This window comes from Anabrus simplex, chromosome 2, assembly GCF_040414725.1.
Source record: "Anabrus simplex isolate iqAnaSimp1 chromosome 2, ASM4041472v1, whole genome shotgun sequence".
Classification (NCBI taxonomy): Eukaryota; Metazoa; Arthropoda; class Insecta; order Orthoptera; family Tettigoniidae; genus Anabrus; species Anabrus simplex.
In genome coordinates, this window is record NC_090266.1 from 931,743,236 (window position 1) to 931,887,414 (window position 144,179).

The window sequence follows — 144,179 nt, forward strand, 5'->3', positions numbered from 1 at the left end:
GTCTTTAAAAGTAAGAAATATCACAATGTGAAGATATAGTTGGAATTCAGGAAGACAAATTGTGGCAAGCATTCGTTTATAGGAAGGGGTGTGAGGGATTGGAATAACGTACCAAGGGACATGTTCAATAAATTTCCAATTTCTTTGCAATCATTTAAGAAAAGGCTAGGAAAACAAGAGATAGGGGTCTGACCTGGGCGACTGCCCTAAATGCAGATCAGTAGTGATGGATTGAACGTTTTTAATTCATACCTGTAGAGTTAGCTGAAACTGAGTACGATTGTTAATAGTTTAAGGCAAATAGTGCTGCTCTCTAGTGAGCGTGGAGTGATATCAGGTGGGAATGCTTTAATTCGCCTTCTGTACATTTTTACTAATAACACTTGAATTTTATTCTGTAATACTGCAGATAAATTTCATATCACAAGGAAATATTATTGCGAGTATTATTGTTAATAAACGTAGAATGGATACAAAAGACCGTAGTTATGCTGACTTGTCTGAATGTGGGTTGCCCAAGCAATTTAACCCTTAGATTATATTCTCTTTGCTGGCTGTCAGTCAGCTGTCACTACTGTCAAATATTTATTTCGAAAAGTTTGTCGTCGTGTTTCGGTTCCTTGAGATTGTTCATCTAACGAGCCCACATCAACTTCACGAACAGAACACAACAGATTGTTTATCTCGTCGTGTTTTGAGAGATGGAGGATGTTTTTGACAAGAGTGGTGTTCATCTGGATGATCTTAGAAAGATTCGAGTTTTTGAGGAATCTGAAGCTGATAAAGCCAGAGAAGTGAGGGATAAATGCAGGGATTATTTTGAAAGTAAGATAGTGCCTCTTTACTTTTGGGAACATTAATTCTTAGTACAATCTTTAGTTTCGGTATTTTCGGGGGGAATAAATTAGACGAGGTTAATTTATGTTAGACCGAATCAAAATGGGTTTGAGTCTATGTTAAGTCTGATTTAACTTAGAGCAGCGTAATTTCCTCTTGTAACTGAAGCTTGTTTTTTTTATTGAATACGGTGATGCTGGTGAAATATATTTTGCCATTTCATAATAAAACCTATAAAAAATCTGGTTTCTTCAACCTGATAGTCTCTATTTTTTGCTGTCCTATTTACTGTGCTTAAATTAGAATATTTTAATGCAGGATTAAGTTATATCTGTAACGATTGTGACAAACCGGGTAAGTGACAATGCACTTCCTAACCATTATTTTCCTTAAGACTGTCCATCAGAACAATATTGTCGTTGTGTTCATTTTCATATGCTTATGTGTACAGAAAAATGAACCTAACATGCCTTGTAGCTTAGGCCTGCTGCATAAATGTATGTATGATTCCCTCCTACAGTATAATGCATGTAAGATTCATTTTCCTGTACACGTAGTCATAGGAATATGAACACAAGGACAGTTGTTCTGATGGACTGCATATCCGTACGTGACTGAGAGGCGTGACCAGTCTTAAGGGAAATAATAGTTAGGAGGTTCATTGACAGTTACCCAGTTTTTCACAATCATTACAGATATGTATTTGCTATCTTAATAATTAACCTATGGCATGTTTTCGTTTTTTTGCTGTCGCATTCTGTTTGTCTTAGCTCATGGTGTTTCACTTGGGTGGTTTTATTTTTCTTCAGTATGTACGTAGGCGTACTGATCACATGATTAATGCAATTTAGATCAGTAAGTCACAAACTGTTAATTGGCAGTTTGTTTCCAAAGTCTATAAATTTATTTTTCTGTTAAGAGAAATATAAGCTTGTAAAAGAAACCTAAAAATATAGGTATATAAACGAATGATTCATGGAGTGGATTACTGCAGTCATGTCCTAGTTCGTGAACCATGGGTAATTGCCGAGTGGTCTAGTAAGTGGTCGCGGGAGTCGGGATACCGGTTGCTGTGGAATGGGAGAGGGCATCTCGAACATGTTCTGAGTCATGGCCCTCCTTGTGCTCTGGTGACTAGGACTAGACAATCCACCGGTGATCCCTAACTCATTAGAGAAGAGAACTTCACTGGAACTATGTGTAAGTGGTAGCATCCTGCTTCACAGTATTTTCAGCGAGCACGCTCAGAACGTTTTAAGCAAGCCTCGGACCTATGGGAGTAAGAGAGTCCCACTCCCATTTGACAGGCGAGAGACTCCTTGATAATGGAATTCAGTGGGGAGCTTTCAATATTAATACGTCCTATGGAAAAGAAAGCTGAATTGGCTAAGTCAGCGAAGAGGATGTGTTAGGAGTTAATGATATTTGGGTAAGGGGAGACAATGGGGAAGAGAGCGGTTATAAATTGTTTTTGACTGGTGTTAAAAAGGAAAGGCAGAGTATGGGATAGGCCTTTTCATCAGGAATACTAATGCATACAACATAGTTTCTGCTAGGCACGTAAATGAGCAAATGATGTTTGTAGATTTGACAGTTGGAGGAATTAGGGCAAAAATTGTTTCTGTGTATTCACTATGTGAGGGTACAGATGAGGTTTAATTTGACAAGTTTTGTGAAGTATAGAGTGTCATCGTAGTCCAGGTCAACAGCAAGGACAAATTTAAATGTGAGAGTTGGAAATAGAACTGAAGGATTCGAAAGGGTGATTGGTAAATGTGAGGAAGATATGGAAGTTAATAGGAATGAGAAGCCATATACTGGACTTCTGTGCTAGTATGGAATTAGCAGTTATGAATACATTCTTCAAGCATAAGGCTATTCTGTGCTATACATAGGAGGGTAGAGTCAGCAGATCCATAATAGACTATATCTTAACCAACTTCGAATTCAGGAAATCTGCTAGAAATGTGCAGGTTTTTGTGGGAATTTTCAATTAGACAGACCACTATCTGATCTGTAGTGATCTAAGTATCTCTAGACCTAGGGCGGAGAAAGTGAAATCTGTCTGCATACGAATAAGTGTAGAAAATGTTCAGGAAAAGGAAATTAGAAGTACATGGATATGATTAGTGAAAAGTTCCAAATACTGGACAGTAAGCAGGTTCAGGATATAACCTGGAAAGACTAGGTCAAGCCATAGGGAAGCCTTTCTGGACAGTAATAAAGAATTTTAGGAAGGGAGGGAAAAATGAAATGAATAATGTTTTGGGTAAATCAGGTGAACTCATAGGTTCCAGGGAATTACTGGACAGGTGGAAGGAATATTTTGAAAATCATCTGAACATAAAAAGAAATCTTCCTGTTGACGGCGCGGATAACCGAGCTCATGGGGTGGAAAACAGTGATGTTGGTGAAATTACGCTTGAGGAAGTGGAAAGGATTGTAAATAAACTCCATTGTCAAAAAAACAGCAGGAATAGATGAAATTCGACCTAAAATGACAAAATATATTTGGAAGGCGAGGATGAAATGGCTTCATGAGGTAATGAGATTTTAGCATGGAGTTTTAGTACCGTACCTTCTGATTGGACAAAAGCAGTAATTTAATCTATCTACAGTATAGTCAGGGAAGCAGGAAAGATTGCAACAACTATAGAGGTATCTCATTGGTCAGTATATGAGGCAAGGTGTTTACTCGGATCTTGTAAAGGAGGGAGGGTGTGGTCAGTGGTTGAGAGTAACTTGGATAAAAACCAGTGTGGTTTCAGAACACAGAGGGGCTGTCAGTATCCAATTTTTGGTATGCTCCTGATAATTGAAAAATGCTATGAGAGGAGTAGACAGTTATACTTATGTTTCATAGATCTAGAGAAAGTATATAACAGAGCCGGTACAGAGGAAAAAGATGTTTGCCTTACTGGGGTACTATGTTTTTAAGGGTAGATTATAAAAATCAGTCATCAAAGGGATTTAAGTTAACAATTGGGCTGCAGTGAGAATGGATGGTAGAATTAGTTCTTTTTTTTTTTCTTTCTTTTTTTTTTTTGCTATTTTGCTTTACGTCGCACCGACACAGATATGTCTTACGGCGACGATGGGATAGGACAGGCCTAGGAAGTGGAAGGAAGCGGCCGTGGCCTTAATTAAGGTACAGCCCCTGCATTTGCCTGGTGTGAAAATGGGAAACCACGGAAAACCATCTTTAGGGCTGCAAACAGTGGGGCTCGAACCCACTATGTCCCGATTACTGGATACTGGCCGCACTTAAGCAACTGCAGCTATGGAGCTCGGTAGAATGAGTTCTTGATTCGAGGTACTTGCAGGGATTAGACAAGACTTTGTTGTTCATATAGTTTATATGGATCATCTGCTGAAAGGTATTAAGTGGCAGGATGCGATTCAGCTTGGTGAAAATGTAGTAAGCTGTCTGGCCTTTGCTGACGACTTGGTCTTAATAGCACATTGTGCCAAAATAATAAGTTGAAAAGATTAAATGTATGTGAGTAGGTAAGAAATCAAAGAGAATTGAATACCAAATTGGATGTACTAAACTGGAACAGGTATATCATTTCAAGTATTTAGGATGTGTGTTCTCCAACGATGGTAGTATAGTGAGATTGAATCAAGGTGCAGTAAAGCTAATGCAGTGAGCTCGCAGTTGCACTCAGTAGTATTCTGTAAGAAGGAAGTCAGCTTCTGGACGAAACTGTCTTTACATCGGTCTGCTTTTTGAGATTAACTCTGCTAGGGGAGTGCAAGTGGCGTGGACACATATCTTATTCATAAACTAGAAGTAACAAATATGAAAGTAGCGAGAATGATTGCTGCTACAACAGGTGGGAACAATGGCAGGAGGGTACTCAGGAGGAGGACGAGATAAAGGCTGTTAGGAATGAACTCTGTGGATGAAGCTGTACGCATAAACCGGCTACCGTGGTGGGTTATCTAGGAGAATAGTGGGCTCTTTATGGAGGGTAAGAGGAGTAGAGGGAGACTAAGACAATGCTGGTTAGACTTGTTTTCTAGTGATTTAATGATAAGAGGTATAGAACTAAACGAGGCCACAGAACTTGTTACAAATAAAGGATTGTTATGGGGTGGTTAGTAAATTCACGGTGGCTTGCAGACTGAAAGCTGAAGGGCATAACAATCTATAATGAAGATGTATGTAAAATAAATGTGTCATCCTTTGCTGTCTAGTATCTTTAACATTTGATAGGAGCAGCTAGCATCTATGATAATAGCTTTTCATGAAAAGAGAAGTAAAAACACTCCACAGTTGTTGATAAATGCTGTCAGAAGAAACTGTGCGACATCTTGAACGTTTTTCACTATAATTGTGGATACATCTTCAGATAGTATATGTGAGTCACAGTAAGTGATTTAAGGTAAGTAGTAAGAGAGGAATTTGAAGAAGTAGGAAATCGTAATGGAATCTTAGGATGAAAATGAACTACAGATGGAAACAGACTTAACATGGGAGGAAGTGGAAGTAGTATTGAGGAATATTAAGAGGGAAGGCACCAGGTTTGGATGAGGTGGGTTGGGAGTTGGTGGGAGACAGTGGTTATATTGGGTGATAAGAGTTGTTTGGAAGAACAACACACCAGAAGACTGGAAGAAGGGATTGTACCTATCTTTGAGAAAGGAAGTGGAAGTGTAAAAACAATTGGGGAGTTCCTTTTTTTTTTTTTTGCTAGGGGCTTTACGTCTCACCGACACAGATAGGTCTTATGGCGACGATGGGATAGGAAAGGCCTAGGAGTTGGAAGGAAGCGGCTGTGGCCTTAATTAAGGTACAGCCCCAGCATTTGCCTGGTGTGAAAATGGGAAACCACGGAAAACCATCTTCAGGGCTGCCGATAGTGGGGGGGAGTTACTCTAATCTGTCATGTTCAAAGATTTTCTAAGGTAAATGAAATTAAATGGCGTATGGCTCTTAGTGCCGGGAGTGTCCGAGGACAAGTTTGGTTCTCCAGATTCAGATCTTTTGATTTGACGGCCGTAGGTGACCTGCGTGTCGTGATGAGGATGAAATGATGAAGACGACACATTACACCCAGTCCCCGTGCCAGCGAAATTAACCAATTATGGGTAAAATTCCCGACCCTGCCGGGAATCGAACCTGGGACCCCTGTGACCAAAGGCCAGCACGCTAACCATTTAGCCATGGAAGTATTCCGGAGAGACTGATTTTCATCAAAGTAGCAGGGGAAGCTGAGAGAAGAGCATGACTTCAGACCAGGAGTATCTACAGATCTCAGCTTTGTTGCAAGGCAGCTACAGGGACTGTGTTATGAATATGGAAAGGATCTACTGATGGCCTTCATCGATATTGAAAAGGCATATATGACAGTGTATGCAGAAGCAAGATATGAAGACCTGGAAAACAAAGGAGTTGAGAAACAGACTACATGGAGGGTAAAGGAGATGTATCAAGGGATTGTGAGCTGAATGAAATTAGGAGAGGGAACTGATTAGCTAGAAGAGAGAAGAATGGTTTCAAATGAGGGAGTGTACTCTCACCATTACTTTTCATTCTAATGGATGATATGATGATGAGAGTAACAGAGGAAATTGGGGAAGGTAAACAAACTCATGTTTATAATTTAGTATTTAAATTCAAGGTGGGGGGGGGGGGATGTTCCACCTAATTAATTCCTCCCTTGAATTTAAATACTGAATTAAATAGTTGTCAATATGGATAATGTGAAATATAACATGTGATAAACTCATGTCCTCATGCCGAGGTGGTGCATCTCTTTTCTGGCATGCCCCCAATGGAGGTGAGTTGCGTGTACCATTTTAATCACATAGGTTTCCAGCCCACATGCTATTCTTAAATTTCAGGCAGTACCGAGAATCGAACCTGGGCATCTGTGTATGGCAGCTAATAGTGCTTATCGGTACGCTACGGAGGTTGACATTGGGGAAGGTTAAAGCAATAGTATTTGCAGATTTGATGGTGTGGGAAAATAGGGAGGAGGAAGTTCATGAGCAGTTGGGTTTTTGGGATGAAATAAGTAAAGTATGGCGTGAAGTTTAGTTTAAAGAAGAGTGAGATTGTGCTTACAACCAGGAAGATACATAGACCAACAACAAGTGTAATATTTGATGGGAAACAACAGAGAATGTGGGGAGAGCTTCAAATACCAAGGCAGCTTATCACAAGAAACTGGAAGAAACAATAAGGAAATAAGTGAGCATTGGAGAAAAGCAGAAACATTCCTCAAAAATGTCCTCCAAAAGAGTGATATACCAGAGGTACTGTATTCGAATACTGACATATGCTTTAGAAACTTGGATATTGAGAGGAAAAGAGAAAAGCAGGAATCAGGCCATTGAGATAAAACTTTTGAGAAGTAGAATGAGACTAACAAAAATAGATAAAATAAGAAATGAGGTTAGAGAACTAATGCTAGTGGTATGGACACATGAAGAAAGTTTGAGAGAAGAGAATACCTAGGAAGATGCATGAGATGGAGTGGAAGGCAGGAGACCAAGAGGATGACCAAGGGACATACGGCTGAAAGGAGTGGAGAAACAGGTGAAAATGAGGGAGGACTGGACCAAATTGACGATAGAGAGAGATGGTGGAAAGACAGAAGACGATGGAGGGGCTTATGTACTAATCAGACACAGTGACTGCAAGCTGTGCAAGGTGATGGTTGTCAGAGTTTTTCCATAATCCCATTGTTAAATCTATCTAAATGTGAATTAACAAATTTTTTATTTTTACACACTAGATGAATTGAATGTAAGAACTTTTGCATTCCGTTTAGGCACTAGAACAGAGTTGCTCAGCTGGGAGCCCATTGAGGCTAGTCCAGTGTACTGGGGCTCGCTTGTGTGAAATTTGGGCAACTAATGTACCAAGCATGCATCCCAGTTAAGTGAGAGAGCAAACACCCTTGGCTTAAGACAGGAGCAGTGACGTTTAAGACTACAAAACTCTCCTTGCACCATTCAATGAAATGTTGATTGGAGTACAGTATAAAAAAAGACTCTATAATCGCAAGAAAAACTGACCTTTTAAAAATATTTGGGTTTGATTTGAACTGCACTCATTAATATAGAAAGGTTTTATTTTCCTTTATTTGAACATTCAGAGAAAACTGATACACACCAAGCGAGTTGGCAATGCGGTTTGGGTTGTGTATCTGAGAGTTTGTATTTGAGAGATGGTGGTTTCAAATCTCTGAAGATTTTCCATGGTTTCCCATTTTCACACAAGGCAAATGTTGAGGTTGTACCTTAATTGAGGCCACTGCTGCTATCTTCCCAAACCTAGCCCTTTCCCATCCTTGCGACGCCAAAACTTTTGATGTGTTGGTGCAATGTTAAACCACTAGCAAAAAACTGATACTTAGCAGTTTTCTTGTTTCAGTGTACATATATTGGGGGTTGAAGCGTGCAAGGTACAGTTTAAAACATCTTGGATGGGAAGGGCGGATTTCCACCAAGAAGAGTAACTATTGCTGTTCTTAATTCAGTAAAACGTAATTTATTTACATACTTCAAGTTTATTGCTCAGTTTTGCACGTTGTAATGCTATGTGACTACCTGCTCATTGAGTTTCTGAAAATAGTATTTAAAACTTATCACACATCTATTGATAATAGCTAGCCTCTGTATAGCTAGTGATTTCATCACTGGTGAAGCCAGATATTTGCTATCAAAGTACACCACCATTGTTAATGCTATAACAAGTAGGTACACAGTGTGTCTTCACATTAATAATCTAAGTAATGTTATTCCCAGTAAACATGATTGGTTTATCAGATGAGTTTATGAGATCATTTAAACCAGCAGCATCCAGAATGCTTCAGCGTGTAAAGCAGCGCTGGTAGACAGATGCAGACGCACTGTGAAATAGTCGGCAGTGTAGGTGGGTGAGAGAGATTGCTGGGGAAGGAGTTGTTGCGAATGAGACAGGCTGTTCTGAAGGTTTGCATGCACTACTGATGGACATAGGCTGCAGGGCTTGATGTTCTCAATCATTCACAGATCCAGGAAGTGTCAAGGAATTTTTTAATCAGTAAATTAGGTATGGCTACCTTTCGGTATTAAATTGTAATAAACCAAGGTTGCAAGCAGACACTTCAGATGAAAATTTGAGAAACTGTTAATGCTTGTATATAACACATTCATTTGCACCTGATTTTCAGATGGTTTACTCACAAAAACAAGAAAAGTCATTTTCTTTATTAGCACATACTGTATGTGCTAGTTTTATTGTTGTGTGAAAGTAGGTGTGTGTATGCCAATGTAGAAAAATACATATACCCATTGAATTTAGCCTGTCAATTTGTTCTTGTATGCTATGTGGCATAATTATTATTTTTCTTTTTGTACACAAAAGATGACTGTTAGGAGTTTACTGTGTTAAATAGTTCAAAATTACAATCACCATTATTTGTACGTCAAATTATTTTTTGTTCTTTTGTAACACCTCTCTTCACATGATGCAATTTGATTGACAGGCTTAATATTTTATGAGTAGTAATTTTGGATTTCTTGTAATTACTACTGAATAATTGACACCTGTCCTCGTGATGGGTGAGGAGTCTTCCTCACCACACGAAGAGACGGGGAAGCAAAGATGTACGGGAATGCACTGTGCTAGCCAGTATTTCCAAGCCATACACTGTGCAGAATTTTGGACATAGATAATTTAGACTCGAGCAACAACTAGCCGCAGCTTACCTGCTTTACTTCTTATTTTATAAGGAATGTTTCTAAAGCATGCCCTTTTGAAATACAGTACAGAGTCATTCTAAATTAGTTAAGCTACCTGAAAATAACATAAAATAACTCTGTATACAAAATTGTTTTGCGTAGTTTATTTCCAATGCATAAATTGACATACAGTACCATGGAGACTTGTTTGCAATATTTTCTACGAACCTACTATGCTGGCGTAGCAGGGGGAGAGGTGTACTCCCATGTGGCCCGTCCCAGGTAGCGGATAGGGGGGTCCTAACCGGCTTGCCAGCAGATTTGAGGGAAGTAAAATTCCTCTCGTGGGCCAAACACACTACCCCCTGCGGGTGGGGGAAGCACATGTAGAATACACCCGCGGTATCCCCTGCCTGTCGTAAGAGGCGACAAATAGGGGCGACCTAGGCGTGGACATGGATTGCGGTTTGGTATAATGTGTTGGATTTTCTGTGGATGGGAGAGGCTGAATACATCCACAGGTAATCCCTGCCTGTCGTAGAAGGCAACTAAAAGGGTCATGTGGCCATGATCCCCTCTTTATATTTTATTGTTTTTTTGAGGGTTAGTTGTAGACCATTTCAGAATTTTCGATGTGCGTGCTGCTCGGAGAGGGAGTTCCTGTGTGTGTGACTATGCTTGAAAGCCCATGTCAGTAACCACCCAGGAAGCGGCGGGTGGGAGTGTCATGTACCTGGGCAGTAGTATCCGCCTGACAACACAGGTCCCCGCACAGCCGAATGCCAGAAGGACATATTCTTATTAATTATTTTTATTTATTTTTCCCTATATTTAGTGCTTTGTACACGCTATGGGGTACATGCTATTGCGGGTGACTGGAGGAAGGGAATCTTAGTACTCATTGCCTCAGCCCTCCCGTATTAGGCATCGTCCAACATCGGACCCCGGGCAGTACCTGTTATGACCAGGTGGGTATTGCCTTGGCTGCTTGGTTCGGCTACAGAGACCCCTGATCAGAGTGGGTGGCATTTGGGGAGGATGATTTCGGGCATGGCGTCGAAACAACTTCCACTTGCCACCTCAGGTAGTTCGCTACCCAAGTCTTCAAGTTTTGATTCCCTAAGGGGGCAAACCCTTGGGAACAAGCGCAGCGAATGAGTCTGGTTTCCAGCTTCCCTAGGTTCTTGGTTGCTACCAGAACAGATGGGCAGGATTTCAAGGTGGTTAAATCGATACTTTTCAGACACATCAAAGGTGTTTAAGGTGAACTTGAGGATCTAAAGAAAATGCGCAATGGTGGTTTGCTTCTGAAGACGAGCACTGCGACCACTTTGGCGACATCCATATCAAAGTGGAAAAGCACAAAACCTTGAATCTGGTTTGTGGAGTTATTTTTCACCGTGATCTTATTCTGAACACCGACGATGAATTGATGGAAGTCATGAAGCACCGTGGCGTGACACACGTCTGGTGCATTACGCGCAAAGTCAACGGTGAAGACGTTGCCACGGGTGCATTCATAGTCTCCTTCAAATTTTCAGTGTTGCCAGAGAAAGTCAAGGTAACAACCTATCGCTGCGATTTGAGGCCTACATCCCGCCTCCTATGCGGTGTTATCAATGCCAGAAATTCGGACACATGGTATCTCGTTCAAATTAGTCAGTGTGTGGTACATGTGGGAAAGTAGCTCATGGCGCGGAGGAGTGCACATCTCCGTACAAGTGCACTAACTGCTCTGGTCTTCATTCTCCTCGGAATCGGAACTGTCCGACCTATCTGAGTGAGAAGAAGATCCAGGAGATCAAGACCCTGCATGGTCTTTCCTACCAGAAAGCGCGCCGTAAGTTTAATTCTCTGAATGCACCGGCCAAGATACTAGACTTCAGCTTGATAGCACAGTCTCTGCCAGGTTCCACATTTTCAACTGGAACACCTATCCAGAAGATCACTGCGCCCAAGGCGGCAGTTGCTCCTGGGAGCAACACTGCAAAGAGAACGAGCTCAAAGGCGGGTCCATCCCGACCTTCGACCACCAAGAAGCCTGTAAGCCGGCGGAGGCGGCATCATCGACCAGGGCTGGGAAATTACCTCCCAGCCCATTTAAACAAGAATCGGCGGCGAGGAAGAAGAGCGCCCTTACCAGGCGTTCTTCCACTTCTCCTATGAATGGGGCCTCGCCCTCCACCTGGAGGGCCTGATTCTGCGCCAGCGGTTCTTCCTCTTGGAAAACCTGCGCACTCCCCTCGTAGGAAGAAATCCTGCCCCTGGACTAGTCAAAGAAATTCAAGGTGTACATCGCCTTGTCTGGTGCCATGGAGCATTTATCTCCATCTTTGGATGGGGATGTGAGTGTTGGTTAGGTAGCATTACGCTGCTACTTACCTAAACCTCAGAAGTCCACACTACAGTATGGCACTGTTCCAGTGGAATTGTAACGGTTATGACAGGCATCTTGCTGAGCTACGTCAGCTCATTGGTGAGTACGCAGCGAGTATAGTCTGTATTCAGGAGACAAACTTCAGACCGGGTGATCGTACGGTCTTGAGAAATTTCAGAGTATACTCGACAGAACGATATTATGTCCACCGGGCGTCTTTTGGCGTGGGTATTTTTGTCCGTTCTGATACTTATAGTGAAGAGGTCCCTCTATGGACCGCACTGGAAGCAAATGCAGTGCGGGTACCGCTGCCTGTCATAGCTACAGTGTGTAATGTTTATTTTCCACCAGGCCAGCCTCTTAACATAAATTATGTCACTGATGTTATCGATCAGCTCCCACCTCCCTTCCTCTTATTGGGTGATTTTAACGCCCATCACCCCATGTAGGGCTCTGAGACGCCTTGCCCCTGGGGATGAGAGCTGGAAAGAGTAGTAACAGAGTTGGATTTATGTATTTTGAACACAGGGGAACCAACTCACTTCAGTGTACGTTATGGCACATACTCTCGCATAGATGTAAGTCTATGCAGCTGAACGTTTGTTCCGCTGTTTTGGTGGAATACACATGATGGTCTCTGTGACTGTGACCATTTTACCATCATCCTTACTTTGTTGAAACAAAAATCCGTCGAGGCTCCCCCTCGATGGATTCTTAAACATGCTGATTGGCCAATGTACACATCACTAGCTGTCCTTAACGGCGATATCAGGCAGACCGTCGGCAAGGAAATAACTTATATCACCCAAGTTATTCTTGCTGATGGTGAGGAGTCCATTCCCTTCTTCTAGGGGACTCCTCGCCCAAAACTCGTTCCTTGGTGGAACAAAGAAATAGCAGCAGCTATGGAAGAACGCCGTCGCGCTCACAAACGTTTCCGTAGACACTTTACTGCGGCCAACTTGGTAACGTTTAAGAAACTCCGCGCTGAGGCGCAAGTTCTTATTCGCCAAAGTAAGAAGGCATCATGGGAGAGATGTGTCGTCAATGACATCACATACTCCATCATCTCAAGTGTGGACTAAGCTTCGATGGATTTCGGGTATCCAAAGATCATCTCCTGTAGCAGGAATTTCCATTGCAGGCAGTGTCGCCTCTGACCCTCTCACGATTGCTAACCATCCAGCTAGTCATTTCGCGGATGTATCTGTGTCTGGGAATTACCATTGTGATTTCCTCGCTCTGAAGCAGGAGGCATAACGTCATCACCTTAGTTTTGCCACTCAAGCTTCAGAGGACTACAACGTGATCTTTACGGAGTGGGAACTACGCAGCGCCTTAGCGCTTTGCAAGGACGCGTTTCCTGGACCAGACAACATTCATAACCAGATGTTGAAACACCTTAATGATGATAGTCTACCATATCTCCTTCGTGTATTCAACCGAATCTGGATACAGGGTGATTTTCCTTCTCATTGGCGAGAGGGCATAGTCATTCCTGTCCTCAAGCCTGACAAAGATCATAATTATGCAGGAAGTTGCAGACTGATTTGTCTTACAAACTGCCTGTGTAAGCTATTTGGGAGGATGGTAATTCGCAGACTCGTGTGACTCTTGACCGAGTACCAGTGTGTATTTTGAGCCGCTCGCTCGAGCACTGAATACTTGGTACACCTGGAGAGCTCTATCCAGGATGCGTTTCTCTGCAAACAGCATTTGGTAGCTGTTTTCTTTGACTTAGAAAAGGCCTATGACACCACATGGTGATATGGTATCTTTTCAGTCCTGCATCAGTGGAGATTCCGAGGTCACTTGCCTGTATTTATTGCAAATTTTTTCTCCCTGTGTCTATTCTGTGTTCGAGTAGGGAGGACATATTCGCAATACCACATTCAGGGAAATGGAGTCCCACAGGGATTGGTTCTTGGTGTCACTCTGTTCGCGATTGCCATAAACGGTATTGTTGCTGCTGCTGGTACAGCAGTCATACCGTCGCTATATGTTGACGACTTTGCTCTGCACTATAGCTCGCGTAATATGGCAGTCGCAGAGCGACAATTACAGCAACCTATTAGGAGAGTGGAGCAGTGGACTTTCTAACATGCCTTTCGGTTTTACACCACAAAGACCTGTGTTATCCACTTTTGTCGCCAACGTTCTCTTCACCCTCCTCCTGAACTTTATTTAGGAAATGTAGCTATTCCTGTATTTGATACTTACTGATTTCTTGGGTTCCTTTTCCATGGCAAATTATCGTGGGAGCCACATGTGCGGCAGTTAAAAGTGCAGTGCACTAAGAAGCTGAATATCATGAAGTTTCTTAGCAGCATTAATTGGAGTGCTGACCGCACGGTGCTCCTACGATTTTATAGGGCATTTATTTTATCACGGCTAGACTACGGCAGTGCAGCATATGGCTTAGCAATGCTAAACGTGCTTGCGAAGCTGAACAGCATCCACCACAGCGGGGTTAGGTTGGCGACGGGAGCTTTTCGTACAAGCCCCATTGCCAGCCTGCTCGCTGAGTCTGGTATGCCGCCTTTACACCTGAGGCGCCAGCAGCTCCTACTTACGTATCCTGCAAATTTGCGACAGATGACACTTCATCCAAGCTATCCTTGAGTGTTCAACAGTGGCAACCGTTTGCTGTACGCTGCTTGTCCTTGAGCAATGTAGCTGGTTGGAATTCGCTTGGATAGCAGTTACAGATTGTTTCACGTAGCTTTGGTTCCTTGCCTTGTCAGACAACAAAGTGGGGTATCTCCATGGGTAGTAGGACGACCTGAAATAATCCTGGATCTGCACACTGGCCCGAAAGAAAACACTGACCCTTCGATTTATCGGAAGCTCTTCCTTTTGTTGGCTGCTATCCAGGTTCAGTCGTCGTCTACACGGATGGTTCAAGAACAGAAACTAAGGTGGGCTGTGCGTTCGTTGTTGACAATGATAGGTTTCTTCTTGCTCTCCCGGAAACCTGTAGTGTGTACACAGCAGAGCTTTGTACTATCTGTGAAGCTCTGCGGTACACACTGTACAATGGACGCCGAAACTTTCTTCTGGGTACTGACTCCTTGAGCTCGCTTCAGTCTATTGATACCTGCTTCCCTCGACGACCTCTGGTGCAGCGGGTCCAGACCTGCTGGCCGGGTGTTCGGATGCCGGCGCCAGAATCACTTTTATGTGGCTCCCAAGCCACATGGGTGTAGAGGGAAATGAATTAGCAGATAAAGCTGCCAAGGAGGCAGTTACACTGCCCCCGTTGCCTTTCAAGGTTCCAGCAAGTGATATTTGCACTCTTCTGAGACATCTGGTTTTGTCCCATTGGGAGATGGAGTGGCAGGCCATTCCACTTCCAAATAAGCTGAGAGCGATAAAACGAACAACGAAGGTATGGAGGACTTCCCTTCGGGCTTCGCGGAGGGAAGCCGTGGTATTATGTCGTCTTCGGATCGGCCATGGTATCCTGACGCACTCGCATCTTTTGAAAGGATAACACCCTCCGGTGTGTACCTGCAGCGATCATCTTACCTTGGTACACATCCTTACGGAGTGTATGGACCTGGTCGATCTTCGTCTTAGTCTTAACCTGTCGAGTACGATCTCCCTTATCTTGCGAGATGACGAGCAGTCAGCATACCTCGTCATCTGCTTTATGAGGGATAGTGGTCTGTTTTATCGTGTGTAATGATATCCTTTGTCCTAGTGTATTTGTGTCAGTTGCGCTCTTATCCCATTGACTTCATTTTAGTTTGTGTTGCGTATTTTAATGTATTGTTTTAACGTCTAATTTAAATTATGTATATATATCTGTACTATCAGGCAATGCCTTATTCCTTTGTCTCCTGTATTTTATTTTATTTTAATTTATTAGGAAATAAGGCATTGCGAATTATATCCACGGACTGTTTTAATCTCATACTCATTTTTTCATCACCTTTTTTAAAACTCTAGTTAGTGGATACATTTAAAATTTTTAACTATTGTATATCATGTTGTCCATCTTGTCTCATTAAGGGTCTATGACCTGCGATGTTAGGCCCCTTAAAACAACAAGCATCATCATCATCATGTTTGCAGTGTTTTAGGAATGTTTCATTGTTGCTCTCTTTTGTCACTGTATAAAAGTTCATCCCAGATACACATGAGCATGTCAGCATCTACTCAAGCAGTCGCAGCGTTGATCCGTTGACTAAGTTCATGGAGACTTGTTGGAAGTGGAGGGATGTACACATTATCTTTCATGTAAACCTATAGAGAAAAATCCATCGGCATTAAATCCAGAGATCGTGGTGGCCAAGCTAATATTCCCACCACATCCAATCCAAGCAGTAGTGGTGTGGGGTAGGTACATAGTGTCCACGTGGTGGTAAATTGGAAAATAAAATTTTCTCCCATATCCTTTTGCAGGTGTGGCATCAGGTAGTTTTGCAACATTTCTAGATATGTGATGCCAGTCAGTCTTTTCATGAAAAAAGCATGGTCCATATACTTTTACAGAACTTAATGCAAAAAACATATTCAGTTTTGGTGAATCCTGGGTATGTTCCAGGCAGTCCATTCGTTTCTGTGTGCCCCACATCCTCACATTGTGGCAGTGTACTAGATCAGTAAAGTGAATGGTCGCCTGATCACTGAACATGTCCTTATTAAGAAAACTGTCATCTTCCATCCTGTTCATCATGTCCACAGAGAACTCGTACTGTTTCTGCTTGTCACAAGCACTCAACGCTTGACCAAGTTGCAACCTGTATCCCTTGCACTGCAGTCATTGTCGTGAAATACTCCATACCGTAGGGTGTGTAGTGCCCAGCTCCAAACTTCCTCTAGGTGTAGACTTCCTTGAACTTCATGCATATGTTCCTCTCAAGACTTCCACAACGTGGTCTGCTACACGAGGGCATCCTTGTCCTTTCTCTTGGTGTGCCACATAACCTGTTACCACAAATTGATCATACCATGCTAAGATAGTTTTCACCTGTGGTAGAGTTTTCTGATAACTCTGCTCTGAAACTACATTGTACGGCAATTCGCGATTTCGTTGATTGAATCTTGTTTCCCGCCAGACGAGCGAGGAGAGTGCATGGAGCATAGAATATCAGCTAGGTCAAAAACTTGAAATGGCACAAGGTTTCACATGCGTCTGAATAAATTTTGATCAGTAGTTTAGACATTATTCATTGATACTTTCAGGTGACTAATTTAGAAAACCCTGTATAATAGTGAAAACTGTAATTCATAGCATACAGAGTCAAAAAGTCAAGTCATCTCTGTACAGGCCATGAAGACCCTTGGAGGGGTGGAAGGTAAAGGCTTCCACTATCCGTAACCTCGGCACTTGGTGGGGTAGAATGGTTAGCTGTACGCTCGGCCGCCTTTGCCCCCAGAAATTAACCTGGTACTCATTTTTGGTGTAGGCTGAGTGAACCTCAGGGCCATGTGCACCTCCGGAAGTGGAAATCCCTTTTCATAAATTTTACGACTTCCTGACGGGGATTCAAACCCACGTTCTTCCGGGAGAACCGAGCACACCTTTACCGCCTCGGCCAGGCAGCCCCTTATACAGAACAAAACTATTTTGAGGTACCTCTTGATTGTATCCAGTCAATGTATGTAAGGTGAACAAAGGTAACTAATTTCTTACAATGTAAGTTGTATTGCAAGTTTCCTGGAGTTTTGGCCACTGGAAATAAAAATTGTAACACTATTTCCCTAGTACCCAAATGGACACCCAGTTCTTTAATCTTCACGGCCTGTGATGTAACTACAATGTTGCGGTCTCTGAAGCGCATATACTGATCACTCGCCTACCCACTTATATGTTTTGTGCCTGCAGGACGAAAGGCCCAGAAGGAACATCTGTGCTGTAGAGCCATCTTTGTATTCAGCATACCGACCTGGGTTGAAGTACGCCACAGCAGCCAATTGCCTTGACTGCTATGTTTGCCACAGCGCTCGCGAAGTGGCCAGGATTCTTTCTTTCTTTATTTTTTTATTTTTACAAGTTGCTTTACGTCACATTGACACACATAGGTCTTTTGGCGACGATGGGATAGGAAAGGGCTAGGAATGGGAAACCACATAAAACCATCTCCGGGCCTGCCGACAGTGGGATTCAAACCCATTATCTCCTAAATGCAAGTACACAGCTGTGTGCCCCTAACCGCATGGCGAACTTGCTTGGTGCCTGCATCCTTGACAAGCCACTTTTTATCATAATTTGCGGTAAGATCCCATGATCTCTATTCCATAGCATAGGCATGCATTGGGCAAATACATGAAAGAGAATGAAGGATGAAGCCTATATAATATTGTATGGCTATTGTTAGCCTGGTGCAGCTCTGAGTAGTGTGGGTGGAAAATTGTGTGTTTGTGTGCTGGAGGATAGCGTTTTTTGTGGTGTAGAGTTGCAGGAATGTTGGGAACATCTCAATCACCTAGTCCCCAAGCCAAGGGAATTAACCTTTTACGATTAAAATTTAAAATACCTGGCTCAGCCAGGAATTGTACGTGGGGTCCTCTTGACTGAAAGCCACTACGCTGACCATTCAGTCAAGGAGCTGGACTTGGATGAAGCGTTAATGTATGGCAGTTTGTTCAGTCCACTGATCTGCCACACAGTAGTTAGAATTGTGTAAGCAGATCCTCAAAACTGTTCTTGTAGTTTACAGATCCACCTTTCAATACATAAGACTAGCTCTCACTATTTAAGAGATAAACTTAGTCATGCAAATTTCTTTGGTACATGTTTCAACCATTCTTTTTTTTTGTCATCCAATTACAATTACAAAACATTGAAACGACATTTTAAAAGCTATGAAGGAAATAATAAAATGAACAACATGTGTACACGAAAAATATTTTAAAGAACAATTTGTAAAGTGTCTTTCATAAAAATCTTCTTGCTTCAGTCTTGATCAGAATTTACAGTCTGGCTGTTAGAACTCGTTTTATGTTGGTTTTAAAAGTTTGACATGCTAGCTATGAGAAAACCTCTCTTGTTCCTTAAACTAGATGGACTTCAAAAGTGTACAGAATTGCTTCTAAATGGTAAACGTCAATGCTAGATGTGTTGATTATACACAGATGACACATGGGTTCATACCCACTACATGATATAGAAGTGCTGGCGGCACAAATACATTGTAGGTGTTATGGTGAACCAAAGTGCAGGGCAAAGAGCTATTGTGGTTCATACGGGTGGTGAAATAGAGTTCATTCAAGATGTAGAGTTGATTTACGATTTGAAGTCTTAGTCACCATGAGAAAATGAACAGCATAAATTTCACTGAAGTGTCTGCAGGTGCATCTCATCCCAAACCTTCCGCATGGCTTCATTTCAGTCCTTGACAATGCACTGCATCATACCGTTCAAACCTCAGACATGTGCTGCTCGCAAAGACATTTAAATGTCATGGTTGAAGGACAACAAAATTGCTGTGACTGATGACATGATGACAAAGAGTGAGTTGGTGGAACTTGTAAATGGTAAAAGCAAATAAACCAGAACCTGTTTACATGGTAGACAGGATTTTGAAAGACAGTGAATTTGCTGTTCCCTGATTATCACCCTATCATTGTGACTTAAATCCAGTCAAACTCATTTGGAACTTTGTGAAAAAAATAGCCGCAAACAGTGTCTCCAATCTCTCACCATTGGCTTTGAAATAACTAATATGCTGTTGCATGTAAAAAGTGACCAAAGAAGATTGGACGATTGAGTGTGCACAAGTTAAAGATATTGAGAAAATACTGTGATCCACTATTGGAACACGTATTGAGAGAATAGTGGTAAGTATTGATTTGCAAATGACCATTGACTTTTTTTTGTTTTTTTGTTATATTGCATTTTACCATAAGACAATTGTGACATAAACCATCTCCAGTTAACACAATTGAACAATATTTCCATGTCACCAATGCTCGGCAATGGTGTGGACTGGGTCACAAATATCTAAATTCATAAACTCTCATCATAGTCGTCCCCGTGTTGGTGGGGCTGGTAGAATAAAACCCACTGCATGTCGTAAGAGGCAACTAAAAGGGGCCCCACAGGCTCTGAAGTTACGAGCGTGGGTTGGCAACCACGGGGTCCTTAGTTGAGTCCTGGCATTGCTTCCACTTACTTGTGTCAGGCTCCTCACTTTTATCTATCCTATCCGACCTCTCCATGGTTAACACTTGTTCTTTTCTGACCCCGACAGTATTACGTATGGAGGCCTAGGGAGTCTTTCATTTTCACACCCTTCATTTTTTTTCTGTGATTAGTGCTATATAGTTGTACTTGGTCTTAAAAAAAATAATCACCACCACTCTTATCATAGACGGTACGGTAAAACTGAATAAGACACAAATGATTGGAAATTGCATTCTGTTTAACTTTTGTTATGTGGTACTTTTTGGTAGGACAAATAACATAGGTATTTCAAATATTAAATTTTAGGTGCTTTTCCATTAATTGCCTCATGCTTAAGATTGAGTCCACTGTAAATCTTCCATGTCTAAAGCCATACTGTTCCTCTTGCAACTTTCCTTCTACCTTTCTTTTCATTCTCCTCTCTAATATCCTTTCCAGTATTTTTGCCACTTGTAATAAGAGGATGATTCCTCTACAGTTTTCACACAGTTTTTTGTCCCCGTTCTTGAATACTGGTGATGTTATTCCCTCTCCCAAGTCTTCTGGCACATGTTTCTGTTTCCATATGGACTTTAAATAACAATCTGTACACCCATTGTAGTCCAACAGGTCCAGTAGCCCCTGTCATTTCCACCCAAATTTCATCCATCCCTTTTGCCTTTCCCTTTTACTTTATAGACTGCTAATTCCACCTCTAACATGGTTATATCATCTTCTACTGTTGAGTCATCAATACCGTGTTACTATAGTCTCCTCTGCACAATTTCTCACATTCAGCAGTTTATCAAAATACTCCTTTCATCCTCTATTTTTTCTGGATGTGTTGTCAACTCTCCACCTGCCTCTTTCGTCAGGTTCGCATAAACTCTTTCTTTCCTATTACTTTGTATAATTCCATACAGCATTCATTCTTTTACTGCTATTTCAGTCTGCTTCCATCTATTGTTTTTGCCAGCATTTCTTCTCTTACAAATTTATTTTATTAGCAGGATACTTGCATTTGTTTTCTTTTTTTAAAAATCTCTTTTCCATTTCTGTCATGCTTTCTTCTTTTCTTTCACTGCTTCTCTCACCTTCTCATTCCACCACGGTATCTCCTTTTTTTCACTCTCGTCTATGTTCTACCACAAGCACACTATGCCCCACTGCCCTTTTGAAGTTGGGCCATTTATCTTCCACATTTCCTACTTCAGTAACTGGAATTTGTTGTTTCAGTCTCCAGAAATTCTTCCTGTACATCCTTATCCTTTAATTTCCACACTTTTATTTTACTATCTCTTATCTCCTTTATTTTTTTCAATTTCCCCAGTCTAATTTTTGCTATTATAACTCTTTGAATTCCATCATATGCTTCTGGTAAAGCTGTTACGTCCATCAACTGTCTGTGATTTGTCCTTTCCACCAGAAAGTAATCAATTACTTATTTCTGTCCTTGTCACTCCAGCCATATCTCGTAATTTTCCTGCTGTTTTTCTTCCAAAACAATCTGTTGCCCATAATAATTCCATTCCTCTCACCAAAGTCAGTAGTTTCTCTCCTTGATTCCTTTTCCCATATCTATACGATCCGATTACTACTTTTCCTTATCTTTTGTTTCCCACCTGTGCATTTAAGCCTCCCATTATAATCACTTCCACATTAGTGATCTCCTTTTCTGGTTTCTCCAAGATATCCTCCTCTTTGTTCCCTGTTTCTATTGCACACACTTGCATGAAGTCCTTCCCTTTGTTCCTCATTCTCAGTCTAATTTTCATTATCCTGTTGATGATGTTCTCTCCAGCTGTTTTGTACATAGCAGGACTAGTCCAATTTTTTGCCTCTTGGCCACCGCTCTAGTATAGTGTGTATCCTTTCCTCATTCTCTTCTTTCTTTTCACCTCCCATTTAACTTTGTTCAACCCCCATCATTTCTATGACCTCCTTCTCCATACAATCTACCCCTTCTTCCCTTCCTGTCAGGGTCATAAGGTTGGTTATGCCCACCTCCATGATGTTTGCTACTGGTAGTTTTCCCAGTACCCAAGGAACTCCATGCTGCTTGCAGGGTACTACACTGTAACCTTTTCTGAGGCAAGTTTAAAAGTACCATATTAAACAATTGTTTATTTATCCACATAAAGTACCTGGTGTATTACTGTGTACTTCAAAATTTTTACTGCTAGGGGCTCAATCCTCTTCAAATATGAGGAGCAGTAAATGGGAATATGAAGTTGAAGAAAGAAGAGATTATTGGAGCTGCAGTTAAGCTTCTTTAAAATATGATATTCAACTGCTTGTTTAAAGTTTTAAACAATGGGATTGTTATCATGTTAACAAAAATCATGCAACTTTGTTGACTGATGATATGATGATAAAAGAGAAAATATTGTTAAGAATCCAATGTGATCTTGAAAGAAGTCACTTTCTGAAACGTGAGAGAGGTGAAGATATAAGCATCTACAATGTCTTCAGTACGTCTCACTGAAAAATCACTGGAACTTCAGCCCTACCAAATAAGAGAAATATTGAATTTACATTGCCGAAATAAAATTTCTTAAGTGCTTTTGTGAGTGTTTATAATGGCAAAAATATTATTATTAATAATAATAATAATAATAATAATAATATTCTTGCTGTTGAGGAGACCTGTACAGGTTGCATCCCCAGGTGGCACTTGCGCAGGACTGGTCTCATTACCCAATAGGACATGCAGACCAACAGTTGCCCTACTCGTGGGGGCTTTATAATGCTGGAAAACCTTCTCTCCAGGGTACATAAATTTGGAGTGCCCAAGTCCAGGGTAAAGAGTGAAGACTTCAGCAGCATCTGTGGTGGAGAAGATAGACTTTGGTATAGTATAAGTGGCAGAAGAGACAGTCTGGTACTCAGGACTAATGAGAGTAAAAGCTATCTGTTCCCTTGGGGAGAAGATATCAGTTTTAAGTGACTGTGTCTGATCTGGAGGGGACAGCCATCAATGGTGTTTGTACCCGATGTTAAGGGCAGCCTATTTCTCATCTGAAATCAGACTGGAGTGACAGGCTGATTGCAAACAAATGCCAAAGCCAAACAGAAGATGCGTATGGACTAACAACCCATATGATGAGAGGATACTGATAATAAGTGACCCACTCAGCCTGGGCTCATGCCTATGAGCTAAAATCAACCACAAGCTTAGTATGTTGGAATCACAGGCAATACAGCAGCTACCTCAGGCCTGAGCCGATACGAGGGAAGGCAAACTTGGTCATTCGGATTCTGGGGGACCAGGACATCCTTCAGGGAAGAACCGGAGCTTCCCAAAACACATCAAACCCTATAGAACTCTGTTCATTGTCACACTCAACATACAGACTCTGACCAAAATAGGTAAACCCAAGATACTGATTGATACCTGCAACAGATTTGGATTCCTCATACTTTCTGTACAGGAAACATGATTTTTTGATTCTGATCACTTTGGTTCTGGTGGATATCACATCCATAAGAGGAAGTCTGCAATCAAACTAACAAATAGTAATTTACATGTGCTGGGAACAGCATTCCTAGTACATAACAGTATCCAGAACTCTGTGCTGGATTTCACATCATCCTAGGAACGCCTCGACGTACACAGTTACGTGCACCAACAAGGTCAGGTTTACACACTGGTGAATATGCACATGCTTCAGTTAACAATGAACCTGACCAAAATAGCCAAAGTTCTGGTCACAGCTCTAACTAGTGCTCGCCAAGATCTCTCAACCCCATATCAAGATCCTCCTTGGAGAGTTTAATGCACAAATCAACAGAGAATGAGAACACACACATTATCGGGAATTTCTCAGCGCACAAAAGACAAACACCAATGGACATTGCTTAAGCAATGTATAGGGAATGGCCAACCTCCAACTAATGTCCACATGCTTTAAGAAACCACCATGGAAAATGACCACCTGGAAATCACCAACCAACCACTTAGGCGAATACCAGACTTGAGGGCAAATGAGACTCCACTATGGGAGCTGGTTGCAGCCCGCATAATGCAGAACCTACAATGAAGGTGGGTGGTGTCTGTAGTGTGTGTGTGTGTGTGTGTTTTTTTTGCAGGAATGTTGAGGACAGTGCACAAATTCCCAGTCCATGAGTCAGTCATTTATGATTAGTACTTCACAACCCAGCTGCGAAACAAAACTTGAGACCCACAGTCCGAGATGCTGACCGCTTACCTGTGGAGCAGACATTACTGCAGATGTATCAGTAATATACCACAAAATAAATTGAATCCTCCACAAAAAAAGTGTAAAACAAACAAAATTTCCATACGTTAGTTACATGTACTTAAAAAATTAGCTGTGTGAAAATGTGTGCAAAAACATTTCAGAGCCCTCTCACTCAGTGTCCCCTCTACTTTAGAATATTGTAATAATTTTTTAGCCTAGTTTTCTTTCCAGTTGCTTTCTACTCAAATACCAACTTTTATGCCATTTATGTAGATTTGGTACAATATTTCCACAGACAGACAAAAATGAAGCTGAAGATGAAATTGATGATCATATACCTCATCAGTGGTTTAAAAAAATCTTGTAGCTGAAGATTCAAAATTCATTTCACTTGGTGCCTTTGCTACCAGTAGAACAAAGAACTTGTCATAGTCTTCCAGTAGGCTTTTTAATGTTTGTTTGTAACTTGTTTGTTGATGCAGAACCAGACCATCTTAATCTATAAAGAGTTTTGAGATTATCCTTTTGCTTGGAATAATACTTTATGTTCACTCAACAGCAAACACATTGCAGAACAGCATGAAAATTGCTTAATGGTTCAGGCATGAAAAGTTCTTGATTTTACTGGTTACAAGTGCTTTCAACAAGCTCTGAGTAATGGAAATCATTTGTAAATAGATAAAGTTCACCATTTGAAGTATCACAGTTTTGTGTCTATATTTTTTGTTTTAAAATCAAGATATGTGTCTAAAAATTATCTGAATTCTCAGACATGCTTTGTACTTTGAATCCGTGCAATTTTTTCTTTATGAAAACATTTCTTAAAGCATTAACATTTTATTTATGTAGGTTTTTTTTGCAAATCTTAAATAAAGGAAAGTTATAAGGGTGCAAAGTATTGCTATCTTCTTTTATACATTTGCAGAAATTTCAGAATTTGAGAGGATTGCTGATGCATTTATCTTGAAGATTACAAGCCTTGCAAAGGAGGTTGAACAGGAAAAGATGAAAGTGATCAGTAGCCGCAATTTGTTGCAATCGGTGAGCAGACGCCGAGAAACAGAACAACAGAAACTCCAGGTAAATTTTTTTCTAGTAATGTAGAGCCAAAATAATACAGTTCTGAAGATTCAAAATCTTAAGTTGTAGTTAGCTGTAATTTGTTAGATGGCTGTGCAATATGAAATCTTCATTTTGGCTAAAATATTCTATGCTGAAGAACTGGAAGAGATCCAAAGAAAAGCAGCACAGTTTTTTGTGTGTAGGTGATTTCAGACAAAAGAGAATTGTTACAATAATGTTGCAAATTTTGGGCTGGGAAGACTTGGGAGTAAGGAGACAAGTTCCTTCTACATACCTGCCAACCCTTCCGATTTACCGGGAACCTTTTCGGTTTTTAACTCTTTTCCGATTTATTTTTACTTCTTCCGATTTTGACTAATATAATCTCTAGTACGGCCAATACTCTTCCCCTAGGATAAAGGATAAATTCTTATGTGCTTGTGTAATTTACGAATCTTCATTTTCAAGCGTATTTATTTGATACTGTATTTCGTGAGTGTTTCGTCCGCCGTCTTCTTGAATCTTGTTTCCCGCTCACCACAGCAGCGTGTGCGCTTGATATAGCTGGGGATGCGGAGCGGCGATCGTCCTTCAAGCAAGAGGCTCGCGCGCCTTAACGACTCAGTTAACCGGGACGAAAGAATGAGTTTGTTATTTTGTTGTTCGCGAGCTGTTAACATCGTTTCTGTGCGCAGTTTCGTCGGAGTTGTAGGCCACGTGTTTGTTCTTGCATTTCTATGCTTCCCCCTCTGTCAAAGTCATATGTTAACAACTAGCAAGATACCCGTGCTTCGCTACGGTATTATACTGAAATTTATAATTGAATGTTGTTTTAGATATATAATCAGCCGAAATTCGCGATCTGAATCGTTTTCTGCGAGAATCCGCCAAAATTCGCGATCTGACTCGTTTTCTAATAGATTATGGCAAGTTTCCTCCCATTTTTCAATCTTTATTTCCAGCAATCGATTTCGTACTTCCCAGGCTAGGTCCAGGTATTCCACCCTGTCAGTTGGGTCCCTAAATCTTTGCCATCTGTTCTTATAAGCATTTTTAATATGGAACAAATCCTTCAGGAGATCCGGCGTGGTGTCGTCTTGGGTGCCTTGGCGGTACTGAACCCGCGGCCAGACTGCATTCTTAGTCATTATCCGTCCAGGACCCGTTTCCACCGCGGTCCGCACATTTGACGACGGTCCAGAACATTATTATTATTATTATTATTATTATTATTATTATTATTATTATTATTATTATTATTATTATTATTATTATTATTATTATTATAGATGTTCTGGACCCCACAGCAAGATGCAAGACCGCTACTTGGCGGTAAATTACATCTGCTGCCATTGTTATTGTTGAGAATGTGACCAGCACCAATGTCGCGCGTAGGCAAGTGTGCGGGATTTCTGGCGATACGAATGACATACTTCCGTGCATTATTGACCTTATTATAGAGGTGAACAATTGGACGGTCAATCTCATTCCTATCGTTTATTTCAAATGTGTTTAAATTTTTATTCATATGCCAGGAGAATCTACTGTAATATAAGAACGTTCTCCGAAGGAAAAGTTGGCTGTTGAAAACGAACCCAGGAAAGATTAAAAAGATCGGTTTATGATCAGAATAAGTACATCGAAAATATACAGCCTGTTTCCAGTCATTCGACAGGGTCAGGAATGGAATGAATAAAGCCCCATCTAGCGGCGACAGTAGGAATTGTGCCGGCTGCCGAAGCACTCCTCTGGGGCAATGATCGATGAATGACAAATGAAATGAAATATTGGACAGTGTTGCTGGATGAATGATGACAGGGAAAAGCGAAGTATCCTGAGAAAAACCTGTCCCGCCTCCGTTTTGTCCAGCACGAATGTCACATGGAGTGACCGGGATTTGAACCACGGAACCCAGCTGTGAGAGGCCGGCGCGCTGCCGCCTGAGCAACGGAGGCTCCTTATAAGTACATTATGAACAGCAAAATCAATTGGTCTCACCTCCTTTTACACCCCACCGCCGTTAAGTTAATTTACCCCCCCCCCAAAAAAAAAATTAAAAGAAGGAGTGTTTCTTTATGTTCAAAGGAGATTCCAAACCCCAATGTTCACGTCTATTACCTTGAGTTTTGAGATATAAGTATCCCCATAAAAATAATTCGCTTTTTTTACTTCCTTTCACACTTCTCCCCCCCCCCTTAAGTGAATTTTCCGGCAAAAAATACTTGTTTCTTTAATAGTAAAGGATCTTCTAAATAGCAATTATCACGACTCTAACTTCTTCAGTTTTTGATTTATGTGTCCTCATGAAAGGAATTCAACTCCTTTCCACTCCCGCCCCCCAAGATGGTTTCCACCACAAAACGCGTATTTCTTTGTTTTTAAAGGAGATCAAAATACCAATTTTCACGTCGGTAACAACTTTAGTTTTTATTAGATGTATGTATTCTCATACAATTAAGTCAATTCATTTTAGAATTCTTTCCCCCCCCCCCCCCCTTTCATTGGATTTTCCGAGAATACGCGTTTCTTTATTTTTAAAGGAGATCCCATATACAAATTTTTAGTTCTGTAATATATTCAGTTTCTGAGATATATGTATCCTCATTAAAGGCGTTCAACCCACTATTCACCCTTTTACACCCCTCCTATTGGGATTTACAGAAAACGAAAAAATACTTATTCCTTTACTTTTAAAGGAGATTCTAAATACCAATTTTTACATCTGTAAACTTTTAAAGTTTTAAGATATAGACACATTCATTTTAAAAATTCACCCCCCATTATCCGGATTTTTCAAAAACGAAAATATACATATTTCCTTATTTTTAAAGTGGATCCCCAATACCAATTTTCAGGTCTGTAATATCTTCAGGTTCTGAAATACACTGACTGACAGAGCAAATGCAACACCAAGAAGGAGTGGTCAGAACTTTATGCCAATTGCAGGGTAGACTGACGTCACTGAGGTATGCTCATGATGTGAAATGCGCCGCTGTGCTGCGCACGTAGCGAACGATAAATGGGACACGGCGTTGGCGAATGGCCCACTTCGTACCGTGATTTCTCAGCCGACAGTCATTGTAGAACGTGTTGTCGTGTGCCACAGGACACGTGTATAGCTAAGAATGCCAGGCCGCCGTCAACGGAGGCATTTCCAGCAGACAGACGACTTTACGAGGGGTATGGTGATCGGGCTGAGAAGGGCAGGTTGGTCGCTTCGTCAAATCGCAGCCGATACCCATAGGGATGTGTCCACGGTGCAGCGCCTGTGGCGAAGATGGTTGGCGCAGGGACATGTGGCACGTGCGAGGGGTCCAGGCGCAGCCCGAGTGACGTCAGCACGCGAGGATCGGCGCATCCGCCGCCAAGCGGTGGCAGCCCCGCATTCCACGTCAACCGCCATTCTTCAGCATGTGCAAGACACCCTGGCTGTTCCAATATCGACCAGAACAATTTCCCGTCGATTGGTTGCACTCCCGGCGTCCGCTCAGAAGACTACCATTGACTCCACAGCATAGACGTGCACGCCTGGCATGGTGCCGGGCTAGAGCGACTTGGATGAGGGAATGGCGGAACGTCGTGTTCTCCGATGAGTCACGCTTCTGTTCTGTCAGTGATAGTCACCGCAGACGAGTGTGGCGTCGGCGTGGAGAAAGGTCAAATCCGGCAGTAACTGTGGAGCGCCCTACCGCTAGACAACGCGGCATCATGGTTTGGGGCGCTATTGCGCATGATTCCACGTCACCTCTAGTGCGTATTCAAGGCACGTTAAATGCCCACCGCTACGTGCAGCATGTGCTGCGGCCGGTGGCACTCCCGTACCTTCAGGGGCTGCCCAATGCTCTGTTTCAGCAGGATAATGCCCGCCCACACACTGCTCGCATCTCCCAACAGGCTCTACGAGGTGTACAGATGCTTCCGTGGCCAGCGTACTCTCCGGATCTCTCACCAATCGAACACGTGTGGGATCTCATTGGACGCCGTTTGCAAACTCTGCCCCAGCCTCGTACGGACGACCAACTGTGGCAAATGGTTGACAGAGAATGGAGAACCATCCCTCAGGACACCATCCGCACTCTTATTGACTTTGTACCTCGACGTGTTTCTGCGTGCATCGCCGCTCGCGGTGGTCCTACATCCTACTGAGTCGATGCCGTGCGCATTGTGTAACCTGCATATCGGTTTGAAATAAACATCAATTATTCTTCCGTGCCGACTCTGTTTTTTCCCCAACTTTCATCCCTTTCGAACCACTCCTCCTTGGTGTTGCATTTGCTCTGTCAGTCAGTGTATAAGTAGCCTCGTTAAAGGCATTCAACCTCTTTTTCACCCTTTTCCACCCTTCCTATCGGGATTTTCCGAAAACAAAAAAAAACGTGTTTCTTTATTTTTAAAGGAGATTCTAAATACCATATTTTACATCTATAAACTTTAAAAGTTTTGAGATATAGATGCACTGTTTTTAAAAATTCACCCCCCTTTTCACCCTCCCATTAATTGGATTTTCCAAAAACAAAAAAATACGTGTTTCTTTATTTTTAAAAGAGATCAAAAGTACCAATTTTCAGGTCTGTAATATCTTCAGTTTCTGAGATATAAGTACCGGTATTCCGATTAAAGGGATTCAACCCCCTTTTTTTTACCGTTTTTCACCCCTCCTATTGGGATTTTCTGAAAACAAAAAAAAAAATACGTATTTCCTTATTTTTAAAGGAGATTCTAAATACCAATTTTTACATCTGTAAACTTTCAAAGTTTTGAGATATAGATACACTCATTTTAAAATTCCAACCCCCTTTTCACCCCCTTAGCGAAGGAATATCCAAAAATCCTTTCTTAGCGAGCACCTACATCTTAATATGAATCTATGCCCAAAATTTCATTTCTTTATGTCCAGTAGTTTTGGCTCGGCGATGATGAATCAGTCAGGACAAGTTATTTTGTATATATATAGATGTATGGGACATATTGAATTGTTTTGTATGTGGTAGTTTCGCGTATTTAAGTGCATAATTTTAATGAGTTGAATGTTGTGTCGGTAACAGTTTCTGGCATTTTCTTTTTTTCGTTATGGCAAAAAAATATGACAAACGTTATCTCCAAGTGTTCAGCGATACCTATAAATTTCCGTTCATTTTACCGTATGATAAAGTAAACTACCGCATTTTCTCGCGTAATGAACGCCCTTGCATAATTTACGCATCCCAATATTTTGGGGTCCAAAGTGGAGAAAAGGAAATGTTCACGTATTTGACGCACCCACAACTTCGAACATACATCACTCAGCTCCGGATGCGTTTCGAAATGAAGATGTCAACTATTAAAGTAGCAGGCTTCCTATTGCGAAAACGGGCATTCCAAACACAGGGCAACGTGCTGTTATTAGCCGGCAGGAAATGCCACTGCACTAGTTTTACGAGTGTTTCGGGTACGGGCTGTGATCTCAAAATTGTTTGTCAGTCCACAGTATTGGAGTAATACTGCATCAGACAAACTCGCGGTGATCAATTACGCCGAAACATATAGAGCAGCGGGCAGCAAGTATTCAGTGTCCAAATGAAACGTGCGCTACCGCGGTAACACAAGTGGACTTCAAGTGGCTAACAAGTCTCGCAAAGCATTTCGCGGACCAAAAAGCGGCAAGTTTCCGCAAGTAGAGGATTATGTGCTTAAATATATGATTTTGTTACGCAATGTTGGTTAAGCCGTTTCTCACGAAATGCTGTACTTTAAAGAATGAGAAATAGTCGCGCCACATGGAATCAGTGTCTCGGATTTCAAAGTTAGCCGAGGCTTGATTAATTTTATGAAGAGAAATGACGAATGATTTCAACCATTTTCATCGCTTTATGATTGAGAAGTGTAAAGTGAATGAATATTTGATCTCCCTTATAGGAACCGGAGGTCAGACGCTTGTCAGTTTCCATATGCCACAAAGTCGAACAGTCGATAAGAAAGGAACGCGCTACCGGAAGCAAAAAAAGAACAACAACAACAACGATGTACCGGTACTGCAGTGCTTTTTGTAACAGCTGATGGCAGAAAGCTTGCACCTTACATTGTTCTAAAACGAAAAACAATGCATAAAGCAAAATTTCCGCGAGTGATCCACGTTCGTATTCAAGAAAAAGGGTGGATGGACACGTCACTCGTTCAAGATTGGATACGAACGGTTGGGAGTAATGTAGCAGAGTCCCTCCTTCGATGCCCGGCCATTCTCGTATTGGACATTTTCTTTTTTTTTGCCGTTACGGTATGTCATTCAGGCCGTATTGTCAGCTCGTAATGAGAAGAATATTTTCCAGTGTCGGTACTTCAAACCCACGTGTCTAACTTAGTTGATGTGCCCTATTTGACTTTTCAGAAAAAATCTCGCGCAGGAATTTTACGGCAAATGACGATAATCGCAAATGAGTTGAACCAATTGTGTTTATATTATATTTGAAAATGAATTGTAAGTAATTTGTAAATATCTGAATTCCTTGAATAATTTACGCATCCGAAGTTTTCGCCTGTATTTTTCATCAAAAGAGTGCGTTAATTACGCGAGAAAATGCGGTATTATACATTTTGTTGTGTGTGTCGGTGTGACATAAATTCGTATGTGTCATAAATGAGAGTGATTAGGTACATTTTCTTGTAACCATTTTTATGTTTTTTAGTTTAAGATTTTAAATTCAATGGTCAATTCGCATTGTAACTGTAGATATGTAGATATGTCTTTTATCCTGACCTTTATTCACGTAGACTGTGGTGGAATATATGTGATGAAATCCAAGAATTAAAAAAAAATCTTCCTATTTTTGGTTTCTAAAAGTTGGCAGGTATGCTTCTAGGATGTCAGTGGAAAGATGGCGTGGAATGATATTAGTAGACAAATAAGTCTGAATGTAGTTTTTAAAAATAGGAGAGATTATAATGTGAAGCTAAAGTTGGAATTCAGATAGGAAATGGAATTCAGGACTGGAATAATTTACCAAAAGAGACTTTCGATAAAATTCCAGCTTCTTTGAAATCATTCAAGAAAAGATAATAATAATAATGCTATTTGTTTTACGTCCCACTAACTACTTTTTAAGGTCTTCGGAGACGCCGAGGTGCGGGAATTTAGTCCCGCAGGAGTTCTTTTACGTGCCAGTAAATCTACCGACACGGGGCTGTCGTATTTGAGCACCTTCAAATACCACCGGACTGAGCCAGGATCAAACCTGCCAAGTTGGGGTTAGAAGGCCAGCGCCTTAACCGTCTGAGCCACTCAGCCCGGCATTCAAGAAAAGACTAGGTTTCTGTATCCTAAGGAGAATCGGCCACCTGGGCAACAGCCCTAAGAGCAGATCGGTGATGATTGACACTATTTGATGGGAAAATGTACTAGACCTCAGATATTTAGGTTAGGGTTTTTGATTTCTTGTTTTCACGTTATGTTTAGTCTAGTGCATGGAATCTTCCTGATGTGAAAACAATGGTTGAAAACGAATGTTACAATGCAAAGTCCAATGATGTCAAGACTGCTAAACAATCAAGTTATAACAGTTGGTGGACTGGAAACCTTAACCAATATTTGGAATTAATCATATATCTTTCTTTAATTATATGGTCAGTGGTTTGCTAGAAAAAAGTTGAAATTCAGTATTTCAGTCATTTCCACGTTGTGCAGGATACTACCTCTGTGTTTCATTGGGACGAAAGCACATAAATATTAGACTATAAAATAAAACATATCATTTGGTGTAGATTTATTCTGTTATACAAATGTAAATATAAGGGAAGACATTTTCATTAAATGCAGTTATATTGTCATTATAATGATTTGTTGTTGAAGATATAATAGAACTTCTAATACAATAAATAAATTATTTTGCCTTATGTAAAAGAAATGTAACTAATACATTATAGGTCTTGATTGTAGGGATACCTCTTTTCACGTCTTAGGAGTAGGCCTACTGTTCCACTGGGTGTGTGTAGACACACTTTACAAGGCACACCTTTTCTTTATTCCTCCCCTTTCACTTCTCACCTAAAGCTGGCCTTTATTCATAGGTTAGTGTTTGAATGCAAGAATTTACTTCAACCAATAAGAGATTGGCTCGTCAAGGGACTGGAACAGCCAACACATGTTGAGGAGGTCCTGCCAGCGTTAGATAAGAGAAAACACTATTGAAAACCAGATGCATTGGCACAGTTCCATGCTCTTTACTATGTAACATGCCACTGGCTTATGATGTTAAGTGTGGGGTTTTTGTATATTGATTACAAACGACTAGCCATTATAACTGTTTGTTGCTACTTATGTGTGTTAACAATTTATGCAAAATGCAGGTATTTCTTAGCTTTTACTGCCTTTAGCGTTGGGCAGCTTAACTGATATGTTTCATGACTCTATTTTCCCTGGCCCTTGAAAGAAGCATCAGCAGCTATAATTCACCTTGTGGTTGAGGGCAGCTACATCGTAGAGGGAAGTGCACGTCATTGTAAGACTTATGGAGCTCTTAAGGTTGATGGTGCTCCATATTAACCTTTCTCAGTCATTTCTACTTTATATTCCAAATATAAACTTCTAATTTTTTCATTTCTGTATTTGCATCTTTAATGTAATAAATGGATTATACACCATATATTTTGTTTGCTCTTGTATGTGGAATGTAATCTTACAAAATTATGTGCCACTCTAATTTGTACTTTATGATAAATTCTGTATTGTTTTTGATTTTGCTTAATATTTGAACATGAGTGTACAAAGAATTTACCCATAACATAAACTCTAATTGTACACAATTTATGGTACATCAATAAAGCAATGGAAATCTCTCATTTAAAATCTCTGGGCTTGAATTATTCTGGCCTATAAAATAAATTTTATAACTTTACCGCTGTCTTAAATGGGAAAGTTGATTTCAACCCATTTCAGCATATTAAATAGAATACTGAAGTCCATATTTCTTTGTTATACTTTTTTTTTGCAAATGAAAGAGATACTGAAGAAGTGAATTTTTGTGTAATAATGTTAGAAAATTTAACACCAAGAGAAAACACTATGGAAAACTAAGTGCATTGCCACAGATCCATGCTCTTTACTATCCAACTTATCTAACACAGGCATACAATAGTGTTCCCAGGGAGAAGGTATGGGATGCCATGGTCAAAAAGAGGCTGGGTACACAAACTGTACAAATGGTGCAAACAATGTACAAAAACTGTCAGCAGTGTATAGACTCAGTTTGGAAAGACAGAATGGTTTAGAAATGAAAGTGGACTAAGAAGGGAGTGTGCTTTTTTTTTTCTAATGGTTATGGAGGAAATTATAAAGGGACAAAAGAGTGAGATGAAGTTATTACCATTTGCAGATGATATTGTGGTCTGGGAAACAAACAGCAAGAAGAACTGGATGCACTGAATAAGAAAATTGAAAAGTATGGTATGAAAATCAGCACAGAGAAAAGGAAGACCCTGGTGATATCAAGAGGAGAAAGACAAGGGAATGGCAATGTGAAAATTGATGGTCAAAGCCTTGAAATTGTTGAGTTTCAAATAGGGAATGAATTAATCCAGAATACAAGGCTGAACATGGAGATTACCAAGAGGATGCAACAGGGCAATGCATTCTACCAGTATAAGAAATTTTGTCTGGAATAAGGAAGTACCAAGGATGTGTAAAGGGATAATGTACAAAATGTCTTATGCACCCATATTGACCTATGCAGCCGAGACTTGGACAGATGAAGATGTGAGAAAAGAGGTTGGAATGGAAACCCTAGATGAGAGAATTGATAGGAGTAAACTAAGATGGTTTGGACATGTAAAGAGGATGGAAGAGAAAAGAATACCAAAACAGATGATGGAGATGAAGGAAAATGAGAGGGAGACCTAGAACAAGTTAGATTCAATAAAGAGGATTGCAAGAAGAAGAACCCTGGACGGGGACAAAATAATGGAAGAGGAGTGGTAGAAGATATCCTGCAGAAGCTGGATAAGTGGAAAGGAGGATAATGACACTATTTCTGGGATGTTGATAGTGAAGTTGCATAGTTGCTTAGTTCTTACCAAGTAGCTGTAGTTTGAATTGCAGTCAATACATATTGGACTTCTTAAATTGAATTTCAAATTTGTGTGGTTTTGGACTCCATGGGATATCCATGGCCACACTATTTGTTCCAACTAAACAAAACTGTATACTTACGTATCTTAAAGAGAAGATAAGCTTTGTGTACTTGCCTAGAAGGAAAGCTTTGATTTACTTTTATGTTCTTGTTACATATCTTCTCTTTTCAAGCATCAGTAGTAGTCCATCATTGCCATTCCCCTGATTCTTATTTCTTTTTCATTTTATGATGAAATCTTCCACTGTCCCCATCACACAGGGTTCCAAAACCATCAAGGATGTATCACGAGTCAAGTTGACAGTACAAAAAAGTGGAGTTTAGCATCTGCAAAGCACCATTCTATATGGAGTAGGGGCCCATTTCACGTCTATACTGGCAGCAGTGTGAGGCTGTATTCCATCATACAGCTTCCATATAGTGTCCTGAGGCATATTTAGTGATTCTTCCTATAACTGCGCATATAATCATCCATTGTTGGTGCTAGTGGATGACAGTCATGCAGATATCAATTTGTCATATGCCTAATATTTTCACTTGGTGCCAGGCTGAGTAGCTCAAGCGGTGGAGCACTGGCCTTCTGATTCCAAGTTGGCAGGTTAAATCCCGGCTTAGTCCAGTGGTTATTGAAGGTGCTCAAATACACCAGCCTCGTATCGGTAGATTTACCAGCACATAAAAGGACTCATACGGGACAAAATTCTGGCATCTCGGCATCTCCAAAAGCCTTAAGCATGGTTATGCACTCACTCCATGGCACTACGGTCCTCTCAGAACCTTGGCCTCCTTGATCACAGACTTCCAATGGACTCAATCTTCCACACATCTATGCTATATCCTCGGTCCAATAGCTCTTATGTCCGCCTCCATCTCATCCAGCCATCTCGCATGGGGTCGGCCTCTCATTCTTTTACAAGCAGGATGTCCTGTTAGAGCCTTCATTGGGTATCTATCTTCTTCCATCCATTGTGCATGTCTTAACCATCTTATTCTTCCTATTTTGACTGAGGCTATCTTCTCATTCTTTATATAAGACTTTTATTTCTTCGTTGGTTCTAATCCTCCATATCTCTCTGTTTTTCACTGGGCCAAGTATCTTTCACACTTTCCTTTCCCAGACATTCAGTTTCTTCTCCACAGCCTCAGTCAGTAACCATGCCTCACTGCCATACATTAGGACTGGTTTGATCGCTGTTTTATAGAGAGTCAGATTTAGTTTCCTGCTTAAATTTTTACTGCACAGGGGAGAGTACCATGCTCTGTATGCAGCTTTAATGTGATTTGTAATATCTGCCTCCTACACTACAATATACCGTCTCACACAACAAAACCAGCGAAAGACACCTTGAAATCGCTTGGATGGGACATCCTTTTGCACCCACTGCACTCCCCCAACCTGGCGCCACCTGACTGTCACCTCTTCACATTAATGGGGCATGTGCTCGCAGAGCAGCACAGCAGCAATTTCGAGGAAGTTGGAAAATGGCTCAATGAATGGTTTGCTGCAAAAGACAAGCAGTTTTTCTGGCATGGTATTCATAACTTACCTGAAAGATGGGCAAAGTGTGTAGAAGCCTATGTTTTGAAAAAGCAGAAAAATGAATTTCCCTTCAAAATTGTGTGTTTTCTTTACCACCCAAAAACCGACAAAAACTTATGCATACATCTGGTATATATAACTAGTATTTATTCACCCTGCAAATTATCGCACTGTTGTTCAGTTATCCGACACATTTTTGGTTTCCCAAGCCACTCTAATTATCTCGTGTATCCTTCTTCCTAATATTTTGCCTCCATGCTTTACCATTTCTGCTGTTATATGATCCTTCCCAGGAGTTTCATTATCCTTAAGTTGTTCGATTATTTCCCTTATCACTTGAAGGAGGCATGGTATCTTTATAATCTCTCAACCGGTCCTGTTGTCCATATTCTGTTCTAGCTATTTTATTGCTTTCTTCACTTACTATCAGTCTGCTTGAAAGTGAATCTTCAAAATATTTTGCCCTTATTTCTAGGATTTCCTCCTTCTGTACAACCATATTGTCCATCTCATCTTTCAGCATATTCATTTTTGGTTGGAACCCTTTTTTTTTGTTTGCCCCACACTATGAACATATATATATTTTTTTAAGGATGATTGTTCATTAAATATTTGAAATTAAATTTTGAGGAAAGGTATCCTCATTGGAGGAGCTTACTTTTCTCAAATACATTACACCCGTATTTTGCATGGAAACTTATATCTGGGGGCAAAGTAAGAACATAGCTATGGCCCATCTGCTCAATGTGCCTTCCTGTTCAACAAAGCACGTTATAATTGTTAACTTTCATAGTTGTAAACAATAATTAAAGGTGATTTAGCTAACAAAAATGTTCCATTATCTTTCAAAAATGTATTGTGGAAAGAACAACATACTGTTTCTTTACCGTTTATAATATTTTCAACATACCCATTGAATACAAGTGACACACATTGACAGTATTTGTAACAGAATGCACAACATTACATCAGAAAATTACACTGAGTCATGTTACATCTGCCAAACCTTTTCTAACTCAGGAACTAAAAAATCCTCACTTTGATACTAATTTATCTGGTGATTTACCAAGGACGTCTTCCCAACTGTAAAATCGTTCAACCTTAACTTTGAGCCATTTGCAGGATTTACATGACTGTTGCATTACTCTGATACGGGCTCCACTATAGTTGGGCCCACAAGTGCTGGGGTCTGACATTTGACCAGCGAAAGCAGTAACTACGCAGTACGCTGTGTTTAACTTTAAGAATAACATTTATTTGTATTGAAAAGGTGGACCCTTTAAGTTACCTCTCTTACATAAGCTGTGTTGTCATATTTACCTCCATCTGCGGCATATCATCCTTTCATACAGGCTGAGCATTTAATAAAATGTATAGGCCTAATGCAATTCAATAAACTTTGACCCATTCCTAAGCTCATGCTAATCATTCCAGCATTTAAGACAACACATCATTGCCAATAATTATGGGATTTCATAATCACTAACAAAATCATCAGTTTCTGACAATAACCACAATAAATGCATATGTTAAATACAGATAGAACTTTACAACTAGGCACTGATTAACTTACAGAAAGAATAAACTTACAACAAAACCACGTAAATACATATAGCAGTAAGAAATAACACATTACCACTCCGAATAATATCACAAAAGCGACTGAGAGCAAGCCAACCCATGCGGAGATTGCTTCCTTAAATGTGGCATCGCTGTTATTCTTGCCATAGCAACGCACCATTTCAGAGCAGCATTAGTCAACTTTTCCTCTTTAGTGGTGCTAAAAATCTCCAATTCTCATGGACCTTAGTATAGCATTACAATGAGGTATTACACCTCATCTCATCTTCATAGATAAACACAAGATACTTCTCAGCCTTCATCTCTATTGATGGGAAAGGCAGAAGGTCATGAGAATGTTTTTGTCCAGATCCCACAGCTACAGGTTGTTTGTCGAGTTGTACCTTATCATCCACAATATGTAAAGATCATTATAATCACTCGAACCTTTGATAAGTTGCTGATTTGCATCAGTACTGCTCCTATCACTGATGACAACACTTCTGCTCCTTGTTCCTGCAGGCTGTTGAGCTTCTGCATCAAGGTCCATTTCACTGGCAGCCTGGCACATTCTTTATTTTCTTCCTTCCTCCTCTTGATCCTGATGGGCTGGTCCACTCTACTCTGCACCACTGCACCACTTTCAGCCCTTGGAATACAGGACAAGAGTTCAGCTACACCGACAGGAACAATACCACATTTCCAGAAACCTAACTAGAGAATCAAATGGGTTAGTTCATCCAAACTCTTCATAAGGTGATTTAAAAGAAAGGGGAAATGATGTTTCTGTAGTACTGCATCCTTTCTTCCTTCAGGGCTTTCATTCAACTCCCTCAGAATTTTCCTCCAAGCAACCTTCACGGGATGAAAGAATGCCACATCCAGAGGCTGAGTCAAATGTGTGCTATTGGGTGGGAGGCGAACTAAACTGATCCTGTTGTCTTTAAAACAGTCCATTACACGCACAGTAAAATGAGAAGACAGGTTTTCACAAATAATCACTTTCTTCCCAGGTAGTTTCTTCAAGACGGGTAACATTAGAGATTTCAAAAAAAGGTAGGACCATCAAACCATCCTGTTTTTTGTGATATAATGACAGCCTTTTGGTCCATTTTCGGTCCACGTTGACCACATGTGATGAGTGATAAACTACATAAGGAGGAAGAATATCACCTGCAGCACTGCCTGTGATCATGAGGCATATGCTGGTATTGCATATTTTCACCGGGTATTTGGTGCCACGCTTCACTACACCCCTTTTTGGTCCTGGATTGTCTGTTAAATTGGATTCGTCAGAGTTCCAAATGTTTTGTGGGGGTTCAGCTTCCAACACATTACTCAAGTTAAGAATATAATCCCCCTGAAATCTCTTCATGTATTGCTGCCTGAGCCCTTTTAATGATGGAAGCAAAATCAACAGACAATGCTGGATGGTGCTTCAGAAAACCCAGTACCCATTCCCAGGCTGGGAAGTTTTCATTAAATCTATTTACTTGTCTTCCATTCCGATTCAAATAAGGTATCACAATTAGACGGAGATCAGATGCATCTAATGGAAAATCAATCATGCTTTGGATACACTCAGCAAAAGTACTTTTTTCTTGCTCTGTAAATATTAGAGGTAATCTTGATTTCTTTCAGTGGTACTTCTTGAATTAATTAAAATTGTTCTTGGAATTTTGTACTACTCTTCACCCTTCCTGTGGGTGATAAAACCTCTTTGCACTGCAACCAAACACAGCTCTATAGTTCGCGGGGAGTAATCTGCATATTTGCGGGTGCCAGCTTTCCTTTGATACAACAGAAAACTGAAACACATAAATTAAAAAACTTCTAAACATGCCCTAACTATAATTTAAATTCATAAATGGGGTAACTTTTCCCCAGAAACTGAAGAAATGTTAACCCCATTTCAATGACAACTTAACCTCAAATAACAGTTAGTTAAATAACTCAAACTATTTGATTCACTATGAAACGTAACACCACCCTCCACAAATTAATAGCTATCTCATAATTGAAGTTTATACTAACCTCCTTCAGATGTTTCCTGCTCATCCACACACATACACAACTTTTTCAAGCAAAAAGCTGGAGGGAAAATGGTATTAACTTGTCATGGAAGCTACATGTAAACAGAAGAATGGTGATTCAAGGAACTCATAGCACAAGGAACAAAACTCAAATACCCAGTCTTCAAAAAATATTCTTGTTTGAAATATAGGCATTGAAATAAAGTCAAATTTTGGAGCAAAGTATTCTTTGGAGGGGTAAAGTAACCCTACTTTTTCTTCTCTTTTCTATAAACATATTCGCATCATTTCGAGTGGGTCTTTGAAGCATTCTTTGTCAGGCTGGGTTTCTTTCATCTGAGGCTTTCAAAACTTCATCAGGCCATCCATTTTTATTTTGCTTCCTTTTTCCTCCATATATATCTTGAGCTGTTACATTTATTGCCAGTTTGGTTTTACCTTGCAGTACATCAATATCCTCATCTGTAGTTTCAATCCTGTGCAGTTTCTCGTGCAACTTATCCTAATATTGTCCTGTATTCTCTCGTCTTTTAGTATCTCTACATTGTAAACCTTATTCTACTGAAGTCTGGCATCTTTGGTTTTGACAGCAAGTTTCTACTGTTTTTTTTTAATTCTCACCAGAAAATGGTCTAGGTCAGTAACTGCTCCTCGGTGACTCATCATATCCATGATATGAGAAGCATGTCTTGTGTCTATCAGCATGATCTATTTGATTCGTCGTCAATTCATCCAGTGATATCCAGGTCTCCTTATGAATGTCATTGTGGTGGAAGCAAATACTTTTGTCATTCCTTTACTGATGGCAGAGTCAATCAATTTCCATACATTTTCATTTGTTTGTAGGTGTTTGCTATGAAGACCTGCAATTGGTTGTGTTTCTTTCTCTTTGCCTATTTAAGTGTTACAATCCTCTATGACAGTTTTTCATAAAATATTGTATTTCTTTATCTTCAGAGTGATTAGTGGGATGTTACAAAATTTTGCTCTCTGTCTTAAAAAACATTTTCTGAGGTTCACTGTCTCATATTCCATCATACTATGACTAATCAACTTCTGCACCATAAGACCTGTTCCTAGTCTATCTTCTTCCCCACTGTTGATCAAAATACTGTATAATGTTGTTGTGCTACTAACTCCAATCTGTACTTCAACAGCTCTTCCTCCAGTTTTCTACAGGCACTAGCCTGGAAGATACTTCTCACATTCTCTGTTCCCAAATGCCAAAATCTTTGCTGCTTAACATGCACAGGTCATTGTAGGTTTAAGACAGTCTGTTTCTCTCTGTGATTAAGTTTCTGAACAATATGTTTTTACAGTGTTGAGGGTTAGCCTGATGTCCAACCCCCAATCTGGAGGACCAGGGTATCCCATTTAGCCTGGATTATCTCCTTTGACCTGTCTGACTTGGGAGGCCCTACCAGTACCAATGATATTGTCAGCATAGCTCTCAGGATCATTTGACTATGCAAGCCCCGCCACCATGAAAAGGTAACAATGGGGGGATTGACTTGATTAATGGGATGTAAAACCAATAACATTATTATTATTATTATTATTATTATTATTATTATTGTTACGGAGTTTTCCGTGGTAGGTAGAGGTGAAAGAAGGTGCGGGTGTGAATAGGTCTCCAGCTACGAAAGCAAAATTAATTTAAAATTTAACAAGGTTATATTTTCTTTTCAAAAACAAAGAAATAACAAGCATGGCAGGTACAAAGTAGCAAATCAAAAAGGGTAGTTACAATATTTACAGGAATTGGGCTTCGCGCCCTGATTTTACACTGCTTGGGCAATCAGCTCAGTTTTACCCCAAACACGAGTTTTAACAGAGGGGCAGAAAACCCCATTCATACCTAGGAGCCCTTGCTCCAGATTACACAGAAAAGCCTCCACGAGGCATACAACACTCAATTTTCAAAAGAGCCACTCGCTCTCAAAATTTAAGCCTCTCCCAGGCCACACCAAACTCCACCTTCAAGTTGTCCTCACTGGACATAGACACAAGGGTAAAATACCCAACCTACTGAGGTCTATTAAATAAAAATGGGCAATTACATGACCTCTAAAATAACAATTTGAGAGGAGGCGATCTTGCACTCCCAATACACTTGTTTTTAAAAACCTAATCTGGCTCTAGGCCACTAATGCAAGGGCTAATCCCATACTACCGAGGTGACTTTAGAAAAGAGCAATTTGTTTTACATTAACGAAGAATAGGTTGAGAAAATAAGTTCACCTCAAGACAATGTGAGTGGGAGCTCGAGAGGGTTAGCACTCTCTATCCCAATATGCAGCTTAAAAGAGAATAGAAGAAAAGATCGTTACATTTTAGGAAAAGGTTACATGGAGGAACGCTTCGCACCCGCCCCGAGAGTTAAACTGCTGAGCTAGCAAAGAAAGAATTTATTAATCGGCCATTACCTTATTGATGACCGCTGCCGAGGAAAGAGGCGCTTCCCGCCTCCTGCTATGTACTTTATACACTGAAAGATGGAACAGAAGTGGCCCGGAGACCCTAAAATCAGCAGTTTAAATACTCTCGCAGAAGGTTCTAGGCGTTAGGGGAATGAAAACACCCTCCCGCGATGATTTTATTGGTAGATCAATAAACCCCCTACACAATACTAAGAAGAAACACATAATTGGTGGAAAATTAATTCAAGAAATTCGGGATAGGCTAGATTTAAAACAAGGGGAAAGAAGGGGTTAATATTGCCAACTTAACCAAAGACTGAAAAAAATTTAGCAAAGAACAAACATTTGAAATAAAAATTTCTCCAGCAAAATAGTTCTTTGACTCCGCACTAGGTTGCACTATTGTTGATCTTCAGTAGTGTCCTCTAGAAGAGAAAGTTCACACTTCTTACTTCAAGCGAAACAAAACCACATCAAAAATGACACAGTTCAAAAACTCAAAATTTTCCACGTGGTGACATCTTCTGAGAAAGTAGAGAATTAATAGCGTAGATAAAGTTCAGACTTCCTCCAGCAGAGGAGTTTCAACTGGCGCACATTTTAAATTAGCGGAGTGGAGGTGTACCGCCCGGTACAGACCTCCCCCCCCCCAAAAGTTCCTCCCGGGGTGACACATGAAATTGTTTGAAAACAAGGTCCAAGTTTTGATGTAGATATGGAGATTAATTGCCAAAAAAAAAATTTATAAGATTTTCTTAATTTGGTTTGATTTAGTTTCAAAATTTTGTTGTTGCAGATGAAGAATAGTTTTTAAGTTTGTAGAAGTAGAATTCTGAGGATAAACTTTTAATACTTAAAAGTGATGAAAAATTTTACAATGTCCACCAAATATTGCTGTTGAATTCCCGAGTGTAGTCATTGCTTATCGTAACTGTCCATGTAGTTGAGGTTGATGAAGTTGGATGGCCAGACCGGCCATTGCAGCTTGCGTCCAAAGGAGGCCGCTCGGACCCCTCAAGTACCCTGAGATACCGCTCGCCCGCACTATGAGGGGAGCGGAGGTGTTGAAACACGCCGCGCCCGCGGTGAACATATACAGGCTGCGGGCAAGTAGCAGGTCGTGCGCCGCACATCAGCCTTGGCCGGGAGGAGAGCTCCGGCTCGCCGTGCACATGTCGTCCTCGCTGGGGCCGAGGGGGCCCTTCCTCAAACCCAGTTGCGGCGCGGCGCCGCGCGGCTGCAGGGGCACTGAAACATTAAAGCTAGGCGGCAGAATTGTGTTGGACCATCATGTTTCTTTTGAGGGCACAGGCATGTAGAGAGATTGAGTGGCCAGCGGCGTGCAGATATCCATGGCATTTCATCTAAGCCAGCCACTGTGTGTAGTGGAGCAGGAGACGGGAGCGTGGTAATGGCCGTGGCAAGGACAGAATGGCAGTTTAACAAATCGGGGGAGGTTTCACAGAAATGCTTACATATAAAATAAAATAGAAGGAGCAGAATGCCTTAAGAGTGGAACTCAAAAAAAAATATAACCTTCATATTCCTATCAAATTATATGAAGCAAGTTGACACAAAATTTACACCGGTTTCACCTGGGACAGGTGAACCCTAAATATCCTCTCGGTGGCTGGATTGCTTACTAACAATGTAACCGGAGTAAGAAAATCGAGAATGATGCATGGCCCATGAAATCTGGGGGCAAGCTTGCCCGCGGGAACAAAATTCTTGACCATCACCTGGTCACCTACCTTCAAAGTGGTGGGTCTCCGTCCACGATCATACTTTTCCCTAACCTTTTCATGAGATACCTTAAGATTGGCTTTAGCCTTCTTCCAAAGATCTTTAATATTATCCGGATCTATTGTCTCGGGTAGAATGTCACTCAGAGACCAAAGGTTAGAGAGCGGCGTGTTGGGAACAAACTTGAACATCAAGGAAGCTGGAGTGAACTTATGAGATTCATGAACCGCCGAATTCAAAGCAAAAGCTAACCAATGCAGGGACGTGTCCCACCTGGAATGATCTTCATGATGATAGGCAATAAGTGCGGACCTGAGATTACGATTAACCCGTTCAGCCAGAGATGGTTGAGGGTAATAAGCAGAAGTAGTTACATGAGAGATGGATAAGTCAAAACAGAATTTACGAAATAAGTTAGATGTAAAAGCCTTAGCATTATCAGATACAATATATTGGCACGGACCAAAAGAAGCGAAAATAGAATTTAAGCAAGTAATGGTAGACTGAGCGGTAGCCAGCTTAGTCGGAAATAACCAAGAAAATCTGGTAAAACCATCTACACACACAAGGATGAACTTGTTGGCATTACCCTTTGACTGGGGGAATGGTCCTACATAATCAATATACAGGCGTTCCATGGGGCGCGACGCTTGCTGAGAAGACAAGAGGCCTACCTTGGTGGACATGGTCGGTTTACTAAGCAAACAGGATTTACAAGCCTTTACTAATTCACGGATTTCACCGTCCATACCTTTCCAGATGAACATTTCACGAATCTTTTCACGAGTTTTAAAGATACCAAGATGCCCTCCTAATGGGGTCTCATGATAATACTTGAAGATCATAGGTACAAGAACCGCTGGAACAACAACTTTCATCATCTTATCATGCCTCGAAGGGCAACATAGAACACCATTCCTCAGAACATAAGGGACAACATGTTCCCCAGAAGAAAGGGTTTCCATTATCGGAGCCAGCTTCGGATCTTCACGTTGGTATTTCTCGATATCCCTAAAGAGCATGGGAGCATCTGTTAGGATGGCATTAACCTTAGATAGTATGGACTCGGAAGGTGATGAACTGTCGACCGGTTCGTGGGTCTCGACGTCGTTAGAAAACATACGGCTGAGTCCATCAGCAACAACATTTTCGGTACCTCTGATATGTCTAACATCAAACTGGAAGGCAGAAATACGGATGGCCCAGCGGGCTATACGACCAGTACGACGCGGCCTACCTAAGACCCAGCTTAAGGCTTGATTATCTGTCTCCAGGTCGAATTTGACATGTTCCAGATAGAGACGGAACTTCTCTAAGGCGAATAAGACTGCCAAACCTTCGAGCTCATAGATGGAATACTTGGCTTCTTGAGCCGACAATGTCCTAGACGCATAGGCGATGGGGCGCCTCCCTAGTTCAGTCTCTTGAAGAAGGACTGCAGCTACCGCTGACGACGATGCGTCGGTTTGGACAATGAATTTCGAGAAATCAGTCATAGCAAGTACAGGGGCATTACAAAGAGCTAATTTAAGGTCTTCAAAAGCGGCTTGTTGAGAAGGTCCCCACTCGAATTTGATGCCTTTCCTACGAAGAAGGTTTAAGGGCGCCGCTCTATTAGCGAAGTTAGGAATAAACTTCCTGAAGAAATTCACCATACCAATGAACCTGGCGATACCTTTAATGTCCTTGGGAGGTTTAAAATCACGGATGGCCTGTGTTCTAGAATGATCGACTGCTACACCATCCGGTGACACAATATGCCCTAGGAAAGACATAGAGGGCTTAGCAAAGGCAACCTTGGACAACTTAACAGTTAACCCAGCCTTACGAAGGCGATCGAGAACCTCTCGCAGATGATCTAGATGTTCTTCAAAAGTCTCTGAAAATACGACGACATCGTCCAAGTAGTGATACAAGTACTCAAATTTGATGTCGGAGAAGACCCTATCTAGTAGCCTAGTGAGTACAGCTGCTCCCGTGGGGAGCCCGAAAGGCACGCGGTTGTATTCGTATAAATTCCAGTCCGTGGCAAACGCTGTAAGATGTTTAGACTCTTCGGCAAGGGGAATTTGATTATAGGCCTGATTCAAGTCCAAGATAGTAAAGAACTTGGCCTTACGAAACCATGAAAAACAAGAATGAAGGTCGGGAAGGGGCACAGATTGTAACACCACCTTCCGATTGAGAGCCCTGTAATCAATGACAGGCCTGAAGCCTCCTTGGGGTTTCGGGACTAAAAAAATAGGCGAAGAATACGCTGACTTAGAGGGCCTAATAATACCGTCCTTCAACATCTGATCGATGATTTCTTTTAGAGCCTTCATTTTAGGTGGAGATAGCCTATAAGGTGGAAAACGGACAGGAATCGTATCCGTGACCTCAATTTTGTATTCAATAAGGTCAGTAACACCAAGAGTATCAGAGAACACCTCGGGAAACGACTGACACAATTTGCGAATACTATCAGCCTGCTCCTCAGGTAGATGTCTAAGGTCTAACAACATCTCATCCTGGGTAGGCGAAATAGAAGAACGTGATGCAGAATTACACTTTAATAGAGGGATATTACAATTAGAGGCAAATTTGAAAGTGCAAGACCTACTCTGAAGATCGAGCACAAGACCAGTGTGAGAAATAAAGTCCGCTCCCAATATAATGGGGCAAGACAAATGCTTGGCCACAAACAATTTAACTTTCCATGTGAATTGAAAAATACGAATTTTGACATATAAGGAACCGAGAATTTCTAATGGAGAGGAATTAGCCGAAACGTATTGGATCGCCGACAAACAATAGTTAGGAAGCTTACAAACAGATTTCAATTTTGAATACCAATCAGCCGAAATAATAGAACAAACACTACCTGAATCTAAGAGAGCTGTTATAGGCTCGTTATTTAACTCAATTTTGAGAAAGGGGACCGGTGCGGGGGAATCCGCCGCAATCCTAAGACACTCTTTGGGACCTTCAAAAGATGAATTTGAAAATTGCTCGTTCCCTGAATTTACAACCTGTTTACCCGGGGCTGAGTCTCGGGAAGGTGGATTAGACGACTCAGCCGAAGCCACTAGTCACTTTTTATTATTGGCATAGTTGGAATTTGCACCAGAAGTTGAGCAGGAGGGGGTGCTATTCGAATTGGGACAATTCTTGGCGATATGTGAGAAAGCCCCACATTTAAAACAGCCTTGTGCTGAACCAGCTCCATTATTTGCCCTACTAGTTTTGACCAATGGACATTTATTGCGAAGATGGTCAGGCGACCCGCAAGCATAACATTTACGGGGTGTGACTGGTCGGCGAGGTGGAGGCCGAGTATTACTAAACGAAGGAGGGGGTTCTTTCGCGACACGCAAAGAATCAGCGTATCTAACTCCTTCCGCTGAGACGGCCAATGCTTCAAGTTCAGAGAAAGTTTGCGGGCACGCCGCGAAACACAAATATGACCTGTAGGGTGGTGAAATCCCTTCCACAATAGCTTGTACAATCTGATCCTCAGGGAAATGAAGAGCAAACACCCTAGTATAAAACTTAATGTCCTGTATGAAATCAGCCAAGTTTTCATCCAAGCGTTGTACACGGTAATAGTACTTCTGAATAAGGGAGGACCTGGCCCTAGCCGGGATGAAGTTAGCTAGCAAATGGGCATGGAAATCCTCAATAGATGATTGCTCGGCAATGGCTCTTACGATTTTATCTGAGAGAATACCAATAGCATACGGATAGATAATTTGCAAAATTTGACATGGAGAAAGAGAAAACACAAGGGCATGATCCTGAAATTCAACTAGAAATCTTAAAAAAGAAATTACATCACTGGTGGTATTAACGGAAAACTTAGAGATACCACTGAGCAACATTGCCAATGGATGAGGCAAGCTGCTAAACCCGGGTGACATAGTAGGTAAAGGTTTCAATGGCAAGGAAGTTAATTCAGAACGGATGTTACTCAATGATGCACGACGTTCAGATTCGTTGTCCAATGGGGCAGGGATAGTGTGAGCAGCAACGGTTATCCTATTAACTTCTCCCTTGGGAGGCGCTTCCTCACTACCTGCATTCACTGTGGTGGGTAGATCGCTTTTGGGAGGAACCTCCCCTGTTAACAATTGAGTGACCTTGCTAGATAATTCAGACATATTTTCAAGCAGCGTACTAGCTTCCTTCTTCTGAACGTCATTCAACTTTAGAGACAACAGATCGTTAACCCTATTCGAAAAATGATATAGCCTAGCTTGCACACGCTTAATTTGATTAGGAGAAGGATCATTTTCATCAAAAAAACTAACTACAGAAGCTAGCCCAGTAATATTCTCCATGATCGTGGAAAGAGAGTCGTCAATTTCTTTCTCTCCCAAATTGGGGATGGAAATGGGCAAATCTAGGGACTCTCTAAGCTTGTTTGTGTCTACTGCAACCGTGCCTCCAGATTGTACATTTCTAATAGTCAATTCATAGATCAACTCCTCCTTGCGCAAATAGTTAAGATGGAGAACATCGCGAGGGCCGGGCATGGTGACAGAACAATTTTGAAAAACTCAAAAAATTCCAGCAACTGGGAAAATAGTTAGAGTTCGGAACAAACAATGTTTAGCCGTCAAAAGGGGCTAAATTGAGACCCATTCAACCACGCTCTGCTACCACTTGTTACGGAGTTTTCCGTGGTAGGTAGAGGTGAAAGAAGGTGCGGGTGTGAATAGGTCTCCAGCTACGAAAGCAAAATTAATTTAAAATTTAACAAGGTTATATTTTCTTTTCAAAAACAAAGAAATAACAAGCATGGCAGGTACAAAGTAGCAAATCAAAAAGGGTAGTTACAATATTTACAGGAATTGGGCTTCGCGCCCTGATTTTACACTGCTTGGGCAATCAGCTCAGTTTTACCCCAAACACGAGTTTTAACAGAGGGGCAGAAAACCCCATTCATACCTAGGAGCCCTTGCTCCAAATTACACAGAAAAGCCTCCACGAGGCATACAACACTCAATTTTCAAAAGAGCCACTCGCTCTCAAAATTTAAGCCTCTCCCAGGCCACACCAAACTCCACCTTCAAGTTGTCCTCACTGGACATAGACACAGGGGTAAAATACCCAACCTACTGAGGTCTATTAAATAAAAATGGGCAATTACATGACCTCTAAAATAACAATTTGAGAGGAGGCGATCTTGCACTCCCAATACACTTGTTTTTAAAAACCTAATCTGGCTCTAGGCCACTAATGCAAGGGCTAATCCCATACTACCGAGGTGACTTTAGAAAAGAGCAATTTGTTTTACATTAACGAAGAATAGGTTGAGAAAATAAGTTCACCTCAAGACAATGTGAGTGGGAGCTCGAGAGGGTTAGCACTCTCTATCCCAATATGAAGCTTAAAAGAGAATAGAAGAAAAGATCGTTACATTTTAGGAAAAGGTTACATGGAGGAACGCTTCGCACCCGCCCCGAGAGTTAAACTGCTGAGCTAGCAAAGAAAGAATTTATTAATCGGCCATTACCTTATTGATGACCGCTGCCGAGGAAAGAGGCGCTTCCCGCCTCCTGCTATGTACTTTATACACTGAAAGATGGAACAGAAGTGGCCCGGAGACCCTAAAATCAGCAGTTTAAATACTCTCGCAGAAGGTTCTAGGCGTTAGGGGAATGAAAACACCCTCCCGCGATGATTTTATTGGTAGATCAATAAACCCCCTACACAATACTAAGAAGAAACACATAATTGGTGGAAAATTAATTCAAGAAATTCGGGATAGGCTAGATTTAAAACAAGGGGAAAGAAGGGGTTAATATTGCCAACTTAACCAAAGACTGAAAAAAATTTAGCAAAGAACAAACATTTGAAATAAAAATTTCTCCAGCAAAATAGTTCTTTGACTCCGCACTAGGTTGCACTATTGTTGATCTTCAGTAGTGTCCTCTAGAAGAGAAAGTTCACACTTCTTACTTCAAGCGAAACAAAACCACATCAAAAATGACACAGTTCAAAAACTCAAAATTTTCCACGTGGTGACATCTTCTGAGAAAGAGAATTAATAGCGTAGATAAAGTTCAGACTTCCTCCAGCAGAGGAGTTTCAACTGGCGCACATTTTAAATTAGCGGAGTGGAGGTGTACCGCCCGGTACAATTATTATTATTATTATTATTACTTTGTGATAAATCTGGTGATCTTGCAGATTATGGAATGGTGTCCATATCTCATAAAGCCTGTTTGTTTCAAGCTGTATGTGCACTAGCATCATCTTGCTGCATAATGGCATTTGGTATGCTGCATCAAAATGACTGCAAATTGAATGCAGAAACTCATTAACATATTGCTGTGCTGTCTGCTTGCCTTTAACAAACACGAGAAGTGATCTGACACCTGAAACCCTAACACTTGGTGTAAGGGATGTTTGGTATCGATGAATTATTGCTGGATTGTTGGTGTCAAACCTTGATGGAACCATTATTCCAGATAATGCTACGCCTATTGTACAGGCACATTCAAACGGTGATCGATGGTCCTTGTTGAAATCAATAATTGCAATACAGGTCTCACCGACTGCAGGATGTCGCTGGATGAGACCTCACTGTTCCAGTACTACTGCCCCTTATATCAGTAATTAGAGTTACATTTCTGTACCTTCTCATTAATCATTTGCATTCCATATTGGTACTCATTGGTTTTGGATGACTCTGTAAGGAACAGTTTCCACTCCCCTCCATATCTCTTTCTCTCTCTAATATATATAATTCATATACAGTACTGTAACTCTGAAACACACAAAATCTGTATGTGTTACAACAAAGAAGTTGATATTTACAAAATTGCCACATTGTCTTCCACATTCATTAATGTATTTTCGCAAAGACATCAAATCATTTCATGGTAGTTTATTACCCTCCTTTGTAGTAATCTGGAATATTTTTGGAAGAGCTTTTCTCACTGTACAGTTTTAAAATATAAAAAAAGTACATTATAGCTGAATAAGGGGCCTTGAATGTTATGCAAATGGATTACAAAATTGCTGGAATCAAAATCTCACCCAAAGTTGTGTGCTTAGATGCATACCTCACCTTTTCACGGGCTAAGTGCTTTCATTTAATCACTTCCAGTGTTTGTTTATATAAAGAATGTAAAGCTGAATAAACTTTTTGACAGATATGTAAGACATGTGGAGACCAAGTCATGCGTTCGTCCATGATAACACCGAGATTCTTCACTTGTGATACAAAAGGAATTGGTACATCCTGAAGGATTACTCTTGGCAATGGATGTTTAGTTATACTCGTTATTTGACTTTGATGGCCAAGAAGGATTACTTGCGACTTTGTAGGGTTCAATTTCAGGCCGTGCGCAGCGGACCAATTACTAACAGCCTTTAAGTCAATGTTTAGTAAGTCGATATTTTCCTGGAGGTCTCGTGCTGTAGAGTCTGTGTAGAGTTGAAGATCGTCAGCGTACATATGGTAGTTGCTCTGTTTTAAGTTCGATGATACGTCATTCACAAAGAGTGCAAAAAGAAGAGGACCAAGTACAGAGCCTTGAGGGACTCCTCTGTTCACGTGGCACCACGAGGAAACGATTCCATTATTACCTTTCACACATTGTTGACGTCCGTGAAGATAAGAATGCATCCAAGCAATTGTACTCTGAGAAAAATGTAGAACCTTGAGTTTTACAAGTAAAATGTCAATGTCTACACTGTTGAAAGCTTTACTGTAATCTAGTAGTACCAGAACTGTGAATCGTTCTCTGTCTGTTGCTTGTCTAACATCCTCAGTCACTTTAAGTAAGGCTGTATTTGTACTATGTCATTGTCGGAAACTGGATTGGAGAGGATTAAGGAGATTGTGCGTTCGAAGGTACTCAGACATTTGTGTATGGACTATATATTCTAAGATTTTAGATAAAGCTGACAAAATACAGATTGGACGATAGTCTCCCTCGTTCAAAGGCATTTGACTTTTTGGAAGACGTAGCACAATAGCCTTCTACCAGAGAGTTGGATATGTGGAGTATAGAAGAGAGAAATTGATTATATGAGTTAAGGTTGGTAATATAAAATCAAGAATTAGTTTGACCATGTCAGTTCCAATGTCATCAATTCCTTTTGCTTTTGTGCTTATGCTGAGGACTGCTTTTCTGACTTGGAGGGGCATCACGTGACTGAAATAGAATTTCTCTCTGTCAGCTGTAGGGTGTGTACCGTAATAATTCATAAGTCTCTGCTTGTCGTCAGGTCGTACTGCAGAGCAATTAGCAGCAAAGTACTCGTTAAGAGTCTCGAGGGGTACTGTAATTTCTTCTCTGTTCTTGTTCTTCGTAAGTCCAAGCTTATTAATAGATTTCCAAAATGTCATTGATATTCTACCATCAGGCGTAATTAAACTGTAAGCATATCTCAGTTTAGCATTTCATATTTGTTGTGTTGTTTTATTTCGTAACTTCCTATATTCGTCAAAGTTTTGTATGGTAGGGTCATTTTTGTACTGTCTGTGAGCGCATTAGTTGTCTAATTTTGTTATTTTACCACGGGGAGGGTGCTTTTGATATTCTCGCTCGCCGCTTTGGGGCATGCTTGTCGAATAGTTCTGTTACTTTGCTATTAAAGAAGTCAACTTTGTCGTCTAGATTGTTATAGTTTGTTATGTCATGCCAGGGTATTTTGCCTGCATCCTCTAAGAGTCTACCTTTATTTATATTTTTCAGTGGTCGATAGGTGATAAATTTCTGGGAGGGTTTCGGTGTCCGAGGTTATACGAGATGTATATTGCGTCGTGTGCAGATATACCAGGTACAGAGGTTTGACCAACATTGAGAACTCCGTCTGAGTTGCTAGTAACTATAAGATCTAATAGTGTGTGCGAATGAGATGTATGGTGAGTCGGAGAGTGAGATAAGATTTCCATATTATAGGCTTGAAACAATGTTTTGAGTTGTGTGGATTTGGAAGAAGTTGTGTCAGTTAAGTCCGTATTGAAGTCTCCCATAATTATTGTGTGAGGGTAGTTTGGCAGTAGTTTAGTTAAGTCAGCTTCAGAATCTTCTAAGTGACCTGTATTTGGAGGTTTGTAAACTACTCCTACAAGGGCTTTAATCCCGTTCATTGTTATTTCTAAAAACATGTTTTCTGGTTTCCTCTCATACCTGCCTGGTGAATGACCTAACAACTTAGGTTTGAGGCTGGTTAGGAAATAGCCACTTACCCCTCCATCCTGTTTGTGAGTGCAGTCATTTCTCAGAAGCGAGTAGCCTTCAAGGTGACACAAAGAAGACTGGCTATTATCTGTTAACCATGACTCAGACACTAACAGGACATGGAAAACAGGTGGAGTGAATATTTCTACAATCTCGTCCATTCGGTTGGCTGCTAATATACTTTGCGTGTTTATATGACAGACGTGTAGGGCTCTGGGATGTTGCGAGACGAAATTCTTGAGGATACTAGCGGTACTTTGGTCAAGGTTTGCGCTACAGGGTGAGGGGTATGGGGACAGCAGAAGGACATGAGAGGGTAGCTGGTCTGAGGCGACATAAGGTAGCTGTTGAAATTGACTAGTGACGTCAGAGGAATTTGTTTTGTCACTTGTAACTATTGCCAACTTGGAACAATGAGAGTTAACAAAATGTACAGATAAACACAAAGGGCTAGGAGGAATTTAACGTTAATTGAAGTAGTGGGGTGCAGGAATATAATCAACTGTGCCTAGAATCATCTATATTTTCAAGTGCGACTAAATTAAGGGTGTTGTGTCTAAATTAATAAAATAAAAATTAAAAGTATTTAAAATTAAAGTTGTTAAATGAATAATTAATCATAAAGAAATAAGAAGGCAAATTCAATTATTTAGTAAAATATATAGATAAATAGTTGCAAAAAGAAATTTTAACTAAGCTAAACGAAAATAAATGATAATTCACTAAACTATTCTAAGATAAAATTTAACGATCTTGAGAGAAATAAATATGGACTAATCTAGGAATATAAACACTCAGTTCGGTGCACTCAGTTCAGTGAATTGTTACATTTAGCTACTGTCACTGTCCTTAAGAATGTCACTCAGCTGGTTAATTCTAATTTTACTGCCATCTGATTTCTTAATAATGTCCCCACTCGAGGTCCAACAATTGCTCTGATTAAAGCAGAGAATAGCAGCCTTAAGAATTGACAATCTGGTGGAGGTTAGATCCTCGCGAATAGTTACTGGGGTACCTTTCAATTTTCGCTTATTGCGAAACACTTCCTGCCTTGTTCCATATGATGTGAATTTGACAATGATTGGCCAAGGTTTCCCAGGAGATTTAGGTCCGACTCAGTGCAAATTCACATTCACACCTATCTAAAAACATTTACTGCAAGTTCGTCCGTATTTTCACTTACACTTACACTCTTCTACTGTATTGTTCCAGTGAGTCACATCTTGCAGCAAAGTCTTCCCTCATCTCGCGGATTTCTTTATTCCTGCTCTCGAGTTTTGCGTTCAATTCTGCCACAATTTCAGAATTGAACTGGAGAGATTTTTCTAATTCCTTTATGACGAGTTCTGTCACACGCTCCAATATGGCGGCTACTATCTTTTCAAGAAACATACCAAGCTGATGGTTTCGTTTAGTATCCTGGTGACTGCCTCTTCAACAGGGTTGGCACTGCTGCGGTTGGCACTACTGCTCGTGTCACTGGTGTTGCGCATGCTGCAGCCTATATTGCCTGAGAAATCGCTACTTAATATTGGTGAACTGATTGTAACAATGACTGATAATCACTGGTTTGACTCAACACTGTATCACACACTTGTGTACCACTTATTATATAGCTCCCTTTAGAATAACACCTTCTAATTCACTTAAACTGAGGAGCCGGTCTTACGCACATCCGTCACCCATGACACATTCAGAGGATAACATGATGGCAAGCATAATTGGCAGACATACAAATTTTAGTGAAAAATGGAAGGGTATGTATAGGTACTTTAGGCAGAAACAGGTACCAAGGAGGACATTACAGGAAACATTAATGAACAGGGAGAGTGTGTATGTGAGGATCTTCCAAAGGCGGAAGAATGCAGTCAGCAGTATGTAATGATTGTTGGCTACAAGGATAATGTCCAGATAGAGGAGGTGACTAATGCTAAAGAAGTATTAGAATTTACCCATGATAACAATGACTTTTACAATAAGGTAAAATACAAAAACTAGAAAAGCAGCTGAAATTGATAAGATTTCTGGGGATATACTAAAGACAATGAGTTGGAATATAGTACCATATCTGAAGTACTTATTTGATCCTTGTTTCCATGAAGGATCTATACCAAATGAATGGAGAGTTCCCATAGTAACCCTTGGGTATAAAGGAAAGGGTGATAGACATAAAGCTGAAAATTGCAGGTCAGTCGGTTTGACATGCATTGCATGTAAGCCTTGGGAGAGCATTCTTTCTGATTATATTAGACATGTTTGCAAAATAAATAACTGGATCGATAGAAGGCAGTTCGGGTGTAGGAAACGTTCCTCTGAAGCTCAGCTTGTAGGATTCCAGCAAGATATAGCAGATATCATAGATTCACGAGGTCAAATAGACTGTATAGCGATTGACCTGTCTATGGCATTTCATAGGGTGGATCATGGGAGACTACTGGTAAAAATTAGTGCAATTGGACTAGACAAAATTGTGACTGAATTGGTGGCTATATTTTTAGAAAATAAATCTCAGAGAATTAGAGTAGGTAAAGCTTTATCTGACCCTGTAAAAATTCCTCAGGGAAGCCTTATTGGACCTAAATGTTTTCTCATATATATATATATAAATGATATGAGTAAAGAAGTGGAATCAGAGATAAGGCTTTTTGCAGATGATGATAGTCTGTACAGAGTAATAAATAAGTTACAAGATTGTGAGCAACTGCAAAATGACCTCGATAATATTGTGAGATGAACAGCAGGCAATGGTATGATGATAAACGGGGTTAAAAGTCAATTTGTGAGTTTCACAAATAGGAAATGTCCTCTCAGTTTTAATTACTGCGTTGATGGGGTGAATGTTCCTTATGGGGATAACTGTGTGTACCTTGGTGTTAATATAAGGAAAGATCTTCATTGGGGAAATCACATAAATATGATTGTAAATAAAGGGTACAGATATCTACACATGGTTATGAGGGTGTTTAGGGGTTGTAGCAAGAATGTAAAGGAGAAGGCATATAAGTCTCTGGTAAGACCCCAAATAGAGCAAGATTCCAGTGTATGGGACCCTCACCAGGATTACCTGATTCATGAACTGGAATAAATGCAAAGAAATGCAGCTTGATTTGTTCTGGGTAATTTCCAACAAAAGAGTAGCGTTACGAAAACGCTACAAAGTTTGTGCTGGGAGGACTTGGGAGAAAGGAGGCGAGCTGCTCGACTAGGAGGGATAGCGTGGAATGACATTAGTGGACAAATAAGTTTGAGTGGTGTCCTTAAAAGTAAGAAAGATCACAATATGAAGATAAAGTTGGAATTCAAGAGGACAAATTGGGGCAAATATTCATTTATAGGAAGGGGAGTTAAGGTTTGGAATAACTTACTGAGCGAGATGTTCAATAAATTTCCAATTTCTTTGAAATCATTTAAGAAATGGCTAGGAAAACAAGAGATAGGGAATCTGCCACCTGGGCAACTGCCCTAAATGCATATTAGTGGTGACTGATTGAGCAATTTTCTAGAGAATCAGAATGTAAAAGTATAAGTTCAGAATACAGTTCACTAAAAAAAAAAAAACTGAACTTGCCTTCATAACTAAGCATATTTAGTCATTCCCCACCACTCAAACTTATTTGTCCACTAATGTCATTCCAATGACCTAGCAAGGCAATGGAATCTTCGATATAGTGCTACAACATGATTAAAACTTGTTTTACCTTTGAAATTGTTGTTAATCCTCTCCATCTTAATAACTGTTTAACAAGTTAAATTTTGTCACTTTTTGCACGTAAGCAGTGAAGAACAATTTCCACTTTTAATTATTATCTAGGAGTATAGTAATATTAGACTGTTGTAGCATATCAGGCCCATCTTTGAGAGGAACTGAAGACCAGAAACAACTTGGGGAGTACCAGCAAAGACTTGACACATTGCATCCCTGACACTAGTTTATTCTGTTACTAAATACTGTACTCCATTAATGTCAAACATTCTGCATAATACAGCATTAATTAGTTCCTAATATCCCTGAGATTTCTTGTAATTTATAATTTACTATAATTTTAGTTCAAACATTGGTACTTGATTCTTTCTTTGTAATTAGATATCATTGGCAATCAGAATGTTGTTCCTAGGGACAGGATTGTCGCTTCTCTTCCTTTGCCCAGATAACATCTTCTATATCAAATTGAGAAACTTTGAGTGAACCAGATTTGCATTTACTTTCTTCTTTGATTTATGGTAAGTTCTTACTGTTAATATGCTGTATTTTGCCAAGATAACTAACATACCATCAGTTTACTTTGAATTTCTTTCATTGGAGTTCTCTTAGGCAATTACTCAACTGTGCTAAAATCATTTAGAAATATTTCTGGAATTTTAAAAACATTCATTCCCTCTGAGTTTATTTGTGCATGAAATTTGGCCTTTCAGAGAAGGAAGGAAAAATCAAAAGTTTCTGAGTCTGGAAAGAATAGTGGATATTTCTAGTTTATCACATTGTGCTTGAGAGCTCACTGACTACAAAGTACATTCAATTTGTGTGCAAGTGCACTTAGTGCTCATTTTCTTCACCATTTTTCAAGGGACACTTTGCTCATGTTATTCTTATTTCTGCTATCTCCTATATTTAATGTTGTTAAACATTTTACATGACATTATACATTTAGCATGTTAGCATTGTCAACATCATAATTAACTGCAGTGTTGATTATAATGATTTTTTGCATTGCTATTTTGAAGAAAGTTAGGTGATTAATAAATTTGCCACTTCTTCTGTACCACTGTTATATATCACATTCTTGAAGTATTTGCAATGATTCAAAAGGAAATTTGTGGAGAGAAACTCTAAATTTAAAATGTTCATATTTTTTTGTAGCAGCTACTTGAAAGAATAAAAAAAATGACTACCGGTACCAGCATCTTATTCTACAGAAAGCCTTACACAAGTTATTACTACATATCATTGATACCATTTCAGTCTGCTCTCTGTTCTTTATTGCAATACTGGTATTATTTTTGAATATTTAAAATTTGCTGTGTATGTGTACCATGATACAGTATAACCCTCATTTTGCGTGACTTCGATTTAGCATAAACCCGCATTTAACGGAAGAAATTTCCAGTCCCGAAAATCATCTATAAGAGCAATGAAATTTTGTATTTGGTTTAACGTAATTCACAATAGGGCAAAATCCACATTTAGCATTAAGGAAATGCTAAAATTCTCATATTTATTTATATTATTTTTGGTCATGGGACAAAAAGCACGCTTGAAAAAGACGTCATAAGCTTGCTAAGGATGGTTCATGGCATAAGAGGAATTTAGAGTGCGGGCATTTAGGGCTAAAGTGAGATGTTTGACTCGGATACACATCCGACTATGGCCGTTTTCAACCCCCGTTTTAATGACAGTGTTGTTATAACCTTCGAAAATTCCTATATTAATCTGTGCAATATCCTTAGATTACAACGAGAACCTTTTACTGATGCATCAATTATTGCAGGGAAATTCGGGCCTGTTAGTTTTCATCCGTTATCAATATTCATACACCCTACTCCAGTGTTTATACTGAATGCGATCATCTTCCATATCGATTCCTCATTACGCGCGAGCGAGTCGATCTTGAGCGAGCCTGAGCAAGACCGACTCCAATCCTCAGACCGTACGTACTATAAGAAAAACATGGCAGCCAAAGTAGCCAGATTGCTGGAATTGGCTAACATGAAAATATCACGTACAGTGGCAGTAATTTAACATAATAAATATAACATCATAGGGAAAAATCACTTTCACGTATGAAAACTCTTCGCAAACAACTACGCACCATATATAATCAACTACAGTCGCATATATTCTACTAGAAAAGAGAATAAGCTGAATGTTTAGAAATTTCATTTAGTCAAATAACATTTTCTCTTAGATTTCACATCTCTGGATACATTAAAATACATGATAAAACTGTTAAAATTATATTTATAACATCATTTTGAATGTTACAAAATAAATTAAGGTGCAAGATTCCTCAATTTATTCGCTCTCATGAGAACTATGAAACATAATTTGTTGCCTTAGTTTTGAAGTCGTGGACAATTTCTTATATTCAGCACCCAATAAAAGGGAAGTACACCCGAAAATGTTATTGGCTTTACGTCCCACTAACTACTTTTAAAAAATGGTTTTTGGAGGCTCCGATTTGCTGGAATCTACCGACATGAGGCTGATATATTTGAGCACCTTCAAATACCACCGGACTGAGCCAGGATCGAACCTGCCAACTTGGGGGTCAGAAGGCCAGGGCCTTAATTGTCTGAGCCACTCAGCCCAAGTATATCCGAAAGGATTGTTAAACCAGTGAACGGCCCTGGTAATGTTAACATAATGTTGACATATGGCATAACAACACTTCGCACAATTATGGTAACCTTAGTAATGAAATGTTCAGACACTAAAGATATAATAGGTTTTTACCCGTTACAGAACATGAGTGCAAAATCTCTATTGATTCTAAACATTGATATTTAACCACATGGACGAGCTTCAGTTCGGTGTAGTCTGCTTGATAACAGATAACCACAGCATGGATCGCAGTAATGGTAGTGTTAAACCCTGCCTTACAAATCCAGCTAAGCCCTCGAAGTCGCTATTTCTTCTGTGTAACGGTATACAGATTGCTCCATCTGTCACACTTATAAGTTTTGTTATACTCCAGGATCCAGCCAAACATTTCCGCAGGCAACCACAGGTTATTGTAAAATGCACTTGTATTTAAATCACTGGACATTTTAAGGCACATAGACACTGACAGAATATCAATTATTCTATTTAAATGAATATTTTTTGAGGAACACGAATAGTTTCATCGTTTGGAAGTAGAGAAAAGTCTTCCCTAACCTCAGACTTATTCTCAAAGTAATGTATGCACACTACAGTTTCGTCATAGACTTCAGAATAATCACGATGTATATTCCTAATCCATTTCTCTCTTCATGTTTTATTCCACAGAAAATGTAAGAATAATTGTATGAGAGGCACCGCCATAGTTAGACTTAAACCTGGTTCACAACACTATCAAAATAAACACATTCTCACATTACTGTGCATATTTACAGCGTCCACTGACTCATGTAAATACACTCGCACACTTATATTCTACAAATAAACTAACATTTATCGTCAAATTTAATAAAATTACACCAACTACATATGATAACAACAAACCAAAACAAACCCACATTTCCAACATATCTGGCTACTCAATTTGCCACCTTTGAACAGTCGAGAGTAGCATTAAGGTCTGAGGATTGGAGTCGGTTTTGGCCTAAGGTCTCCTCACAACTCAGACTATTGTAAACAGACATCGGGATAACAAACATGGGTTTGTTTTCGTTTGTTGTGATCGTGTTCAGTCGGTGTTTTTTCATGAAAGTTGAGGATAAACATTGGGTTATTTGTGTAATTTAAACATGGGATTGTGTATATGAATCAGTGGACATTCATGGTTTGTAATTATGTGCAGTAATGTGAAAATATGTGTATTTTAATATGGGTTGCTCATGCTGTGTGCTGGGTTGTAAATCAAACTACACCAATGCCTCTCGTACTACTATTTTAAAGTTTCCTAAGGAGAAAACATTAAGATAAATGTGGATTAGGAGTATACACCATAACAATTTTGAAGTCAATGATAAAACAGTCGTGTGCATACACAATTTTGAGGATAAGTTTGTGGTTAGGGAAGATGTTTTTCCAGTTCTAAATGGAGAACCTCTTTGTGTTCCTCGAAAATATCCAAAATTAAGTAATGATGCTTACCCCACAATTTTAATGAATGTTGTGAACAGGACACTATTGCAAATTTTTATTCTTTTTTATGTGAAATTAAAAATAGGCAGGTAAATATATTCATATATATAAAACTAGCAAGATACCCATGCGTCGCTACGGTAGGCCTGTTATACTGAAATTTATAATTGAGTGCTTAACATTTTATATATAATCCACCAAAATTCGCGATCTGACGGCTAAGTTCCACCCATTTTTTAGTCTTTCTAGCAATCGATTTTGTACATCCCGGGCTAGCTCCAGGTATCCCGCCCGGTCGGTTGGGTCCCTAAATCTTTGCCGTCTTTTCCTATAAGCATTCTTAATATGGGTCAAATCCTTGAGGAGATCCGGCATGATGTTGTCTTGGGTACCTTGGTGGTACTGAACTTGCGGGCGGACTGCATTCGTAGTCATTACCCAGTCAGGACCTGTTTCCAGCGCGGTCCGCACATTTTGACGACTGTCCAGAATATTATTATTAGGGTGTCTGAGTTAGGTTGCTGCTGTTATTATTATTATTATTATTATTATTATTATTATTATTATTATTATTATTATTATTATGCAAACCGCTACTTGGCGGTAAATTGCATCTGCTGCCATTGCCATTGCTGACAATGTGACCAGCACTATTGTCGCGCGTAGGCAAGTGCGTGGGATTTCTGGCGATACGAATAATATACTTCTGTGCATTATTGACCTTATTATAGAGGTGAACAATTGCGTGGTCAATATCATTCCTATCGTTTATTTCAAATGTTTTAAAATTTTTATTTATATGCCAGGAGAATCTACTGTAGCCTAATCTAACTTTAAGGTCTCCAAAGGAAAAGGTGGCTCTTGAAGACGAACCCAGGAAAGATCGGTTTATTATCAAAATCGAGTACATTATGAACAGTAAAATCAGTTGGTCTCAACTCCTTTTTCACCCCACCGCTGTTGATCCCCCTCCCAAAAGAAGGTGTGTTCCTTCATGTTTAAAGGAGATTCCAAATACCAATGTTCACATCTGTTACCATCAGTTTTGAGATACAATTATCCCCATAAAAAGAATTCACTTTTTTCACACCCCCCCCCCCAAGTGATTTTTCCGAAAAAGACGCTTGTTTCTTTATTAGTAAAGGATCTTCTATATACCAATTATTACGAATGTAACATCTTCAGTTTTTGACATATGTGTCCTCATAAAAGGAATTTACCCCCTGCGGGTGGGGGACACACATGTAGAATACACCCGCGGTATTCCCTGCCTGTCGTAAGAGGTGACTAAAAGGGATGACCTAGGCGCGGACATGGCTTGCGGTTTGGTTCAATGGATTGGACCTCCTGGGGATGGGAGGAGCTGAATACATTCACTGGTAATCCCTGCTTGTCGTAGAAGGCGACTAAAAGGGTCATGTGGCCATGGTCCCCTCTTTATTTTTTATTGTTTTTTGAGGGTTAATTGTAGACCTATTCCAAATTTTTGCTGTGCGTGCTGCTCGGAGATCGACCTCGTATGTGTGCGACTATGCTCGAAAGCTCGTGTCAGTAACCACCCAAGAAGCGGCGGGTGGGAGTGTCATGTACCCTTGCAGTAGTATCCGCCTGACAACACAGGTCCCCGCACAACCGAATGCCAGAAGGACATATTCTTATTAATTATTTTTATTTATTTTTACCTATATTTAGTGCTCTGTACAAGCTATGGGGTACATGCTATTGCGGGTGACAGGAGCAAGGGAGTCTTAGTTTTCATTGCCTCAATCCTCCCGTATTAGGCATCGTCCAACATTGGACCCCGGGCAGTACCGGCTATGATCAGGTGGGTGTTGCCTTGGCTGCATGGTTCGGCTACAGAGACCCCTGATCGGAGTGAGTGGCATTTGGGGAGGATGATTTCGGGCATGGCGTCAAAACTACTTCCGCCTGCCTCAGGTAGTTCGCTACCGAAGTCTTTAACTTTTGATTCCCTAAGGGGGGCATCCCCTTGGGAACAAGCGCAGCGTATTAGCCTGGGTTCCAGCCTCCCTAGGTTCCTGGTTGTTACCAGAACCGGTGGGCACGATTTCAAGCTGGTCAAATCGATTCTGTTCAGTCGACACATCAAAGGTGTCTACAGTGAACTTGAGAACCTTAAGAAAATGCGCAATGGTGGTTTGCTTCTAAAGATGAGCACTGCGCTCCAAGCAGATCGGTTGCTTAAGTGCGACCACTTTGGTGAAGTCCCCGTCTCATTCTGAACACTGACGATGAATTGATGGAAGACATGAAGCACTCTGGTGTTACCCACGTACGGCGTATCACACGCAAAGTCAACGGTGAAGACGTTGCCACGGGTGCGTTCATAGTCCCCTTCAAATTATCAGTGTTGCCAGAGAAAGTCAAGGTAACAACCTATCGTTGCGATGTGAGGCCGTACATCCCGCCTCCTATGCGATCCTATAAATGCCAGAGATTCGGACCCATGGTATCTCGTTGTTCGAATCAGTCTGTGTGTGGTACATGTGGAAAAGTAGCTCACGGCACAGAGGAGTGCACACCTCCATACAAGTGCACTAACTGCTCTGGTCTTCATTCTCCTCGAGATTGGAACTGTCCGACCTATCTGAGTGAGAAGTAGATCCAGGAGATCAAGACCCTGGATGGTCTTTCCTACCAGGAAGCGCGCCGTAAGTTTAATTATCTGAATGCCCCGGCCAAGACATTAGACTTCAGCATGATAGCACAGTCTCTCCCAGATTCGTAATTTTCCATTTACACACCTTCCATGAAGATCGCTGTGCCCAAGGGAGCAGTTACTCCTGTGAGCAACACCGCAAAGGGAACGAGCTCGAAGGCGGGTCCACCTCGGCCCTCGACCTTCAAGAAGTCTGTGCCGGCTAAGAAACCTACGCCGGCACTGCAAGGGAAGAAGACAATGTCTTCTTCCCTCACAAGGTCTTCGAAAGCCGCGCCTAAGCTGGCGGAGGCGGCATCTTCGACCAGGACAGGGAAATCACCTCCCAGCCCGTCTAAACAAGAAAATTGACGGCGGGGAAGAAGAGCGTTCTTACCAGGCGTTCTTCCACACAAATGGGGCCTCACGCCCTCTACCCGGAGGGTCTGAATCTGCACCAGCTTGTTTTCCTCCTGGAAAACCTGCACACTCCCCTCGTAGGAAGAAACCCCACCCCCGGACTACGTCGAAGAAATTCAAGGCCTGCAGCACCTCGTCTGGTGATGTGGATGTGAGTGTAGGTTAGGTGGCATTACGCTGCTTCTAACCTAAACCTCTGAAGTCCACACCCACACTATGGCACTGTTACACTGGAATTGTAACGGTTATGATAGGCATCTTGCTGAGTTGCGCCAGCTCATTAGCGAGTATAGTCTGTATTCAGGAGACATATTTCCGAGCAGGTCATCATACGGTCTTGAGAAATTTTCGTCTATACTCGACAGAACGACATGCTCACCGGGCTTCTGGTGGCGTCGGCATTTTGTCTCTTCTGATACCTACAGCAAAGAGATTCCACTAAGAACTCTGCTGGAGGCTGTAGCAGTTCGCGTTCCGCTGCCTGTCATGGCAACAATGTGTAATGTTTATTTTCCACCAGGCCAGCCTCATAGCATAAATGATGTCACTGATCTTATAGGTCAGCTTCCCTCTCCCTTCCTCTATTTGGGCGATATTAACGCCCATCACCCCGTATGGGGCTTTGAGACGCCTTGCCCCCGGGGAAGAGAGCGGGAAACATTAGTAACAGAGCTGGATTTATGTATTTTGAACACAGGGGAGCCAACTCACTGTAGTGTACATTATGGCACATATTCTCGCATAGACGATAGTCTAAGCAGCCGAACGTTGGTTCTGCTTTTTCGGTGGGATAGACACGGTGATCTCTGTGACAGTGACCATTTTCCCATCATCCTTACTTTGTTGAAACAAAAATTCTTTGAGGCTCCTCCTCGATGGATTCTTAAACATGCTGATTGGCCAAAGTACACATCACTAGCTTTCCTTAATGACGATACCAGGCGGACCGTCGGCGAGGAAAAAACTTACATCACCCAAGTTATTCTTGCTGCTGCTGAGGAATCCACTGCGTCCTTCTCAGGGACTCCTCGCTGAAAATTCGTTCCTTGGTGGCACAAAGAAATTGCAGCAGATATCAAAGGATGCCGTCGCGGTCATAAACATTATCGTAGGCAGCCTAATGTGGTTAGTTTGGTAACATTTACAAACTTCCGCGCTAAGGCGCGAGTTCTTATTCGCCAAAGTAAGAAAGCTTCCTGGGAGAGATATGTTTCGTCAGTGATGTCACATACTCCATCATCTCAAGTGTGGACTAAACGTCAACGTATTTCGGGTATCCAAGGGTCATCTTCTGTACCGGGAATTTCCATTGCAGGCAGTGTCGTCACTGAACCACTCTCGATTGTTAACCATCTAGCTAGTCATTTCGCGGATGTATCTGGTTCCTGGAATTACCATCGTGATGTCCTCGCTCTGAAGCTGGAGGCAGAACGTCATCACCTTAGTTTTGCCACTCAAGCTTCAGAGGACTATAACGTGCCCTTTACGGAGTGGGAACTCCGCAGCGCCTTAGAGCTTTGCAAGGACACGTCTCCTGGACCAGACAATATCCATAACCAGATATTGAAACACCTTAGTGAGGATAGTTTATTATATCTCCCTCGTGTGTTCAAGCGAATCTGGATAGAGGGTGATTTTCCGTCACAGTGGTGAGAGGGCATAGTTATTCCTGTCCTCAAGCCTGACAAAGATGCTAAGTATGCAGGAAGTTACAGACCGAGTTGTCTTACAAACTGCCTTTGTAAGCTATTTGAGAGGACGTTAAATAGCCGACTTGTGTGGTGGCTGGGAAAACTAGGACTCTTGTCCGAGTACCGGTGTGGTTTTCGAGCGGCTCGCTCACCACTGTCCATTTGGTACACTTGGAGAGCTCTATCCAGGATGCGTTTCTCCGCAAACAGCATTTGGTAGCTGTTTTCCTTGACTTAGAAAAGGCCTATGGCACCACCTGGCGACATGGCATCCTTTCAGTCCTCCATCAGTGGAGATTCCGAGGTCACTTGCCGGTATTTATTGGAAATTTTTTGTCCCTCCGTCTATTCCGTGTCCGAATAGGGAGGGCATATTCGCAATGCCAAGTTCAGGAAAATGAGTTCCCACAGGGATCGGTTCTTAGCGTCATTCTGTTCGCGATTGCCAGAAACGGTATTGTTGCTGCTGCTGGTTCAGCAATTATACCGTCGCTATGTTGTTGTTTGAGTCATCAGTCCATAGACGGGTTTGATGCAGCTCTCCATGCCACCCTATCCTGTGGTAACCTTTTCATTTCTACGTAACTATTGCATCCTACATCTGCTCTAATCTGCTTGTCATATTCATACCTTGGTCTACTCCTACCATTCTTACCACCTACACTTCCTTCAAAAACCAACAGAACAAGTCCTGGGTGTCTTAAGATGTGTCCTATCATTCTATGTCTTCTCGTCAAATTTACCCAAATCGATCTCCTCTCACCAGTTCGATTCAGTATCTCTTCATTCGTGATTCGATCTATCCATCTCACCTTCAGCATTCTTCTGTAACACCACATTTCAAAAGCTTCTATTCTCTTTCTTTCTGAGCTAGTTATCGTCCATGTTTCACTTCCATACAATGCCACGCTCCACACGAAAGTCTTCTTAAACATCTTTCTAATTCCGATATCAATGTTTGAAGTGAGCAAATTTCTTTTCTTAAGAAAGCTCTTCCTGGCTTGTGCCAGTCTGCATTTTATAGCCTCCTTACTTCTGCCATCGTTAGTTATTTTACTACCCAAGTAACAATATTCATCTACTTTAAGACTTCATTTCCCAATCTAATATTTCCTACATCACCTGCCTTCGTTCGACTGCACTCCATTACTTTTGTTTTGGACTTATTTATTTTCATTTTCATTTTCACTCCTTACCCAAGACTTCATCCATACCATTCAGCAACTTCTCGAGATCTTCTGCAGTCTCAGATAAAATAACAGTATCATCGGCAAATCTCAAGGTTTTGATTTCCTCTCCGTGGACTGTGATTCCCTTTCCAAATTTCACTTTGATTTCCTTTACTGCCTGTTCTATGTAAACATTGAAAAGGAGAGGGACAAACTGCAGCCTTGCCTCACTCCTTTCTGGATTGCTGCTTCTATTTTAAAGCCCCCGATTCTTATCACTGCAGACTGATTTTTATACAGATTGTAGATAATTCTTCGTTCTCGGTATCTGATCCCTATCATCTTCAGAATCATAAATAGCTTGGTCCATTCAACATTATCGAATGCCTATTTCTAGATCTACGAATGCCATGTACGTGGGCTTGTCCTTCTTGATTCGATCCTCTAAGATCAGATGTAAAGTCAGGATTGCTTCACGTGTTCCTACATTTCTTATGAAGCCAAATTGATCTTCTCCCAACTCAGCTTCAACTTGTTTTTCCATTCTTCTGTAAATAATACGTGTTAAAATTTTGCAGGCATGAGATACTAAACTAATGGTGCGGTAGTTTTCACACCAGTCAGCACCGGCTTTCTTGGGAATAGGTATAACAACATTCTGCCGAAAATCAGATGGGACTTCTCCTGTCTCATACATCTTGCACACTAAATGAAATAACCTTGCCATGCTGGTTTCTCCTAAGGCAGTCAGTAATTCAGAGGGAATGTCATCAATTCCAGGTGCCTTGTTCCTATTTAGGTCACTCACAGCTCTGTCAAACTCTGATCTCAAAATTGGGTCTCCCATTTCATCAGCATCAACAGCCTCTTCATGTTCCAGAACCAAATTATCTACATCCTTACCTTGATACAACTGTTGGATATGCTCCTGCAATCTTTCTGCTTTGTCTTCATTCCCTATAAGCGGCTTTCCATCTGAGCTAATATTTATACACCTAGATTTCCTTTCTCCAAAGGTTTCCTTGATTTTCCTGTATGCAGCATCTACCTTTCCCAGGACCATACACCCTTCGACATCCTTGCACTTCTCCTTCAGCCATTCTTCCTTAGCTACCTTGCACTTTCTATCCACTTGATTCTTTACTCGCCTGTATTCTTTTCTGCCCTCTTCATTTCTAGCATTCTTGTATTTTCGTCGTTCATCAATCAGGTCTTGTATCTCCTGAGTTATCCACTGATTCTTAGTTGATCTTTTCTTCCTTCCTAACATTTCTTCAGCAGCCCTACTGACTTCATTTTTCATGACTGTCCACTCTTCCTCTATAGTGTTTCCTTCAGCCTTTTCATTTAGTTCTTTTGCAACATGTTCCTTGAAACAATCCCTCACACTCTTTTCTTTCAACTTGTCTAGATCCCATCTTTTTGCATTCTTTCCTTTCTTCAATTTCTTCAACTTCAGATGGCATTTTATGACCAACAAGTTGTGGTCAGAGTCCACTTCTGCTCCTGGGAAAGTTTTGCAATCCAACACCTGGTTTCTGAATCTCTGCCTAACCATAATGAAGTCTATTTAATACCTCCCAGTATCTCCAGGTCTCGTCCACGTATACAGCCGTCGTTTGTGGTGTTTGAACCAAGTATTGGCAAGGACTAAATTGTGATCAGTGCAGAATTCAGTCAGCCGACTTCCTCTTTCGTTCCTTTGTCCCAATCCAAATTCTCCTACTGTACTACCTTCTCTTCCTTGGCCTACCACTGCATTCCAGTCTCCCATCACAATTAGATTCTTGTCACCTTTTACATATTGTATTAAATCTTCTATTTCCTCATATATTCTTTCGATTTCTTCATCATCCGCGGAACTAGTAGGCATATAGACCTGCACTATTGTGGTGGGCATTAGTTTGGTGTCTATCTTGACGACAATAATTCTTTCACTATGCTGGTCGTAGTAGCTTACCCGCTGCCCTATTTCGTATTCATTATTAAACCAACTCCTGCATTTCCCCTGTGTGATTTTGTGTTGATAATTCGGTAGTCGCCTGACCAAAAATCTTGTTCTTCCTGCCAACGTACTTCACTTATACCAACTACATCTAACTTTAGCCTATCCAATCTCCCTTTTCAGATTTTCTAACCTACCACAACGACTCAAACTTCTAACATTCCACGCTCCGACTCGCAGAATGTCAGTATCCATCTTCCTGATGATCGCCCCCTCTCGTGTAGTCCCCACCCGGAGATCCGAATGGGGGACTAGTTTACCTCCAGAATATTTTATCCGGGAGGAAGCCATCATCAGTACATCATTCATACAGAGAGAGCTGCATGTCCTCGGGATGTAGTTATGGCTGTAGTTTCCCGTTGCTTTCAGCCGTGTAGCAGTATCAACACAGCTAAGCCATGTTGACTATTATTACATGGCCGTATCAGTCAATCATCTAGACTGCCGCCCTTGCAACTACCGAAAGCCTGCTACCCCCCTTTCGATGAACCATTCGTTAGTCTGGTCTCTCAACAGATACCCATCCGATATGGTTGCACCTGCGGCTCGGCTATCTGCATCATTGGGACACGCAAGCCTCCCCACCGCGACAAGGTCACATGGTTCGCAGAGGAGGACCGTCGCTATATGTGGACGATTTTGCTCTGCAATATAGCTCGCGTAATATGGCAGTCGCAGAGCGACAATTACAGCAAGCTATTAGGAGAGTGGAGCAGTGGACCTTCGAACATGGCTTTCGGTTTTCCACCACAAAGACTTTGTTGTCCACTTTTGTCGCCAACGTTCTCTTCTCCCTCCTCCTGAACTTTATTTTGGAAATGTAGCTATTCCTGTAGTTGACACTGATTTCTTGGGCTCCTTTTCGATAGCAAATTAACGTGGGAGCCACATGTGCGGCAGTTAAAAGTGCACTGCACTAAAAAGCTGGACATCATGAAGTTTCTTAAGCACTAATTGGGTTCTGAAAGCACGGTGCTGCTACGATTCTATAGCCCCAATGCTAGCCTGCTCGCTGAATATGGTGTTCTGCCTGTACACCTGAGACGCCAGCAAATGCTTCTATCATATGCTACAAAATTGCGACAGATGCCACTTCAACCAAGCTATCCTTGCCTATTCAACAATGGAAACCGTCGGCTGTACGCTACTTGCCCTCGAGCAACGCGGCCGGTTGGAATACGCTTGGATAGCAGTCACAGATTGTTTCACGTACCTTCGGTTCCTTGCCTTGTGAGACAACCAAGTGGGGTACCTCCGTGGGTTGTACGACAAGAAATAATCCTAGATCTGCACTCTGGCCCGAAGGAAAACATGGGCCCTTCGATTTATCGGAGGCTCTTCCTGTCTGTTGTTGGCCGGTATCCAGGTTCAGTTGTTTACACGAATGGCTTGAGAACAGATACCAAAGTGGGCTCTGCATTCGTTGTCGACAGTGATAGGTTTCTTTTTGCTCTACCCGAAACTTGTAGTGTGTAGACAACGGAGGTCTATGCCATCTGTGGAGCTCTGCGGTACGCACTGTCCGATGAGCGTTAACACTTTCTTCTTTGTACTGACTCCTTGAGCTCGCTACAGTCTATTGATACCTGTTTCCCTCGGCATCCTCTGGTGCCGCGGATCCAGGACCCGCTGGCCGGGTGTTCGGATGCCGGCACCAGAATCACGTTGATGTGGCTCCCAAGCCACATAGGTGTAGAGGGAAACGAGTTAGCAGGTAAGGCTGCCAAGGAGGCAGTAACACTGCCCCCTTTGCCTTACAAGGTCCCAGCAAGTGATATTCGCACTCCGCTGAGACATCTGGTTATGTCCCATTGGGAGATGGAGTGGCAGGGCACTCCACTTCCAGATAAGCTGAGAGCAATAAAATGTACAACGACAGCATGGAGGACTTCCCTTCGGGCTTCTCGGAGGGAAGCAGTGGTATTATGTCGTCTACGAATCAGCCACGGTATAATGACGCACTCCCATCTATTGAAAAGAGAACCCCCTCCGGTGTGTACTTGCGGCGTTCATCTTACCGTGGTGCACATCCTTACGGAGTGCGTGGACCTGATCGATCTGCGCCGTAGGCTAACACTCCCGAGTACCATCTCTCTCATCCTGCGTGATGACGAGCAGTCAGCAGTGCTCGTCATCCGTTTTATGAGGGATAGTGGTCATTTTAATCGCGTGTAAAAATGTACCTTGTATTAATGTCTTTGTGTTAATTTCGCTTTTATTCCTTTGACTCTATTTTAGTTTGTTGTGTTTGCGTATTTTAATGTGTTATTTTAACTCTTAACCTGAATTCTATGTATATATACTGTACCAGGAAGGCATAGGCCCTGGCACATACGAGTTATAAATCTTTATTCATGAGCGAACAGCTAAGTTATAATGCACAAACAGCTGTGCAAGAGAATCTTCTCGTTCTCACTGCACTGCGTGAGGGAGACCACATGAGTGGAGCAAGGTCAAGTGACGTCAGCACTGCCTGTAGCTTCTCTCCCCTTAGAATTCTCTCGAAACCATTTTAAACTTCTCAACGCCAGGATCAATAAATATGAGACCAACACTAAATTGTAGCCCATATTTTAAAAGTACAACCCTGCAAATTTGAGAGTAATCCGTCCGGTGGTTTCCAAGATATAACAAGTTCAATTTTGGGAAGTATTATCACCCCTTCGTCACCTGATTCAGAGTGCTGCTCGCAGCCGGATATAAATAGGTCGACGAACCGAGGTTATAGCCAGTGTGTGTTCTACAATTATGACAGAACGACAGTATGTTCCGTCGCGATCCGCGAAGACGTAGAAGTCACACTCGAGCACTTTGAAATTGTGCGAAGACGTCGCAAGTAAAGTTTCTACCGCGTCGTGACGAATGAAGTGTTATAAAATTTTCTCCGACTAAATCGTCATTATATAATATTTAGGAGTGTGTTAACCGAGTGAAGTTACCATAGAAATTGTGAATTGAAGTGTAATTGGAGACTCACGTATTTCATTTACCAGTTAACGATATTGTGGGCTTTGTCATTTTCACGTAATTCTGAACTTTGTCATTGACTGTGACAGTATTCTAAGACATTGCGTGTGATAAACTAAACTTCTAATTTGTGACCATTTTAATGATTCTTAAACACATTTCTCCTATACTTACAATTGTGAACTGTATGAGATACTATTCTACTAAACATTCAACCAATAACAGGGCTAAATGTGGCTATTTTTTCGTGCATTCCTCGAACTTTTGATCGCTACTACGAGAAGCTAACTGAATGTTAAGAACGTTTTATGACAATATTAAGTCGTACGGACTCGTGTTATGCAAATTCAGTCATAAAATCTTCTTAATCTATGAACAGTATTGTTCCAGAGACTGTTGCAAGACTGTTATTAATGACATTTTTTCAAGTGTTTCATGGACTGTGATGATTATTCTACGGTCGAACCTAAGACATAATCAGTGACTATCATGAACTGTGACAGTGTTCAATCCTTATTTTACAAACTGTGTGTGTGAAAAACTGTGTTTTTCGTTTTGAAAGCGATTGTAAGTCATTACTTCATTAACCTGACTTATAGTGTGGCATAGACTGTGATACTCCAAGTCAAGTATTCAACATCGTAAATCAAAAGTGAGAATACGACCTGTGCATTGTGACATGTGTCAGTGTATAATACCAATCTTAATGATAATTGAAAGCTCTATAGTGCCAATTGAACTTTCCGTGTTCCGACATTATCTCTAAAAGAACATCCGAAATTTTGGCAAAGTGTTGTGAGATTCTGCTGCGTCGAATGTCATTTCCAGCGTGGGATTAACGTGGATCCATCGATCATGGTACCCATCGAGGGACGTCGACGAGGGATAATAACGTGGTATCTTCATTGAACGGACTTGTCACGCTGCTGGTGCTGAGTTCGAGCCTTGGCTACACGCTGCAGAAAGTTCCAGTCACCAAGCTGCAGGACAGCACTTCAACACTTATAAGCAGATTCCAGTTGATTTTCGTATATTTTGTGTAATTCCACTTAGACACTAACCGACTTTTAACAAAGCACTCAGTTAATCATAGTGCTCCATCCAACAACAGAAAAGTGCTTCGTGTGAATTTCACCTTGCTATTCCTAATAATTTAAGAAGACTTCATGTCTTGCTTTTGAACTGTAAATTCTTCTTTAAAATCCTTTATAACTTGAAGTAATTTCACATAGATGAACTCTGGGGTTTGCAAGTGCATTATTTTATTTTATAAAATCAACTTAGATGAACTGTAGGAGTATACAGCAAGTGATCAAATATTTTTATTTGAACTACCAACTTATTCATGGAAGTGTGTGTTAATATTATGTTAAAAAATATTAGAAAAATGTAGGGCTGCATCACAGGTGATGGACTTAATGAAATTCAATGCGCAAAGTGTTATTCTGGTATTTAAATCCATTTAAGAGATCTTAGATGAACTGTAGGGCGTTAACGATCTCTAAAAGAGTGATATTTATTTTGGACATTTTTGATCAAGTAGATATCTCAGAATACAACAAGCAACGATATTTTATTTTTGCCTTTTTGAAAATACTGACTGGAAATTTAATTTTGACGATTCAACTGCAGGGCGATTTTCATGAATATTTTTAATAAATATTGTCAAAGATTCTACCATCTATTATTCACCCTGCAAAACTATCCATCTCTGTACTTGCTCCAATAAGTAACCGAACACTACCTGAGATCCTTCCCATGCTCTGGCCCCATAATAATTTCCTGGTAAAATACATATCTGACTCCAGGCAATGCCTTCTTCCATTATCACCTCTATTTTCTATCTTTTTATTAGAAAATAAGGCATTGCGAATTAGATCCACTGATTGTTTTAATCTCGTAGGCATTTTTCATCACCATTTATTTTAAATTTGAGTCAGTGTTAACTTTTTACTTATCTCATGTCATCCATCTCGTACCATTAGGGGCTGATGACCTTCGATGTTAGGCCCCTTTAAACAACAAGCATCATCATAAAAGGAATTCAACTCCTTTTCACCCCCACCCCCAAGAAGATCCCCCCAAATGCATTTTTCGTTGTTTTTAAAGGAGATCCAAATACTAATTTTCACGTCTGTAACAACTTTAGTTTTTATTAGATGTTAAGTATCCTCATACAAATCAATTAATTTTTCAGTTCTTTTACCCCCCTTTCATTGGATTTTCCAAAATCAAAGGAATACATGTTTCTTTATTTCTAAAGCAGATTTCAAATACCAATTTTCACGTCTGCAACATATTTAGTTTTTGAGATAATAGTATCTTCAAACAAATAATTGAACAAATTTTTCAGTTCCCCCCCCCCCGCCCTCTTTAAGTGGATTTCCGAAAACAAAAAATACGTATTTCTTCATTTTTAAAGGAGATTCCAAGTACCAAATTTCACGTCTGTAACATCTTCAGTTTTTGAGATTTCAGTATCCTAATAAAAATAATTCAACCCCATTTTCAGTCATTTTTACCCCCCGTCCCTTCAAGTGGTTTTTTCCAAAAAACACAAATGCATGCTGCTTTATTTTTAATAGAGATAGAAAATACCATTTTCCACTTCTGTAACATCTCAAGTTTTTTAGATATACCGTAGACATGCTCATTTTAAAATTTCACCCTTTTTTAGTTCCCCTGAAGTGGAGTTTCTGAAAACAAATCATCTATGTTTCTTTACTTTTACAGGAGATTCCAAATACCAATTTTTACGTCTGTAACATGTTACGTTTCTGAGATGTACTGTAGATAGTGTCTTTCTAAAAATTCACCCCATTTGTCACTCCTGTCTAACCCCTATTAATTGGATTTTCCAAAAACAAAAATATACGTGTTTCTTAATTTTTAAGGGAGATTCCAAATCTCAATTTCCAGGTCTGTAATATCTTCTGTTTCTGAGAAACAAGTATCCTCATTTAAGGCATTAAACCACTTTTTCACCCTTTTTCACCACTCGTATTGGGATTTTCCGAAAACAAAATATACGTGTTTCTTTATTTTTAAAGGGGATTTCTAAATACCAATTTTTACATCTGTAAACTTTAAAAGTTTTGAGATATACACTCATTTTAAAAATTCATTCCCTCTTCACCCCCTTAGTGCCGGAATATCCAAAAATCCTCCCTTAACAAGCACCTACATTGTAATATAAATGTATCGTCAAAATTTCATTTCTTTATGACCTGTAGGTTTGGCGCGGCGATGATGAATCAGTCATTCAGTGAGTCAGGACATGTTCTTTTATATATGTGTATATAGATATATACCAACAAATCTAAATATGTTACAAACGTGAAAACTGGTATTTGGAATCTCCTTTAAAAATAAAGAAACACGCATTTGGTGGGGGAATCAACTTGGTAGGGGGGGATGAAAACGGAGATGAATTCCTTTTACAAGGATACATATGTCTAAAAAAACTGAAGATGTTAGTCATGATAATTGGTATTTGGAAGCTCTTTTAAAGAAACGGGTACTGTTTGTTTTTGGAAAATTCACTTGAGTGGGGAGCGTGAAAGGAAGTAAAAAAATTGAATTCTTTTCTGGGGAAACTTATATCCCAAAACTGAAGGTTACAGACGTGGAAATTGGTATTTGGAATCTCCTTTAAAATAAAAAACGCATTTTTTGGTGGGGGGAAACCAACTTAACGGGCGGGGGTGGAATGAAAAAGGAATTGAATTCTTTTCATGAGGATACTTACAGTATATCTCAAAAACTGAAGATGTTACAGACATGAAAATTTGTATTTGGTATTTTCTTTTAAAGTAAAGAAACACGTAATCTTTTGTCTTTGGAAAATCCACTTAAGAGGGGGGTAAATTAATTGAAAAATTAGTTGAATACTTTGTATGAGGGTACTTATATCTCAAAAACTAAAGATGTTACAGACGTGAAAATTAGTTTTTGGAATCTCCTTTAAAAATAGACACACGTTTTTTGGAGTTGGGGTGGAAGCAACTTACCGGGCTGGGGTGAAAAAGGAGTCATATTCTTTTTATGAGGATACGTATATCTCAAAAACTGAGGATGTTAGAGGCATGAATATTTGAATTTGGAATCTTCTTTCAAATTAAAGAAACACGTGTTCTTTTGTCTTCGGAAAATCTACTTGAGGGTGGTGAATGAATTGAAAAATTAGTTGTATTCTTTGTGTGAGGATACTTATTTCTCAAAAACTAAAAATGTTAAAGACGTGAAAATTGGTATTTGGAATCTTCTTTAAAAATAAAGATACACGCACTTGGGGGGGGGGGGAGATCAACATAACGGGTAGGAAGGGGGGTAAAAAGTAGTTGAATTACTTTCATGAGTATACTTATATCTCAAAAACTGAAGATGTCACAGACGTGAAAATTAGTATTTGCTTTTTTGGAAAATAGACTACGTGTGTGGGGTTTAAGCTAAGTAAATGCGGAGTTGAAATATGTTTATGAGGATACTTCATCTTAAAAACTAAAGCTGTTACAGACATGAAGTTTGTATTTTGAATTTCCTTTCAAAATAAACACTAGTTTTTGTTTTCGGAAAGTCCACTTAAGGCGGGAGAGGGGTGGGAAGAAGAATTATTCTTATGAGTATACATTTTTCTAAAAAAACTGGAGTTGTTACAGACGTACAGGCATGAAAAGTGGTATTTGGAATCTCCTTTAAAAATAATGAAACACGTATTTTTTTGTTTTCAGAAAATCCATTTAAGAAGCTGAAAAGAATTGGAAAAGCGGGTGAATTTTTTAATGATTACCGGTATATCTACATTATATGTCAAAAACTTAACATGTTAGAGACAAGAAACTTGCTATTTGGAAAGTCCTTTAAAAATACAGGAACCTGTGCCTTTTTGTTTTCGGAGAAGGCACTTAACAGGGGGTGAAAAGAAGTGAAAAATAGTTGAATTATTTTTTATGAGGACACTTATATCTTGAAAACTGAAGATGTTACAGATGTGAAAATTGGTATTTGGAATCTTCTTTAAAAGTAAAGAAACATTTATTTTTGTTTTCGGAAAATACACTTGGAGGGGGGTGAGGGTGGGAAGGACTCATCAAGGGGTTAAATTCCTTTTAAAGGGATACTTATGCATATCTCAAAAACTGAAGATGTTACAGATGTGGGAATAGGTATTTGGAATCTCCTTTAAAAATAAAGAAACATGTACAGTTCTATGTTGCTTGGTCGTCTTAGCCCCAGAAGGTAATACCACAAACATGGTTTACAAAGAATTTCTAGGGTAAATGAAACTCAATTTGAGGAATTTTCAGATATCGTCTTAGTACAATGCCAGGGAACGATTACTTTAATCTACGCGAGCGAAGCCGCGGGTATTTGCTAGTAGGATATAAACTTCATGGCTTTGATCCGTATTGAATTGTGATCACAATAATAATTAAATTAATGTAGTAATGGTCCACCTTTTCAATAGTATAATAATATGCATTATTTTGAATTACATTACTAAACTAGAGACTAGTTTTGGCCTTGGCTGGCCATCTTCAGCCTTAATGTCTAATAACTAAACAAATGTACAAACACACAATTGACATAAAAATAAATGTACAGACACACAAAATCTGGGATGACCTATGTGTAAAATTTGAAAAATAAATTAGGCTCTAAATTCTTAGCATCTGGAGTATGCTCATCATCCAGACTCTTTCCTGCATTAATATTCATAGAATGGTTAGTTCCATCACTGCTAATTATTACAATTTCAATTGTGAAACTGGAACTGATAAATGTTGATTCTGTAGTCAGATCATCAATCACCAAATCTACTTGAGTGGTGTTAGCATTATGCAAGCCACTGGAGACCACTGTTAATAACCACCAGCTGACGCAGAACTGCTTGATGGTGTTTCTACATCAACCAACATAAATAAAATGAAATGTTCCCATAGTGCTTGTTAAAATCATGCTGAAATGCTGTTGGACATTGTCAGGACGACACAGGAAGATATAGTTAAAACTGACACATTTATAATTTGTGGCTGGTATAAATTCGCAATTCATTGCGGTTTCCATGAAGTTAACCTGAATAAATGATAGATAAAATTAAATAGAATTAATGAATTGAAGGAGAGAGCATGTTAGTCAAATGGCATAGGTTATATGAGACCCCTCGTTGCGGCATGTGGTGCATGGCCTATTGTTGTGGGCCTCATACTAACGGTTGTAAGATTTGAAGGAAAAGGAAGGGACGGGGCAAAGGGAGAGGGTTCCTGCAAGGGGATAGAGTGGCGGAGGGGAAGGGGGGAATTAAGGCGGGACTGATGGATGTGGGAAAAGAGAGAGCTGCTGAGGAAAGGTTCTGTGAATATTATGAACAACTGAATCATGATTTGTTGGTTTGAAGTTTCTAAAAGTGGGAATTGGAAGGTCAAATAGGATATTTGGCTTTTCTGAAATATCATGATTCTGGTTAAAATATTGATCTATATGTATGAAGCAGCTTTCAGTAATGGTAAGAGGGGATCCTTTGTTGATAATTTTTGAGAATTTCCATATCTTGTTTTATGTCTGTGAATTTGTGATTGTAGTCATGCACATGCTATCCTACAGCTGAAAATTTATCGTTCTTCAGGGCATTGACATGTTCTGAGTACCTTATATTGAAATTCCTCCATGTCTGTCCGATGTAAGAAGAATTACAACTGTTGCAATTAATCCTGTATACTCCTGATTTTGAAAAACTATTGCACTTGTTTATGGATGTGGCATTATGGAAGACTTGTGCATTCCTATTGTTGGTTTTGAAAACTACTTTTTCATCGTGCTTTTTAAAGATGTTGGTGACTGTAAATTTGTTTATTGAACGTAAAGATAGAAAGGGAGAAGTTGTTTCGTTTATCTTTTTTCAAACTGGTAGAGGGGCGATATTTATATTTATTGATTATTTTTTCAATAAAGAAACTGTTGTATCCATTAGATTTAGCTATATTACGAATGGTGTTCAACTCATTTTTGAGGTCTCTTTTAGACGTTGGAACATTGAAGGCTCGGTACAGCATGCTGTTGTACGCTGCTTGTTTGTGAATTTGGGGGTGTGAAGAATCTTGACGTATTGTAGTGACTGTTTGGGTGAGTTTTCTGAAAATCTTATGTAATGGGTTTATACCCGGTAGCTTTTATAAAAAGAAGCAGTGGGCCGAGGGAATGGGGCGTAAAGGCACGTTAAGTTTGCAAGATCACAATTTATTACATTAATGGAAGCCATTGCATCACTTCAATACACAATTTTTCAAACAGCACAGGGACATGTCCCTTTTCAAACCAATTTACTAAAATACTGTAGACACATGTGCCCAGCATAATTTCCGAGTTAACATAACGTTCGCTAGTAACGAGGCCTAGCCCTGTAAACATGTGATATCACCTTCTCACACACACCGAACTATAGGGTCTCTTGGTATCCCAGATTTGGGATAGTACCAGATATTTCTGGGTCACACCTGAATAATCTTAGACTTATCAAAGTTACGCGAAAACAAATGCCTCGAAAGTAAACTCATTACAACTAGAAATGTAAATACCATAAAATTCGTCCTATTTACCAAAACATTCTGGTACCTTCACACACTCAGTAACTATACTCATTTACACAGATCTCTTAAACTTCTCAAAGAACAAACTTTACACAACTTTAAATTTACAAACAAGAATTAAAGTGATCTGTCCAAATTCAAGAGACAACATAGCTAAGCGATACACAGGTCGTAAGACCATAATATAAATCTAACATCCATACCCTGTTTAAAACTGAGGTATACACGGACTGAGAAGCCTTTTAAAACTTTTCATTAACTGGGGCTTTAACACCTACTCAACATATACATAGCTTAAAGATTGCGATCCGCTTCCTCAAACTCCTCATATCGAGCTACACAAGGGAAAATGTATAGGTCTTACCTCCACGTCTAGTGAGTACTCGGTTCGAGGCTGCGGCAGGACCCGCCTGCAAGTGTGCAGCGAACGGGCTAATAAGCCAGAATGACCACGAGATCAAGTGAGCGCTACCCTGCCCGGAGCGGGGAAAGGCATTCGCAAGGTGACCCGACTCTGAGTGGCGCACCAAAAGGGGGTGGAGTGTTTCTCACCAGAACGTGGAGCCAAGAGGAAGATAGCCAACTTAAGGTGGGTAAATACCCCAGGACGCTCGAAAGCCCGTGTCAGTGACCACCCAGGAAGCAGCGGGTGGGAGTGTCATGTACCTTTATCCTGAGGCCATAAGGCGATGAGGACCAGACTTTATTTAAAGAAGAGAAGGGCAATCCAAAGAATACATTATACAATATAACACGTACAAATAAGAACACAATTAAAACACAGCTTGCAAGCACGGTCACAAACGAAGAACACAGATAAAATAAGACGAAGGGGGAGGAGAGAAAACGTTCTTCACGGTACATCTTATATCTTAAGTAGCTTGCTTGCCTGATAAGTCTAAAATACCACGAACCTGCTAGCGTAGCAGGGGGAGAGGTGATACTCCCACGTGGCGCGTACCAGGTGGCGGACAGGGGGGCCTAACCGGCTTGCCGGTGGACTTGAGGGAAATAAAATACCTCTCGCGGACCAAACACACTACCCCCTGCGAGTGGAGGACGCACATGTAGAATACACACGCGGTGTCCCCTGCCTGTTGTATGAGGTGACTAAAAGGGGCGACCTAGGCGTGGACATGGATTGCGGCTTGGTATAATGTGTTGGACCTCCTGTGGATGGGAGGGGTTGAATACATTCACAGGTAATCCCTGCCTGTTGTAGAAGGTGACTAAAGGGTCATGTGGCCATGGTCCCCTCTTTATTTTTTATTGTTTTTCCGAGGGTCAGTTGTAGACCATTTCAAAAATTTTGATATGCGTGCTGCTCGGCGATGGAGCTCCTACGTGTGCGACTACGCTCGAAAGCCCGTGTCAGTGACCACCCAGGAAGCAGCGGGTGGGAGTGTCATGTACCTGGGCAGTAGTATCCTCCTGACAACACAGGTTCCCGCACAGCCGAATGCCAGAAGGACATATTCTTATAAATTAATTTTATTTATTTTTACTTATATTTAGTGCTCTGTATACGCTATGGGGTACATGCTATTGCGGGTGACTGGCGGAAGGGAGTCCTCGTGCTCATTGCCTCAGTCCTCCCGTATTAGGCATCGTCCAACATCGGACCCCGGGCAGTACCTGCTATGACCAGGTGGGTATTGCCTTGGCTGTTTGGTTCGGCTACAGAGACCCCTGATCAGAGTGAGTGGCATTTGGGGAGGATGATTTCGGGCATGGCGTAGAAACGACTTCCGCCTGCCACCTCGGGTAGTTCGCTACCCAAGTCTTTAACATTTGATTCCCTAAGGGGGCAACCCCTTGGGAACAAGCGCAGCATATTAGTCTGGGTTCCAGCATCACCCAAGTTATTCTTGCTGCTGCTGCTGAGGAGAGTCCATTTCGTTCTTCTAGGGGCCTCCTCGCCGAAAACTCGTTCCTTGGTGGAACGAAGAAATAGCAGCAGCTATCAAAGAACGCCGTCGCGCTCATAAACGTTACCGTAGACAGCCTACTGTGGCCAACTTGGTAACATTTAAGAAACTGCGCGCTAAGGCGCGAGGTCTTATTCGCGAAAGTAAGAAGGCTTCGTGGGAGAGATGTGTCGTCTGTGACGTCACATACTCCATCATCTCAAGTGTGGACTAAGCTTCGACGTATTTCGGGTATTGAAATAATAACAATAGGTTTATTTATTAATTTGACCACCTAATCAATACAATAAGTCTTGTCTTTGTTGATTTACATTGACATGTTAATTAAAATGGTACATATTTCGTCTTGTATATAGGCATCATCAGCCATTGCCTTAACCTTGAAATAAAATCAGGCACCTGATATACATATAAATAAAATAAAACTAATTTATAAAAAGCCTTGGAGAGACTTGAACAAAAATTAACATATAATAGCTTGATTTCATTTTTTAACCATATGCTGTTTACTTTCTTTTGAGTAACATTCGATTTTGAATGGGGAAGGCCTTTTCTTTGAGAAACTTAGGTACCAACTCTAATTTCAAGCAATCTTTAAGAAACTTAATATCTCTAGAAATCTTGCCTATTTTAATTCTCTGGTTGAAATACTTGGTAGGTTTTACCATTGCCTGGTTGGCATTAATATTACATCTGATAAATATCATTTTTGATCCGTAGTGATGATATTTGATTGAAATTCTAATAGGTTAATTTATTAATTTGACCATCTAATCAATACAATAAGTCCTGTCTTTGTTGATTTACATTGACATGTTAATTAAATGTTAATGTTAATTAAATGTTAGTTAAATTAACATATCAATGCGTGACGTACCCACTCAGCCCACATGTGTGTGACAGTATTATAACGTGGCGGGTCACTTTAATAGTAATATAATTAAATGATATTTCATTGTTTCTCAATAAACAATATCCCATGGGCGCCAGCCTTCAAGTTTATGGTTTGAAAACGATAGTTGATAATTAATAATAATAATAATAATAATAATAATAATAATAATAATAATAATAATAATACGTCATGAGACTCAAAAAACTCCCAGGGGTAGGGTGATGGGACACTAACCATTAAGTACACTAACTTGGAATTTAAGGATAATTAATAATCATTTCATAAAATACAAATTAAAACAGCTATTTATTTGGATGAAAAACGTGACGTAACGGCGTATTAACGAAATCTGAACTTACGGAAACTAAAGAGAAATTGAATGAAATTAACTCTAAGAAAATGAACTGTTGCGCGAAGACTTGCAGTAACTTATGCCTTTAGCTTACCATATGTAGACTCTGTTATCTTGAAGCTGATGATGTGTGGATCTCTCGTACTGGCTGCGTCATCTGTTGTTCGATTCCAGTCCTACTTCTGCTTTTCCTGCCTTTTACACTTCCTACTGTACTCCTTACATAGTCATAATGAGTCCTAATTTTAAATGGAAAACCACCATGGGTTATGTTCATGGAGAGAATACACTTGTATTCTTCCGTATTACGGAACAGTAGCGTAGCTAAATTCATAATAAAATCTCTCCTTCCCTGTACTAGTCAAAACCGGTCTCCCGTTGACTATACCTCTCGTCATTGAGATAACAAGTCCCAATGAGAGTAACTTTTGAGTAGTATCCTACGGTACCACTCAGATGCGAAGTGAACTAAGTTAAAATCTTCTCCGATGTGCAGACGTAGAATCGTAGTAAGAGTGTCTTCCAAGAGTACCTCAGTGTCTAAGAGTGAGAATAAGAATGCCCTCTCCAGCTCGTGTCTTCGACGTATATAGTTTCAAAAGTCTCCTTCCATCAGCCATATCACATGGTCCAGTAAGATACGACGTCTCATCCCTTCTCCTATGTATTTCTGTGAATCCATCACGTTGCTTCATTACGTTTATTCGCATAGGCTGAACTTTCCCGCTGAAATAAAGCGTCAGGTAGCGAAGTTCGAAAAGTGGGCGTTCATAATGTTTCAACTGTCTCTTCATGAGGTGAAGAGTTGAAGTTCTCTTGTAACCTTGATGACGTACTTTTCCTGGAAATGGGCTGAAATTAGCCTGCTGACTCTGGTCACCTCACAACGGCTATTGGAAAATTTACTGCAGGCTATTAATATGAATGATGTTGAAATACTTTACCCAATATGTGGTTCGTTCAGAATACGTTATAGCCGCGATACAAAGAAATGAAATGATGATGTGAAATGGACGATTAAAACCCTATATATATATTAATTTAAAAATGACCTATCAGTGGTTAAATATACAGGGTGAAGCGTAATTCGCGCACTCGGGCGTCGCAGCGCGACTCCTCACATGCCAGCAATAAAAAAATGTCTCTTACAAAATTTCGTCTTGCGAGTATATCCGGTAGAAAACGGACGTTAAAGAGTAGCCATCTGGCAACACTGTAACCATATGTAGGGTAACTACCGCTGTCAGCACGTCCACGTCGTGCTGTACAGTTGGTGCAGTGGGTAGAGTTTTTGGTTGGCATGCAGGAGGTCGATGGTTCGATCCTGGGTTGAGGCGCATTTTTTATTTGCTAATTTCCATCTGACATTACCTACTGTGATACAGTAAGACACAGTTTCTGAGGTCACATGTATCCTACATTTACAACATAATAATAATAATAATAATAATAATAATAATACATTGAGATACGTACTAAACAGCATACGGTTACCAGACGCAACACGCAATGCTGAAAGGCAGAATTATTGGGACTATGGTGATAACACATACAAATTGTAACCGAGTTTGGATATTATTCGCAGAGCACGTTGCTAGGCCTACTGGTAACGTAAGGCCCTGACGAAATGTAATGGACCTGAACGAGGCAAGAATAATAGTTGGTACTAATGTATGGGACCATTGGAGGAGGGTACAAAGAAAACAGGTTTCACATCTAGTAGATGAAGTGGTGCGAATAAATTCACGCTCACGACGTGGAAAGGGCGCCTTTCAAAGCTGACCAATGAAAACGATTGTTCGTCCATTTCTAGGATCGTAGTATGTATGTGCAAATGGTTTCTAGAGGACCCACTGCAATCGCTGTTGACGATTAAGATGCCAGATACCATACCACCTGGACTACATTTACGAAATAAAAAACATACGCCTCAACCCAGGATCGACCACTCGACCTCCTGCATGCTAACCCAAAACTCTATCCATTGCACCAACTGTACAATACGAGTAATGTCTGCTGACAAAGGTAGTTACCGTATATGTGGTTACAGTGTTGCCAGATTGCTAATCTTCAACGTCGTTTTTCTGCCGGATATACTCGCAAGATGAAATTTTGTAAGAGACATTTTTTATTGCTGGCATGTGAGGAGTCGCGCTGCGACGCCCGAGTGCGCGAATTACGCTTCACCCTGTATACATCTTATTATTAATTAGACAGTTCAATAATTTATCACATGCTGTGATGTTCCAAACATCACATTCGCCCCTCTGAGCCTGAAACAAGTGGCACTTCCGTTGAGGGCTCACACCTACACTTTGCCACTTACGTTTCACTTGTTTTTAAAGCTGCTTTACATTCACACATTTTACAACATAACAATATTTTACAAAATTACATCTTGATGATTCCACCTGCAACTTAATTACAACAGATAATATTGAACACTTCAAAATTTCCTTTAAAAGCACAATATTATAAATTAGCGAATTTCTGATGTCTCACTTTCTCAAATGTTCGTTATCTCTTGCTAATTTTATGAATCCAGTGTATGCAACACTTGACGATTCAATTTAGACCTGTACAAAATTTACACAAACAGAATGTATTGTATTACTCTTTCAAGTGTTTAATACGTTCTTGCTGTATGACTATCACTTTACACACGCTAACACACTCACGTGGTTTTAGCCTAATGTAAAATTATTGCAAGTCTTTATGATGACTTCTTATAGTCTACGGGGAATCTAAAAATCTTACTCTGCAATATTAATTATCCTCGTTATATATAAATCAATTACTAGATTACCCATACATGGCATTACATAAAGAGAACAGACGTAAACTGGGTAATGAATTCGTGTTAATCGTATGCACAGATCGTGTAGCAAGCAAAACAAAACTTGGGAAACTCCACCTTCCAGAGAGCGGTCACTCCACGCTGCGACAGGTGTATATTATATAAGTGATAAGCGTGGCCTGGCCCACTGACCTATATTCCAGCTCTATGGAAAGTCCAGCGGACTCGTAATATATTTACGTAAACTCCTAATGTTGTACGAACCCAGTAAAATGCAATCGCCGTCAGATAATTTATAAGCACAAGGTCCTAGTTTCTTATGTATACGATAAGGTCCTTGATATGAAACTCCAGCCAGATCATCCATAAAAACCGTGGCAAAATCACCTGCCACATCGCCTAATGCGATATTTAATGCTCTAATTAAGGCTGCAGAACTTGTCTTCGTCCCGTAGGGAACGCGCTGAAACTGATACAAGCTGTACTTATGACTAAATGCTGTCAGAGACCTGTCCTCCACTCTTAAAAGAATCTGCCAAAAACTACTTCTTAAATCAACAGATGAAAACCATTTTTTACCCTGAAAACCCTGAATTAACTCTTCAATTGTCTGCGATTTTAACTGGTCACACAAATACGTCTATTCATATTTCTCACGTCAATGCAAAGTCTGACGCTCCCATCAGTCTTAGGCACAACGATTAAAGAATTTAAATACTGGCTATTTGACACTTCAATAATCCCATCGGCTAACATAGCTTGTATCTGATCGTCAACTGCCTTGGCATATTTGTGTGGGATAGCATACCGTGGCCCGCTGAAAATGTCATCCAGCACTGAAAAATAATGTTCATAAACATGTGTTTTACCGGGTCTCTCTCAGCAGTGTTCACATAACACTGCCAACAATTCGTCCCTCTGGACTTCCTCTAATTTACTGTTACTCGCAGCTTCAAATAAGACATTCTTCTGATCCTCTTTCAACCACAACTGGCATAAATTAAACCCCTCACTGGGTTTCTCCTCATATCTAGAAACCTCAATAACATTCTACATAGCACAAACATTCGTTTACCTCTGAATTTCATTTTTCAGTTCGAGTTTGACATACTTATTATCCCACTTCAGATTTACCATTGCGTCTTTGTAATCTAACTGAGCCGATTTCAAAGTCAACCAGTCACATCCCAAGATGAGATCAAATACCAGGTGAGGAATAACCAAACATACCTGTACTGAAATTAAACCGTCAATACAAATCGGCACAGCGACTTGCTTGCAGATTTGTTTCGACTTTTTACCCACAGCTGTAATAATGAATGTGGACTTAACAGGCATCTCTTCCGCCATAATACCCTGTTTAACTAAAGAGTCATACCATTCTGAACTAATACATGATTTCTGACTTCCTGTATCAATTAACGCATTAACATAGGCCCCACCCCCAAACTTCTAATTGAACCACAGGATTAACCACTTCATCACCCGAATCTAAATAATTATGATCTGGTTCACACATAAGATCTTCCTTAACATCTAGGTCACATGGCAATAGTTTCATAACACAATTTCTAACTACATCCTGGTACGGCTGTAATTCTGACCCATCATTATAGCCTTCATTTAGTTTAAAGGTTGCGGTCGTGTACCTACACTTGGCTCGTTAGTAACTTGTCCTCTGACTTGTTGGGCATTTCCCGTTCTATTTTCAGGTGCTCCACCCCTACCGTTATTCCTTGGCTGAAACTGATTACGATTCTCGTAGTTTGGCTGTCTCCTATTGTCCGTTGGTTCACTATAAGGAACAAAATTATGTGTGTTTCCTGTTCTATGCCCAGTGTTTCCTAGTGCATCAAAACTCCCTAATAACTGCTCCATTTCCTGAACAGTTTTAATACTCTGCATACACGCTGCTTCACGTACCCTGTCTGGAAACTGTCGTAACAGTAATCTGACTACATCTGAATCAGCCGTGATTCCGTCTAAATTCTGGCAAATCATAACATGTGACAAGAAATACTCAGTCATACAGACGCCTTCATTATGTTTGAATTTCCCAAATACTACCCTTTCTCTTTCACGCCTTTGAACGTTTTCGTTCCAGTATTTGTCTGTGAACTTCGTCTTAAATTCCTTCAGACTTTTCATGTTACTTTTATAGACTGAAAACCAGGAACGCGTCTCTCCCACAAAAGCATGATCAATAATGTCGATCGCCTCTTCCCAGTCCATAAACCCTTCCTCAATCCGTTTCCCAAACCGTTTTTCTACTATTTTAAGAAATTCCAGTGGGTTGGTTTGTTTCCCATTGAACGTCAGTAATTCGATTTCCTTACTGTAAATCCCTCCATGACTTTGCCTCTCGGTGTTACCTTGCTTTTCTCTTACTTCTCGTCATATGCGTGCTTCTGCCATCGTTATGCGGTTCTCTACATCTTTATCTCTTCTTTCAATATCATTCACTACAGTGTTCTGTTTTTCTTTCAGTGTCTTAATTTCCACTGTATTGCCTTCCACTATCGCAAACTTTTCTCTTTGTTCCCTAGTGTTGTCTTCAATCATACACTTAACCGTATCGATCTTGTTTTGTACCTGATCTTTAAATTCTTTTATTTCTTCCTTTTGGGTCTCAACTTTATTATTAATACTTGTCACCTGTGTCTCTAACTCCTTTCTGGTGTTGTTGCTTTCTTTTTCCGTTAATCCCAACAATTCACTCCTCTGTTCTACAAATTTCTTTTCTACCTCTTGTTTGTTTTGCTTAGTTGTCTCTTTCTGTTCCTCTACCTGCTTGTTAAATTTTTCATTTTGTTTAAATAATTCTTGGAACTGTTTGCTATGTTCGTCCATCCTTTTATTAGCTTCGACCTTGTGTTCATTCAATGCCTTACTTAATTCTCGTTTAGTTTGTTCTACTTCATTTTTAATTTCTGATTTAGTTTGTTCAACTTCATTTTTAATGTCTGATTTAGTTTGTTCCACATCTGTTTTAATTTGTTCCAATTACTTTTTTATTTCAGATTTACTATCCTCTATCTTACTCAATATTACCTGCATCATTTCAAGTAACTGAGTATTATTACTGTCATTGTTAGGGCTAACCTTCGCCTCGCCCCCCCATCGTACTATCGTCTGAATCTAACGTAACTTTGTCATTCCTACTCTTATTCCCTTCGTTATCTTCGCTCCTAATATCAGTTTCCTCCTCTACACATTTATCTACCTCTTCCTTAGAATTACTTAAAGTACTACCCTTCAGCACGTGCCCACTACGCAGCGTCATGTCTTTCTCTTCTTGCTCAGCCATGCTACCCCCAAAATCAAACACACAAGAAAAATATACTGTGGATACACAACAGTTACCTCCAAACTACTGATTTTATCCATTCTATACTAGTACTTAATGATTTACGAGCCCCACAACTTGCGGCGTCAATATATGACGTACCCACTCAGCCCATACATGTGTGACAGTATTATAACGTGGCGGGTCACTTTAATGGTAATATAAATAAATGATATTTCATTGTTACTCAATAAACAATATCCCATGGGCGCCAGACTTCAAGCTTATGGCTTGAAAACGATAGTTGATAATTAATAATAATAATAATAATAATAATAATAATAATAATAATTGTTCCGAGGTATCTGTGGAACAGCAGAGGTGAAAGAAGGTGCGGCCTGGAATAGGTCTCAACTACCAAATTAAAGTTAATTTAAAACTTTAACAAAGGTTATATTTTCTTTTCAAAATCAACAAATGACAACAAGTAACAAAAGTGTAACAGGTACCAAGTAGCAAATCAACAAATTAAGAAATTATAGATTACAGTCGTTACAAGTTTTGGGCTTCGAGCCCAGTTTTACATTCCTTGAGCCCTCAGATCACAACCACAAATTACCGAAGGGCAGAAAACCCCTTCATACCAAGGAGCACTTGCCCCTAATGAGAATGTCAAGCCTCTTAGTGGCACGCAGAGATCAAATTAGGAAAGAGCAGTCCCGCTCTCAAGTTTACAAGCCTATCAAAGGCCACAACAAACTTCACTCGTAACTGCCCTCAAGGCACACATACAGTGAAACAGGGGTATCTTGTACCCAACCTACAGGGCCTTCACATGAAGAAAACAAAACTTTGGGTTAATTAAATGGCCCAAAAAATCAAATTGACTGGAGGCGTAGCTTGCACTCCTACATGAAACTTCTTAAAACCTAGGTGGCACTCGGCCAGTTATACAGGGGCTAATCCCATACTAGGGAGGTGACTCGTAGAAGAATAATTTATTACATTAAGAAGAGAAGAAAATCGGTTATGAAAACGCAGTCACCTCAAAACAACATGAGTGGGAGCTCGAGAGGGTTAAGCACTCGCTATCCCAAATTGCGGTTGATTTACGTGAATATAGTAAGGTTTACATTGAAAAGGATTCGAACCTTCCCCGCGGGTTAAAACTGCTGAGCTAGCAAGAAACAAGTTCTTAAACGGCCATTACCTTGTTGATGAACTGCTGCCCGAAGAAAGAGGCGCTTCCCGCCCCCTGCTACATAATCACACACTAAGCAAGTTGTCGATGAAGTGGCGACGAGCCATGAACCTCAGCAGTTTTATACGCTCGGGGAAAGTTCGAGACCTTTAGTGAATAAAACAGTCCCGCCCACTACCTTTTATTGGTCGGCTAAAGATTACATGTCAAAACTGACGAAGAAATCTAGGATTGGTGGAAAATTAATTTAGAAAATTCAGGATTGGCTGAATTCAAAACTGGCGGAAACAGAGATCGATATTGCCAACCCAAAAAATGAAAGAAGGAAATTTAACAAAGAACAAACTTATGGATACAAAATTTCTTCAAAAACAGTTCGTTCACTTCGCACCAGGGTGCACAGTTATAGATTTTATGTAGTGACATCTAGAAGAGAATGTCCACACTCCTTGCTACGGAGCAAACAAACACAAATCGAAATAGACATAGTTCAGAGCACTTCAAAATTTACAGTAGTGACATCTTCCAAGAAACCTTTGATTTAATACAGATTTTAAAGTTCAGAGTTTCTCCTGTCGGGGATACTTTTTCGGCGCACAATTTAAATTTGCGGGGTCGGGGTGTACCAACCGGTACAATAATAATAATAATAATAATAATAATAATAATAATAATAATAATAATAATAATACGTCATGAGACTCAAAAAAATACTCCCAGGGGTAGGGTGACGGGACACTAACCATTAAGTACACTAACTTGGAATTTAAGGATGATTAATAATCATTTCATAAAATACAAATTACCGGGCGAGTTGGCCGTGCGCGTAGAGGCGCGCTGTTGGGAGCTTGCATCCGGGCGATAGTAGGTTCGAATCCCACTATCGGCAGCCCTGAAGATGGTTTTCCGTGGTTTCCCATTTTCACACCAGGCAAATGCTGGAGCTGTACCTTAATTAAGGCCACGGCCGCTTCCTTCCAACTCCTAGGCCTTTCCTATCCCATCGTCGCCGTAAGACCTATCTGTGTTGGTGCGACGTAAAGCCCCTAGCAAAAAAAATCAAATTAAAACAGCTATTTATTTGGATGAAAAACGTGACGTAACAGCGTATTAACGAAATCTGAACTTACGGAAACTAAAGAAAAATTGAATGAAATTAACTCTAAGAAAATGAACTGTTGCGTGAAGACTTGCAGTAACTTATGCCTTTAGCTTACCATATGTAGACTCTGTTATCTTAAAGCTGATGATGGGTGGATCTCTCGTACCGGCTGCGTCATCTGTTGTTGGATTCCAGTCCTACTTCTGCTTTTCCTGCCTTTTACACTTCCTACTGTACTCCTTACATAGTCATAATGAGTCCTAATTTTAAATGCAAAACCACCATGGGTTATGTTCATGGAGAGAATACACTTGTATTTTTCCGTATTACGGAACAGTAGCGTAGCTAAATTCATAATAAAAGCTCTCCTTCCCTGCACTAGTCAAAACCGGTCTCCCGTTGACTATACCTCTCGTCATTGAGATAACAAGTCCCAATGAGAGTAACTTTTGAGTAGTATCCTACGGTACTACTCAGATGCGAAGTGAAATAAGTTAAAATCTTCTCCGATGTGCAGACGTAGAATCGTAGTAAGAGTGTCTTCCAAGAGTATCTCAGTGTCGAAGAGTGAGAATAAGAATGTCCTCTCCAGCTCTTGCCTTCGACGTACATAGGTTCAAAAGTCTCCTTCCATCAGCCATATCACATGGTCCAATAAGATTCGAGGTCTCATCCCTTCTCCTATGTGAATCCATCACGTTGCTTCATTACGTTCATTCACATAGGCTGAACTTTCCCGCTGAAATAAAGCGTCAGGTAGCGAAGTTCGAAAAGTGGGCGTTCATAAATGTTTCAACTGTCTCTTCATGAGGTGGAGAGGGTAAGGTCTCTCGTAACCTTGATGACGTACTTTTCCTGGAAATGGGCTGAAATTAGCCTGCTGACTGGTCACCTCACAACGGCTATTGGAAAATTTACTGCAAGCTATTAATATGAATGATTTTGAAATACATTACCCAATATGTGGTTCGTTCAGAATACGTTATAGCCGCGATACAAAGAAATGAAATGATGATGTGAAATGTACGATTAAAACCCTATATATATATACACAGTATATACATATTAATTTAAAAATGACCTATCAGTGATTAAATATATACATCTTATCAATTAATTAGACAGTTCAGTAATTTATCACCGGGCGAGTTGGCCGTGGGGTTAGGGGCGCGCAGCTATGAGCTCGCATCCGGGAGATAGTGGGTTCGAATCCCACTGTCGGCAGCCCTGAAGGTGGTTTTCCGTGGTTTCCCATTTTCACACCAGGCAAATGCTGGGGCTGTACCTTAATTAAGGCCACGGCCGCTTCCTTCCCATTCCTAGGCCTTTCCTGTCCCATCGTCGCCATAAGACCTATCTGTGTCGGAGCGACGTAAAGCAAAATGGCAAAAAAAAATGTAATTTATCACATGCTGTGATCACAAATGTAAATCAACAAAGACATGACTTATTGTATTGATTAGGTGGTCTCGTCCATAATTACTATGTGTCATCTACATATCTTGCCCAGAAAAGAATGTTGTCATATTTATTATTATCCATTTTGGGGTGTTCCAAAAAATACAATTAAATCTCTGCTAAGATATCAGAGGCCAGCGATCCCATAGCCAATCCTTCTTGTTGTTAAATAACATTATGGAAAGTGAAATAATTTTTGCTTATAACTAATTTAAGTATAGACATGAAATCCTGTATTTCTAATATACTTGGGCCGTGTATTTGCTTAAATTGTTTTGAATGATGGGGTATACCTTGGAGATTTGTATGCTAGGATACATGTTTACAATATCGAGTGAGTGGAGAGAATGGTTGGATTGAATGTTAAACGTTTTAAATTTATCGATCAATTCTTTAGTGTTTTTGACGGATTTATTCCACAAAAAAAAATTGATAGTTCCTTCTTAAAAATCTTCAAATGAATTGTGATACTTTATATAACAGACTCGGTCTGTAGATAATGATCGGGCGAATGGGGACGCCGGTTTTGTGTATCTTGGGAAGGGCTTTCGCGGTGGGTAAACCTGGGTTCATATTAATTAATTTAGTTTTTTCTTGATCTGCCAATAGCTGTATTCTTGAGGTTCTGCTTAAGTTGATGTTGGATTCTCGGGGGTAGGGTCTTTCTTTACTGTAGAGAATGAGCTATCTTTAAAAAAAATATTTGTTTTGCTTACATATTCGTTTTTGTCCATTATGACGGTAGTGTTACCTTTACCTGTTTTCGTAATTATAAGGTTATTATCATTGGTTTTCTTTTTGAGAGTATGTATTTGCTTTTGTATGAGATTCAAATCATTGTAGCTATTGTCGTCATGAGTAGTAAGGGGTGAATTACGGGAGTTAATATTGTTTTTTGGGTTAAGAATGGAGTTTAATTTTCTTTTTACTTCAATTCTTACTTCGTCTTGTTTATCTGCTGGCAATTTGCTAATGGCTAATTCTGCTTCTAATGTTGTAGTGATGGCTGTGTTCAGAGTGTTAAAATTAGGCCAATTGTGTTTAGGGCCCCTGGCTAAAATGGAACTTTCGTCTTCATTCAATTATACCTTGGACAAGTTTATGATCGGAGGGTGGAATTAATTGGGCGTGTTAGGCGTAGTGTTGTTGTTGGTTTTTAGCTTAGTTATTGTTGAGTTTAGAGTTCATTAATGTATGCAGCTTTTTCTCTAGGGCTTGTTGTTTCTTTGATAATACAATAAATAATCTGTTGTCAACTTGGACTTGAAATAGGTTCCAGTGAGCATCCGAAAGTAAACTTGTAGTTTCGAGGTGAGTCTCATATAATCTGTGGTCAAAAAAGGACTTTTTCTTGTACAAAAATTTGATCTCCTCTCTCAGCCAAATCTTGTTCTAGTTTGGGTTTTACTCATTTGAAAAGAAGAACGATGATTCTTAAACTTGCTTTTAAGAAAGTTGGGTGTCAAATTGTGTGCAATACACTGTTTGAAAAATTCAATGTCTTTGCCCAATTTGGCTGTTTTGACTTTTAAGACCTAAATATAAATAGGCTTTCTGTTTTGCCTGGTTGGCTACATAATCGTACGATATAAACTTCATGGTTTTGATCCATATTGAATTGTGATCACAAAAATAATAATTAAATTAATGTCGTAATGGTCCACCTTTTCAGTACTATAATAGGCCTATGCATTATTTTGAATTTACTGATCTAGGGGCTAGTTTCGGCCTTAATTTTATCTATCATTTATTCAGGATAATTGCGTATTTATACCAGCCACAAATTAAGTATGTCAGTTTTAACCATACCTTCATGTGCCATCCTGACAATGTCCAACAGCATTTCAGCATGATTTTACAAGCACTACAGGAACATTTTAATTTTATTTACGTTGGTTGATGTGGAAACACCATTTAGCAGTTCTGCGTCAGCTGGTGGTTATTTACAGTGGCATCCAGTGGCTTGCATGCTGCTAACACCACTCAGGTAGATTTGGTGATAGATGATAGATAGATAGATAAAGAATGGGTGAACCCTGCCTTCGCAGGGCTCCACACGTAGGTGTGTGAAGACCCTCTGTGTCCCTTAAACGGGTTTGCCTAGTCCAGTCCTAGTGCTCCTATAAAGGATACCAGTGTCCGGATGTTGGCATTCCTGATGTCTTCCAGGCTCACGAAATGTGAGCCAAGGTATCGATGTCTAGTGCTTGCAAGAGCCTCGCACTGACATAACACATGTGCGGAGGTCTCCTCCTCCGTACCGCATCTTCTACACATCGGATACTGACTGATTTTCATGATGTGTAGGTGTCTCTGTAAGATATTGTGGCCTGTCAACAGTCCAACTACCATTCGTATTCTGGTCCTATTCAAATTTATCAGGACCTTTTTATAACTTTGGCTAGGCCGTTTGATAAGTTCACGTGCCTGCCTTGCTGTAGTTAACCTCTTCCAAATGTCTAAGTGAGACTGGTTTGACCACTGGGATATTACCTTTTTCATGCTTCAGAGTGACACTCCCAGGAAGGGCTCTGGTCCTATGAAAGGACCTTTTGAGCCTTGTTTCACTAGTTTATCAGCTTCTTCATTTCCACTGATACCTGTGTGCCCAGGGACCCATAATAGGGTAACTGAGCTAAGTTCACACAGCTGGTCTAACATCCTTTGGCATTCTCATACCATTTTTGATGTTGTTTTAACTGCACATAGTGCTTTTAATGCTGCCTGGCTATCGCTGCAAATAGTGATGCATCTTCTGTGTCCAGGCATGTTCCATATATATACAGCACAGGCCAGTATTGCGTATACTTCGGCCTGGAAAACAGTAGCGTATTTACCCATAGGTAGGGAGAGCCTTGTCTTAGGCCCCCAGACCCCGGCGCCTGTGCCTGTCTCTGTCCGCTAGCCATCTATGTACCATGTACAGCCCCCAGACTTAAGACGGGGTGATAGATGATGTGACTACAGAATCAACATTTACCAGTTTCCGTTTTGCATTTGAAATTGTAATGATTAGCAGTGATAGAACTAACAATTCTATTAATATTAATGCAAGAAAGAGTCTGGATGATGAGCATACTCCAGATGCTAAGAATTTAGAGCCTAATCTATTTTTCCAAATTTTACACATAGTTCATCCCAGATTTTGTGTGTCTGTACATTTGTTTTTATGTCAATTGTGTGTTTGTACATTTGTTTAGTTACTAGATGTATTACATTAAGGCTGAAGGTGGCCAGCCAAGGCCAAAACTAGTCCCTAGTTTAGTAATGTAACTCAAAATATTGCATATTATAGTATTGAAAAGGTGGACCATTATGACATTAATTTAATAATTATTATTGTGAGGTAAATTCATTCACAACAATTGTGAAGGAAGACTATGTTAGTTTCATTAAAATAGATGATGGATATTGAGATATTCCATCAGCGTCTATGTGCTTTAAAGTGTCCAGCAATTTAGATGCAAGTGTATTTTACAAGAATCTGTGCTTGCCTGTGGAAAAGTTTGCCTGGATCTTGGAGTCTTAATGGAAACAAAACCTGCAAGTGTGATAGATGGAGCAAGCTGAAAAATCTGGTGTGTTGTCTTGCTAATTAGAATGAGGAAATTGTATCTCTCTCTGAAAGAGTAACGTCATTTATAAATGTTACAAAGGAGGGCTTGCTACTCGATGCTGATATGAATGGCTATAATGGCTGGAAAGATAAAGTTAACATGGTGAGGTAGTGTTATTGTGTTTGTTTTTCTCAAAGAATGATAAGCCCCTGGATGTAAGAAATACTTGCAGCCCATATTAAAAGATCTGCGTAATATATTTCATTTGACAAGAAAAAGCAATTTGGGAACATGCATCATTTTCAAAAATAGTTATTGCAGTTATTCAGTTGGGTTCAGCAAATAGCATAGGTCTGTTATCTGATGATAGTGCAAAGGAACAATTTGTTAAGGGCATACCCAAGCATTTATTTATTTATTTGTTTGTTTGTTTGTTTGTTTGTTTGTTTGTTTGTTTGTTTATTTATTTATTTATTTATTTATTTATTTATTTATTTATTTATTTATTTATTTATTTATTTATTTATTTATTTATTTATTTATTTATTTATTTATTTATTTATTTATTTATTTATTTATTTATTTATTTATTTATTCATTCATTCATTCATTCTTGTGTTCCGGCCTTCTAAGGACCACGTTACAATTTCAGTTCTTCCTCCTTAGTTCTTTCCTTTTCATCCAGTATTCTTTCATTGTTTCACTTATTGGTGCATGACAGTTAACAAATGTATACTTTTTGTTCTTGCATTTAAGTGTGAGAAGAGATAACCTTTCTGAACTAGATTTGAATTCCATAACATTATCAACTATTGCTCTATGGACATAAAAGGCGGTACCTAGTAGTGGCATTCCTTTCATTATTTTGATTGCTGGTTTACCTTTAAAGATTCTATAATTTTTGGTTTTGTTACATTCTCATCTATAAACTGTGTCTCTTGAGCTGCTAAGATCTGGATTTCATGTCTATCTAAGAAAATTTCCAGTTCTTTCTGTTTGCCGGTTTTTAGCAAGGAATTTACATTAAGAGTGCCTGCAAAGAATTTCCTCTTAAATTTAAGTCTGAAAGGATTCCAAGGATGCTCCGACTCACCTTTATTGCAGATGTTGGGACTCCCCAGAACCCTAGGTCCCGATGCATTGCATAACGCAGTGGTGAATTTCTCTTCCAAGCTGCCACCTGGAGTAGTGCTTTCATTCAGCGGACTTTCCATTCTGCAATTGAAATTGTACATTGTACAAGGTAGGAAATTAATTCCAAGATAAGATTGGATTGTTAGTCCGAAATGATTTTTTATTCGTGCTTTACTCCACTAGGTTCTTCCGCTCTCTCCGCCTTTGGAACATTAAATTCCTCATCCGCCTTCAAGACCGTTGACCAGGATTCTCCTGTAACCCTAGGCAGGGGCCCTTACAGGGTGCTACCATCCAGAGCCAGATGGACCCAAGTTTTTTTTACGAGGTTGCCCCCCCCTCCTCCTTCCCCATCACTTGCAAGATGAGGCCCCGGGCTTTGGACCGGCAATGGCGGAGTTTATTTATTTATTTTTCAAAGAACATTCTGAGCCAAAGCTAGTCATGGTGCAATACAGGTCTCTTGCATAGATAGCAGGCGCAGTTTAACACAAGAGTAATCTTCAGCACAAATCGTACAAAGTTGTAACTAGAGTACAGTGTGTAGGGTAGATATCTCCTTGTTTCATTGCTGTCACTATGTAAAATGTGTGATAGTACAATTTATGTTAATACAGGCAAAGATCTCTGGAAAAGGTGTGCTTTCTACTGAAACCTCGATTTAAGGTAAACCCCCATTTAAGGTTAAAAAAATCAGGTCCCTGTATAAAAACTTTAAATAGGGATTATACTGTATATTACTGTAGATGCACATGGCAGAAGTGCTCTTTCTCAGAGATTCATTATGTGTTCTATGTTGCTTTGTATTGTTTTAGGCTCTGGTTAATGAAAAGACTATGGAACTGGAACGTCTTGGGATTCAACTGGAGTCTTTGTACAGGATTGAGGTTGAACAAATGGAGGCTTTACAGTTCTTAATGTATGGGGAATAACTGCCTTGTACATTTTATATTGTGAAGACCGATGACAACCAGCTAGCCATGCAGTTATAAGTCAAGAATATACCATTAAGATGGAGATATTTTAATTATACTTGTTTAAATCCCTGAACGTTTTGTCTGTAAGTATAGCAAAAGTGTCGTGAATTAATTTAAGATATTATTTGTAATGCATCAGCCACTGCATGCAGGCATTTTGACTTGACACGATCTAGGCTGCCTGCATGTCAATTTTGACATTCCATTTTACTCTACCAGATGGCAGAGAAACGGATCTCTCCTGGGCAATGTATGGGTGAGTGTTAATTAAGTTTTTGGGTGAACTCTGGATGTTAATAGGTATCTTTACATATCAATACCATACAACATGGAATACGAAATGGACATTTTTCTGCCCTTCAATAGTTCAACTACATCCGCGATCTTAGGTTCCAGAGGTTGAGACTCTACTACTGATCCACATAGGAAATTAATCAAAAATTAAGATCCCAGTAGTGAAGGGCAGTATACAGTAATATCACTGAATGAGAATATCATATCAACAACAACTGAACATATGCCAGCTCTGTAGGCTTTTTCAGTCTTTAAAAGATCAGTGTTTTGCCCCAGTATGGCAGCAGGCTCATCGGTTGGAATGAGCCTCTCCAAGATGCTTGCTAATACAGTATTGTTCACACCATTTGATGCTCACATCACAAGTAACATGTTCAAAATATGCAGTAAACCTCTGAATGTATTTTGTTTTAGGAATGAATTATACCAGGTGAATCAGCTGCTACTACCAATATTTTGTTCTGCACTCACCAAATATGCAAAATCTTTGTGCGGTCGATATTTCTCTGCCAGCATTTTGTATGGTACTAATGCACTATAAGCACATCCTGCAATGATACTGAACACTGTTATCATTCCAATCATGTGACTATAGACCATTGAGAAAGTGACATCCTTTCATTTGTTTATCGTATGCAAATCTACCATGCAACTATGTCAAGATGTCTTGCCATGTGACCTAGCAAAATGTGAAATTAATGCTTAAAACTATGATACAGTGACATGGAGAGCATATTAAGCAGGAAACTGGAGGCATAACATACTCTAAGGCATTTCTAATACAAATCTTGCTCACAGCTGTGGTGTAGCGAATGTGGTCAAATGCTAGCCTACCAGTTAACTGCACATGTTTGCCACACACAAGCAGTGAAACATCCATATTATTGTTCACGTGCTGCATATACTGCACTGCTATTCGGTTGGAATGAGTGCGCTTCAGTGATTTGCCATGTATTTCATGGATGAATACACTGATGTGCTCCTTATCTACGGGAATTGAAAAAATTCATTGCAGGCAGTACGTCTGTATCAGAAAAGGTATCTGGACAGGCGATATCTGATTGCAAAGACTTTCAATGTGTTGAAAGAGATTTATGATCAACTGGGGTACTTCAGATGATACCACCTGTCTGAAAGAAGGTCATAACGTCGGGTGAGAATGGGGAGGCAATTGCACAACAGGTGATCATCAGGCAGGCTTCCATACTATGAATACTGTATACTTATAAATATCACCCATCTCATCTACAGCTAAACCAGAAGTTCCATGGGCAGAATTTCAAAGCTCAAATGAATTTCTGTCAGTGAATGTTAAGAAATCTCAAAAATGATGTAACATTCCTCTCGAAAATCCTGTTCTCATATGAATCGCAATTCCACAATATTGTTACTGTCAACCATCATGATGTGCACTATTGGAGTGCTGACAGTGCCCATCAAGTGCAATAGGGAATGAATGTATGCTGTGCGATTGCCTTTTTGGACTGTATCTCCTTGAGGGCCATTTAACAGGCCCACACTACCTGCACTTTTTATGCCATAAACTCCCACTTCTGCTGGAGGATGTGCCACTTGGAAAACGTTGAACGATGTGCTTTCAACACGATGGAGCTCCACCACTTTGTACATTAATCTAAATAACCACCTGAATGAGATACATCCAGGAAAATGGGTAAGAAGAGGGGGGGAGAGATATCTCTTGATTTGCTACATCACCGGATTTGGATTTCACACCGTTAGACTTCCTCCTGTAGGGGCATTTGAAACAGTTTATACTCAGGAACCAGAAAATCCTGAGTGCCTGTGACAACTCATCACTGAAACCTCCAGATAAGTAACACCTGCTATGCTACAGCACACTGGAATGTCCATTTAGTAGTGCGTGCCGAGATGTGCATAAACCAATCGGTACTTCAGGCACTTGCTTATATAACTAACCATTGTTAGTGCAGTTTGATCCCTCCCATTACCTATCTTGCCTTCGTATGACCATGTTGACATGTCTGCCCTTCTTAGAGCCACATAGACTTTCATTCACTGCATAAGAGAATATATTTCTCATGCACACACACACACACACACACACACACACACACACACACACACACACACACACACACACACACACTCTCTCTCTCTCTCTCTCTCTCTCTGAGACTGAAAAAGCTAAATGAATAAAAAATAATGAGTATCCTTGCCCCAGACGTGAACCTGTCTCGTGTAAGACTGGATCACCTTAACGTTCGGCTTGCTCTTCCCATCTATGCTTTACTGCACCATAGCACAATGCATGTAGATTACAGCTCATGTGATAGTTTTAACATGGTCGCAATGTTTACTTCATGTTTCACAGATATTTAATTTGCGTATCAGATCATTTAGAGGGCACACTTGTGTGGTTTCTACTATTTAATAATATTATGGCATAACATAATTTTTGTGTAGGACATAAATACAAAGATTTGTTTTACTGTGTATAAGCTACTGTAGATACCGGAAGGACAAATGTTTTCGGGATTTATGTAAAACTGCAGTGTGCACAAAACTGTATTGGTAGGGGCAGCTGAATCACCTCGTATAGTAATGTAGTGTAGTTGTGCAGCTTATTTATGGAGTACGTGATGGTGGTGATTGTTTTAGGGGGCAGAATGTTATGTGTTCCTGTAGAGTAGGTACAACCCTAAATTGTTATTTGATACATTTCTACAAAAGTACATCGCACTTATATTTTAAGAAGAGAAGTTAAGAAGCTTGAAATGAACGACCTGTCTATTTTATGAAACCCAAGTCCTTTTAATTTTTATGTAACTGTTGGGTTATTTAGTCCCTTAAAACAAATTTATTAATAAATCAATTTAGAAACTACATGAAAAAGAAAGAATTAATGCTAGGGGCATTTGAAACAAATGGTTTACACCCAGGAGTAAGAAAATCCTGTGTGCTTTCAACAACTCATTGCTGAAATAATTTTGGAAAATATTTCCTCACTTAATGGATGCATTTCATTGTCAACAAAAATAGTCTTAGTAGGTAATATGAAATTGTTTCTTTTTCAGGTATATTTCTGTTATATTTTCTTTTTCAGGTAGTTTCTAAATTTATTTATTTATAAATTAGTTTTGACACACTGAAGAACCTAAGTTATAAATTAACTGAATCAAAATTGGAAAGAATTGGCTTAAAAAACAAAACAAAAAAAAAAAACCAGCCCAGGTCCGCCAGCTCTGTTGAGAGTGATGACTGTGACATTTTAAAATAAATACAATCCTGTTTTGCTATTACTCCTAGCAGCTTATTTTTGTCCATTATCATTGTATGAATTGTATTTTGAATCTGAACGTTCAGTGGTAATGAATTTATTAAAGTACCGTACATATTTCAGAATATATACTGTACTTTTAAAGGATAGACGTAAATGCTTTATTTTTCCCCCTACTATTTTTCCATTCCTCATAGCATGATGTACTTGAAAGGGAAACAGAAATTCAAAATACATAAAATATACCATAGTATCATATAAATATTTCAGAACACATTCATGATAGTTATCAGAGTAAGGGAACATTTTACACTCAACCACACAAAATTTGACCACTTGCTAAAATAGAAGAATCCGCCACATTGGAGACCCACCAATCAAGGTAATCCTGTAGCATACATAGTATCTGGCTTGTAGACGTTGCCAAGATCTGATTTCTAGATTGATGCATAAAATAAACAACAAATACCGTATTTGCTTGAATATTAGACACCCTTTTTTTTTCTTTTCAATATTATCTGCTACAAAAAGTAAGGGCGGTCCAATATGCAAGAACCTCTCATTTCGTGTAGTGAACATATGACTTTTAGGCCTACATACCACATTTAATCACGTAATGGATGGAGCCCAGTTTTCTGCTTAAAATTTTGGAAAATATTTCCTCGCTTAATGGATGCTTTTCATTTTCAACGAAAAGAGTTGTAGCAGGTAATATTAAAAATATTAAAAAATTATGGCTTGCTGTATGTAATAAAATAATAAATGGAGATAAACTGCTGCACACTCAGTTGTGATGATCACATTTGCTGCGAAGCATAGCAATATAATTTCCTTAGCATATGTGTAAAGGGAATGACAGTGTGCAGTATTTTTATTGTGTGGGGGAGGGGCGGCAGGGGGAGGGGTAATTGTTGGTGATGAGATATGAAGGATAGGGTAGTCACTTTCAAATTCATTTTTTATACAACAGTATATGAAAGTCACTAATCATGACTAATTCATTTTAATGTGCACAAAATAATCCAGTATTGTTAGAATGCCTGAAATAATCAGTTGTGCTAATGAATAGTGTTTTTGTGATGGTTGGGATTACTGGCCAATATTTACATGGATCGCTTGGAGGCGAATAAAATCATTGGTAAAATAGAAGGATTAGAAATTTGGTTGAGATATGTAGATAATGTTTATATTGATGAGAAGAAATTAGAACCTAACAGTTTATTAGAGTTAGTTATTGAATTAGATGAAGATATCAAATTTACATTGGAGTCTGAGGAAAAGAAGTCTCTTAATGACTTAATGTTGCAATAAGCAAGAAAAACAAGAGATTTGAATGAAATATTTTCAGAAAACAGACGCAGACAGACACTATTATTAGAAGTGATTCCAACCACCTTGGGCAGCATAAGAAAGCATTTTATAGCTTATCAGTCAATCAATCATCAATCAATCAATCATCAATCAATCAATCATCAATCAATCAATCAATCAATCATCAATCAATCAATCAGTCACTACTGATCTGCATTTAGGGCAGTTATCCAAGTGGCAGATTCCTTATGTGTTATTTTCCTAACCTTTTCTTAAATGATTGCAAAGAAATTGGACATTTATTGAACATTACCCTTGGTAAGTTATTCCAATCCCTAACTCCCCTTCCTATGAACGAATATTTGCCCCAATTTTTCCTCTTGAATTCCAACTTTATCTTCATCAACTTTATCTTAATCAACAAAGCACTTACGATCCCACCAAATAAACAAGAATTTGACAGAGAAACGGAAATAATGCACAATATTGTGAATAAAAATGGTTATTCGAGGCAGTATGTCAATAGGATAAAGAATAAAATAATGAATGAACATAAAACAAGCTTCATTAACGGCCAGGAATAAAAGAAGAGCATTGAGGTGATCACGTTTAATAACAGGCATTCATATGGATTAGAAAAGATATTTCATGAATGAGAGAGAAATTGCTTTAAAAACGGATGATGATGATGATGATAATAATAATACCAAAATTCTGTTCAATTCACAAAAATCGGGAATATATTTGCTTAACATATCAGTAGTACAAAAGTCAATATATCGGACAGTCGAGAAGGAGCTTTGGAGATACGGTATAAAGAACACGTGAAGACGGTAAAGCATAGAAGGTTTCCGGCAATGGGGGAACACATGCAAGAGCACGATCATAAATTTACAAATTTGGAGAAAGATATGAGGGCATTACATATAGTGCAGAAAATATGGATTTATTTAGCACAGAAAGGAAGAAATAAATTAAATTTAAATGAGGAGAATATACTGTTAAAATTAACAAGAAGATACATAAGGAGGAAGATAAGAAAGAAATGAATAGTCTAGAATATCAGTATCCACAAGTGTCCACCACTTCCCCACCTAGTTTCCCCTCCTATTCAAATCAGCTACATCCGGTAGCGCTCAAGCTTCCTTCTACCCACCCTCATTCCCCGTGCATGCCACTTCAAGGGAACAGGTTCATATTTGTTTTGATTCAGATAACACCAACGGAGGTCAAGGGCAAAGTGAATGCACTAAACTTTAAACAGAACAACTGACAGAGTGAGTCTGACAAAAGGTATATAGAAGTATTCCTGTCATAATCTCGCATTATATATAGATATTTTTGGTTAAGTTCAGATTCGGGTGTCAAAAACATTACCCAAGCTGCTAAAGGAGGTGTAGATATTGACGCTGATATTGATGTTCTACTGACAGGCTTGTTGCCCGAGGCTAAGGTCATGGTCAGTTATGTTTATGTATGGTCAACGGTAGATTCAGTAAGTTAATTATAAATTACTCAGAGTAAGTTAGAATGTTCTGTTAGGGATGGATTTTCAGACAGGCTTTTTTTGCTATAGCTTGGTGTGGAGTGAGGAGCTACCACTCTAGGAAGTGTTTGAGGACAGATGGAAGTTCTGTAGCTGTAACATTTAACTGTCGAAAACTCCGGACTGGAAGATTTTAGTAAACTTTAAGAGACTCTAATTTTAATAAATTTATTTCAATTGTAGGTAACATACAAGGCAAAGACATTTTATTAAGATTGTGAATAGAAAAGTGTAGTTTAGTGCTTATTTATGACATTTTATTTATGACACACATTATATACTAAGAGATCTTTAGAACTAAATATGCAGTAAAGGTTACAATATGATTTGTTGAAAATAAGATTGGTGTTTTTTAATAATTGAATAGGTTCAAGTGGTATTTGGCATTGTGAGAAAAGCTGCTGAGGAAGAGGACAATAAGTTCCTTGAAACATGTTCGTTATATTAGGTGAAAATAAAAACGAATTAATTAAATAACTCTTAAGTATTGACTGACAAGGCTGATTTTAAATATCGAATGTGTGTTTATTGGAGTAGGGATAGGAATAAGTCTAAATTTTCAACTTCCATCAAAAGTTAGTTATGTTTAGTTTTATTAATAATTACTCCTGTCCTTTGATTCCAATTTGAAGTTAAGGTAAGCCGTATTATACTATCTGTGTTTTGTTATATTAGCTACACAACTGATGCTAGTTTTCGACCAATAGATCAATCTTAGAGACTAATTTGTAGCAAGGCCATCCATACATAGTTGTAGTTGCTACTGGTTTGCTGTATCGCTATTCACGTTGGAGATAACACTACCCAGCATTTTGAAATACTCTTTTTGTAGTAACTGGTGTGATAGGCGATCTTAACTAGTTTTGGGTCACTGAACACAAATAAATTTTTCCATTTCAATGTATGACAGCACACTGAAATGATATATATAGCATATAATAATTTAAAATATTAAGATAAGTTTGGAAATATTTACAGAGAAAAATAGTGATATTTTATAAACAGTTCACGACATGTATTCTACTACTTTTTTGTTGATGCGGGCAAAATAAACATAAGTTTCATGGATATAAGTGCCAGTACCTGGGGTCGAACCAGGTTCTCTTGATTCACATAGATGCTGATATACATACGCGATTTCTATGCTCTATCAACAAAGTGTGAGCAATGAATTCACGAAGAAGGCAATATATGTAAACATAGGCTATTACAAGGAAAAATTGTAGGCCCCCTACTGTGAACTGTTCTAGATGTTCCCTTGGAATGACCACTTGGCTGCCCAGCAACTGACTGCTGCATGTTTGCCATCTCTTTTCAAACACCAACAGTAGTCTGCCATCATTGGTACATCCCACTTCTCCTGGTATCTTCTTTCTGCCTCCTTGATATCTTGGTGAAACCTCTCTTCACTAACAGCCCCAAGATTTTCCAGAAAGTGGTGAAGATTAAAATGAAGGAAGTGCAGTTTCAGTCTCATTCTACACCTCAACTCTTTCATGCAATCTGGCATTGCTTTCACTATTGTTTTGAACTGTTCATCCTTTATATTTCCTAGGAACTCCATTACGATGTCTCTCATTGACATCCATGAAGCAAATTCCATGGTATTCATAGTCTGTTCAAAGTTTCGGTCTTTCGGATCCCACTTTTTTTTTTTACACCTGTTGTCTCTCGGGCTAGATAGTGTATAGACTGGTGTTGGTCCCTAGCTCTGCTGTTCCATACACACAAATGACAAGGGAATTTAGTGTAGCCTGCTTGTTGTCCTACTAGAATACCACACACCTTCAAGTCACCACACACATTCCACCTCTGCTCATGATATTTGATTTTGTAGTGTTTCATAGTGAAACGGAATGTGCTACAGGTATCAAAGCTAGAATGTTTACATTATGAAGTAGTGCAGCCTTTAAGCTACTTTTAGAGGAACGCACAATCACTCCCCAGCTGTTCTATCAGTCCTAGAATATCATAGTGGTAGGTCAGATCTTCCTGCTTGAAATACTTCCTGTACTCGTTATCTCTGTCTATACCAAAAAGAGGTAGTTCCAGGTGCAAGTAGATTTTTTCTCTTAATCGTTACCCGAACAGTTCACTTTTTTTCCTTCATGATGCCGAAGTCTCGTATCAGATTACTCAACTCCAGCTGGTTAAAAAATTGTGAACTTACTACTTATGTGGCTGCTGAAAAAATCCATATCTACTTGCTCGTCATCAGAACTTGAGGAAGCATCAGAGTCTGGCAAACTGGTAGGAGGTGAAGGTTTTGGAATTTCTGGTCTATGAGGAATGGGTTTCATTGCTGACTTTAAATTTTTCTTATTAAATCCAGCTACTTTACACAGGCAAAAGTTAGTCATACGGAGGGTTGCCCCAGTTAATACAGGATGCGACCTTGAGCGCATGTGCCACTCCTGGAAGCAGCTGCATGTCAGATTTTTTATTCTGTCTGGTCAGTGTGATTAAGAGAAGTGCTGTGTACAGTCATATCATGCCACTGTTGCCTCATTGCCTGCCAAATTGCAGATATATACAGCAAGGCTACATTGTTGGCCTTTTTGATGCTAATTTCTCATTATCAAGGATTGTACAACAGTGTAACATGAAAGGTCTCAACACTAGTAAGTCCTCTGTCGGCAGTGTGATAAAATTACATCACAATGGTTTCCCACCAGAAAAAACAACTTTGAAGAAACTGCCGCAGAATAGAGTTCGACCCTCCAGGACTCCAGGCATCATTAAGAAGGTAAAGGCTGCTGTCATGGAGGAAAATCCACCAACTCAAAGACACCTTGCCCACACAAACACATCTAAAGGTTCAGTCTACTTTATAATTAAAGAAGATCTGAACCTGGTATAGTGGCGCAAGACACGTGGACTTTCTTGGAAAGCGAGGGATGTTAAAGAACGGTTCACTGTCAGAAAATTATACGAAAAGTACCTATCGGGATAAATGGCAGTCAGTTGTTACCCTGGATGAAGCTTTGGTTTATTTGGATGACACCAACAAGCCCCGTGCAATTTACTTTCGCCCAGGAGGCCAAAAAGGTCACTCAAACTTCGTGTCAAGGTAAACAAGAAAAGTTTGCTTGGGGGTTCAAGGTAGTGGCAGGATGTTGTGCTCTAGGTAAATTCAGAATCCTCAGAGTGCTAAAAAATGTGAGTATCAATGCTACCTACTTCCAGAAGAATGTCATGGACCCCTATTTTGACGAAGAAATCCCTCAGCTGTACAGAGAGGATGCTTCAAATGTATGGATCCACATGGATAAAGCATCCAGTCATACTGCCAGGACATCAGTCACCTACTTCGAGAAAATAAGCAGAGATGGGTGTCCGTGTCATACCATTTAGTGACATCCCTGTCAAATCACCGGATGACTCACCGATGGATTTCTGTGGCTTTGGTTTCCTGAAGAGAGGGTTTTCTTCTGGATTTCCCACCACTATTGAGAGTCTTTGGAAAGTGTGCAAGAAGCTATCTGACAATATTCCTCTTCCTGTACTCCGTAGAAGCCTTCTACTGCAAAAATTGAGATGTAGGGCTATGGCCCATGCCTGTGGCCATCCCATCGAGCACAACCGGGTATGGAGAAAAGGTATCACCTAGGACAAATTGTACGTCAGAATCGTCCAAGCTTAAGTAGGGCAACCCTCCGTAGGTGAAGTCCTGGGGCTTACGCCAAACCATCCTTCTCCCATGGCTCAACTGCTGTGGGATTTCATGGCATGTTTTACAAATTATGTGGGGAGCCCGTGCCTTGTCCAAGTCTCCTAATCTTACTTTAAAATATGCATAATATAAACGTTTCACCAATGCTGTTATTGGCGTACTCTGCCCCTTCATTATATAACACCCACACATGTAACTGAATGAGTCTAGCTTATTCACACATCTAATTCCTGACACACTCTGAACTTTTACAACACATCACAGCTCAACACAATATAAAAGAGGTCAGACTTCCATCACACTCATGATGCTATTACCACTGAACTAGGCTGCAACTTCAGGCAGTTGCTATTCTAAAAATAGACTCTGATATTGGATGAGTTCAATGGAGGGGACAAATTCGGTAGAGGGGTGTTGGATTCACAAACCTGCACAAGAACAAAGCAAACCATGGCCACACTGACAATTCAGTTATTGCAAAGCAGCGCTGAGCTGCGATGACACCATTTCACACAGTAAATGTTGATTAACACTAAAAGTAGATGTGATACAAAAACACCAGTGACATTTCTGAAATCAGGTGACCTTATTTAAGTTAATCACTTTTCAGATGCTTAGTTGCAAAAATCATGTTGGGTAGTGTTATTTCAACTTAGTTATACCAGTATATAGTAGAACTGAGGTACTGATATTCCAGGTTTATCTTTTTGGTACCACAAAAGAATTGCGTACTTTTATTTGCTGCTTTCAGTTTCTCTTTTTTGTTTTTTGTCAATATGTGCGCATGTTAGTTTGGATACTTATTAAATTCTTTGGCTGCTGGCTTCACACCTTGTTTTTTCTGCTGGGCCGATGACCTTCAATGTTAGGCCCCTTAAAACAACAAGCAAGCAGTTTTTTCTGCTAAAGACATAGCTTTTAATTTGAAAGCTTTGATAGAACTATACCCCTTGCTTTTTGTGTTATTTAACTCTATAATTTACTTTTTTTTTAAACCCTCTCCTACCATCAAGCTATTGCAAAAAAAAAAAACATGTGTCACTACAAAAAGAAGTAGTTATGACATTGTTGTCATAGATTGATCGACTTTTTTTTTCAGCCGCTTTACGTTGCACCGACACAGATCTTAAGGCGACGATGGGATAGGAAAGGGCTAGGGGTGGGAAGGAAGAAACCATGGCCTTAATTAGGGTACAGTCCCAGCAATTGCCTGGTGGGAAAATGGGAAACCATGGAAAACCATCTTGAGGGCTGCCGACAGTGGAGTTCAAACCCATTATCTCCCAAATACAAGCTAATAGCTACATGACCCAAATTGCACAGCCACTTGCTCGGCCATTGACATTTGAAATACAATTTTGCGCTGTTATTGTAGTGCTACAAAGTGAAATCCTTGTTTTTCTTTGATTATGTATGTTGTGGAGATGGGTGGGAGACTTACATGCAAGCTTTGTTTCCTTTTCCTGAAAAGCTAGCAAGTTCTCATATGTGAGGGGAGTCTAATACACAAGTAAATATAGTAGGGGAAAATTGTTCCTTGAAGATAAAGAAGCAGTCATCTTCCATTGAACCCTGTAATAATATACCTCGTTGCTCAGTGGAGGTTATGTGACCTGCTCTGACAGTGGGATGTAGTAGTTTTATTGGTAGATGAGCTGTATATGGGCAGCGGGGTATAAATTGCAGTGGTTCAAATCCACCCAGTGCTTGCTACACTTTCTTATTTTCTTATTTTATCACTGACTAGAACAACTTGTAAGCATAGCTAGTTTTTGGAATACAGGGAACAGTTATTGTAATTCCCTAATTTTGTTTAATTTTTCTGTATGGCAGTCTATGGTCTATTAAGAGCTTAGATAAGAAAGGAAGCACAGAGAAAAGGTGCATTATTTCTTTTTATTTTTCTTGTTACGTACTTGAGCCTAATTAGAAACATTATTTTATGGTTTAATGCATGAAACATATGTTAGTTCCTTATTACATTAAGTATAACATAAATGGCCTTCTTTTTGATTCCTATAATTGAAGGCAACTGATAGTGAGAATTGCTGTATTTTAGTAGATGCATGTCATTTGATTGATGGACTGACCAGAGGAATAACAACTCGGCCTCTTGCTGCAGTTGTAAGTTGAGGTTTGAATCCCAGTCCCTACCCATTTTGTGTGTTTAACATTGTTATTATTTGGCATTACTAGCCATTGCATGATCCCATGGAGGAGGTGGCTAACTGATCCTTAATAGACTATCTTGCTGTAGTGATTTAATGACTGCTGACAATGTTTTTACAGCAGCCAGAACATATATTTTCACATGAAATCCAGACCACCTCATGAGCTTGTCTAGTAACTCTTATAAAGGCCTTCTGTTTCAATTACCGCTTGAAGGCTATGAGGAACTGAAGCCATAATAGGGCCTGGAAGTTCATAGCCTAAAAAACTACAAAGTATGCATGAAAATATATACTTTAAGCATTTAAAAATATGTACTTAAAACACATTTTATACCTGTAATATTCTTAATTTATAGACAAAAGGAGATGAAATCAAACTTACATTTATTTTTTGAGAAGTAGCAGCTTCTGATTCATTGCCCCCCCCAAAACAACTATTAGTTGCAGTTCACAACAGCCACATGACGGGTTTTCAAATGCCTGTTATCTCTGAAGATGGATTTATGTCTTGAGATACTCCTCAACATCACATAAAGTTACTGTGGCATAGTTAAATTGACACTAACTGTTCCATAGTAAAAGGTCATTCATGTAAACTAACTGTAGGTTTTAAATTTAGAATGTGTCCAATTTTACATATCTTTTCATATCCGCAACAGTTCTTCATCAAATGGATTTAATAATTTCAACATTTTTAAAAGATACATGTGTTTAGAATGATAAATTGTCTGGTCCTGTATCAGTATCAACTATTGAGATATAGTTCATGCATGATTCTCATCCAGCACCTTTTTGGTCAAATGACATGATTAAGTGGAATTTTCTGATAGTTCTTATCAGGTGCAAAATTTGTATTCAACATTGAAACAGCTTGTTTTAGCATTTCTCTTACATACAGTATTTTCAAATTTTTAGAAATATGAAGTACAAATGTTCACATTTTTTGAATTCACAGAATTCATACCACTGCATCATTATAATAATTTTAAAATATGATAAGGTGAGAAAGTGCATAAGTCTTTCATTTGCTTGATGTCCGGCTCCATGAGGCAGGTCGCCTATAGGACGTTAACTTGGAAAACCTGCACCAGGCCTCTCCAGAGATCACACACTACTAGATAGCTTGCTTGCCTTGGATGATGTAAGCAGTGAGATATAGGGAATACCAGTATGTTCTCTTTGATGTGGTCATTGTTACAAACTTCAAAAAAAAACTTTTTGTTTGTTTGTTTGTTTGTTTGTTTCAGCATGTTCATTCTGTTACCATATTATGTTAATTTAATTTATTTTGTATTTGCCATAATAATGGAATTATAAACTGTCAGTACTGTTACAAATTATTCTTCTTTTATTCACCCTTAAAAAAACATGCTAACATCATACAACATGCTGAGATAGGTGGAGAGAAAATATTCTGTGCTCAACAGAGGTGAACAGAACATATAGTGTATGATGTAAAGTGATAACTAACCAGCTATTTTGCTGGACTTGGATATTTTGTTAGTTGTTATGATTCAGAATATTAAAATATATAATACCTTTTTATCTGGAGGATATAATAAGTGTATCAGTAATTTTGAAGTGACATTATATTGTGTTCTACAAGGATTATTAGTATCATAAAAGAAAATAACTTCTTTCATGAGGAACTAGATGGCTTACCTTCCTCATCTACAGTAAAATAGCCCAGTGAGTTGACTATGCAGTGCAGGTTATATAGCTGTAAATTATCAGCTGATAACCACAGCCAGGGCATGCTGATGGTCCCAAATGGTTTCCTCATTTTCTTATGAGGCAAATGCTGTACCTGTTTCTTAAGTACATGGATACTTCCCTCCCCATCCTGGTATCACCGACAACCTTTAATGGCTAGCAAAATAATATACCCGTAAAAATTGAGATAAGAACATCAAAAGAAATGCATAATGCAATAAATACAAATTGTAAGAAATGGAAACAATAGAAAGATGAGCCAAGAAAAACATGGAAACACAAAAAGACAAGGACATCTTCATGTACTTCCATCCATCTTCCGGTAGATGGGTTCTCCTCATTAATCCCAGTTCTTCTACATCCATTTCTTCTCAGTCCCAACTAGCTTGTTTTGCTTGCCGGCTTTATTAGCAGGGTGGGCTTCAAAACCATGTTGATAGATTTTCAGTCTTGATACTAGAAATGTAAGATAAAAAGAAATCCAAATGAAGCCAGGAAAATGTAAGTCATAAAGAAAAATATTAGTAATAATAATAATAATAATAATAATAATAATAATAATAATAATAATAATAATAATAACAATAATAAATCATTTGACCTTAGCTACTGTGTGCAGGCATTTCAATTTGACACCTTTAAGGCTTGCTGTACATGAGTTACAACATTCCGTTTTACTCTGTCAGATAACAGATGCTTGGGCATACATGACAGAGTTTTAATTAATTTTGTCAGGCAAACACAGAGCCTCTTTTTTTTTTTGCTATGGGCTTTACGTCGCACCGACACAGATAGGTCTTATGGCGACGATGGGATAGGAAAGCCCTAGGAGTTGGAAGGAAGCGGCCATGGCCTTAATTAAGGTACAGTCCCAGCAATTGCCTGGTGTGAAAATGGGGAACCACGGAAAACCATTTTCAGGGCTGCCGATAGTGGGATTCGAACCTACTATCTCCCGGATGCAAGCTCACAGCCGCGCGCCTCTACGCGCACGGCCAACTTGCACACAGAGCCTCCAGAGATCGTTTACATGCTAACATCATAACATGGCCTGGTATGCTGGTATTATTATTATTATTATTATTATTATTATTATTATTACTACTATTATTATTCTTATTTATTATAATTATTATTTCCCTCCAGATCTACAATATTTCATACCTTAGTGATCCTTAATGGAGAGAAATAACATTGCCCAACCTAGGCAAACATCTTAAACTATACTCTAGATAAAAATAATAGTGTAAAAATAATAAGCATAGTAATATATAAGAGTACTTGGATAACCAAAACAAATTAAATTAACTAAAAGGTAAGTTAATGGAATAGTGGGCCCTCCCTACAGTGATCACTGCGCAGAGGGTCGTGGTATTCACCTGCTATTCGACGATTACCAGAGGTTCATGAGGCTGCTCACAAATATGGTAGGGGTTTGTTATACAGAGGTAATTGCTCCCCCTGCAGTGCAAACTGCTGGCTGGAGCCTGAAGATTTGCCAAAACTTTGCGAGGCTACTCATGAAGATAGTAGTAAATTGGTATAAAGGGATAATTGCTCTCCCCAGCAGTGCTGACTGCTGGCTGGGCCTGAAGATTGACAAAAGGATAACTGTAGAATGACTAGTAGGACCTCCCCGCCATGATCACTGTGCGGTGGACACCGGTGAACATCATATAATTGGCGGTTGCCATGGAATCGCGAGGCTGCTCAGGATAATAGAAATGGCAACTCAGCACAAGGAGGTTTAGCGACCTCCTTCTCTCTTCTGGCTGAATCTCGCAAACCTTGCACATTCCATAAATACTACCTCACACACTCGCTGACCTACTACCAGTTCGCTGATTCAGCCAAGGTATTACATAAACCTGCTGTGATAGTGTGCCGTAATCTCCTCACTTATCAGTTCCTGAGTGTACTGCTTCACAGCATACCTTATACATGCAAAAAATAACAATATTTAATTTACTTTTCCAACTTGTAACCACTATAACTATCTGTCATCAGCCGCAATAACTTCACCTCATCACTACCTCTCTTAACAATCAAATGTTTCTCATATTTACAAACCCAAACTAACTCCACCTTTCAAATTATCATCCAACTCCTCAGCTAGTTTCTCTTCCATTCAAATGGCTCATTGTCAAATTCCACACTAAAATTTCAATCACATATCCATCAATTATTACCATACCATATCTATAAATCAGTCTCTTCTCCACCATACCACCAAGTCTGCCTCTTACAAGTAACAAAACCTCAACTGCCAACCACATCATCACTACCACTCTTATCAATCAAACATCTTTAGTCTCTATATACAAACACTAGACATTTCAATTAAAATTACCTCTTACCAAACATATACCACTCCTAATCACGTTCATCATCTCTCTAAACACCATCTCACTATTCAATTCTAATAATGCCACCAAGACCACTAATCAATTTTACTTACTATTGAACATCAAGATCACCCAACCAACCATATACAATAACATCAATACATGGGCACCTCCATTGCATACATCAAACACGCATCACCCTCGACTAACTTCAACCCTACATCATTTACTATCTTTACTTAGCTTTTGACTCCTAGTTACCATACCATCTTCATTTCTATCTCTCTTCCCCCATAAATCTTTTAAGCTCACACTTCTCCCTTTGTGTAGAGCCTTGCTTTTGTCAACTTTCTCACTCTGTACTAGACATTCACTCGTACTGGGGCTTGAACTGCCCTCCACTCCGTTCACCCGTCTTTTCACTATTCACTACACTCTGCTCTTCCCTCTTACGTTCTATACGTAATTCTCTGCCCCATTCTCTGGCCAACCTTTTCCTTTTCTCACTGTCGGACGAAAACTCCTCAAAGCTTTGTTCTCTTCTCTTTCTTTCCTCCGCACTCGCTGCCAAATTATTGTCACTCAACTCACTACTTCTCTTCCTTCTGCCCATTTCATCATGCCCGTCATCTCCGCCACTCCATCTCGCACTCGGTGCTCCACTCGTTATATCAAGCATGCCCTCGCTGTCCCTACTTGTTTCATTCTTATTTAAATCCTCCTCCATAGACAATAATTTCGACACTCCCCACTTTCGAGTCCATTTTCCATTGGACACCACCCGTACTTGGCCCCTAATATGAGCTCTCAACCCTTGCAGTCTTGCCCTAATCATATGTTTCTTCAAGAGTTTGAAATTTCTATTCCCATCTCTTCCCTAGTCTCTCTTCATCCAGATTGTTTCTTTCTGCAGGTTTCCGGCGTTTCTGATTACTATATCTGCCATCAGTGAGGATAGCAACGTGACCTTTATAGGTCTGCACCCGCTCTGCCTGCCTATCCTCTTCTCGTCATCTATATCGACCTCACTGAAGTTTGTTTTCATTTTTCTTTGTATTACATCTACCACCTTGTATATATGTCCACTTTAGTCTCTACCTTCTCTTCTTGTCCTCCATAAATAAACATGGCTTTTTTCACGCTTTCATGTCTGTAGGCTTCTACTTCTTTCTTCAAATTCATCACCTCCTCTTCCATATTTTTTTATTTTCTCCTTTAGAAAAACTATATCTCTCTCACTGCTTTCCATCTTACCTTTGACTTCATTAGTGTTATCCTGGATCCACCGTCTCGTCGTTTCATGCTCCGTAGCTTGCTCTTTGTATCATCCGTTTTAACTGCTCAAATGGTCAAGAGTTCCTCTACTGCCTCCTTAACCACTTTCCTTATTATTTCAACGTCCTCCCAATTCATGTTGCCACTGCCCTGCAGGCCTGGATTTACTTTCACACCCCCAATAATCAGCAGGATAGTGACAACCGCTGCCACCATCAGCATCTCGCCTTTCAATCTCATCCCTAAGCTAACTTCCTTACTTTTGGCTGTTGCATTCTTCTTACTTCCCTGCCATCTACGTATAATGGCCCTATATTGTTCAACGCTGATCATTTTCCTTGTAACACTCGGTTCGACCTGTCAGCTCCTCGCTCCTACTCCACTCACCTGGCACACTCCGCACAACACGTCCGTTCTCTTCGCTAGTCTGTGCTAACATCATACAACATGGAGTGTTGAATGGACTTTCATTCACCCTTTAAAAAATCAGACTTCCTATGTGGGTTTTTAATCTGGAATCAGGTGGTAGTGAGTAAAAAGCTAGGAATATTGATAAACACACACAGGAGGAAAGGATCCCAATGGGATAATCTAAGTACTGAAAATGAACAAACAAGTGTCAAATCTAAGCATACATAGAGGAATAGGCAAATGAAAACATCTTATCCTTATATAAATCACATTTTACCGAGCTCGATAGCTGCAGTCGCTTAAGTGCAGCCAGTATCCAGTATTCGGGAGATAGTAGGTTCGAACCTCACTATCGGCAGCCCTGAAAATGGTTTTCCGTGGTTTCCCATTTTTTTTGCTAGGGGGTTTACGTCGCACCGACACAGATAGGTCTTATGGCGACGATGGGATAGGAAAGGCCTAGGAGTTGGAAGGAAGCGGCCGTGGCCTTAATTAAGGTACAGCCCCAGCATTTGCCTGGTGTGAAAATGGGAAACCGCGGAAAACCATCTTCAGGGCTGCCGATAGTGAGGTTCGAACCTACTATCTCCCGAATACTGGATACTGGCTGCACTTAAGCGACTGCAGCTATCGAGCTCGGTAAAATGTGATTTATATAAGGATAAGATGTTTTCATGTGCCTATCCCTCTATGTATGCTTAGATTTGATTTTCACACCAGGCAAATGCTGGGGCTGTACCTTAATTAAGGCCACGGCCGCTTCCTTCCCACTCCTAGCCCTTCCTTGTCCCATCGTCGCCATAAGACTTATCTGTGTCGGTGCGACGTAAAGCAACTAGCTAACGAAATCACATTTTGCAAGTAGTAAATCACTCTGGCAGAATGAAGACAGTCTACTCTGAAGTCTTTATTTAAATTATTCTTCCAGGTTGAACTGTGTTGTTTTCTGTATATTCCATACAGTTTGCCAACATTTCAAATACATTGTGGTATTCTTTGTCAAGACACCTGCAATACCCCTGCTCAATCCAAGGTAATCAGTCTCCCAGGCAGCTAATCAGCAATCGCCTTGACAAAGAATACTGCAGTGTATTCGAAACATCAGCAAACTGTACAGAATGCATAGAAAACAACAACGTGGTTCAACCCGGAAGAACTGAATAATTCTACACAATGTGAAAGCTTCACATCTAAGACTCTAAAGTGTTCTTAACATTCCATGTATAAAATCATAAAGATAAGTGACCAAGGGAGGTGAAACTAAAACATAGGAACGATAGGTGCCAACTGCAACCCCCTGATTGTCACCAAGATGCAAAATTCTGGGAGTGTGTGTTAATCTAATGTTAAGATTAATTTTGAATTAATTCAAGAAATTATTTGCAAATGAAACAATGTCACTATTACATCAGGATTCATGACCTAAATATAAATCTGAATTTGTGTACATGTCAAATATTTTAGTGAGAGAAAAATAAATTATATTTCTTATAATGCAGTTTTTTACAGAGAAAACCATTTGAGGATATCAATTTATTTACCTGAGTTTGTGTACCACCCTTTTTTTCATTCTTTTTTTCATAAGCGTTTGTTCCGTTTATTTGTGGGGTCGGATATAGAGCTCTGCTGTCTCATTTAGTCATTGAACATGTCTGATTATTGTAGAGTTATGTTTCCATTTAATTGTATGTGGTCGTCCATCTTTCTTTGGTTCTCTTTACAATCTTATTGGGTTTTGCTTGCAGCACATGCCCAATTAATTATCCTGGTTGGTTTTTGTGCATACAATCCAATCTAGTGACTTTTTTTTTTGGCTGTTGGTTTTACATCGCACTGATTAAGAAGAGTCTTACGGTGATGATGGCAGAAGACAGGGTTAGGACTGGGGAGGAAGTATCTGTGGCCTTAATTAAGGTAAAACTGAAAAATCATGGAAAAACATCTTCAGTGCTGTCGACGATGAGGTTCGAACATATCGTCTCCCGAATGCAAATAGCTGGGTTTCTGGACATCTTTGGTTCCATGATGCTTAGTCATTTTCTGTCTCTGTACTGTTGACTGTAACACGATAGCTATAATGTGGTCTAGTTTTGATTTGAAATGGCCTCTCTTTCGATGATTGCAGGCATCAGTCATTTATTGCCACTTTATTCAGGCTGTGTTAAACATTGCATTGACCTCTTTGCTAACTTGGTAATTTCAGCCATATAGCAGGTCTTTGTTATCGACTTGGGTAGTTCTGATTTACTTTGGGTCTGGCATCATATTCATATTTCTTGTAGATTCGTAGGCCATATTGTGCCGGTCAGTTATCCTGTTCCTGGGATTGGCATTAAAGATCAAACTTATGTTTGGTGGTTGGCATGGCGTCGTCAGCATCAAAAAGAGTCTATTGTATCAGCCGGTGCAGATCTGCAGGATAAGCATCTATCACAAGGATGAGTAGAAGTAGTGTAGTGCCAACTGTAATGCAAAAGTTATCAGATGCTCCTTCATCACCTAGGGCATAGTCATGCCACTGCTTAAATCAGCAGTGCCCAACTGGTAAGGTAATGTGGAACACCTTGTTGTCGAAATGCTAATGAAATCTGGTCATGTGGTATATAGTCAAAGGCCTTCTGAGTCCTGGCTTGTTCTCATGGTCAACTAGGAACTGTGCAAGCAATACACCAATTGTGCTGAAATTTTTCATAAATCCATATTTGTTTTGTTCTTTTTGATGATCCTGCATATCTGTTACCCAGGCATGCATTCAAAGATCTTCGTTTTAAGACACAGAAGACAGACCTGGCAGAAATTATCACAACAGTACTTCCCTTCTTTTTGAAGATGGATACGGTATTGCTCTGTTACCAGTTGAACATTTTTATCACTCTTTAACTTTTTAAACAGCTTTGCTGATACATTTCATTATTGGAGTACCACAGGTCCGCTGCATGGTCGTCTTGGCCAGTGGCGCTTCATTTACTGCTGCTTCACAGCAATCAGTTTGTTCTAAGGATCCTCAACCGAGCTCTTCATAAAATAGCTTTGCTAACGTTCTTTCTTCTGATATACCAGCAAATTGCCCATTTCATCACTAACGCAGTTGAAATGTTGTGATAAAGTAAACTCGTGTCATTCTTAAATTTCTGGCAGTACCGGGAATCGAACCCGGGCCTCCGAGGACGGCAGCTAATAACACTAACCGTTACGCTACAGAGGCGGACAAATGTGATGCATCAATTTGACAAGTCGTTAGATGTCCCGCTCATCTTCGGACGTGTTGAGTTTACCACGTGTGTCTGCGTTTTGAGAGCTTTTTGTCGCAATCACTATCTTCTTTGCCTCCCTGCAGGTTTATTTGTAGGTTTTCCAACAAAACTGTGATTTATCAATATGAAACATGTGATAACAATAGTTTCTTACTGCATATCAAATATTTGACGTACCGTTCTAAAGTTAAGTACACATTGGTCGATTCTTCAACGTCCTGTCTTCTTCGTTCTTAGGATGAATGATACGTGGAGATTCGGACACATCCTCACACTCATTAGTATAGCCTCCTTAGACTGTAGTAACGAACGTCACTGTTATTCACATTAGAACGTCAAACTCCTCCTCTGTTGCCATTGATGCTTCCACGGCCCGTACTTATAGACATGATATAGGCTTTTGGGCTTATGCCGTGTCAAGAAAATAAGGTGAAATTCTTTACACAAGGCGGAATGTGAGAAGTAACTTATTTAACCGTCACCACACATTCGACGGATGGGCCGATGACCTTAGATGTTAGGCCCCTTTAAGCAACAAGCATCTTCATCACATTCGACGGTTACCCGTGCATATTTTCACGGAACGCCTTTGTCAGACAAAATATTCGAGGCAACATTCCGTAGGAATACGACTTTTCTACGGTTGCATTGGTATACAGCCTGTCCCCAAGCATTTTTGAACGCTTCCAGCAGGAATTTAAGCCGTTCCTAACATAGAGCAGATATGCCTTTTGTACCTGGCTCCACTGGACTAGATACACTACTTAGGCCTATGCTTTACTTCTTCGACTTGTTTAAGAAGCCTTTTGAAGCCTTTCTGCTGGGCAGTCGAGACTTTATTCTGATGACGCACAGTTTTCACCTTATTTTCTTGATACGGCATAAGCACAAAAGCCTATACAGTATCATATCTATAAGAAAATACTATTCTCATCGACGTACACTGCTAATACAGTCCTAATACGAGAATCACTACAAATAAGTATACTCATAGTTCGTTTAACAATGCTCTCAATACTGTAAATAAGTTGTTTGTCACCGAATGGTACAATGGTTGTCCAAGTGAAACAGACTTTAGTATGAGCGTCGTACTTACAAGAAGGAGAACATTACGCATGCATCGGTGGACGGCTGCATATATCAGGAAGATATCTGGTATTGGTGTGCTGTTTGTATGTGCGAAAGCGAAGTGATTAGGTATGGTTTTGCCATGAATTCGTCCAGAATTGCCCGGCATCGGTTATTCAATTTATGGTGGCAAATGGTATTAGCGGAGCCAACATTTACCGTCATATGAAGGATGTGTGTGGAAATGAGTCTATTCGCTGTACTGTGCTCAGGTGGTATTGGGAATTTCACCACGGACGAGTAAGGACTTGTCAAAACTAGGCCAGGCACGGTAGGCAGCCTGATGAGAAAATAAAAAAAAAGTGAGGGATGCCGGTTCGCAAGCATTGACGAGTCCGGCGCGCCGGTGTAGAATGGTTCCACCACCAAGCACGGACGTTACTTGCTCGGGGTATCATTCATCATGTGGACGGGTGGGACACTGTTTGGACAAACAAGGAAACTGTATTTAGGCAGATATATCACTATTTACTTCCTATATGTTCACTTATTCCAAACAATAAACAGTCATAGAAACCAACAAAAACCTCCGTTTCATTTGGGCAACTCTTACATTTTCGTGGGCCAATTTCTCAAACAGCTGCCTTCGTATCCTGTCGTCTTACCGAAGACTCTCGATTCTTTTCGCCAGCTACGATTCTGTACACACTACCCAATCCCACCCCATTACGTTGCTCAGTATTTCATGCGCACAAGTCACTTGTTTCCGTGCTCCAGCAGTACTAATATCACTTTGAAGCTATTTGAATGTCCATACTGCAGACGTTTTTTATCTTTCCCTGATTGATCTGGAGATTTATTGATATTCAGGGTGAATAAAATAAATATTTACGTTCTAAAATATGGACGGAAGCGCCACTTCTAGCTTTTCTAGGCATCCTGCACCACTGGGTTATTCTTTACAATTATCAATGATCTACTCTAAACCGAGCGAGTTTATTAAGTGGTACGGGTTGTGAAGCAGTAAGCTTATATATGGGAGATGATGGGTTCGAATTTCTCGATATACTACATAAATTGTTTCCCTTGTTATTTCATATTCACATCAGGCGAATGCTGGAGCTGTCCAGTGGTGGATACTCGCAGTCAGGGCATCAAATTCCATCTCCCAGCCTCCCTCGCAGAAAAGATTTTCACGGCCGGACGCGAGGAGAGAGAAGAAAGAGACCGACAGGCACATCGCGTCCAGCCTCCCGCGTAAAGAAATTTTGCGCGTCGCCACAAGAAGTTCGAACTCGGGGATTTCAAAAAAGGGCAGGCCGCCACACCGCGCCCTGCTTGCCTCGTAAAGAAACTTTCACGTCGCCGAAAGAGCCGAGGAGCACGAGGACGTAAAAAAGGGAGGCCAGCACGTCGCGTCCAGCCTCCCTCGTAAAGAAACTTTCACGCCGCCACAAGAGTCGACGGGCACGGGGACATAAAAAATGGAGGCTGGGACATCGCGCCCAGCCTCCCTCGTAAGGACATTTTCACGTCGCCACAAGAACCAACCATCATGGGGACATAACAAATTGGGAGGCCGGCACGTCGCAAAAAGATTATTTTCACGTCGTCGAACGGGAAAACGCGGGGACATAAAAGAAAGGACGTCGAGGCATCACGTCCCGCCTCCCTTGGGATGCGTATATTTTACTTAATTATTGCCTTAATTTTTTATGTCCCCGTGATGGTCGGTGATGGAAGGGCTGCAAAGCTGGCTTTCAGAGAACGATGTTGGAGTAGCATACATCGGTGAGATTTCGTAACTTGGTAAGATATGGTACCGTATGAACTATATACGTAGGTTCCCAGTAGTGTAGCAAAGCAAGCAACTGTGCAGCTCCCCAGCCTCATTTGGACCGGCCACAGCTGGCTGTAACTTACAGTATGTAATGGGAGGTTGTAAGCCCTGTATTAAGTGTTCAATTCACAAATTTTATTGGATATTAGCTGATGTACCCGTGCTTCGTTACGGAATTCTACATTGTAAACAGATTTCTAGGTTAGGTAGCGAACACGTTGTGAGCAAGATTGTATCACATTGCATAGCTCTTAACGTTACCCTAGAAACGTGACGGGGAGGTCACCAAATGTCTTTTCTTGTATGAAGACTGGGTTAGGGAATTTTCATTGGGTGCCGCTCCGTATCCGGTGTGCAAACTTAGGGTTGATAAAAATCATATAAGAATGATGTGCAACGATACCTTAAGTAGCAGAAAGGAGGGATCCTTCCTTCATGCTTGCCAGAAACCCACCATCCCGCCCCAAAAAGTATTCTTACGCATATAGAAGAATTAAAACTGAGATTGTGTAAATGAGATGATAGCGACCGTGTGCTGTGTTCCTGTTGGCCGGCTAATGTTCGCGAAGAGTTTCTATTCGCCGGACAAGCTTTCTAATGTCACCGACAGAGCTCGCATCGTGTGCAAGTACAGGGCTGCCATATTCGCTAAAAGTAAGAGAACCATGAATTCCTAACTCGCTGTAACCTATCTTTGCAAATCCAGGCCAAGCTCTGTCATGAGAACAGTGGCCCCCTTCGGGGGCCACACTCCCTTCGAAGGGCTCTTAACTATGGCCGCGGCGCATACTGCCCGCACCGCAAGAAAAAAAATTGTAATTTAGCCGATGTAACAGTCCAAAGTTCCAGAGCTGGAATGACCAAGCCGCAGACATCTGTGATCCGTGAACACTCTTTATCTTTTTCGGCGGGGGTTTGAATAGTGGAGAGTGCCAGGGCAAAAACTAGGCCCTTTTACTAATCTGTTTCCTAGGAATACCCGACGAGTCCGAAAACCTCAATTCACTACAGTGGCGGCGGAAAAATCTGACTTGGAGGCAAATGTTTCCTCCAAGCCAGAGGAGAAACCCCCTCTTCACTGCTAATTTTGAATAAAATGAATGTATAATTTAATAAAAGTGAAGAAACGGCTCTTTTCAGGATTGAATTTTAAGTTTTTTTAGTGAGTTGAGGTGTTATAATTTGGAATAGCCCTAAATTGTAATTCTAGACCAGGTCATAAGTGAGCCTCAGCCTTACGCGTGCAAACTGCTCATTATGGCGTATGCATATATATCACGCATTTCGAGTATGTATGGACTTGGGCATTATTTAAAGGTCGTTCGAAGCCCGATGGAATTGTACACGATTCATAAGAAGCGGTTCTTACTAGTAGAAATGTCGGCTATCAGACTGAGCGTTCCATCTGAACTGCATCCTACTGCCATCTGTGAGCACAGCGTGAAGTTCAGCGCTGCTCTGCCAATTATCGATCGAGTTCGACAATATGTGCGTAGTTGTTTTGTTTTTTTCTAGTTGTTGGAGATCGTGAAGCCAAACTGTTGGAACTTGGTCGCAGATACTTGTTTTTTTTTTTAAAGAAACCCGATCAGTAAGATGAAGACGGGCGAGCTGTGGCTGATTTTCGACCCTGGTTAAATTTGTGGCCACCCGGCCACAAATTCTAGTTGGATTTGTGGTTTGTTTATCAATTTATATTTGCTTCCGAGAAATTGTAAGTACCCTGCATGATGAAATCGCTGGACGCGATGTGCCTGTCGGTCTCTTTCTTCTCTCTCCTCGCGTCCGGCCGTGAAAATCTTTTCTGCGAGGGAGGCTGGGAGATGGAATTTGATGCCCTGACTGCGAGTATCCACCACTGGACAGCTCCAGCATTCGCCTGATGTGAATATGAAATAACAAGGGAAACAATTTATGCAGTATATCGAGAAATTCGAACCCATCATCTCCCATATACAAGCTTACTGCTTCACAACCCGTACCACTTAATAAACTCGCTCGGTTTAGAGTAGATCATTGATAATTGTAAAGAATAACCCAGTGGTGCAGGGTGCCTAGAAAAGCTAGAAGTGGCGCTTCCGTCCATATTTTAGAACGTAAATATTTATTTTATTCACCCTGAATATCAATAAATCTCCAGATCAATCCAGGGGAATTAACAGTATGAAGGGGTTGATTCTGAAAATTGAACCGGGGCCATCGGACCAAAGGCATCCATTTAGCCACAAAGCAGGACTTTAATTTGCTAAACAGTAGGCTACCATTTCGACTGATCAGGTGTTGAGTATTGGCAGAGGCCAGGGCAGTAGCTTGTGAAGCAGCCTTGACAACACATCAGGCTTCTCCGTTGGCTATCGGCTGCAACTCTAAACGCTTAAGGCCTGACGATCACTAAACCAACTATCGAAAAGGGGTAACCGAAGTCTAGTGGTAGCCCACGTCTTGATCCCAGCATACGCCACTGGTTAAAGGGGGTGAATTTTTAAAATGAGCATATCTACAGTATATAAAATAACTTACCACATATTACAGGCATAAAAATTGGTATTTTTAATCTCTTTTAGAAATAAAGTAACACGTATTTTTTCGAAAAATTCACTTCAAAGGGTTATAAAAGGACTGAAAAGTGAGTTGAATTCTTTCTATGAGGATACTTATATCTCAGAGCCAAAATTTGTTACAGACATAAAATTTGTATTTGGAATGAAAATCCACAGCCTGTTTCCAGTCATCTGACCGGGTCAGGAATGGAATGAATGAAGCCCCATCTAGCGGCGAGTATAGGAAATGTGCCGGCTGCCGAAGCCTGTCGCAGTCCTCTTGGGCAATGATAAATGACTGACAGATGAAATGAAATGTTAATGGAGAGTGTTGCTGGAATGAAAGATGACAGAGAATACCGGAGTATCCGGAGAAAAACCTGTCCTGCCTCCGCGTTGTCCAGCACAAACCTCACATGGAGTGACCGGGATTTGAATAACACTATCCAGCGGTGAGAGGCCGGCGCGCTGCCGCATGAGCCACGGGGGCTTCTGTATTTGGAATCATCTTTAAAAATAAAGAAACACGTATTCTTTTGTTTTCGGAAAATTCACTTAAGGGGTGGGGTGGGTGAAAATAACTGAAGAAAGTGTTTAATTATTTTATGAGGATACTTATATATCAAATAATGTAGATGTTACAGACGTGAAAATTGGTTACTGGATCTCCTGTAAAAGTAAAGGAATACGCATAATCTATTTTCTGAAAATCCACTTAAGGGAAAGTGTTAAAGTGGGTGAATGTTTAAAATGAGCATATCCACAGTATATCATAAAAACTGACCACATATTACAGACATAAAAATTGGTATTTTTAATATGTTTTAAAATAATGTAATGCGTATTTTTTGTTGCGGAAAAGACACTTAAGGGGTTGGGGTTGTAAAAACGACTGTAAAAAAGGGGATTAATACTTTTTATGAGGATACTTACATCTCAATTACTGAAGATGACACAGACATGAAAATTTTTATTTGGAACCTCCTGTTAGAAAAAAGAAACACGTATTCTTTTGTTTTCGGAAAATCCAATTAAGGGGAGGGGGGGGGGAGATAAATGAATTGAAATATGAGTTTAATTTTTTGTTTGAGGTTATTTATATCTCGAAAACGAAGGATGTTACGGACGAGAAAATTGTTATTTGGAATCTCCTTTAAAGATAAAGACACACATATTTTGTGGTGGGGGAGTGGGTGATCAACTTAAGCGGGTGTAAAAGAGTTTGAATGATATTTATGAGGATACAAGTAAGAAGTGGACTTAAAACAATACACTGTTTGAATTATGAAGTTGAAATTTCAAATGATATCCTAGGCGTTAAATAACAGAAGGTTGAAAACAAATTTAACCGCTCAGAGAGTGAAAGGGGGCTAAGATCCGAAAACAAATATATTCATTCCTTCCTCCGAAACTGTTTAACGTACGAAGACAAAATTCCAATTCCAAATCCTAGGTGTGAAGTAGGAACTATTTTTAACGTTTCTACCCTAAACTGTCAAATGAGGTTAGCTCCGTAGACGAAGTTATTCATCCCTCCAAAACTGTTTGACGTACACAGTTGTAAATTTACGAGAACGGTGTTCTTTTATGCCCTAGGTGTGAAATATCGTATACTTCGAAATATTTTTCTCCTAAGGGATTTAGATGGTGGTTGACACTAAAAAACACAATATCCATTCTTCCGAAACTCTTTCAGGCACTAACTTACTTTAAAAAAATGAAAGTTGGTCTCCTGTACTCTAGATGTTAATAAATATTTAAAAACATTCACCCCTTAAAAGGTATTCATTCCTCCATCACTGTTTGTTGTACAAAATCAAAATTTCGCAGGTTGGTCGTTTTTACATTCCAGATTTTAAATAATATAGGGTTTAAAACATTCGAATTCTTCCGTATGAGGTCCAAATGAGTGTTAGATCAGAAAAAATCATTCCCCCAAAAACGTTTGACGTATGAACTGAGGGTGTATTTTACAGGCTTAACTGACAGTGGAATCTCCAAAATGTAAAACTTTGAATAATAATTTTCAGTTTATAGCCGTAGCGAAGCACGGGTATCTTGCTAGTTTGATATATATATATAGCAGTCTAACCTAGTCAGCGATCGGTGACAAACGTGCTGAGTTGAGGTGCCGGTAGAGCCGGTGAGGAGTGTGACCGGTGAGTGGAAAAGTAAGACGGGAGGGAAGAGGAAGATGATAGGCGTGGATCAATATCGTGCAGCTATTGGGAGATGGAAGAAGGAAACAGCCATAAAAAAGGAGGTAAAGTGGAAACAAGAATGATGGGCGAGATGATACTGGTGGCAGCGGTGATGATGATACTGCTAGCTATAGGAGGTGTGGAGGTAAACTCCGGCCCGACTTCCAGTGGCAACATGAACTGGGAAGACGTGGAGGTCATAAGAAGAGTGGTGAGAGAAGTGGTGGAATATGTATGTCCGTTTGAACAGATTCAAAATATGATGAAGGAACAAATGAAGGAATTTGAACATATGAGGCGTTGGATACAGGGAAAAACAGACGAGACAATGAACAAAGTGGAAATCAGCGAGAGAGAAATTATATCACTCAAGGCAAAAATAAAGGAGATGGAGGAAGAGGTGGTGAAGCTGAAAGCAGAAATTGAAGACAGTAGCCGAGAACGCAGGAAGAAATGCTTATTTATATATGGAGTGCCGGAAGACATAGGGGAAAACAAAGTGCTGACAACCTACAAAGCTGTGGAAGTCATCCAGAAAATAATGAGAATTAACTTTAGTGAAGTTGATATTGATGATGTGGAAAGGATAGGTAAAAAACGGGTTGATAGGCCGATAAAACTGAAGTTGTTCTCCACCCTGATGGCGGAAGTAGTGATAAGAGGCGCAGACAATATACGTAACACAAAAATTTGTATTAAAAGAGACGTGGGAAGAGAAGGGGTAAAGAATATAAACACTCTGAAGAAACATTTAGTCAGGGCTAAAATACAAGGGTTAAGAGCCCACATTAAGGGTCAACAATTAGTAGTAACCAATGGACTATGGACCAGAGTGTGGACAGCAAAGAAATTACGGGAAATGGAAGAGAATAGAAAGGACGAAGTGGTAGTGGGGAAGAGAGTGGAAGAAAGGCAAGTCAGAGACAGTAAAGTGGGTGAAGAAGGACATGGAGACAAAGAAAGAACCAAAGAAAATAAGGCACTGGATCTATGCTCGCAGCAAGAAGAAATTAACTTGACAGAGGAAGACGTGAATGCTATTTACAAATCGATCGAAGAAGGAGCCAGGGATGTATCAACTGAGATGAGGAGGGAGATAAGGAAGGAGACTAGGGAGACCAGGGAATTAATTAAGGAGCTGAGGACGGAGGCCTGTGTGAGAGAAGAAAGGAAGATACAGGGAGCGATTGTGGGGGCGGAAACATAAGATGTGACAAGAGCTCACAAACGAAGTGAAAATACGGCTGGGAGGCAGGAAGAAGAAACAAGAGGTGCCCTGGCGAAAGGGAGAAGTTTGAGCCTAAGAGAGATATGGGGTAAAAAGAACAAATTGGACGAAGGCATAGTGACAAGAAGCAAAAAAGGCAATCTGCAGTAGAAAATAAATTGATGTACACATGAGAATAGCGGAGTGTGTGTGTTATTCGTAACTATGACAAGAGTGATCAAATAGTCAAATTAGTAGGCGGTAAAGTGTGTAGTGAATGAGGAAGAGAGTGATTGTAAATTGGATAGGTGTTAAGGATAAAGCTAATATGTGGAGATGGATGGTATATGAGCTGAGGGTCCAAGTTAACTGTGAGTGAATATGGTTTCATTTAATGTGGTGAGTTGTCTGGATTCTAAAAATAATAAATATAGTGAGATAATAGAGTTTAAATAGTGGTAAGGTGAAAAATTGCACACCGGCACTACAGTGGAGGTAATACGAAGCCAGGTTTGCAACTTAAGTAGAAAAACAGAGAGGTCAGTGTTTAGGAAAGAATGCGCTGAGTGCGAACCCGGCCGGAAGTGACATATTCTTTGTTTAAACTGCAGATGCAGTCCGTCAAACCATTGTACTCTACACAGTAACATGTTACCAGTTTACTTTCTTATTGCCATACAGCCATACTGCCTTATACTAGGGCCAACAGACTATTCTGCCTCATTGCCATTTGATTATTATTATTTACATTAATATTGCCCTTTTCATTTGTTTTGGTGTTAGTTATATTTATTTTACGGGAATTATTATATGTGTATGTCGGATTAAGCTGCCTAGGTTGGGCATTATTATTTTTCTCCTTTAATAGATCAACAAGGTTTCAATGCTGTAGGTCTGGAGGAAAATAAAGACATCTATCTATCTATCTATCTAATCTATCTATCTAGATTTCTGTAAAACTGCTTATCTCTCGGAAATGAAATTTTTCACCGCTGTAAATGCATGGTCTCTTAGTAAACTGACTTTTTTGTATGCTCGTTAAAAACACAGGGCCCATTGCAGAAACGGTGTTTAGACGATGTCTACGGTTAAACAATGCCTAAGTATGGCTACCGCATTGCAGAAACGTTATTTATCACTTAGACACTGTTTAAAACCGATGTTCAACCGGTCATATTTAAACACTGCCAAAAGCACTGTTTAACCTCAAATGAGAGGAGTTATGTACCATGAAACATGTCATTTGTATTATCATGTTGAGACGATTCCGGGAAGAAAGGTTAGTCCGATGCCCCTCTGTGGGTCGCCCGCTGCTAAATCGCAGCAATTAATTTGCCATATATGGGGAGATAGTAAAATTAGGTTTCGCTTTTCAAGAGACTTGTTTCTTGAGATTGACAAAGGGGAAGTCAGGTAACTGTAAACTTGAATACAATTCTTGGCAACCGATATATTTTATTATATACTGAACCCATGACCTTTGTGTCCTAAGAATTTTAAGTATGAAAGTTACTACATGAGGCCCCATGTCAATTGTGACGAGGAGGTTGAACATTTCTTGATATCACGGAAGTGACACGTGGCAAGGAGGTGGCTATCTTCATTCCCACGCGATGATACGTGACCTCATCCGCACGTGTCGAATGTGGAAGGATACAGAAGGTAGTTTAGGTTGAATAAATATATTTACATTAAAGAATTAGTGGTGAACGCAGTATAATGAGGGTCCTGTATTTATCTATAAGACACTTGGTCTTTAGTAAGACGGATTTGAGACTGCTAAGCCATTTCTGTGGATTATTTCAGAAGGACGCGAGTGTCTAGTTTACCCACGCTAGGTCGACAGAAAATAGTGCCTATCAAATGAGGTCATTTAACCTGTTAATTTAATAAGAATATATTTTAAATGTTCGTGAACACTACCGACAACGAGGTAACAAGTATGTGGTTACATCAAAAACTCTTTTAAATACAGTTCATTTAAGTCTGAAAAGTTACGCAAGATTTCTTGGTGGCAAAGGGAAAATGTCTGGAGAGAGGGGGTAATGTCTATAAATAAGAAGGGACGCCATGTTGAAACACCTGCATTTGCATCATTGAGGCTTGAGAAAGAGGGTTGAACTGTTCTGTAAATCGATCGACAAGAAGTAGACTAAGTCCAACAAACGGATTTTTGGCCGATGTGGCTGGGGTCTTGAATCCATGTGGAGATAGTTTTGTTTGAGCAGAAGTAATTTTATAAAAAGGACAGTCAACATACCGAAGAAGTATTTATAAAGTTGTAAAAAATTTGTGTTTTAAAGAAAGTAATTCGTGTGCGGGTAATAAATACAATCCGTCGAGTGCGATCAACGAAGACGCCGAGTGAAAGGACATTTCTTTTTATGCCTTATTTCCAGGAAACAATAAAAAATTCTATGTACAGCCAGAAATGTAAAAATGGCTAAATAAGTGACAGAGGGTCAGAGGTGAGCCCAAAGATGGACGCTGACGTAACATAAGGTAGGTGACATACCATCTTACCGCCTATTATATCTTGTTTTATATCAAACTTATATGTACTTGTGATGGTATTTATGACGCAGTTGGTCACCCATATGTTTTTTGTGAATGTCAGAAATATGACGAAAGGTCATTTGTTTTATTTTCTGCTTGGATAAATTTTTAAAGTATTGCGAGTGCCGTGTACCAATGTTGAAAAAAGTTATTAATGAGGGTTTCGAAATGATATTACGTCCAAAGTAGATCGTCATTTCCTTGAATTTATTGCCTATATTTTATGATGTCAAATTAAGATGTTTATTTGACGTACATTTTTTTCTGTTTGAATTTTGATGGAATTGGGGCAAAAGGATCCGTGATTATCCATTTTCAATCGGATGGAAGCGCTGTATGTAGTGTTGAGTAATGCAGATCGGTGATTCTATGTCCGTTTAAACTGGGTCTATGTGACAATAAATAACGGTAAAATTTGTCAGTCATTTTTTGTGAAAAGCCAGTTTTAAAATACGAGATCATTTTATGCGAAGTTGTTCATGATTAAGATATTTGTGCGTTATGCGTCGTGGATTCTAAGGATTTTTATTCCAGTTCTTTTGTCAGTGAGAGTCGTCGAGTTGAAGGCAAGAGGTTAGATTTGCCGTATGATTTGAGATAGGATTTGTCAATCAGGAGATTGGGAGCCTGTTAATGGTCCCGGGATTTGTGTGAGCCCGGGGAAGATTTGTATAATGTTTGGAATGGAAAGTAGATTTAGAGAATCCACGCAGGTATTAATTTGCGGCGTGTACAATTATTGTAGTACATTTAAAAGTAAAATCTATGTGCATATCTGTTCGGTTAGGAATATCGTGCCGGGCTGAGTGGCTCAGACGGTTAAGGCGCTGGCCTTCTAACCCCAACTTGGCAGGTTCGATCCTGGCTCAGTCCGGTGGTATTTGAAGGTGCTCAAATACGACAGCCCCGTGTCGGTAGATTTACTGGCACGTAAAAGAACTCCTGCGGGACTAAATTCCGGCACCTCGGCGTCTTCGAAGACCTTAAAAAGTAGTTAGTGGGACGTAAAGCAAATAACATTATTATTATTTATTATTAGGAATATCGTATTTTTATTCTATTTTGCGATGTCAAAGGTTTCATTCTTAGAGGCCATTCAAGCCTGACAAAGGACATGTGTTTCATGTCGAAACTGACGGCAGGAGGGTCGTTTGTTTCAATGCCGCCAACTGATTATAGGGGACAGTTTAGAATAACGGAAGTTGTGTAGTGTGTTACGTGTTAAATTGAGATAGCATTTCTTGGCAACGGAGATCATTATTTGCGAGAACTAGTTGAAAATATCATCCGCGAATAACGTGTAGGTTATTAGATACTGTGAATTTGTTTACTTGAGATCGTAATGTATTTAGAGTATAATGAGCGAGGTTAGCCAATTTCAGGGTTGTCCAAAATATAGAGTGATGGTGGTGATGATTGATTTGTGAGGGGTGCACAAAGCTTTATGGAATGTTATGACAAGATATGGCATCGTAATCGGCTTGCATTTTACGGCGAGTCACTTATAGTTTTGTACTTAATTATTAGGTTATCCAAGTATTAATAATGGTTAGTATTAGATTAGATTAAAGTGTGATGTCATGAAACAAGATATAATACTGGAAATAAATGATGTAAATTTTTTCCAGCTGCACGATAACAACAGATATAAACATGAGTGAATTAAAATTTAATTCCATCAAAATTTGAGTAGGGACTTGTGAAAGAAACCATTCGTCCGTGGAGATAGAATTTGTTGTTCATTAAGATTTCATTAAATCATTTAAATTTCTTTAATTATTGAATTCAGTGGAAACCGTATTTGTGAAATAACTTTAAACCAAGCGAATAACTTGAAGATGCATTCTGGAAATCTTAGCTTATATTTTCTGGGAATATTTAAATGTTAACGTAACGATTAAGGGGACATATCCGAAGGTAATGTATTTTACTGCCACAAAGTATTGCGAGCGTTGTTGCATTATTTGACTTTGATTGATTGAGCAGTAAATGTGCTGGGGTTAGTAAAGTGGAAACTTTGGTCATCAACCGATATAACTTAATTGTGTTTAGCCTTCAGCTTAGAAACTTGGATGGTCATGGGGTCATCAACCTCAGGGACTTAGTTTAGGATCATATGCCACTGTAGCATAATTTTCCTTGCGGTCATCATCCAGAATGACTTTAAAGTAACTTAGAAGTCGGTCCATGACATAGTCGCAGGTCACCGATTCAATTAAGGGTCCATGCTGTACAACAACTGTGTGGCACACACCGATTGGACTGCCTTAATTATACTCAGAGTTCGTGTTACGAGGGCTGGACCATCAAGAATCATTATGATGGTACATGTAGTCTCACATGGAAGCTGAATTGAAGGATTTCCAGACTCTCCTTTCTTTATTTAATAATTGAGACAATGGCTTCTAGTAAGGATGCCCATCAGGCAGTTAAGTCAAAGGCTCAAACCAGCGTTCGACTCATCTGTGTAAAAATGATTGTGGTGTCAAGTGGACAAGACTGAGTCCAAATTATATTGATTATAAATTATTATTCCTTCAGAAATTACACGAATAAAATGGAATATTTTTAAACAGACCTTTGATTTGAGTAGATAGATTAGGATTACTGAATCCTACCTTTTACCTCAGCAAGTGACGAAGAACCCGAAACGACCCAAGAGGCAGATCTCATGAAATTTGCCGATAGGTAAGGAAGGTAGGTATCCTTCAAGACGGACCAAAGGGTTCAATACATGGATTAATTTCCATGGAATTAAAGATCACTTCGGCTACGTACATATCAGAATTACGTGTCCAGATCGTCAGAGGTCTGACACGTACATCAACCGGGAGGGTTTCACTTACATTTACTGCCAAGTAAACACACATAATAGTGAAAAATAAAAAGTAGGTTTTATGTGGTTTTTTATATATATATATATAATCTTATGAGTTTTCGCCAACTATCAGATAGGAAAAGGCAAGTGGTGGTGATGGTGGTGATTATTGTTTAAAGAGGAGGACTGGGGAAGAAGAGCCGTGGCCATAATAACAGTCCTAGTGTTTGCCTGTTGTAAAAATAGGGAAACTACGGAAAACAATCTTCAGGGCTGCCGATGATTCGTTTCGAACCTACGATCTCCAGAATGCAAGCTACACCTATACGGCCCGTACAACACACTCGGTTACACATTACTATTGCTTCATCTTCCCTTCGTCGAAGCTACCGTATTCATAAGTAGACTAGCAAGATACCCATGCTTCGCTACGGTATTATAATGAAATTTATAATTGAATGCTTAACGTTTTATATATAATCCGTCGAAATTCGCGATCAAACTCGTTTTCTGAGAGAATCCGCGTAAATTCGTGATCTGACTCGTTTTCTGAGAGATTACGGTAAAGTTACTCCGATTTTTCTATCTTTCTTTTCAGCAATCGATTTCGTACTTCCCGGGCTAGGTCCAGGTATTCCAGCCAGCCAGTTCGCTCTCTAAATCTTTGCCACCTTTTCCTATAAGCATTTTAATATGTATCAAATCCTTGAGGAGATCAGGCGTGGTGTCGTCTTGGATGCCTTGGCGATACTGAACCCGCAGCCGGACTTCAATCGTAGTCATTACCCAGCCAGGACCCGTTTCCAGCGTGGTCCGCTCATTTTGACGAAGGTCCAGAACATTATTATTATTAGGGTGCGTGATATTAGCTGAATTTTGATTATTATTATTATTATTATTAATAATAATGGTTTGGAACCCACAGTAAGATGCAAGACCGCTACTTCGCGGTAAATTACATCCTCTGCCATTGTCATGACTGACAATGTGACCAGCACCATCGTCCCGCGTAGGAAAGTGCGCGAGATTTCTGGCGACACGAATGATATACTTCCGTGAATTATTGACCTTATTATAGAGGTGAACAATTGCACGGTCAATATAATTCATAACGTTTATTTCAAATGTGTTTACATTTTTTATATGCCAGGAGGATCTACTGTAATCTATCTTTATGTACTCCAAAGGAAAAGACGGTTCTTGAAAACGAACCCAGGAAAGATTAAAAATGATCAGTTTATGATCAGAATAAGAACATTATGAACAGTGAAATCAATTGGTCTCAACTCCTTTTTCACCCAACTGCCGTTAAGTTGATTTACCCCCCCCCCTCCAAAAAAAGGGAGATTCCAAATACCAATGTTCACGTCCGTTACTTTCAGTTCTGAGATATAAGTATCCCCATAAAGAGAATGAACTTTTTTCACTTCCTTTCACCCCCCCCTTAAGTGAATTATCCGTTAAAAATACTTGTTTCTTTAATAGTAAAGGATCTTCTAAATACCAATTTTCACGACTCTAACATCTTCTGTTTTAGAGATATGTGTCCACATAAGAGGAATTCAACTCCTTTTCACCTCCGCCCCCCAAAATGATTTCTCCCAAAACGCTTTTTTCTTTGTTTTTAAAGGAGATCCGAATATCAATTTTTACGTCTGTAACAACTTTAGTTTCCATTAGATGTAAGTATCCTCATACAATTAATTTTTCAATTTTTCACCTCCCCCCGTCATTGGATTTTCCGAGAATAGGCCGACGTGTTTGTTTAATTTTAAAGCAGATTCCAAATACCAATTTTCACGTCTGCAAAATCTTTTGTTTTTGAGATAATAGTATCCTCATACAAATAATTCAACTAATTTTTCAATTTCCCTCCTCCCTTTAGGTAGATTAGGAAAACAAAAATACTTATTCCTTTATTTTTAAAGGAAATTCCAAATACCAAATTTCACGTCTGTAACATCTTCAGCTTTTGAGGTATCAGTATCCTAATTAAAATAATTCTACCCCATTTTCAGTCACTTTTACCCCTCCACCCAAGTGGTTTTTCAGAAAACAAAAAAATACATGTTCCTTTATTTTCAATAGAGATAAGAAAATACTATTTTTCACTTCGGTAACATGTTAAGGTTTTGAGATATACTGTAGAAATTCTCATTTTAAGATTTCACCCCCTTTTCAGTTACCCTTAATTGGAGTTTCTAAAAACAAATCACCTATGTTTCTTTATTTTACAGGAGATTCCAAATACCAGTTTTTACGTCTGTAACATTTTACGTTTCTGAGATATACTGCAGATATAGTCTTTCTAAAAATTCACCCCAGTTTGTCACTCCTGTTTAACCCCCATTAATTAGATTTTCCAAAAACAAAAAGAACGTGTTTCTTTATTTTCAACGGAGATCCCAAATACCAATTTTCAGGTCTGTAATATCTTCTGTTTCTGAGATATAAGTACCCTCATTTAAGGCATTCAACCCCCTTTTCACCCTTTTTCACCCGTTCTATTGGGATTTTCCGAAAACAAAAAATGTGTGTTTCCTTATTTTTAAAGGGGATTCTAAATACCAATTTTTACATCTGTACACTTTAAAAGTTTTGAGATATATATACACTCATTTTAAAAATTCACCCCCATTTCTACCCCTCCCGTTAATTGGACTTTCCAAAAACAAAAAAATATGTGTTTCTTTATTATTAAAGGAGATCCCAAATACCAATTTTCACCCCCTTTTCACCCCCACCATTAATAGGATTTTCCAAAAACAAAAGAAAATTGTTTATTTTTAAAGGAGATCCCAAACACCGATTTTCAGGTCGGTAATATCTTCGGTTTCTGTGATATAAGTATCCTCATTAAAGATATTCAACCCCTTTTTCACCCCTTTTCACCTCTCCTATTGGGATTTTTCGAAAACAAAAAATACGTGTTTCCTTATTTTTAATAAAGATTTTAATACCAATTCTTACATCTGTAAACTTTCAAAGTTTTGAGATATAGATACACTCATTTTAAAAATTCACCCCCCTTTTCACCTCCCATTAATTGGATTTTCCAAAGACAAAAAATACGTGTTTCTTGGTTTTTAAAAGAAATCATAACTACCAATTTTTAGGTCTGTAATATCTTCAGTTTCTGAGATATAAGTACCGGTATCGTGATTAAAGGCATTCAACCCCTTTTTCACCCTTTTTCACCCCTCCTATTGGGATATGTGTCTGTGTCTTGATGAAAGCACAACGGGCAACAAATAGATAGCTAGTAGAACATTTGAATCAATCTAGTGAAATCAATGAGACTAGGAAGGAAAATTAGAGAAGCCGATAATTTTAGGAGGCTATATTAGTGGAGTGAGGGGACGAACAAATATTCCTTCGGTAGGGACGGACAGTTCCCTACAGCCATTCGTGCTCAGTACTTTTTCATTGTCGTGAAATTATCTAAGGCGTGTGTCGAGAGATGGTAATCATAATACGATTATTTGTACTGCAGCAGCAGACTAATCATGGCTTCAAATAAACGGCGATTCCAATGTAATATTCAACGCCAGGATGGAGACCAGGACCCGATCAGCCGTCATCACCAGCACTATGATGTGTTAACTTACGGGCTGGTATAAATCACGACAAGGAAACAGATAAGTTTTAACTAACTTTTATGTAAAAGATTAGTTTTGGCACCCAGTTTCGTAAATATATATCTGGAGAAGAACCTGAGTAATGTGGGGGTGAGGGGGCCGTGAGAAAGACTTTAATGACCCTCGAAGACGAGAAGACGAGCGTCCATTATCCTTTAGGTCAACGAGTCGCAGAGATTGCGTATCGGCTTGTGTCTTGATAGAATGATAATTAATTGTTAAGGCCGCGTCGCGGTGAAGATTCTTTCCGTCGCTAACCGGCATGGGGCCGGAAATGCGTGTTTTAAATAGGGTTATTTTCCTTCCTTTATGGTTTGTCTAAGGGGATATTAGTCATGTTAGGACTTTCTTATGTGTTCAGTTTGTCGTGAATAGCAATTTGCTTGTGTACAATCTTAGGGTCATCTTCTGTAAGGAGCTATAGCGCCCTCGTAGAGGATGGAACAGGGAGTCTAGAGAATAGAGGGGATCCATTTGAATTTAGGTCATTCGTGCGTATTTATTTTCCGTAGTGCATGAGATTTTCAGGTATCGTTGCAGTTGAACCTAAACAGGTGCAATTTCACATCTTTGCATAATGAGGGTTTTCTTGAATGTCAAGGGACTGAATGTTTCAGTAATACACTCCTGCGATCGAATTGGAGAGGCTCATAATAGATATCGAGACCCAGATAAGAGAAAGTAAAGTAACTGTGGCCACGATGTCTTGAATGAGTGAATCGAAGACGTCACAGCGAAATAAATATGTACTGTCTGATTACAGAGACAGTGAAGACATGCTTGGCCGAGTATCTGCCAGCCATGAATAAGAGAACTAAAATAGAGTTCGGAATATGATGTGTGTGTATAGTCTATTGGTAGCCTTCTGAGATGTTTTGTTATTCCGAGCCTGTAAATGGGAGAACCAGCTCCCAGTTGTATCAGGTAGATTTACAGGGCCATTGTGAGAAAGAATTTAGCCTGGCCTTGTGTCCAGTCGGCTAGCGTGAGGTTAGACTGTCAGTGAACCAAATAGCAGTTTGAGTAATTACGAGCGAGATTGTATCAGCTGAGAGGAGGAAATCGCGCCCTTTAGAAAGGCTGTTGGGACCAGACTAGGCCTTGCCTGGTCCAGAGACAAAGCCCAGCTGACCAGTAGTAGAACCTAAAGTGCGAGGTTTTTGTTCCCGTGCGCTTATTCCAAAGATGACTATTTCTGTGCGTGCCCTTTATTCCTGGGACTTGAGTGTGTTTCATGTCATGTTTGGTGATTTCCACGTCATGTGTGTGTTTGTTCAGTGTATTGTGTGGTTGTTTTGTTCGATTTGTTCCACTGTATTGGGGATGCTAGTAGCGTGCGCGTTTGAAGGTATGGGGTCTGATACCATCTGTGTGGTTCTGGTCGCGACCAGGACGTAGAATCTGTCTTTTTGGAGGTTACAGGGCCCGGTCCCATCTCCATGTTATATTTATGTGTGTGCGATTTGCTAATCCCGTATAAGCCGTGATAATTCATTGTGGGTGCGAACAGTTATTCCGCTCCTTTTATGTAAAACATATCACAGATCACTGGCACTTGGACCGAACGTTGATAAAACTAATCAGTTATCCGAGTTCATGTCATAACGAATTCCCAGTTCCAGGGGTTAATGTGTCAGTTAAAGGAGTGCGAGAACCCATGTTCGCTATAATTATGACTTATACAGTTGTTTATATTTTTTACATCGGGTTTTGATTTCTCGTTTGTAATAGATCAGTAAATTAGGATTTAATCCTCTACATTGATATAGTTATTATTCACGTATCCGTTCCCTGTTCACATAGATTAAGTTACTCGTTAGATTTTAAGGGTCTTTCGGACTGTCCGCGTCCTGAGGAAGGGTTAGCCAGGCACGAGAACTGAAAAAAAAATCCAAAGAAAAGCAGCTCGATTTGTTCTGGGTGATTTCCGACAAAAGAGTAGCGTTACAAAAATGTTGCAAAAATTGGGTTGGGAAGACTTGGGAAAAAGGAGACAAGCCGATCGTCTAAACGGTATGTTCCGAGCTGTCAGAGGAGTGATGGCGTGGAATGACATTAGTAGACGAATAAGTTTGAGAGGTGTCTTCAAAAGTAGGAAAGAAGATAAAGTTGGAATTCAAGAGGACAAATTGGGGAAAATATTCGTTTATAGAAAGGGGAGTTAGGGATTGGAATACTTTACCAATTGAGATACTCAATAAATTTCCAATTTCTTTGCAAACATTTAAGAAAAGTCTAGGAAAACGACATATAGGGAATCTGCCACCTGGGCGACTGCCCTAAATGCAGATCAGTAGTAATTGAGAGTGATTGATTGATCTTTTGATAAATCTGGACAGGCGATAGGGTTCAATGTAGACACCAATCAATAAGGTATCCTTCCAGTTCAAACGGATTCAGCAGAATGATAGTTTGGTGAACTTAGAAAGTGATCATACTTAAAGGGTTCTCTTTCATCTCATATACAGTAGAACCCTGAATTCTGAGCATCGATTAACCGAGGCTCTGTATTATGTCAGGCTAATCTGAAAGTGTAATACACCCCTTTTCTTACAATTCATAAAATATTTTCCATAAACACTGTACTGCACTGAGCGCGTAAATACAGGTCTCCGAGAAACTGTGGAATTTTGTTTGATGTTTATGAACAACACAATGGTGGTAGAAGAAATGGTATACTTGTACAGCTATGTAACGCAGTTCACAACAAAAAGATACTATACAAAACGGCCAATTCAATCTCCGTGAGCTTAGCTCCAACATTTGCTATTCATTCCCAGAGATTTTTACCGAGATAGTGAGCGGACGAGATTCATCCATTTTCACCAACTGCATCCGTCGGCTGTTATCAATGTGACTCCAGCGGTGGTAGTTCACACGCGTTCTAGTGGCTTTCACGTGGGAATTTATTGAATAGCACAAATGAGCGGAACAACTAAGCGTGCTGTATTATCCTTAGAAGTGAAAGTGGAAGCAGTCAAACGGTTCGACCGGGGAGGAACAATTAAAATGTGGCTGGTGACTGACAGACATAATTTGTATTCATGGTCATCCATTTTATCAGAATTTTCAGTTATCCGATGTACCATCAGTCCACATTAACTCGGATAGTCGGGGTTGTACTGTAATAGAAAGCTAGCAATATTTACATTGTTAATCGCCATTACTGCACCTCCCAAGAAAAGCAATAAAATCTATGTTGACGCGTACACAGGTAAAACTCAACTTAGTTTCATTGTTTTGAAATATATCTTTCGACGCGACACAAAGTCACACCATCGTGGCTAGCCAAGCCATTCATTGGCAGATACCCGCACAACAAATATACAGTAGACTATGAGAGAAGTTGCCGATGAATCGTGGGGTCTATTAGGTTAGTTTCTTTGTTATTTTGTGCTCCGACGGCCGGTTAGGGGGCCCTGTAAACCTCGCAAATACTCACCTGGTACAATTTCCTCGTTGTTTTGACTCCAATGCCCTACTCAGTGATAACAAGATCAGTGCTGTGGTCGTTCGTTTAATTCCAATCGAAAAAGATATGCTCCTGCCGTTGTTTGGCTACAGTTACTACCTCCGGTTCAATCCCCATGATGTCTTTAATGTAGCTCCCAAACTAATTAACACTACTTCCATTATAAAGCAGTTGTTCAGAAGTCTCTAGAGGCACCAGGAGAAGGGGTGTTTTTTTTTCAAAGTCGTGGTCGCGTGAGTTTTCCTCAGCCATAAAGACGCGTGATCTGTTGACGTTCACGTACTATATATACATTTATGGAACTAGCTGCTATTCTGAAGAACGTCTGATGCCTGAAATGTCATATAAAAGAAATGACAGGTATTTTTATGTTAGAAATAAGAAGGAAGACGAAGTGAAACCCGTGAAATGGGGGAGGAAATTCTTATTTTCAATGGACCTCAGTGTCACAGTTAAATATTATTAATACAAATACAATTTTACTTGTTCACTTAAGAATGTGAAATGTACTGCACACGAGGTAGGGTAAATCTGCGCAAGAGTACGCGTTGGGGTTCACATTTTAAACAGATTTCGACAGTTATCAAGAACAGTGCATACTTTTCTTAGGTTATCTAAATTGTTAGCAAGCGTTATTTAACACTGTATCGCACTAAGAGGACGTACGTTAAATTCCTTGTGTGACTACTTTTTCGTTGTTATATTTCTCGTAACAAGATAGATGTTTTTTTACAAATTGCTGATTCCTGGTATTGTGTCTTTCATATACTGAAAATGGAAACCTACAACCTGTTTTAAAGTCATTGACCGGGTCAGGGATGTAATGAATGAATCATATATAGGCTGTTAGTACGATGGGGTCACCACTCCCAAAGTGATTTATTAATGAATGATAGATGCTATGAAATGAAAATGGAGAGTGTTACTGGAATGAAAGATGACAGGGAAAATCGGAGTACCCGGAGAAAACCTGTCCCTCCTCCGCTTTGTCCAACACAAATGTCACGTGTAGTGACCGGGATTTGAACGACGGTAACCAGCGGTGAGAGGCCGACGCGCTGCCATCTGAGCCACGGAGGCTCTTTTTTCATATACTGTTTTCATGTATTTCCGATGTTTATTAGGTGATTATTTAGTTTATTTATTTTTTATTTTCAAAATCTTCCTCCACTCGGAGGCTGCCAAAGACGAAGAATACACAAACAATTTCATTCAAAAATAAAAAAAAAGTAAATTATGTCTCAGTCTGGCGAATATAAGTGGTGTCTGAGTATCAAAAGGGAACCCCTGAGTGCTTTCAGCCCTCAGTCGATGAACTCCTCGGTACTGATGTTAAAGGTCTTCATCAGTTCTATCGTCTTCTTAGGGACTGTCTCTCGCACCGATCATGAGACCCCTCACTTCTATGTCGTCCAGTTCGTATTTATTCTTATAATACTGCACTGTAGGCAGGTAGATAGACTTCTTTTCTCGGTCCACTACGTCTGGTTGGTTGGAGTGTGTTTCAAATCTTACTGTGAGGTCTAATATATATCCTTTCTTCCCTTTAATTGCGATCATATCAATCCTTCTCGTGCTGCCATTTACTCCTATGCCATGGACTTCCTCAGGCATTTGAAATCCTTTCTCACGGAGCGTCTGTGCTATGGATGACCTGATGTTGTGATGTCTAGTGTTTCGAAGAGCTTAACCGAAGGCACAGGAACCCAAGACGTGAGGTAATATTTCAGTCTCACTACATCTTCTGGAGCGGTTACCAAGAGACCTTCCTGGTACAGCTCTTACAGGTACAACGTTACATAACATTTCTAGTGCATCTCTCCACTCCGTGCTAGAAAGGCCATCGTGGTTTCTAACCCAGTGGTTTGCAGGAGGGAACTTCTTGTACAGACACACTCCCTGACCTTTACTTCTCAACTGGCACCATTTCTCAAATTCAAATTCTCGTAATTCATTTCTGAGTTTCCTGGTGTCATTCTCACAGCGCCTGTTCTTAATATCCTCAGTTCTACCAGTTAACTCAGTTAAGCATCTGTTAATTTCTTCATCTGGGTTTCTAGTGGCTTCAATATATTGGTTCCCCTCCCGTTTCAGAATTTTGCAGCTGTTTATATTCTGAATCAAGGCTTCCCAGCTTGCCCTAAAAACACCTAAACCTTTGTACCGTTTATATGATTAAATCATAGAATCTGGAGTATCAGTAGGAAGGGATAAGATCTCCTTCATATACTCTTAACAAGTTTATCAGCATCTTCCAAAAATCACCGTGGTATTTTACCTGCAGGAATGCAGAGGAACTGGTAAGTCAACGCAGGGCAAACTGAACAATTTAGAATTGAAAATTTCTGATCCGGATGAAGCCAGGGACAGTTCGTTAATGAATTGAGTTTCTGCTGAAGGAGTGTCGTTGATTCCTTGGAATCAAATAACACAGTATCTGCATAATTTACCCCTACGTATTTGACACATTCGTTCCTCGAAATCTCCATGCCTTCTTCGACTTTAGATTTTTCAGGGTTTATAGTTAGACCAAGTTCACGAAACCTTCGTAAAGCTAGTTTCGTCACTTCTACTGCAGAGTCTCGGTTTTTCCTACAATAAGCGTATAATCTGCGAAGCGTAATATTGTTAAAGGTTGCAGTCCGTTGGCAAGAGAATAACCATGCATGTCACATAATTCTTTTTCACCAATTTCTCGAAAAATGTGATCTGTTGTGAGGTTGTATAAAACTGGCGACAATGGGGATCCTTGCATTACGCCACGGCGTAATT

General features: G+C 39.9%; 1 protein-coding gene across 1 annotated transcript; it reads left to right on the plus strand.

The window, feature by feature from the left end:
* Positions 1-613: 613 nt before the first annotated feature.
* Positions 614-103,225, plus strand: IFT20 (intraflagellar transport 20). The gene is made up of 3 exons (XM_067139556.2): positions 614-825; positions 25,134-25,288; positions 98,654-103,225. Exons 1-3 carry the CDS (start codon positions 702-704, stop codon positions 98,768-98,770), a joined length of 396 nt encoding a protein of 131 aa, XP_066995657.1. The 5' UTR covers positions 614-701; the 3' UTR covers positions 98,771-103,225.
* Positions 103,226-144,179: the final 40,954 nt, after the last annotated feature.

What these genes read in the sequence shown, in the direction of transcription:
- IFT20 (XM_067139556.2), top strand. Translation starts at nt 702, where the DNA reads ATGGAGGATGTTTTTGACAAGAGTGGTGTTCATCTGGATGATCTTAGA. An exon ending in ATGCAGGGATTATTTTGAAA is followed by an intron (nt 826 to 25,133) that starts GTAAGATAGTGC and finishes ATACATTTGCAG; the next exon opens with AAATTTCAGAATTTGAGAGG. An exon ending in CAGAACAACAGAAACTCCAG is followed by an intron (nt 25,289 to 98,653) that starts GTAAATTTTTTT and finishes GTATTGTTTTAG; the next exon opens with GCTCTGGTTAATGAAAAGAC.